General features: G+C 36.8%; 1 protein-coding gene across 4 annotated transcripts; it reads right to left on the bottom strand.

The window, feature by feature from the left end:
• Positions 1 to 37,347: 37,347 nt before the first annotated feature.
• Positions 37,348 to 140,519, bottom strand: LOC150086761 (synaptophysin-like). Of its 4 annotated transcripts, none has more exons than XM_090372742.1 (6): positions 140,305 to 140,519; positions 97,508 to 97,592; positions 85,923 to 86,038; positions 67,372 to 67,585; positions 56,830 to 57,021; positions 37,348 to 39,096 (listed from the first exon to the last, which is right to left on the bottom strand). In XM_090372742.1, the coding sequence occupies exons 2-6, from the start codon at positions 97,565 to 97,567 to the stop codon at positions 39,025 to 39,027; spliced, it is 654 nt and encodes a 217-aa protein (XP_090228868.1). In that variant the 5' UTR covers positions 97,568 to 97,592; positions 140,305 to 140,519; the 3' UTR covers positions 37,348 to 39,024. The 4 variants fall into 4 exon arrangements, with proteins under 4 accessions (XP_090228868.1, XP_090228864.1, XP_090228865.1 ...); XM_090372738.1 differs by lacking the exon at positions 37,348 to 39,096 and adding an exon at positions 41,778 to 42,500; XM_090372739.1 differs by lacking the exon at positions 37,348 to 39,096 and adding an exon at positions 41,778 to 42,500 and having other exon boundaries at positions 140,316 to 140,519.
• Positions 140,520 to 144,179: the final 3,660 nt, after the last annotated feature.

Here is a 144,179-nt window from a genome sequence, read left to right as displayed (position 1 = left end):
TGATGAATGTTCCAAAACATCATGGATGAATTAGAATTTTTCCCATTTGTTTTTAACTTCGATATGTGGTTTCGAGATATACGTTATACTTGTTGCACAAATTAACCACACATATAGAGGTTTACCTGTAATAACAAATCAGTCTTATTTACACCAAAAGTCAGATATAAACAAAAACAGCAAATACTATGGGATGGGATCCACAGTTTCCTTTAGTATTGGTGGTCTTATGAGAATATATATCTACATTGAGATAGCTGTTCAATCAGTTTGAGTAAGGGAGAAGGAAAGAACCTATCAAGAGAAGCAAAGAGATTCGATTAGAGAAAGGGAGGCATTAACAAAGGCTTCTGCCTAATACTCTTAGAGGGTGGAGGACTATGCAATCCAAATCGAAGGGCATGCCAAGCATTCATAACAGCTTGGAGGGTACACAATGATTTTTATCTGAAACATATTCTTGAAGGGAACTCAATTTAAACCTTTTCTCATTTTGGTGAGAGAGATGGTATGTTTGCAGTCACTTTTATTTTGTCCATGTTAATAGTTGGTATTATTATGAGTAGTAGTAGCACAGGATACAAGAGGGCAAGCTTATAAAGCATCAGAAAAAAGCCAAAAAAAAAAAACCTTCCTACATCACCTGTCCTCCAATAATCTGTGTGGTTCTTCCTTAAATTTATTCAAATTATCCACTTCAAAAACAGATGGAAGTTTTTGTTCCAGCAATCAACCACTCACTGGCTGAAAGCAAACTTCTGCATGTCTATCCTGCAACCATCCTTCCTCAATATGAATTTATGTCCCCTCATGTAATCTGAGCAAGAGGAAGAATACCATCAGCATTGAGCTTGCTCAATGCATTCAAAGCCTTAAACACCTTAATCAGATCACCTCACAGGTGGCAAGTTTCCAGATTCTGCAGTTTGCTGAACGGAAGCCTTTCTTAGTAAGACTGCCCTTTTGTTCACTTCACCAATCTCATTGCCTTTCTCTTTACCCATTCCAGGAGACCTACATCATTCCTAAAATGATGCTTCCACACCTGTATCCAGTAATCAAGATATAGCCCTAACCCACTGCCTTGTACAAAGGGATTATCACCTTCTTATTTCTGTAAACCAGGGGTTCTTTTATTTATTTTAAACAGAAGGTTGGGGAGGGGAAGAATTTAACGTTCATTAGTAGCCATATTATAAGCCTTTAAAGATTGGGATATGAAAAATTCAATCCATATGACTACTAAGGTTACAAAATTATATATTATTTTAAATATAACTACAGTTATAAGCTTCTAACATTTACAAAATAAAAAAAATTACTGCAGAAATTTGTGTTACGAAACTTTTCATTGTTCTTGAACTGCGAATTGACTGGGGTAAATGGACATGATGGCTGTCAGAAAATTGTCCTAAGTTAAACTTTTTGACATTGGTTACAGAATGGGGGGGGGGGTTTAGTTGAATAAATTAAACTTCATGTGAAGTGTTTATTATGGAAGTAGAAAACTGGTGACAAAAAAACTCTACAATCATTTAGTTTGTGGAATGGACCTACCTTAATTTTAATCTTCATCACCTGCTCTTTCTCACTCGCTCTCTTCCCCTCCTCTTCAAAGTGCACACATTTCTTCCTGTTTAACCCATTTTTAGAAGCTCCCAGAATTTATTTCTTGGTAGGTCTGAGTGGTCATTATGACTAAAAATCTCAACTACAGATTCCTTTAATTGAGCCTGTCCCACTTTATAAATCAATCTTCTTGGATTTTTCTTGTATTCCTCCGTTGTATTGATGATTATCCTCAATCCAACTTTTTTTTTTTTTTTTTTAATATATATTTTAATTTTGTTCAAATGCTTGTTGCCATAAACCTCTCACATTTTTCAAAGTTCAGTGTAACAGGTAACCGATTACAGGTGTAATCAGTTTCTGTCACACTTGTATCAACATTGAACACAATGGCAAATAACAAAACATTGCTGTCTTTAAACCTTTCATTATGCAGTTCACAAAATAATCACACTAACTGCACATAACTGAAGGCCACTTTGCAATTACCATACATTTCAGAACTTGCAACTATATCAGCATATTCTTGGACATTTTACTGAAACTTGAGTGGTTGTATAGTAACAATGATGTAGCTGGAGATTTTTGGTTCCTGTAGCCAAATATCAGAAATGCACTTCTGCTTTTCATAAATCATATTAATGTGACAAAAGATGTTTGAGCTGACAAATTCAACATCTCTGCCATATTTGCACATAGTAACTACTGCATACCTAGAACACACACACACACCAAACATACAGAGAGATATATAGCAAAAGCTCAGCTGTCTAGAAGATGAAAACTGTAATGTGATTTGAAGGAGTATGATCTTGGCCTTAACAACTTATGATTAAAAGCATAATCAGTGATAAGTTTTTAATAATATGTGTGAAAAGAAGTACAGCAGACTCTCGATTAACTGGGACACTTCAAGACTCCAAATTAAAAAAAAAAAAAATAATAATAATAATCAACCAGAAATCAAAAAATTTAAGTAATAACTAGAATAGGTATAAACAGATATTTTGCAAGTTGTAAATAAATGACGAGTGGAAGTATAACTCATCATTGGGAGATTAGTGTACCTATTATCTTGCAATTCCCACTGTCTTCACACCCGCTGCTCAAAAAAAAGAGTCCAAATGTTTAGTTTGTTTTAGTGCATCGCGTCGATTGTTGTTCTGTTGCAGTGCAAAAGGACAAATTTTGTTTCATTATTTAGCATTAGTAGAGACATATGATGCAAGAAAGCAAGCTATAAGGGCCGCCGTAGCCTAGTGGTCAGGCGCGCGGGTGCATAAGTACACGTGCCTTGAGTGACCGGGGTTCAAGCCCGTGACTGCTGAATATGGTGCTGTTCCTTGTATTCTGTCTATCTTTTGAACTCCTCTGACCGCTTGCTCGTCCCGGAGTATAAGCAGAAAATTTATTTATTTAATGCAGCATCAGCCAAAAAAAAAAGACCGCTCCGTTCGTTCCAAATACCTGTCTAGCTCAGCCTTAAATTTATTTAGGCTATCAATTTATACAACAAAAGATGGAAGTCTGTTCCACCAACCAACTACTCGTTGGCTAAAGGCAAACTTCCGCACATCTATCCTATAACTGTCTTTCCTCAATTTGAATTTATGCCCTCTCAGGTGATTATTCTGAGCAAGAGGAAGAGAATCCCATCAGCATTGAGCATGCTTAAACCATTCATGGCTTTATACACCTCAATCAGATCACCTCGCAGGTGCCTAGTCTCCAGACACTGTAATCTTCAAAACTTACGCCTTTCTTCATAAGAGCAACCCTTTGTTCCATTCACTAATCTTGTAGCCCTTCTCTGTACTCGTTCCAACAGCTCTACATCCTTCTTAAAATGAGGCCTCCAGACCTGTATACAGTACTCAAGATGTGGCTTGACTATTGCCTTATACAAGGGGATAATCACTTCCTTATTCCTGCTAGAAAAATTCTTGTATGTCATTGACAAGACACCATGAGCTACTCTTGCAGACCATCTGCACTGCTCAGAAAACTTCATATCTGCCTGCAAAATTACCCCAGTTCCTTTTTGTTCTCTACCACTGTCAGTGTAGTACCACAGAGTTGATATGTTACTCTGGGGTTACTGCTTCCCATATGTAGTACTTTACATTTGTCAATGATAAACTTCATTTGCCACCTCTTAGCTCGTCTGCTCAACTTTTCTAGATCCTGTTGCAACAGCGTAGTGTCATTAACAACCCTGCCAACCTTCGTATCATCTGCAAACGTGGACATTAAGCCTGATATACCTTCACCAATATCATTTATAAATACAGAAAACAACAATGGACCCAACACTGAACCCTGAGGGACTCCACTAATAACATTAGTCCACGATGAGCAGTGTCCATTGTTTACCACTCTGTCTTCTCCCACTCAGCCATCCCTTTATCCATAGCAGCAATTTGCCTCCAATGCCACACTGCTCTAATTTGTTCAGCAGTCTTCCCATGTGCAACAGTATCAAAAGCCTTTCTAAGGTCCAAATATATGATATCAAAGTTATTTCCTGCATCCAGTTCCTTTGTGACCACATCATAGTATCCAATCAAATTGGTCAGACAAGACTTTCCTTTAACAAAACCATGCTGTGTCCGAGCTATAATTGAAGTCTTGTATAGATGATCCTCCAGTGCTTCTTTAACCAGTGTCTCCGTTAATTTTCCTGAAACAGAAGTTAACCTAACAGGTCTGTAATTACCTGTGTCTCCCTTTGATCCTCCTTTGTGGATTGAGGTCACATTTGCATATTTCCAGTCTATGGGTACCTCCCCTGAGTTCAAGGAAGCTCTCATAATCATGGCTAAGGATTTGCTTACTTCCTTTGCTGCCTCCTTTAATATAACTGGAACATAACTATATTTATGTCAGGGATGTCAGAATTTTTTTTAAAGTATTTTTTTTTTTTTTTGTTTAGAAATCGCAAAAATGATTGGGTAAATGCAAAAGTGTTGCGTTTTCAGTTAAACAAAAACTTGAAATTATTCAAAAGTTTGAAAACGGTGCATCTGTTAAATCTCTGAGGAATCATTATAATAAGGATGTATCAAAATGGCCAAACATTAATAAGTACATTGTGCAGAATTCAGATTTGTCAATAATAATATAGGAACAATATGTTATTAGTCATTCCAGAGTTACGTAAAACTCGACAAAATAAGGAGTCCTGGAACATATCTCTTACGTATGTCGGGGACTTTTGTATTTTTGGATTAACCGGGAAATCGATTATCCGGGATTTGTTTTTTACCATCTATCCTGGAAAATCTAGAGTCTACTGTATTTCACATTTATAATTAATGAGTCAAAGTGTAGCATATACATTGGTATGACCAAGAAGTTTAATTTTGCGACAATATTTCACTGTATAGTGTAGGTGCCTATACTAATGATGCACATCCAACTGGCACCCCCAATCTTTAAGTTCCAGATAACTGAGTTTATATTATGTGTAATTTGTGTAAATTAATATTTAAAAAAAATAAAGTGCTGGTACGTGATGCGTGGGATGCATATACACACTATGAATGAGTAAAATAATGATTGCAGCCACAGGGGTCGGAGGTTTTGATTGTAGCAAGTGGAAGACTGATTCTGATACTTCAAGTACCATGATACAGTTAGGTCTTTTAATGTATGTTAATTATATAATAACCCTATTATTATTTATTTTTTTTTTTGTAATGTATAAAATAAGCTACTTTACACTACCTGCTATGTTGATTGCGAAAATGATAAACCAGTTTATTGTGCAGTTTATCATCTTTTTTTTGTGCCAAGACATACAGGTGCACACTGATTATGCAATTTGAAATAACAGTTAAGGGAATGAAACTTTTATTCATTAAAAAAAATCATGTTCTTACATTATACAAAAATAATAATACAAAAAAACTTTTTTCCCCTCTTATAGTAGTAGTAGCATATGATGCAAGAAAGCAAGTGAATGAGCTTATGCAGCATCAGCCAAAAAAAAAAAAATCACACCATTCCCTCCAAACACTTGTCCAGTTCCTCCTTAAATTTATTTAACCTATCAACTTCCACGACAGATGGAAGTTTGTTCCAGCAATTAACCACCTGCTGGCTAAAGGCAAATTTCCACACATCTATTCTACATCTGTCTTTTCTTAATTTGAATTTATGCCCCCTTAGGTTCGTAATCTGAACAAGTGGAAGGATCCCATCAGAATTCATCATGCTCAACCCATTCAAGGCCTTATACACCTCAATCAGATCACCGTGCAGGTGCCTAGTCTCCAGCCACTGTAATTTGCAGAACTTAAGCCTCTGTTAGTAAGAGGATCCCTTCATTCCCCACACCAATCTTGTTGCCCTTCTCTGTACACGCTCAAGCAAATCTACATCCTTCCTAAAATGAGGCCTCCAGACCTGTATGCAGTACTGAAGGCATGGCCTGCCCATTGCCTTATACAGAGGGACGATCATCTCCTTTTCCCTGCTAGCAAAATTCCTATATATCATTGACAAAACCCCATGACCTGCCCTGGCAGCCTGTCTGCATTGCTCAGAAAACTTCGTATCTGACTGCACAATTACTTCCAGGTCTTTTTCATTTTCTACCGCCCTAACTGTAGTTCCATGCAGTTGGTACGTTTCTCTGGGGTTACTTCTACCCATATGCAGTACTTTGCATTTGTCAAGGTTAAACTTCAGTTGCCACTTCTTAGCCCATCTGCCCAAAATTATCTAGATCCTGTTGCAGGAGCACACTGTCATTACTGTCATTAACAACCCTGCCAACCTTTGTATCATCTGCAAACTTCGACACTAAGCCTGATATACCTTCATTGATAAATATACAAAACAACAGAGGACCCAACACCGAACCCTGTGAGACTCCACTAATAACATTAGTCCACGAAGGGCAGCACCCATTAACACCCTCTGTCTTCTCCCACTCAACCATCCTTTTATCCATTGTAGCAACTTACCCTGAATACCATTCTGCTCCAATTTGTACAATAGTCTTCCTGCAACAGTGTCAAAAGCTTTCCTGAAATCCAAGTATATGATATCAAAATTATATTTTTGCATCCAGTTCCTTTGTAACCACATCATATCCTATCAAATTTGTCAGACAAGACTTTCCCTTAACAAACCCATGCATGTCTGAATTATTGCTGCAGTCTTGTCTAGATGATCCTGAAATGCATCTTTAACCAGTGACTCCATTATTTTACCCGGAACAGAAGTTAAACCAACTGGTCTGTAATTACTCGTGTCACCCTTCGAGCCCCCTTTGTGAATTGAGGATACACTTGCATATCTCCAATCCGTGGAGACCTCCCCTGAGTCCAAGGATGCTCTCATAATTATGGCTAAGGGTTTGCTTAGTTTCTTTGCCGCCTCCTTTAATATAACTGGATAGATCCCATCCACCCCAGGTGCCTTTCGTATGTTTAACTTCAACAATTTCTCCTCCACTTTGCTCTCAGTTATTACAAAATCATTAAGCACCCTGCTACAATTTGATAAGCTTCTGCCATTTTCAAACCTTAATAACTCATGTGTGAATGTAGATGCAAAATACTCATTCAGTTTGTTTGCTATCTGAGCAGGATCATCAACAGTCGAACCATCGATATCAAGTGGACCAATAGATTCATCCCCTTCCTTTTAGAGTTTATATAAGTAAAGAAATCCTTACTGTTTTTCTTAGCTTCTTTTGCCAAAGATTTCTCATAATCTGCTTTCGCCTCCCTAACCTCCTTTGTGACCTGATTACAGACTAGCTTATATCTGCCATAGGCTTCTGAGTCGCTTGATAATTTATGTGCATTCCATGCATTTTTTTTCCTCTGTCACGAGCCTCATTAGTTCATTTTATAACCATTTAGGCCTAAACCTTGAACAATATTTCTTAATAGGTATGAAACTTTTAGTAGCATCCACGATTAATTCCTTGAATGCTTCCCACTTATAATTTACTGTTGGTAACATCGTCAGTTGATCCCACTGTACTCACCTTTATGGAAGCAAAAACCCTTTACTTTACCCCTGATGGTAATTATATCTTTAAGTAAATCCCACATCAGTATACTGTGATCACTGCCACCTAGTGGTTCCTTTATCTGCAAATTCTTAATACATGAATGAGCACTGCTGATAACCAGATCAAGAGTATATTACCCTCTCTTGTTGCCTCTCAAATGTGCTGCAGAAAACAATCATCCAATAAATCCACAAAAGTCTTACTAGTGTGTGAGTGACCAACCCACAAGTTCCAGTCAATATCTGGGAAGTTAAAATCCCCCATTATAAGACATTCTGATTTACTAGCCCACTCTATTTTTCTGTACAATCGTTTTGTACTCATTAGAGTCATTAGGCCTATAACACACTCCTACTCTTATTGTTGCTTTTACAGTGCTTATGTCACACCAAACTGACTCAACAGTGCACTGTTCATCTATATCAACTGGATGCACTTCTTTTGATTTTATGTTTTTCTTAATTAACAGAATAATACCTCCCCCTTCCTATCTGTACACATTGTACTCCCCAAATTCCAGTTCTGTATTCCTTATATCTTGTGACACCACGTCTCTGCTATCCCAACAATATCCGCCTTTGATGTCTGGACCAACACTTCAAATTTATTTACTATACTTCTAGCATTAGTATACATGTACCTATCCTTATTATTAGTTACACTAACACATCCCATATACCCACCTGTTTCACGATGACTACCCATCAGTCCCTGAAACCCCCAGCACCCCTTGCTCCAGGTCGCTACTTATTCTAATAGAAGTTGTGCAAGAATCACCTTCACCTCTGCCTGCGGCTACTTTTAACCTTTTAGTCTGTGAATCCCCCAAGCTAGCAGTTTTGCGACCCACCTAACTCTGCCTCGATAGCATCAGCAAATATTCTTGCACCCGTTCTATTTAAGTGTATCGCATCCCTGTAGAAGCAGTCTCTCCTGTTAACCAGCACAGACCATGCTGAAAAAAATTCAGCCTTGCACATTCCCTCCAGGGCCAAATTGATTGACAAAGCTCTCATCATGTATTCTCTCCTATCGTGTCTGGGCAGAATTGCAGACACTTTCAAATTTAACCCTGGCTCATGACTTTTTTGCAACATTGACCTGTACTTGTTATGTAAATCTGCAGATCTCCTACTCTTAATGTCATTGGTGCCAACGTGTACAACAATATCACCTTTTGTGCCCTTAAAAGATGATATATGCTTTATAACGTCATCAACTTTTGCTCCTGGCAGACATACCCTGATCCTGTTCCATCTATCCTTTTTACACAATATATTCCCCATCTCCCTGACAATAGAGTCACCAACAATAACTAGTTCCTTTGGGACCAGCACATTCTGCCTTGGAGATTGCCGCTGTGTTGCCTGATGCCCAGGAGTGAGCTCTGGCGTTGAGTTCTGCAGCTGAGAGGTTGACGGCCCCTCATATTAATTTCTTCGAGGGCATCTACCCTACACCTCAAGCTCTCATAGACGCCCAGTAGAACATTGAGGTGATGCCTAATTTCTAGACACTCTCTGCACCTGGCACACACAAAGACATCCTCCTTGGCTAGATCATGTTCTGTTCGAGAGAGTTTGGCAAACATTTCACAAGTTGCACATTTTTTTAGGCTGTGATGCGTTGGAGAATTGCTCCCCTGAGTCACAGCACTCCTGCCTCTTTGTGCCCGTTGCTTTGCTGCTCTAGTCTGGGGCATGATATTTTAAATTAATAAGATCAATAAATTTAATTTACTATACTTTATTTACTATATTCTATTTACTATATCTAATAGAATCCCAAATACAGTGATGCGTATCACACTATATAATTATACATTAGAGCTGCCTAGTTACCACAATTAAAAATTTGAATTCCCTACTACTCTATAAAAAAACAATGGCTGCAAGATTCGAACGAAATAACGGTTTTACGTATATTAAGTAGTAATCTACAAAAATTCTTTATCTAAAATAAAAATAACCAGCGTAACAATAACTATAAGACCACGTATAAAGTACAATATAAAATAAAAAGGCAAACACTTATCGCTTTTCGGAGCCTGTAATTCACAGCTGTAATTTTTAAAGAGAGTCAGCGCCCTCTTGGATTTATCAATTATTGCTATTCTGCTTCTGTGAAAGCAACAGAGTAGCATTATGTTTTTAAGAACCCAGGGCAAGAGAGAGTATGATATCACTCTTATTTTTGCAAAAATGAAGAATGGACACACAGACATCACAGCTGGACCCCCCCCCCCCCCAAGAGCATTGTTCCATTATACTTATATTAGTGGAACCTTTTAACCTTGTTTATCACTAATAACAACATCAAATTTAGTGGGGAAGATCCAAATGCAGATGTAAAGTCATATAACCATTTGCTATTTAGTGTTGAGAGATTAACAGTCCTACTCAAAGGTATGAGGTTTTCACCTATAATTTAAGATTATTATAATAATAGAGGAGTTATTGGGCTTCACAGTCCCTTTTGATTTGAATTAAGTGTGAAAAGTGTATTTTCTGAAACATCCAGCAATTTAAATCAATTATGTAGTAGTTCTTCCACCAGTTGTTTATAGTTTCTTCTTTTTTATTACCTAAAAACTTATGAGCTAAAACTGTAAGGCTGCCATGCAGTTAACTGAATGCAATAATTTTGTATATTGTGGTCAAATAAAGATTCCTTTTTTTAAAGTTTTGAATCACTTAATTTTGAAAATTCTTCCTTTAAATTATTAAAACCATAATTTTCCAAAGCCTTCACAAAATGTTTTCTTAAGCCCAGCTTAATGCAATGAAGAAAGACAAAACAATTCTAATGGTGAATATTTGACCCTACTTTTCCTATCAGTGAACTCCTCTCTCTTGCCCTGGGTTCTTAAAAACATAATGCTACTCTGTTGCTTTCACAGAAGCAGAATAGCAAAAATTGATAAATCCAACATGCAATAAAATTACTTTAAAATCATTGTATACTGCCAGAATTTTTCCTCATATTTGATGGAATTCGAGATTTTGGACAAACATTTGTAAGTTTCCTTCGTTCCAATAGAATGGGCTAAAGGTATTGAAGGCCTTGTGTTTCTATTATGTGTAAAACTGCCTTTAAAGTTACACTTTTAATTAATCAGTAAATAGGTGCAATTCTTCAGATTTGTGTTCAGATCCCATTTCTTCCATCACTCTGTTAATATACCAAGGAAATCTGCACACTAAAAACATTTTTTATTTCTCTTTCAGTATTTAGCTTTATTCTTTGTAATTCCATAGGAGTATAAATAATTTTAAAAGTTTCAAGTCTGTAAACTATTAATTTATAATAACACAAATGTGATTTTATAATGTAATTGTATCACATAGTACATAAACTCATTCTGCCAGCATTGTTCTGAATTTATACAAGAATGATATAAACACAATTTAGTAATCTTTTGTGTAATTCCTTAGGAGTATAAAGTAGAAGTGATTTTGTAACATAACTATTATATTACATGCTAACTGCTATTGCATGACATAGGAATAGAGTAGCATTATATTATACTTGTATCTCTTAGTTTTGTTTGTTTTAAATTTAGACTGGGAAAATCATGCATAGAATGGAGAAGATAAAGGCTCAAAGTAGCAGGGTGAAGAAGAGGAGAGAACTGCTGACAACAGATCTACAAATCAGGGGTTTAGTGTCAAACAACATAAAAAAAAAAAAAATGAAATTTTGTAGTTAAAATAACTTTAGTTTTACTTTATACAAATAACAATGCATATCATATCATAGAACTGTATCTCTCTAGTACTTTACAAGTTAGCTTGGGCTGTAAGTACATTTCTGGTAAACTAAGAAAATGTCAAATGACTTTTTCTTGGTTAATTACAAAAACGTTGACTACAAATTGATTTTGTAGTTAACATTGTTTGACACTAAACCCTCGAAATCAGGTCTTTGTGATATGCACTACTTATTGTCTGCTTGTAGATCTGCTTATAGCAGGACCTGATACAGCAAAAGGGGGGGGATACCTTTGTTTGTTTCATTGTTCATTATAAAGAGTGTGTGAGGATATTAAGTACAAATTCAGTGTTCTGATGGGCTTATACGATGCCTTGGAGTTGAAATGAAGGCTACATCAAGTACTCAGCTGCCCAGCTCCACATTAGAGCTCAAGCATTAGACAACAAAATGACATTCTCAACAGCAGAGATCTCTGGTCTCACAGGAAGTAGCTGTTGTGGGTAACTACTGTCAGAGAAACGGAAAATATATTGTGTAAAAAGGATAGGTGGAATAGGATCAGGAAGTGTCTGCTAATGGGAAAAAAGTTAATGATACTGTAGATCAGATATAATCTTTTAAAGGCACAAAAGGTAATATGTTGTACACATTTGTACTAAAAATATCAAGAATTGGAGATCTTGGGATTTAATTAGCAGTAACAGGATAATGCTTAGAGAAGTCACAACTCAGGATTAAATTTGAAAGTATCTGGAACTCTGCCCGGACACAATAGGAAAGCCTTGTCAATCATGGGGTAGAATTTTTCTTGGCATGGTCTGTGCTTGTTAACAGGAGCCCCTATTGTTACAGGAATGTAACAGTTGTGTTTATTTGGTTTTTAGGAGCATTACCAACTAAGGCCATATTGCCTTACAGGAATGGAATATATTTAAATTGAGGGGGTTTAAGAATATTTACTCATCAATTGAGCCAGTGGGTAGGAAAACTACTAGCTCAGGAAGTGGGGAGGATACACAGACTAACAAATTAACAGTAGCTGCATGCAAAGGTGAAAGCGATTTTTGCTTCTATTTAGACTTGCAGCAGTATGGAAAGCAAAAGACAAATGCAGACACTGTAGGAATATCAGAAACATGATCCACTCAGGCATAAGGGATGCAGAATTTGAATATAGCAAGCCTAAAGTGTACAGAAAGGTCAGACACAACAGAAGGGTAGGGAAAGTGGAGTTATGATCTTGAAGAAGCACACAGACTCTAAGGCTGTGCACCCATTTGACGTAGGTGGCCAATGCAACGTTGAGTCAGTTTGGTGTGACAAGCACCCGGAAAACAAAAATGACAGTAGTACGTTACAGTCCAAATGACTGCAATGAGTATAATAAACACCTATACAGACACATAGAGTGGGCCAGAAAATTGGAATGTCTTATAATGAGCATTTTAACTTTCCAGATATTAACTTGTGTAGGTGGCTTACACAAGTAGGTAGAGGCTTCCTTGAAGTACTGGATGGCTACTTTCTACAGCAGCATATTAGAGATAGCAAAAGAAAGCTATATTCTTGATCTGATCATCAGCAGTGACCTTTCATACAATAATAATCTGCAGATGGGATCATGCAGAATCTACTTAAAGATTTAACTACTGTCAAGGGTAAAAAGAAGATATTTTGCCTTTGTAATGGTGACTACAACAGTCTTAACACAGTTTTTAAATGCCTTTCACTGGGACCCAGAGGCGTAGCTAGGTTTTCGGCACCCTTGGCAAATTCGTGGCTAAGTGCCTTTTTTCGATAATTGGTAAAATCGGTCGGGCCTCTGTCTGTTTAACAAACTTCGTTATAGCGAATTTTTCTATTTAGAGATAAATGTTTTCTTTTTACCGAATTTTTTTAGAATTCGCTAAATAGAATTTTATTCTTTAATGAATTTTTTATAATTTTTTATTTCTTCGTTTTATGGAAACAAAAATTTTCCATATAACGACTGCATTACGATCATTCACATCGTTCGCACCCATGGCCTTCAAGCAAGCAATAGTGCTGTTGTTACGCCCAAATTAGTGGGACCAGTAAAAACTATCCAACTACCTGTTCCACATACCGAGAAGTCGAGCTGGTCAACTACTTTCTGTGTATCCCTAGCCAGTGAGCAGACCAAGGTGTATTAAACATTCGGAAAATAGACTCTGGTCAACCTTCTGTTGTAAGCACCCTGTTAGAGATTTAGAAGAGAGTGGTTTTCCTTTATCCAGACAGGTGGTTATCTAGTTGTTTCGTGGAAGTGAAATGGCACTGTTTCAAAACTATTGGCCTATCATCGAGCACAATATGAGATACAGAGAAAATGATGCCTTCCACACTACTATCGTAGTTTTTTCTTAAGAGTTATCTATGGTGTATCCACACCGATATTATGTAGATATAAAACTCTTACTCTTAACATATTATGCCTTGTTGTATTTAGTTATTTTAAATATTACTATACAAACCTTTTGGCATCTCTCATATTGTGTGATTATCTTCATAAATGGGTTGTCATGTCTGCAATACCAGGGTACCTGCCCAGCCACCGACGAAAGGCCAACAAGCCTTGAAACGGTAACCATGGGAGCCTGATATTCACAGAGTTTCCAAGAATAGGTAACAACAGTCTTCTCTACTGGGGAAGCGTTGCCTATTCGAGGAGTTTTTGAGTGGAGTGAGTAATAGTTACCGTCCCATTCATTCTTCTACACCGTTTCTTTTCTTCTTCTACTATAACTTTCCCTCTACTCTTTGCTTTTCTAAGTCTAATAGGGACAAGTGGATAGTAGAGTTATTATCCCCCACATATACAAACAAGCTTTGAAATGGTGGTGTCTACTGAGAATAAGTAACAATAGTCTTCTCTATTAGTGAAGCATTACTTATTCGAAGTAGTGCTTTGATTTGATTTGGTTTTGGCGCAAAAACAACTAAGGTTATATTGCGCCAGGAAACGATTAAAATAACAATAAAGATAAATTCTGGTAACATTTAAAAAGGTTACCTCGTCAAATTGTTATTTGTATGTATATATATATAAGGCAGTATAAGTTTAAAAATAAATGATCCAACTTATGTGTGTATATATTAATAGCTTGTAAAAACTTAAAAACTGCTGACACGTGGTCGTTGTCTGATAAAATCTGACTGAGTGTATAAGGCTCAGTCGGATGAGTAAAAGCGGTAAAATATATATTGCGAACATGGGTAAAATTAACGCAATCTATTAAAATATGCTTTATTGATAAAATGGTGTCGCAAGACTCGCACATTCGAAGTAGTGCAATATCATGGCAACTCATCAAGGACGAGCACAATATGAGATACAGAGGAAATGATGCCTCCCACGCTACTATCGTAGTTTTTTCTTAAGAGTTATCTATGGTGTATCCACACCGATATTATATAGATATAAAACTCTTACTCTTAACATATGCCTTGTTGCATTTAGTTAGTTTAAATTATTTCACTTTGTACATTTGTTGCTAACAAAATAAGAAATTCATTCTGAATTTCTGGAGATAAATAATTAGTGTGGTGTTTAATATGTGATTCCATAGCATTTTTTGTACCAAAGACAAATTGGCTGACAAATTTTATCAAAAATACGCCACAATTTTTTTTCTTTGGTATTGATATTACTAGCATGTCCATGAGATGCCAAATTATTTTCAGCACAGAACAATATACATTTCACTGTTATTTTCAATATATGACACCATTTCAAAATTTCGCTTCTTAGTGCTGCTTGTGCAGCGTGATCAATTAGTCGATCCTTTTCTAATAATTTCCATTTTGTGAAATTGTTTGTGTGTTATAATGAATTCTCATGAAAAAGAACGTTTGAATTTAGATGTTTCCAATCCCTAAAACCATCTGAGCTGCAAAATGGAACATTATTTGAGCCCGATACAAATAAGAGGCATGGAAAACAATATATTGCATCTTTGTTTTTGCAATAAAATAACCATTTCCTCTCTTTTTTTTCAATACCTTCATTTTTGTATTTCCACGAATTATTGAAACATCCGCTATTAGCAATAGGATATGTATTTACGACTATATGTTCAGGACCGTGTTGCACCATAAAAGTTCTGTTTATGTGGGCATTAAAGTTCCATGTGGTCGGATCATTAAAAATTCAGACTTACATGATCCATGTTAATATTATTGCTGCCATCATTTTCTTCTGCCAACTGTTGTTGGTATTGTCGACACTTTCTAATTCTTTCAAAATAACTTCAACTGTTTGAGCTTTTTCTTGGACTTCCATTTCAGTGGCATCATCATTCGTTTCATCTTCATTCGAATCATGTTCGTTTTCTTTGTCACTTTCAGATTTGGAGTGGCTTATAAAACATAGCTGACATAAAAAAAAAAAAACAATGTTTTTTTTTTCTAATTTCCGCTTTATGCAGTCTTTCTACGCGGTACTGATGTCTGCTTTTTTTCTTTTGTGGCATGTCTAAAATTAATTTGGCCTGTATTGTTTTATTTAAATTATAAATCACAATATTCATGATTACCTGTGTTATTTATGATAGCAATCACAAAAACACTATAACTTATAACTTATTCAGTTTATACACAATGCGTGAATTGCGAACTACTGTGCATTCGATCATGTGCTGATGAAGCAATCGCCTGATTGGTCCCTTCAAAGTTACATGCTGGACAGCAAATAGATCTATGATGCCATGCAGTATGTACTCAGATATAAGGATCATGCAGGCATGAATCGCCGTGTGAAAATTAATTTTCACCTTCCCTGTGCTGTCATCTTGATTCGACATCGAGGGGCGCCATTTCATTGGCTAGCCTCGGGTGTCGAAATAACTTAACACTGTACTGATGTAGTCTGTCAGTGGCGCCTTTCTCCTGTCGGTGCCCTTGGCACCTGCCCCAATGCCAAGGCGTTCCTACGCCACTGCTGGGACCAACTGATGATGTTACCAACTAAGAGATATTGTTCAAGGTTTAGACCTAAATGGATGTTAGATAAAAAGTTGAGACTAGAGGCAGAGAAGAAAAATGCATGGGATGCATATAAATTATCAAAAACCACAGTAAGTAGAAACTAATCTGTGATCAAGTCATTAAGTAGGTTAGGAAAGCTAAAGTAGAATGAGACATTTTTGGCAAAGAATTCTTTGCTTGTGCTAACACTAGAAGGAAAGGGATGAGTCACATTGGTTTGCTAGAAATAAATACCATAACTGTTGATGCCCCATTTAGGCTGTTGACAAACTTCATAAATATTTTGCATCTACATTCACATCTGATAAAGTTTCTAGGGATGGAGATGCCAAAAGTATATAAAATTTAACTGAGAACTAAATGATTTTGTGATAATTAAGCAGAAAGAAATTGTTCGTGTTAAAAGTAAATAAGGCACATTGGGGTTGATGACATCTCTCAATTATATTAAATGAAGCAGCAGAAGAGGTAAGCAAATCTTTGGTCATAATTATGAAAGCATCCTTGAATTTGGGGTGGTCTCTATAGATTGGAAATACACAAATCTGTCCAGTTCACAAAGTGAGATCAAAGGGCAAAGTGAGTAATTACAGAATCGTAAGCTTGGGTTTTGTTTCTGGGGAAAATATGGCATCAATGATTAAAGAAGTACTGTATTGGCAAGAATGCGATTATATAGAAACCACAGCTTGGTTTTGTTAAGGAGAGATTTTGTCTGAATAATTTTTTTTTTTTTTTTTTTATGTAAACCCCAAACACGAGAGGTATTAGAACCTATAGTACTTAGTACCGTGCTTGGGTTGGAGGGTGAGAAGATGAAAGAAGATATCTGTTGACATCGGACTTGAACTTCTGTAGACTGTAATTTTCAGGAAATACGTATGAAGCAAGGTTGTTCCAGAAAACTGCAGTTGAATGAATAAACGAGGAAGATGAAAAGCTGGTTCTGTGAGTTTGAATTTGGACAGTAAATGGATGTTGGCTGGTGGCGGCACGTGTTTGGACCGTTTTGAAAGAGAGAGCGGGAATTATAGAAGCCAATTCAGAAGAACAGTGCCCATGGAAGTATCTGTAGAAGAGGCATGCAGCAGAAACAGTACGTCTATGAGAGAGTGAGTGGAGAGACTCTGTTAGAGATGAATCATTAATTAACCTAACTGCCCTCTTCTGAATGGAATCAAGAAGCCTGAGAGAGGTTTTGGGGGACCTACCCCAGATGTGTGAACAATATTCCATGGCAGGGCGGATTTGTGATTTATACAGAGTGAGCAGCTGTTTGGAAGAAAAGTAATGCCGAGAGCGAAAGAGAAAACCAAGTTTTTTAGATGCAGAGGAAGCAATATTTGTAATGTGCTTGTGCCAAGAGAGATTAGAAGTCAGGGTAATCCCCAAAAGAGATATATAATTTTTCCTAGAAATCGGAATGTCACTAAAGATAAGCATAGGAGCAGAAGAATCCTTTTGCGAGATATAAGACAAGACTGAGTTTTAGAAGGGCTGAAATCAACTAAGTTGTCTTTGCCCACTGGAGAATTACCTGAAGACTGTCATTTAAGGAATTGGTAGCAGATTTTCGAGAAATTGAAGCTGATTGAGCAGGACAAGGTTTCTCAAAATGGAAAGTGGAATGCAATGTGCTATCATTGGCAAAACTATGGATAGGATTTCCAGTCAATGGAAGGTCATTAATATACAAGAGGAAAAGAGTGGGGGAAAGAACTGAACCCTGGGGGACAACGGCATTAGTGGAGAAGTTAGAAGACAGAGCCATCTACCATCACCCTCAGTGAGCGATCAGAGAGAAAACTGGATAACCAATTACTAAAAACAGTTGGCAAACCATAAGATGGAAGCTTGTTTAGAAGACCTTTATGCCAAACACGATCAAAAGCCTTTGAGATGTCAAGAGCAACTACTTGTGTTTCACCGAACCTTTCCATTGAATTGGTCTATAAATGGGTAACATAAGCCAGAATATCACCAGTGGATCGACACTGACGGAATCCATACTAGCGATCGTTGATCAGACGGAAGGTTTCTAGGTAGTTTAAGAGTTGGCGGTTAATTGATTTCTCCATTACTTTAGAAAGAGTAGAAGTAATTACAATGGGACGATAATTGGATGGGAGGGATTTGTCACCCTTTTTAGGAACTGGCTGGATATGAGCAAATTTCCAAGCAGAAGGAAAAACACCTTTGGAATAAGAAAGTGAAAAAGGCAGCAAAGAATAGGAGTAAGTTCAGGAGCACAGGTTTTGAGAACAAGTGGAGAAATACCATCGGGACCTGAAGCTTTCTTAGCATCAAGATTCGTCAAAATCCTCCTGACATCCTTTTGACGGAAGACCACAGGAGGCATTGAATGGAGCGTGTTGGGAATGGTGGGAGGTGTTTTAGCAAGATCATTAATACATGAGTTGGAAGAAAAATGGGATGCTAGCAGGTCACCTTTATCCTTGGCTGAAGTGGCAACAGAACCATCTGGTTTGAACAGAGGTGGGGGCAGAGATGGGCAAAAGTTTTGGCAAGAGACCAGAATGCTCGGCTACCATTAGGGCAAGAAGCAAGTTTTCTACTCTTAGCCTGTTCAAATTCTAGTTTGGACTAATTAATAACTGCTTTACAATTGTTCTGAGCTTTGGTGTAGGCAGAAAATGAAACTGGAGAATTAGAAACAAGCCAATTACGATATGCAACATTCTTCTCTTGAACAGCTTAGCACATTAATTAGAAAACCAAGGTTTAGTTAAAGGACGAGATTTTAAAGTGGAGTGTGGGATAAAGGATTACATTCCTGCAAGAATAATTTCACTGACACGATCTGAGCAAACGTTGACATCAGAAGTTTTGAAACAGTAATCTGACCAAGGAAAAGAAGTCTCGCAGGTCATCCCATTTTCCATTCTTGTAATGCCAAACAACACGAGGTTGGGAATAGCCATGAGATAAAGGTTCCATTGGAGAAGAGAAAATCACCAAGTTGTGATCTGAAGTGCCTAAAGGACCTCTCACTTCGACCGTGTACTTAGAAGGGTTGTTTGTGAGAAAAAGATCACGCATATTGGCTGTATGATTAGGATTATTCAGTATTCTTGTAGGTAAATGAACAATCTGTGCAAGGTCATTAGTAATTGCAAAAGCCTCAGCATCTCGACCAGCTAGGTCGGTGTGACTAGAAAACAGAAGCCAGCTGGAGTTGTGAACAATTAAAATCACCAAGGAAAATTACCTCACTGTTAGGAAAGTTGGACTGGAGAAAGTCAAGTTGCAAAGAGAGGAAGTCAAAGAGCTCCAAGTGATTAGTGGAATTGGGAGAACGGTAGAAACAACAGATGAATTTGATGCAATGAGGTATAGAGATTTTAAGCCAGAGAAGATCAAAGAGAGGAGATTCCAAATTGCCAAGTCTCTGACAGGGAATATCAGAATGGACATATGCACAAGTACCACCTTTGAGGCGAAAGGAATCATACAGCGAATAATTTGGGCATCTGAGATGAGCAGTAGTTGAATCAACCGATAACTGAGATTCTGTCAGAAGTACATGGGGTGTGGCAGACTGCAAGTGGAAATGGACATCAATGAGATTAGAATTGAGACCACATATATTTGTGAAATGAATTAGGAAGTGCTTGGGAGGTTTAGATCTTTTTGCAGATAAGCTTGCTGTATTAGTTTGACAATTCATGGTGTATTCAATAGTAAGAAAACGTGGGTGGGACATGTATGAAGTAATGAAATTTTTGGATATGGCATACATAGGGTAAGAATATACCCAGATCCTTGACATAACGTGGCCTCGACAATGCTCCCCGCATACACACTACTCGGACTCCCTCCAGTCACTATCTGGCAGAGTAGAGGTAACAAGATTATACACTAGCCGATCTGGAAGCCTACTAGAGAGTTACCAATAGGTTCGGTCCAGTGTACTAACTAGCTAGCGGCCAGCCTGCGAACACAGTTTTAGAGCTGTACCCTCGAAATGTAAGGAATATTGGATCTTGCCACGATATTCATCATAACCTCAAAAGTCATCAATCATACTGCATGATGGAAGAGATAGGGAATGGTGATTAGCTACTATGACACAGTAACAAAGGAAGTGGAAGCAAAGTACTGTATATGAGCAACAATAATGGCAGAATTATATTAAATTTAATGTGGAGAATGAAACACACCTAGGTGTAATTTTGCAGTCGACTCAAAGTTCTTTGAGCAGTGCAGACAGGACAGCTCATGTGATTTTGTCAGTGATGTACAGGAATTTTGCCAGCTGTGTCAAGATGATTATCCCATTGTATAAGGCAACAGTTGGGCTTCATCTTGAGTACTGAAATTGCAGCACTTGGAAATGAGGCACCTGCAAGGAAACCTGATTGAAGTGATTAAGACTTTAAATGGATTGAGTACACTAAATGCTGATGGAATCCTTACTCTTTTTCAGACAACACATGCAATGGGACAAATTTAAATTTGAAAAAGGATGGTTTAGGACAGATGTGTGAAAATTTGCTTTTAGATTGATTGATTAGGGCGATTGCTTGTTGGAACAAACTTCCATCTGGTGTTGTGGAAGTGGGTACTTTGAGTAAACTTAAGGAGCAATTAGGCAATTATTAGAAAGAATGGATTTTTTTCTTTTTCAGCTGATGCTGTATAAGCTTGCTTCCTTGAATCCTTTGCCACTACTAAATATGGAAATTTTCGTACTAGCAAAATTCCATTCTTTCAGTCTTGATCCCAGAAGTTCTGGCTATTGCTTTAATACATTTAAATCATGTACTGGGCCATTCTACTCTGTGGAATGTAACTGGATCTTCCATTGTGCCCTTTCTTTGCTGGGAATAGGAAGTTTTCTACTTAGATAGTGATATAGAAGGATGAAATTCTTCATGTGGGACTGGCTTTTGGAGGAAGAAGGTAACAGATTATTCAAACTTTACAGGAGAATATTTTGCTGCTCCTCAAAAATTCCAAAATTTTTGTAAGATAGAAATAAAAAGTCATCATAGATGCTTAATTCATGTCATATCACCGAAACAGTGAACATCATACTTTTCTTTCTTTTTCATCTCTTTAATGCAATTTAGATAGCACAATATGCAGTGGTGCCTAGTATCCATTTTGATCTCCGAAGTGATATCCATAATAGAGATAAGCTCATTTAATTCTTGTTGATATAGAACATTGGAATTTATCTCAGCTGTCTACACATGCACATACAACAAACAATTGTCAGTAAATTCATTCAGCCTCAACAGTGTTGTTCCTCCATAGATTGTCAGAATGCTACTACACAAAGAAAATATAATAAGACACAACTGACATCAAATTTGCAGAGATGACAACTAACATGCATGAATCTGTTATAATAGATGGCTCATAATTACAACCTATTCACTCTACTCATCTGTTTCACTTGCCCTTGGTAAGCATTATTTTTTTTAACATTATGACAATCAATTACTGCATTTTTCCCTTCAGAAGCTTACAAGCTATAAAATTTGTGTCCATATTTGGAACGAACAAAACAGAATTAATTTAGACAATAACTGTAGTTATTAAAAAAAAATAATAAATTCAGTTACTCTAAATATTTCCTTTACTACCAGGCTGCACCTACAGCAGAGGCCACATTTGTCATATCCTAGTTATGTCACTGTGCAGGTGCCTGTGATAACAAATAAACTGAAACATAAAATTATCTGACTCTTACACTTTGAGAGATAATTGCAGATTAAAACATATACAACAATAACAAATCAAGTTACCTGATTACTGAGAATATAACACAGCTGCTTTCATCACTAAAGGATGAATCACTGTTTAATAAAAAAGTTACATGCTTGCAACAAAAATTGCTCAACGCTAATATTTGGAATACAAAAAACACAAATATTGAAACAGTATTTATGGGTAAGGGATAATTTTCATTATGACACTTTAAACAAAGAGGGGAGGGCCATTCATGGTACAAAAAATACTAAATAACCACTATGCTATAGGTTGCAGTACTACCCTATGGAGCCACTTTAGCTACAAAATTTTAAAAAAATAAAAGTAATCATGCCATTATGAATTATTCTATTTTTATGATCTTTATACAGGAATACCTTGCATAGTGTGGTTAATGCGTTGGAAAAAACTAACTATCGCACTGACTGAATCAGCACTAAATGGGGAATAATTCCAATGGGAAAAATGATACGTGGATATCATGTGGATTTTTTATATTAGAAATAATTATGCATGATTAGTTAGAAAAATCATAAATACAAATAGTAATGTGAGGTAGACTAAGAATTTTTTTTTTTTTTTTTTTTTTTTTTTTTAATGAAAACCCCAAGCACGAGGCATTAGAACCTATAGTACTTAGTACCGGGCTTGGGTTGGAGGTTGAGAAGACGAAAGAAGATATTTGTTGACATTGGACTTGAACTTCTGTAGACTGTAATTTTCAGGAAATACGTATGAAGGAAGGTTGTTCCAGAAAACTGCAGTTGAATGAATAAATGAGGAAGATGAAAAGTTGGTTCTGTGAGTTTGAAGTTGGACAGTAAATGGATGTTGGCAGCACATGTTCGGACTGTTTTGAAAGAGAGAGCAGGAATTATAGAAGCAAATTCAGAACAGTGCCTATGGAAGTATCTGTAGAAAAGGCATGCAGCAGAAACAGTACGTCTATGAGACAAAAGTGGAGAGACTCTGTTAGAGAGGAGTCATTAATTAACCTAACTACCCTCTTCTGAATGGAATCTAGAATTTCATTCTAGATTCCATTCAGAAGAAAAAATGAAAATGAAATTAACTGATAATCAATCGCAGTCACAGATTATAAACCACACTATAGTGAATCCTGTACTGATTGAAGCCGCACTGTGCAAGGTATTGCTGTAGTTCTGAACCTGTAGTATTCATAGTTAACTATGGTATATACATAAAAAATTAGGCTCTTTCAGAGTACCACATGATCACTTAATATTAGAGTCGAAGTGACATACTTCTGCTTATGGATTACATTCCATCTGATTACAATTTTTAAATTGCATAAACAAACTTATATGATTGTGCTCCTATATTTAAAATCTCTATGTTAAACAGAGTAATACACTTGTATTTTGTTTTTAAATATTTCAGAAATAGATTTGATTTTATTGGCGCAAAAACGACTGCAGTTATACTGCGCCAAGAAAATCAGAAATAGATAAAACCCATGTATATAAAAAAAAAAAAGGTATGAATATGATCAAAGATTTTGCAGTCTTTTTATCAACAGAAATCATCCTGAGAACAGTATTCAAGTTTTGTTGAAATTATATTTCTGGTTATTTTTTGTATTCTCAATTTTGCTTTCATTATTCATGGTTTTATCCAGGGCTGTGGAGCCAGAAGAAAATTTTGTAGCTCCAGCTCCTTTAATTTATCAAAATCCTAATTTAGTTTTGAACTGTCGAAGTGAGCAATAATCATACCCAACTGACAAATGAAACACTGTTGGAATGATCTTTGCATTATAAGCTAAAAATACACAGTTAATTTGACCTTTAGTTTAATGAACAAAAATGAATGGATTATAAATTGAAAACAATCTGCTGCATTACAGAAAAAAAAAAACATTGACTTATATTTGCCATATTGAAGCATGTAAATTAACTTTAATTCCCTTAAAAACTGAATTTTCAAATTTTGTATAGCTTGATCTTAAGAATAAGATTGCCTCAAGCAAGTCCTCTTTCATTGATGCTCTCAAATCTGATTTAATGATTTTTAGAGCTGAAAATAAATGCTCTACACTGGCTTGAGTAGGGGGCAATGCAATCACCAATTGTGCAACATCTCGTATGATTTTAAGGTACAGTACTTTAATATTGCATCTTTTACAGACATCTTTGATTGACATTCAATTTTTTTTAACTTCAGTGAGGGACGCTAATACTTCTAACTTGAATTTAGTCAATGTACTAATAGGAGTAACATGTGGCACACCTTTTTCTAATTCCAGTCAACAGCGTTTTGAGCTATGCTGTTTGTCAATAATCTTTTCAAAATTAAACTCATCTTCAGAATTAGTATCAGATGATGATGCTGGTGGATTGCTTTGTATTTCATTTCCTAGAGGCGAGCATTCTTGAGGGGGTTCTTATTCTTAGTGCTATATCACATAAAGCTTCCTTTGCTTTGTTGTCCAATCTGTTAATAAACATCTGTACTTGGGATCAACATAAAAGCCAGCTAACATTACATAGTTTTCTAATAAAGTTTTTTCCCCTAACTTCCATGGAGGAAATGATACCTTTAGCTATGGGACCATATATCTTGGAAAGGCAGTAGATCAGAGACTTCCATTCCTTTAGGAACTGCCTGGGAGTCAAGTCTTCCTTGAATTTTCTTTGTAGTGATATGTGGCTGGTAAAGCAAGTTTTTAAGTTTCTGTACCTGGTCCCACTGTACTTCTGTTAGCGCAGATGTGGGAAACCACAGGTGGCGCCTGACCCTAACACTATGCACTTCTGTTAGTGTTATTTCAGGGTTGGCCATGTCAATAAGGATAGGTTTCAGTTCTAGTAAGCAGTCCATCATCATATATGTGCTATCCCACCTTGATCCAAAATTGCTACTTTTCCAGCACGTTTAATTATTGCTTCTATTTTTGGCTTTCTAGTAGCTAGTACAACCTGCCTCACCTTACTTACAAGAGCAGTTGCATGTTTATTTCCTAAGCCATTACGAATTGCTAGCTGTAGAGTACACTGGTGTACAAAACTTAAGGACCAGTCAGGTTTTCACCTGTAGCTTCTCATAGGAGTGGCCTGGATATGGGATTTGTTTGTTATTTGGTTTTTAGGAGCATTAGCAACTAAGGCCATATTGCTCCGGTATATGCATTGGTCATTCCCTGACCTTTCCGCATCCTCCGTATTTGGTGGTGATGGGCTCGAACCCCGGTCTAATCAAGAAGCGTGTGCTACGCACTGCTGCTCCTTCCCACCTGGCTATGGAGGCGCCCCTGGATATGGGAAAAGCATACCAAAGGAACCTCGTGAAGTACAGAAATGATGAAGGAAACAACACCGACACAACAACGGAAACAAAACGGCACAAAAGGACTTTATTCAAAAATGGCAACATAGCACTGGCTGCCATGATACAGATGCATCACTGCCAAAGATGGAACAAAGGGAAGACGTGGTCCTCAGTAGGAGATATGGCCACCCCTAATGTCAATGCAGGCTCTGCACCGCCTGTCCATACTTAGAACAATGTTGTTGATAAGTTCTTGCGGTAACATCGTCCATTCCTCTGTCAGCCCCATCTTCAGCTGGTGAACATTTTCTGGTGGGTGTGGACGTGCCGATAGGAGTCTCCCCAGAGCATCCCATATGTGTTTGATGGGATTTAGATCGACGAAAATGGGCAGGCCAATCCATACAAACAATGTCCTCACTTTCCAAAAGCATGTCAACGGCTGCAGTGCGATGGGGTGTGCCTTTATCATCCATAAACACAAACTGGGGGCCAATGGCACCTCGAAACAGGCACACACAGGGGAAGGATTACCTCAGTACAGTAGCATGCACCGGTTACATTACCGCCTTCCAGTATCTGGAGTTGTGTACCTCCATCTAAGGTAATGCCTCCCCAGACAAGAACACCTCGACCGCCATATTGATACCTTTCAGTGACGTTTGTGGGGTGATACTGTGTGCCAACCTCTTGCCAGATTAGCTGACATCTAGAATCGCTGCTGAGACTGAAGCTACTCTCATCAGTAAAAAGTACCTTACCCCATTGCACTGCTGTCCAGTCCTTGTGTTTGATGCACCGCTGTAAACGGTGTCTCCAATGGGCAGGTGTTAAAGGGACACAACATACTGGCAATCGGGCAAACAGTCCACCTTTGTTGAGTCATCTGGCCACAGTAAACTGCAAAATCATGGGTCCTGTGCAGCTGGTTTCCAATGGATCCTGCTGTCTGGTGTCTGTCCCTCTTGGCTGTATGAGGATATAGCATTCATCATTGGGCGTTGTTTTTCGTGGACAACCACCACTAATCCTTCGAACAGCTGTACCTACCTGTCATTCTGAAAGCCAACCACACACGAGACGATGCTATGGGACCGAACTCTGCAGTCACACTCCTCGCACTTCAAGCTTCCCAATTATTCGACCCCGGGTAAAGTCATCCAGATGTTGTCTACTGGCCATTTCCTTGTCTGTAGCACTGTATGAAACCAATCGAATGTCTGTAACAGTTGTGCTCACCATTTGGTAATTTGCACATAACTGCTGAACTGCTGCTTTTATCTGTTTATGTGAGCCTTCTCATCACGATTCAAATTTTTGCATGTGCACCAGCTTTCTACTGAATGGCCACAGTTATGCAAATCGCCACAGGCTGTTTCATTTGATTTTGTGGTTGCAACCTTTAGAAATAGTGTTTTGCACACCACTGTATGAACACCACAACGCATGTGTGGGACTCTGGAGAGGCTTCAAATTCATCCATAATGTCACTTAAATCAAGTTCTGCTTCTGAGTCATCATCGGGTTCTAATTTTGGAGTCTAACCACTTGATTCATGCCTTTCACTATCTGTTATTGAATCACCTCTCTTGGTCTTTATTTAACTTCTGAATGGTACTTGACATGTTGGAGGCATTATAAGTCACAGTACACGATCTTTTTCTATTTCAAACTCTTGCATAACATCTTTCACTAGCTGATGAAGGTACTCGCTTGTATGTTGGGCTTTTGTATCCCTTACTGCTAATGTACGTGTTACAATTTTATTGTTGGCATCAACGAATTGAACATTTATTGCAAAGTAGTTTACTCTATAATGCGTGCAAGCATCCATTTTTAAATATTTTGTACAAAACATCCTTTTAGATATTTATAAGAGCAAACTTTTCTTCCTTTGCTTTATCTATTATAAAACTTCGAATACTGCCTCTATCCAAACTAATTTTGAATTTTTGGGCCATTTCTCCTATCAAACCAAGCATGGCTGGTTTACAAAAGACATTCAGAGATAAAGAATTCTTCACCACTAACTCAATGTAATTCTTGAATTGATCTGCTGTCGTGGACACGGTGACTTTTTGACTAACAAAATATTAGCATTAGCATTAGTAGAGGCATTTGATGCAAGAAAGCAAGCTTATGCAGCATCAGCCAAAAAAAAAAAAAACCACTTCCACTTCACCCCTCTGTTCGTTTGAAATACCTGTCTAGCTGAGCCTTAAACTTATTTAGGCTATCAACTTCCACGACAAGGGATGGAAGTCTGTTCCACCAACCAACCACCCGCTGGCTAAAGGAAAATTTCCGCATGTCTATCCTACATCTGTCTTTCCAATCAAATCAATCAAAGTAAATCAATGAAATATTTAAAAATATTTGATTGATTTACTTGACTAATGATGAAAAACTAGAAATGCTTGCCTTATTAAGCTTGAGTCTCTCTTCCTCTTCTATACTCTTATGCACTTCGGGATGATTATGACTTATGTGACGCTTCAAATTGAATGCTCTTGTTGAAATATTGGTCTTATTGGTCAATGGTTTACCAATTTTTGCTCCACAAGTCAAAATCTTGCCATCAGTGTCATTCACTTGGCATGTGCAAATATAGTATTTATCATCTTCTGTGACCGTAAAGTATTCAAATACATTAGACTTTGTTCTAGATCCTTTATTCATCATTGAGGGCTTCCAGACATTTGACATTTCTGAAAAAATAAAATGTGCATTATTTGAAAACTACTCACTGGTTTAGACATTAAATTAAAAAAAAAAAAAAAAAACCTAGTAAACAAAAAGAACAAGGAAATGAAAACTTCACCATGAAGCATCAAAGCATATGACATATGCACACCCACATGATTATAATTGACCAAGTTAGTTGAAGCCACAGAGCTAGTTTTTTTTTTTTTTACTGGCTCTGGCTCCAGCTCCACAGCCCTGGTTTTATCATTAAAAATAGCAATGACAAAGCATTTGATTTGTTAGACAAAGGAGCTGAAGATGAAAATAGAGAAAACTTTGGATACTGTCCCTTATCTCTCCTATTTCTGTAGATATAAAATATGTTGCTTTTGTAGAAAATTTATTTTAATAAAAATAAAATATTACTGAGGGAAATATGAGCACGCAGCATATATAGATGAAATCAGACCTTAAATGCTAGAAGAGTGTCACAATGACCTGCATTATGTTATACAGATGCATTATCAGGACAAGTTCCAGAAAATTGGCATAAAACAATTTTTACCAGTACAGTATATATAAAAAAAGGGAAATAAAGCATAATGTGGCAATTAGAGCAATTTTCACTCCTCAGGGTATAGAAACTTTATTTCACTGATTCTGAATGAAAAGGCATGGCAAACTGAACAGTTCTCTAAAGGCAAAAAAAAAAAAAAAAACCCACCAGCAAGTATAAACAAATGTCAAAATTCAAGACAATAATAGTAAAAAAAAAAAAAAAAAATTGTCCATTAAACAATCTGTTCCCCCAAATTGTGCCAAAAACTTTTGGCACCATCTTGGTATACTTTTCCCATGCCTAAATTTTCAGTTAAAATTTGTCTGTTTTCTTTGTCCATGGTGAGTTCTGATGCCATTCTAATGCTTAAATGATGATCACATCTAATCAATACCCTTACTCGGTCCACATTTTCATCAGTTTTCATGGATACCAGATGGCTTGGCTGTTCATCTTCTGCATTCTCTCTTCCTTCTAAAAAAAATCTTTTATGCCATTCAAATATGCAAGCTCTTGATATAGTATCTTCCTCACAAACTTGACGTAACAACTCATAACTTTCAGTTAGTGTTTTCTTTAATTTTGTCAAAAATTTGAAGTTGATTTGTTGTTCAATTCTTTTGTCTGTCACTTTTTAAGCAAACTGCAAAAAAACGAGATAATGAAACCTGTCTCATTACAAAGCAAATGAGCATGTTGGAACGTGACTTGGCAGACAACTAGGGAACGGTTCAAGGATTCCTTCTTCAAAAAAATAAAAATTCTTTCAGCTGTCAACTGCTATTTTGACTTCAGTATTCCAACCGAAATGACACCCATGAAAGTTTTTTTTTTACAATGGTTTTACAATGGACTAAAAACGTGTAGCATAATTATGAACCTGAACCACTTTCAGGGAGTTTGAGCGCCTTGCACAGTTTTTTGGAAGCAAGGCATGAGGTGCATTGGCAACATGTGGGCATGTGTTATGAAGCAGGATAATTACTTCTGTTAGCTGTCTCAGTCAATTTTCACTCCTCAGGGAAATAGTTATCTGAATTTGATGTTGAGGTACAGGCAGCTCAAAGTTTCGACATACCATCCAAACTAATATTCGCATCAGGGTCTTTAAAGTCTAACAATAAAAGACCATAGTGTAAGAGAAAATGGTTACCATAACTTTTCCTGCAGAAACCTGGAATTTTTTTTTTGAAAGACTGAGCTTCCACTGCATATTGAAAAGCTTTGAATTCAGATTAAAATGGTACCAAACTTGATCTTCTGCCACAATCTTATTCAGTTCATCTTTATCGTAATGTAAAACAATCTCATATATAATAATATTTTCAAGTTTGAAAATATTAACCTTAGAATCCACTGACCAGTGACTTTATGGTAACCAACATCATAAATAATGGAGTGAGGAATTCTCAATGCTGATGTTCTAAATTTGCAAATGTTCTGTACCCATCAGAAGCCTGTTTTTGCAAATTGCAATTTCCAGAAGCTCAACAATGATAGTACGTTGTGTGGCAGGGCTGTTCAGAATGGAGAAAATTATCTGTGCTTTCTCTTCCTTTTCAAAACTTTTACTACTCTGATAGCAGTAGTTTTTAAATGAGTGGTTTTTCGACATACAAGTCAACATTATAAATTTGTGGTTCTTGACTTTGAACAAAATCAAATCACTGTGCACTGATCCATTTTTTTCAATGTACCATACATTTAAATTCAGTCTATTTAAATTTCATATGAAAAATTAAGTAAGCAACCTTAAAGAGCAAACAAAATTGAATTGAATTAGGTTTTATTATAAACTAGCATGTCAACATATTAAATTGAGCACAGAATTATTTTCTTGTACTCTGCTGAGAACTGTCACGTGTTAAATATTTTAACATGAGAATTGTCATGTTAAAATATTTAGCATGTTAAATATTTTAAAATAAAATCAAATTCTTATCTGAATATATCATAAAGCTGCAATATTCTGAGGAAAAATTAAAACAGTAAAAACTAATATGGACTTACATTACAGAGATAAAAATTATATAATAAAAAGTAAATTAAATATAGTTATAGTAAATAATAAAAATTTATTTTTTTCCCCTTCACTACTCAGAATATCAAGCAACATACTGGTAGAGAAAGGTCTAACAAAAACTATTTTAGTAGTCTTTGTTATATCTTTTTGTGCCAGTATGGTATTTGATATTCTGATTAGAACATGCTAATAAGGACTTTAGCCTTTATTTACATGCTTGTATAAGTACATCAAGCAAGTAGCATTTATGTATCACGTGACCAAAATGTATACAGTATCTGCATATTTAAACATCTCCAGTTTTCTTTTAATTCAAATGACCTTGCATTTATTGACAGAGTAAAACATCACTAATTCAGGCTGATTTTTTTTTTTTTTAATAGGTATTTTATTTACATGGAATGAAAATTTTCTTAAACAGAAATTTAATAATATTATTCAGAATGGTTCACAATCACTTTGTAAATTTTTAATTTTTCTCCTCCTGAATGAATGATGCAAGAAAGCAAATGTATGAGCTTATGCAGCATCAGCCAAAAAAAAAAAAAAAATCACACCATTCCCTCCAAATGCCTGTCCAGTTCCTCCTTAAATTTATTCAAGCTATCAACTTCCACAACGACAGATGGAAGTTTGTTCCAGCAATTAACCACCCGCCGGCTAAAGGCAAATTTCCGCACATCTATTCTACATCTGTCTTTTCTTAATTTGAATTTATGCCCCCTTAGGTTCGTAATCTGAACAAGTGGAAGGATCCCATCAGAATTCAGCATGCTCAATCCATTCAAGGCCTTATATACCTCAATCAGATCACCGCGCAGGTGCCTAGTCTCCAGCCACTACAATTTGCAAAACTTAAGCCTCTCTTGGTAAGAGGATCCCTTCATTCCCCTCACCAATCTTGTTGCCCTTCTCTGTACCCGCTCAAGTAAATCTACATCCTTCCTAAAATAAGGTCTCCAGACCTGTACGCAGTACTCAAGGTGTGGCCTGACCATTGCCATATACAGAGTGACAATCACCTCCTTCTCCCTGCTAGCAAAATTCCTATATATCATTGACAAAACCCCATGACCTGCCCTGGCAGCCTGTCTGCATTGCTCAGAGAACTTCATATCTGACTGCACAATTACTCCCAGGTCTTTCATTTTCTACCACCGTAAGTGTAGTGCCACACAGTTGGTACGTTTCTCTGGGGTTATTTCTACCCATATGCAGTACTTTGCATTTGTCAAGGTTAAACTTCAGTTGCCACTTCTTAGCCCATCTGCCCAAATTATCTAGATCCTGTTGCAGTAGCACACTGCCATTACTGTCATTAACAACCCTGCCAACCTTTGTATCATCTGCAAACTTAGACATTAAGCCTGATATACCTTCATCAATATCATTGATAAATATACAAAACAACAGTGGACCTAACACCGAACCCTGTGGGACTCCACTAATAACATTAGTCCAAGAAGAACAGCACCCATTGATTACCACCCTCTGTCTTCTCCCACTTAACCATCCTTTTATCCATTGTAGCAACTTACCCTTAATACCATTCTGCTCCAATTTGTACAATAGTCTTCCATGCGCAACAGTGTCAAAAGCTTTCCTAAAATCCAAATATATGATATCAAAATTGTTTTTTGCATCCAGTTCCTTTGTAACCACATCATAATATCCTATCAAATTTGTCAGACAAGACTTTCCCTTAACAAACCCATGCTGTGTCTGAATTATTTCTGCAGTCTTGTCTAGATGATCCTGCAATGCATCTTTAACCAGCGACTCCATTATTTTACCCGGAACAGAAGTTAAACTAACTGGTCTGTAATTACTCGTGTCACCCTTCGATCCCCCTTTGTGAATTGGGGATACATTTGCACATCTCCAGTCCGTGGGAACCTACCCTGAGTCCAAGGATGCTCTCATAATTATGGCTAAGGGTTTGCTTAGTTGCCTTGCCCCCTCCTTTAATATAACTGGATAGATCCCATCCACCCCAGGTGCTTTTCTTACGTTTAATTTCAACAATTTCTCTTCCACTTTGCTCTCAGTTATTACAAGATCATTAATCACCCTGCTACAATTTGATAACCTTCTGCCATTTTCAAACCTTAATAATTCCTCACGCGTGAATGTAGATGCAAAATACTCGTTCTGTTTGTTTGCTATCTGAGCAGGATCATCAACAGTCGAACCATCGATGTCAAGTGGACCAATCAGATTCATCCCCTTCCTTTTAGAGTTTATATAAGTAAAGAAATCCTTGCTGTTTTTCTTAGCATCTTTTGCCAAGGATTTCTAGTAATCTGCCTTCGCCTGCCGAACCTCCTTTGTGACCTGATTACAGATTAACTTATCTGCCATAGGCTTCTGAGTCGCTTGATAATTTATATGCATCCCATGCATTTTTCTTCTCTGTTACGAGTCTCATTAGTTCATTTGACAACCTTTTAGGCCTAAACCTTGAACAATATTTCTTAATAGGTATGAAACTTTTAGTAGCATCCACGATTAATTCCTTGAATGCTTCCCACTTAGAATTTACTGTTGGTAACATCGTCAGTTGATCCCACTGAACAGAATTTAAAAACTGTCGGAGACCACTGTACTCGCCTTTACGGAAGCAAAAACCCTTTCCTTTACCCCTGATGGTAATTAAATCTTTAAGTAAATCCCACATCAGTACACTGTGATCACTGCCACCTAGTGGTTCTTTAATCTGCAAATTCCTAATACATGAATGATCACTGCTGATAACCAGATCAAGAGTATTACTTTCTCTGGTTGCCTCTCGAACATGCTGCTGCAGAAAAAAATCATCCAATAAATCCACAAAAGTCTGACTAGTGTGCGAGTGCCCAACCCACACGTTCCAGTCAATATCTGGGAAGTTAAAATCCCCCATTATAAGACATTCCGATTTACTAGCCCACTCTATTTCTCTGTACAATTGTTCATTGTACTCATTCGAGTCATTAGGCCTATAACACACTCCTACTCTAATTTTTGCTTTCGCCGTGCTTATGTCACACCAAACTGACTCAACAGTGCACTGTTCATCTATATCAACTGGATGCACTTCTTTTGATTTTATATTTTTCTTTATTAACAGCATAACACCTCCTCCCTTCCTATCTGTCCTTTCTGTACACATTGTACTCCCCAAATTCCAGTTCGGCATTCCTTATATCTGTGCGAAACCAAGTCTCTGATATCCCAACAATATCCACCTTTGATGTCTTGACCAACACTTCAAATTCATCAAATTTATTTACTATACTTCTAGCATTGGTATACATGCACCTATTCCTATTCCCAGCCACTCTAACACATCCCATATACCCACCTGTTTCACGATGACTGACATCCGTCCCTGAAACCCCAACACCCCTCACTCCAGGTCGCTACTTATTCTAATAGAAGTTGTGCAAGAATCACCTTCACCTCTGCCTACGACTACTGTTAAACTATTAGTCCTTGTATCCCCCCAAGCTATCAGTTTGAATATTAAAAAGGCACCCAACAAAGTGGGCATGAAAACTAACAAAGAGAATTACTGTTATTGTGTGCAAACAAGAATGGAAATTACAAGCAAAAGTCATTGTATATTGGTAAAAGTCGGAAGCCCCTGGTGTTTTAAAGTCATCAACACAAAATCTCTACCTGTGACTTATAAAAATAGCTCCAATGCTTGGATGAAGAGTGATATTTTTGTTTCATGGTTTGAAAGTGAGTTTGTACCATCAGTGATATGCCACTTGCTTTCCAAAAAACTTGAAGAAAAGGCTCCTGTTACTGTTGGACCACATCCATGTTATATTGAGGTTGCACTGTAATTACCATATATTCTAGAATGAAAAGAGGCACTGGATCATAAGATGCACCCATGTTTTAGAAGGCAAATTTTGGACACACACTTTATTGCATAATTGCACTTTATTTCAATTATATATTGAAACAGGAATTCAAAAGTGTATACTAAACAAAATATAAGTGTAGAAGGAAGCTTTTACTCATCATAGAACTCTTAAGCTCATCGTAGACATTGCTAGTGTCACATTTTGTGAAAGACTTGGTGGCTGTGTCATGTTTCCTATGAAAAATTCCTATTCATAGGAATTTTTCCATAATTCCTATGAATTTTTCACCCATTGCACATCTCTGAAATTTTTAGTTTGCTTTATTCAACCTGTTGGTGTAAAACCATGGTTTGGTCCTTCCAACCATTTTGTCTGCTCCTTATGCACGAATGCTTTAAAGAGTTTAATTGGAATGTTCAATGACTGCAGAAAGCCTACTGGAATTACAGCTAACCTTTTTTGTTGCCTCTCTTAACGTGCAGTTTAAAGGAGTCACACACCAAAAGTATTTTTTCAGAAAGCTATCTGGATGTTTTTGACCACTTTTTCTCTACCCTTGGCTAGAAATCAAGAACATTGTGCAGGTAGTACACCTCAAGGCCATAAGACACAGAGGAGTTTAGGCAACATATTTTCAGGAGAGAAAGTGCATCTTACTGTCTAGAAAATGGTATACTCTACTGTGAATGCTGGTATCCAAGTTATCCTCATCCAAGTTCAGGAGTCAATTATAATTGTAATTTTGTCCCAAAAAAAAAGTAAAAGTTAAGAAAATTAGTAGTACCAATTTGCATTTTATTTCCTAATAAATATACACTGAATAGCCACTTTATTACACATATCTAAAAGCAAGTAGATCCCCCACCCCTTTAGCCCTAAGAGGACTCAGCTTGGACTCATCGTGGAATGGACTCAACATGAAGTGTTGAAAGCATGCCACATGGATGCTGGTCCGTGCTGACTCAACTGCTTCCCATAGTTGTTGGAAATGGACGGCTGTGGACCCCTACTCTAAAGAGCTCGTTCCATCTCATCTAACAATTGCTCAAACTGGATTGAGATCTAGTGACTGGATAGTTCACCAACAATAGGCTACAATTCATTCTCATATTGCTGGACCAGCTATGTGCAATACTTGCCTTGTGATGTGGCGCATTATCCTGTTGGAAGAATCCATTCACAAATTGATACATTGCAGCCACGAAGGTAGGAATGTTCACCAGAAATGTTTTTCAGATAACTTATAGCATTCAAATATGTTGCTCCACTGGTATGAAAGAGCCCCAGTCTGTACCATGAAAACACATCCAACAACCGCTACCACCTGAACTGCTTGACACCTGGCAGGGTAGGTCTATGACTTGCTGTTTTTACGATATTCTGGTCCTCTCATAAATGTGAAACAGTAGAAACAGGATTAATTAGATCAGGTAACATTTTTTCCATTCTTCGCTATCAATGTTGCTGAGCCCACTGTAACTTCTCATTTTTTGGTGACTGGAGTTGAAACAGGGCTGTCCCTGTCCATAAAAAAGTATGAGTTGTGTTCTGAAATACCTCTTCAGTTACCTGTTTGCAATATGTTATTTGACTGACAATAGCCTTTCTGTTACTCTGTGCAAGTCTTATCAGCTTCCATTGGCCTCTTGCATCAACAAGCTATTTCCAACTACAGGGCAAAAAAAAAAAGTAACCAAATTTGGTTACTAGACTAATCTCAAGACACCTCTGCTTGAAAACCACAGCAGCAGTACAGTTTCCACAATTCTCATATTGGCACATCTGATACCAACTACCATACCATACCATACCACATTCAGTCACTTAAACCTTTCATCTTGCCCATTGTTGCACTGAATTGCACCATATAGCATCCTTACATATCTGCCGACTTGCTTTATATTGGATACTATGAATATGCGATGCTGTTACTGAAAGATTGCTCCATTTCGTTAAAAGGGTAATTGTACCTAATGAAGTGGCCACCCATTGTATACAAAACATGTTTATAGTGGTATGATCCTTAATGACTCCTTCAGTGCCTTGTTGCTACCTGTGTTTGCTTACAAACCAATCCAGACTGAAAAGAAAAGTTCAGCCTAAGTTAGTCTTTAAGTCTACAGAAACAGCAAAGCACTGAAGGAGCTAGAGAATCATACCACAAAACTTAAATTTTGTGTGTGTGTGTGCGTGTGTGTGTATATTATTTATGACATAGAAATGTTTTAAAGAAAAACATGCTCAATTTCTTAACTTCAACATTTACACATATATCAAAATGTGTTCACTGTGCTACAGTGGTTCAGAAAAAAGAACTTTGTGTTTACAGCGTTGAAATCTGCAATGTTTTATGCAATCTGTATCAAAAATAATAATAAATAAATTACAAAAACCATGGAGTTTTCCTGTCAAATACCAGTATTTTTCCCCAATATATTATACAAACATGAGCAGAAAATATATTTGCTCTATCCTTATGTTTTAATTTCTCCTAGAATGCAAAATCAAAAGTTTAAAAAATTATATCAGCAGTACTAAACATTTATAAATAAATTAATTAGTACCTAAAATAGCTTCCGATATTATTATTAAGACTAACGCTGATTCTAATAATATATAGTTATGAAAGAAAATAGTTCTTCATATTTTTTTTATAAGATGACGAAAGGAAATATACACAATGTAGAGACAAAAAAAAAAAAACCCATGAACAATGAGAAAATGTTTATGAATTCTTATATCAATTTTTCAAATATTAACTCATATTTTATTAATACTCCATAATATACATTTATGGGAAATCAGAACTGTCTTTCATTAAAATGCTTAAATTTATTTGCTACATTTTAACTTTATACATTTCAACTGGCAAATATCCAGAATACAAACTGCAAAACAAGATATTTAATTACTCCCTTATCATCATGCGCATCTCAAGTTGACCAAGGAAAGGTAACACCTTCAGCAAAGAGCCATAATTAAAAGAACAGAATCCTTATATTTAAATGTGTTACTAGTGAGGGAAATTGCTTAAAAAATTGCTGGTATCTGCTTTTAAATGCCAAGTTATTATATAATCTCTAACTTTGATGTTGAGGAAATGTGTTAAATTATGTGAGATAAATACCAGTAAGAAAAAAAAAAAAAAGACAGTTTTGCTTATGGATTTTATTTAACACCAGATCAACAGTTCCTTTTCCCCTAATTCCCATAACAGGAGTAATTGAAGAGTTTGTCTACTGATACTGCTACCTCACAACAATGCAGAAAAGTAACCTGGTTGTGAACACCTTCACATATGCATATGAACACTTGCTCAAACAGTGCTGTGGGATATTCCACTGAATGGAAGACAAAGCCAAGATTTAGGGGAAGTGATGCTTATGTCTAAGCACACTGCACATCTGAAAAATAGCTAAGAAGTATGTGGGTCACAGTGCATACTATCTGAATAACTCCCACAAAAAAGCATGGTAAACAAACAGCATGGAACCTATATTACATCTAGGAACAACAGACTTGCTTTTGCTAAAGTATTATGTGAAAGCTGTGCTTTATATAAGTAACATGTGATAGGCAACATTGTAAATAGCATTAAGCTTTGGTAATGGAAGCACATATTAAGACAACTGGTGTCAACCTGATTTTTAATAGGAAATATTTCACCAAAGCTTTGGCACACTAACAAAAAATATCACACCACAACATGTAAATAACTAAAACAAATTAGAGGCAGCAAATAATATATGAATGTAAATAAAAATATATACATCTTCACATGATCATCATAAGAAATAGCCAGGAATGTTCTAAGTCATTTAACTTTATTACTATAAGAGAATCACAGGGTAGGTAGTTAATCACATGTTACAACTATCTTTTCTACATGGTTTTTCTTAAATAAAGTGCCTCTAATACATCAACATTTAATTTGTACATTAAATTTTACTTCTGTTTTGATATTGCTAACATTTCAACTTGTCATTAGAATGAAACTAATACTATTGCTATTGGAAAACAGTGACACCACATTTATTTGTTTTCCCCCCAAAATATCTATAACATCAGTCCTTATAAATTTCAAACAATTCAGGTAACTACTGTGTGACCAATAACCATGATTTTCCAGTAATTAAATTAAAATTTTGATAAATAAAAAGCTTATTTTACAGATCTATAAAGAACCAATATTTACAAGACTTAAGTAAATGACTTGTACAAAATCATGAACAGAAAATTTTATAATAATGGGCAGTGTGCACAAGTTTGTTTCATTCCTGCTGTGAATTAATTTGCACTACTTGATCAATAACAGAAACCTGTCAGAATACCTATTTTTGTAGAGTAAGTATAAAATATCTGCTCCACTTCTTTGAAGAATATATAGTTACTTAACCACAGTGCCCATTATTATATGCCACTATTATACAAAAACAACAAAACAAAAAATACCTGAGCAAATAACTAAAAAAATAATAATATATGAAAAGGAACATACACCAATCAGCATAATTAGTATTTCCCCTCACAAAACATATGGCACCATATTTCATTATGCAGAAAATTTAAAGCACTTTGAAGTTTTTAAATTCTGTACAAGCTTGAGACCGTAACGGGCCATGATCTAAAACAAAATAAGACTTAAATATACATTAACATAATGATATCATAAAATAAAATTTAGGTTTAAATACATCAACATAAGTTACAGGAAGTAAAGAAACTATCATTATAATATGATGCAATATGCTCTATACTACTGAAGGATACTTTAAATAAGAAAAGGACTAAATTATTATGAAATATATTATATTAAATTATGGCATATACATTGAATGCAATGAATAAAACTGCTATATTCAACCCTTTACAACATACGATAATCATACACACCTGAATACAATATCAGACCTAATATCTTATAGTTCATCTTTTACAGAATAGATTGTGTTCTGTTCTATATTATTATTTCAAAAAAATAAAAATTAAAAATTCTGGATTTATTCATGCACCACCAGAAAACAGTATTACTTTTAACTAAAGTACAGCTAGCTAGCAACTGCAGTGACAAAATTAAAAATAAAGATAACCACATTAAATCAATAATAATATACAAAAAGCCATTAAAATATTAATATCACAATTTGAGGCAGTACAAGGTGTTATTCAACATTAACCTTCTAACATCTGAGTATGTATACACTAAGTATATATGTATACATGAATTATACACATATGCATGTCTATATGTGTACTCAAGATAATTTATGGCCTAATATGTCTTCAATAAAATAATTTCTTCAATAAAATAATTAAAATAAAATATACTGATTATAATACATGCTCCAACCTATAATCAGAATACTAATATTAAATATAATATGTAATTTTATCTTTTACAAATTAATAGTTGAAATATGCCTCCATATGTTAAAACAATGATTAAATTAAAATAAAACACATTTTGAGTTTCTGCATACCTGTCAGAAAGTCTTATTACTTTGATCAAAATATAGCAGGGCTGGCAGTTGCAGTTTACAGAAAATTGCATCCACATTTTGCATCACTGCAGCATAATTATATGAAAAGACAAGCACAATACATTAAAAATTAATAAATCTGTGGAAATCAATAAAAAATACAACTGGTTCACTATTTTTTTTTTTTTTAATTTTTTTTTTTGTACTTGCTTCTCAGATGGGGTGAAAGAGTGAGTGAGAATGTGTGTGTGTGTGTGTTCTGATAAACATAAACATGCTTCATTAATGTGCAACGTTCTATTTTAGGAACATGTAAAAAAGTTAAATGTATATCTATATATAACAGGAAGTAGCCGTCAGATAAATCTGTTATTAGACATACAATATGCCAGAACTTAATTGTTTTTTTTTTTTCTTTAAAAGCCAGTTAAAAACTGGCTTTTTAAAAAAAAGTTAATTAAATTTCAGTTATCTGTGATTGTTCAAGTTACTGATAGCTGAAATTTTATTTTAGTTAAAGATAACCATGAATAATATAACCTTAATTTTAGCATGTTATGTTTATATTATTTTACACTGACACTATTTTCAACATAATTCTGGCAGTTAGTGCTAATTTTAGTTCAACAAAAAAGAACAATCATGATTTCATTAATTTGTCAATGGCCAGTAAATAAGTATATGTATGCATACATATATATATATATATATATATATATATATATGTTTTATTCTTTAAATAAATGGATAAATACATCTGCAAGAGATATCACAAGCTTTCAGTTTTAAAATTTGACACATTTACTTTACGGCGATGCTGAATTCCTGTTCCTATAAATTTTACATTTACGTGTATATATATAAAGTCTTCTGTAAGTGCACATACAAAATAATTTAATGTGTATTATAAACAATTTAACAACTGTGTTCCTATACTCAATCTCATTTAACAATTATTCTATGTATAAGAATTGTCACTTTAATTGAATATCATGAAGGTTGTGATGTAAAAAATATGGGAATAACTTTCAAAAATGATTGTCATCTGTAATTACCATATATTCCTTGAAATAAATTGCAGGTCAAAAATAACTGAGATTTAAATAAAGATGCTAAATATGAATGTACATATTTTTGTTAGTGAAAAAAAAAAAAAAAAAGCTGAAGCAAAAGTAACTTCGAACAGAACAGTATCATTTGTAATGTTTTCAGATGCATAATATCATTTATCTTAAATTTAAAAATGTCAGACAAAACTTCGATATTATTCAAAAATGTAAGAATTAAAATGAATAGCATTTTAATGTTAAACTTTAATAAAGATAGTTTTTTCATTATAAGTTTATATAGAAACTAAGTATTTTTAGCAAAACTTCCAACTATAGTCATTGCTATATACATTGTTCTTAGCTAGGTGGAGCAGATATGTACAGAGTAATCCAGTACATGATAATACTATAGATATCAATGATCTTTTTACTTTATTTTGGTGATCTATATTTTGTATTATGCAAGCATTGGGAAAATACATTATCTTACAGCATATATATTTTTTGAATATCTAATCCTGATTTAAGAACTATTATTGCTGATAATAGAATCTGTAAAGAAAAAGTAGGAATAAGAACTTTAATCAAATAAGTATGAGATGAAACCCACAACAAAGTTCTTGTGAACTGTGCACAATTCTGAGGTATGCAATGTTATATTACAGGAAAGAATGCAGCTACCTTCAAGATATCACATTATGTGACAATTTGTAACACTTTAAGAAGTAATCCTGAAAGAGAAGAAAATGTTATACAGAGGTTTTAGCAAAAAAAAAAAAACCTTTGGAAGACAGCAAATTTAACCAAAAGCAAGTGTATTTCTGTGTGTGTATTATGTATATGTGTGCATGTATGTATATAAATACACACATACATATATGGATATACAGGGTTGCAAAATGCAAGGTATACCTTAATCCCCCTCTTCTCTCCCACCATAACTTTATACTGCTTAAGCTTATTTAATCTACAAAATGTCCTAAGCAACATCAGCAAGTTAACAAATACAATTAATAACAAATGAACATTCTCTCTAGTTTAGCAATATACTTAAATAATCATCCTATGTGCAATAACAGAACTCTGTCCAAATATTATGCAAGGCAAAGTTCCATTCTACCACAAAAAAGAGTCTGAATAATAATTTTAAACATGCTTTCCTCCTTTCTAATAATACAGCACCTGTTTCTTACCAATATACAATTATTACATTTTGTAACCCTGGGTATTTAGCCTATACAGCACAGCAGAGTTTATAGAGCCAAATAAATGTGACAAATTCAGCAGTTAACTGCTGATATTTATGGAGTCTTCTACTCTGACATCACTGGCCCACCAATTTTAGGTCCAAATGGATCCTGTTCTGGTATTGGTGGAGGCTGATGACCCATATGTGGTGGCATGGGTGGTTGTGGCTGTTGTTGCTGGAAGAATGCAGTTTCTTTATAGATAAACCACAAACTTGAAACCCAAAGTAAGAAGTTGGCAAATCCAAATATCTAAAAAAAAGCAATAAAACAAAATATATCTGAATGAAGATTTACTTGTTTTAAACTTATTCTGTTTGTCACTCCATCTTGCTTAATAATAAAATGGTAATTAAAGGTTGCAATGCATAGCAGTTACAAACTCTTATTTTGCAAATACAAAAAGATGTGATTACTAATAATTACCACTGTATATTCAAGGAAATAATTTTGATAATGTATCAATAAAGCTCTCAAGGAATTTTTCTGATGGCAGCAGTTTTCAAACTTCAGTGATATTAGGACCCCCTTTTAGTTTGAAAAATTTTCCATGGACCTCCAAACTCAATGTTTCTACACTGTAAATTCTTCCAGCTTTTTAAATATAAGAAATTTTGGACATAATTTGTGGACCTCCTTGCTGTATCTCTGTGGACCCCCAGGGGTCCTCTGACTACAGTTTGAGAAGTGCAGGACTATGGGTTTCGATCTTTATTATCAAATATAATTAAATTGTAGAGGGTGTCCCACAAGTCTGGAGCCATAAACTAGGTAGTTTGTTTATTTATTTATTTATTTTATTTTTTTTTTTAGCAGTCGTGACTCATGGCACTGAATCTTGTCTAGTTTAATCCTGAGTGAGCATGCTACAATTTGCATGAACAAGAACTGCTGCATTACATGTACTACCCTATATTTTTTAGAAAAACAGGCAAGAAATAGTTTAAAATGGTACACTTCATAATTTTATCCCTTATTTTAATACATTGAATAAATTCTTGTTTATACTCCAGCATGACCACCGCATCAGAGCAGTTCACAATAAATGGGATACACTTAAATAGAAAGGGTGCAAGAATATTTGCTGATGCTATCGAGGCAGTGTTAGGTGGGTCGGAAAACTGCTAGATTGGGGGATACAAGGACTAATAGATTAACAGTAGCCACTGGCAGAGGTGAAAGTGATTCTTGCACTGTTTCTATTGGAATGAGCAGCAGCCTGGAAAATAAGATGCACGACATTTCAGAGACTGCTGAGAATCATTGGGGTACAAGTAAACACATGGGTTGTGTTAGGGTAGCTAAGAAAAAGAACAGGTGCATGTATACTTACGTGTACACCAATGCTAGGAGTTTAGTAAATAAATTTGATGAATTTGAGGTATTGCTCAAAACATCAAGGCAGATATTGTTGGGATTTCAGAGACGTGGTGTCACACAGATATAAGGAATGCAGAACTGGAATTTGGGGAGTACAATGTCTACAGAAAGGATAGACAGGATAGGAAGGGAGGAGGGGTTATGCTATTAGTTAAGAAATACATAAAATCCAAGGAAGTGAAGCCAGTCGACATCGCTGGACAGTGCAGTGTCGAGTCAGTTTGGTGTGACATGAGCATTGGGAGATCAAAATTGAGAGAAGGAGTGTGCTATAGGACTAATGACTCTGATGAGTATAATAAGAAACTGTACAGGGAAATAGAGTGGGCCAGTAAATCAGAGAGCCTTATAATGGGGTATTTAATTTCCCAGATATTGATTGGAATTTGGGGGCTGGTCACTCACACACTAGCAAGGCTTTTGTGGATTTATTGGATGATTGTTTTCTACATCAGCATGTTCAGGAGGTAACTAGAGGGAGTAATACTCTTGATTTGATTATCAGTAGTGATTCTTCATGCATTAAGAATCTGCAGATAAATGAACCACTAGGTGGCAGTGATCACAGTGTGCTGAAGTGGGATTTACTCAAAGAGGTAACTACCATTAGGGGTAAAGGGAAGGGTTATTGCTTTCGTAAAGGCGACTACGATGGACTGAGACAGTATTTAAATTCTATACAGTGGGACCAACTGATGATGTTACCAACAGCAGATTCAAAATGGGAAGCATTCAAAGAACTTATCTTGGAAGCTACTAGGCTTTACATACCAACTAAGAAATATTGTTCAATGTTTTGGCCTAAATGGATGTCAGATGAACTAATGAGACATATGGCAGAGAAGAAAAATGCATGGGATACATACAAATTAACTATATAATATCGGTGTAAATACACCATAGTTAACCCATAGATTTGAGCTACGATTGTAGCGTAGAAGGCATCGTTTTAATTGTATCTCATAATGTGGTTGCCTTCACAACAAGATAGCTACTATTGAATTACTTCAAATAAATAACACTTCTCTAGTAGAGAAGACTACTATTATTTATTTTCAGCGATACCACCACCCAGACAATCGTTTCGAAGCTATTTGGCTTCATCATCAGTGGGCGGGCAGGTACCCAGGTAATACAACAAGCCATCTCAGTTGCGAAGTTATATCCACATTATGAGAGATGCCAAAAGGGTGTGGTGGTAATGTATTTGGAAAATTAAATGCACTAGGCATAATCCTTATGGGTTTTGATAATTAACTATATAATATCGGTATAAATACACCATAGTTAACTTCGCAACTGAGATGGCTTGTTGTATTACCTGGGTATCTGCCCGCCCACTGATGACGAAGCCAAACAGCTTCGAAACGATCGTCTGGGTGGTGGTACCGCTGAAAATAAATAACAGTAGTCTTCTATACTAGAGAAGTGTTATTTATTTGAAGTAATTCAATAGTAGCTATCTTGTTGTGAAGGCAACCACATTATGAGATACAATTAAAACGATGCCTTCTACGCTACAATCGTAGCTCAAATCTATGGGGTTAACTATGGTGTATTTACACCGATATTATATAGTTAATTATCAAAACCCATAAGGATTATGCCTAATACAAATTAACACGTGACACAGAAGCCTATGATAGATACAAGTTGATCTGTAACCAAGTTACAAAGGAGGTTAGGCAGGCGAAGGCAGATTACGAGAAATCTTTGGCAAGGGATGCAAAGAAAAACAGCAAAGAGTTCTTTACTTATGTAAACTCTAGAAGGAAGGGGATGAATCAGATTGGTCCACTTGATATTGATGGGTCAACTGTTGATGATCCTGCTCAGGTAGCTAACAAACTAAATGAATATTTTGCATTGACATTCACACATGAGGAGTTATTCAGCGAGGAGAATGCCAGAGGTGTATTCAACTCTGGCAGTAAGCTAGAGAATCTTGTAATAACTGAGAGTAAAGTGGAGGATAAATTGTTGAATATAAACACAAGAAAGGCACCTGGGGTGGATGGGATCTATCCAGTTATATTAAAGGAGGCAGCAAAGGAAGTAAGCAAACCCTTAGCCATAATTATGAGAGCTTCCTTGGACTCAGGGGAGGTATCCATGGACTGGAGATGTGCAAATGTGACTCCAATTCATCAAAGGCTGACACAAGTAATTATAGACCTGTGAGTTTAACTTCTGTTCCCGGAAAATTAATGGAGGCACTGGTTAAAGAAGCACTGCAGGATCATCTAGACAAGACTTCAGTTATAGCTCGGACACAGCATGGTTTTGTTAAGGGGAAGTCTTGCCTGACCAATTTGATTGGATACTATGATGCAGTCACAAAAGAACTGGATGCAGGGAATAACTTTGATATTATATACTTTCTAAGATATTATATATCTTAGAAAGGCTTTTGATACTGTTGCACATGGAAGACTGCTGCACAAATTGGAGCAGTGTGGCATTGGAGGCAAATTGCTGCTATGGATAAAGGGGTGGTTGAGGGGGAGAAGACAGAGTGGTTATCAATGGACACTGCTCATCGTGGACTAATGTTATTAGTGGAGTCCCTCAGGGTTCAGTACTGGGTCCATTATTGTTTTCTGTATTTATAAATGATATTGATGATGGTATATCAAGCTTAATGTCCAAGTTTGCAGACGATACAAAGGTTGGCAGGGCTGTCAAGGACACTACTGACACTATGCTACTGCAACAGATCTGGAAAGGTTGAGCAGATGGGCTGAGAGGTGGCAAATGAAGTTTAACATTGACAAATGTAAAGTACTACATATGGGAAACAGCAACCCCAGAGCAACGTATCAACTCTGTGGTACTACACTGACAGTGGTAGAGAATGAAAGAGACCTGGGGGTGGTTGTGCAGGCAGATATGAAGTTCTCTGAGCAGTGCAGACGGGCTGCAAGAGTAGTTCATGGTGTATTGTCAATGATATATAGGAATTTTTCTAGCAGGGATAAGGAGGTGATTATTCCCTTGTATAAGGCAATGGTCAGGCCACACCTAGAGTACTGTATACTGGCCTGGAGGCCTCATTTCAAGAAGGATGTAGAGCTGCTGGAATGAGTACAGAGAAGGGCAACAAGATTAGTGAATGGAACAAAGGGGTGCTCTTACGAAGAAAGCCTTAAGTTTTGCAAATTACAGTGTCTGGAGACTAGGCAACGGCGGGGTCATCTGATAGAGGTGTATAAAGCCTTGAATGGTTTGAGCATGCTCAATGCTGATGGGATTCTGCCTCTTGCTCAGAATAATCACCTGAGAGGGCATAAATTCAAATTGAGGAAAGACAGATGTAGGATAGACGTGTGGAAATTTGCCTTTAGCCAGCGGGTGGATGGTTGGTGGAACAGACTTCCATCCCTTGTCGAAGTTGATAGCCTAAATAAGTTTAAGGCTCAGCTGGACAGGTATTTCGAACGAACAGAGGGCTGAAGTAGAAGTGGTTATTTTTTATTTACTTATTTTTTTTTTTTGGTTGATGCTGCATAAGCTTGCTTTCTTGCATTAAATGCCTCTACTAATGCTAATGCTAAAATCATGAATGCAATCATTAATCGTATTTAGAAATCACAGGCTTGAACTATGGTCCACTCAAAAGGCATGTGCTACAGCACTCTCACTCCTAATTACTCAACTATTTCACTTCCAGTACTGATAGAAATTAAAGTTGATACCAAACTTCTATGTGAAAATACAGATGTGGACAAATGGCATGTTTTTTATACCAATGTGGACTGATCCTATATGTATTTTTATGCCTCTATATTTCTGTAACTAAAAAACAATCAGTGATGTACATCAAAACTGAAAACCGTACTAGAGGCATATTAAAATCACACTGACATAATTGTAATAGATATTTTAATATTTATATTGAATTTTTTTGTGACTGGCGGGGTTCAACGTCATAACCCTTCAGGGTTGAGTGCAACAACTGAAAGTGTAATTACACAAATACTTTATGCAAATTTCATAAAAAATTACCCATTTGGAAATATGATAAAAAAAGTAAAATTGAACAGCTTACTACTTCACTAAAAGTGACTGCAAAAAACAGATCAAAGTCCATGGCAGAGAGTTAAAGATGCAACTTTTAAGATTCCAATGATTTTAGCAAAACATGAGATCATTTACTTCCAAAGATTGTTGAACAGCAGTGTTTTCTGCTTACTGCTGTAATTTTGCATGTTCATTTTAGTAACAAAAACACAATCCTAAAGCCAATTAAAGGGCAACTAATTCCTGTAACTGCAACAAGAAGAGTCAAGGTGTCTCAAAAACTTGAAAACAGTTAACTGCAAATATTTTGCTAACACCAAATTAGTATAATATAGCAATTGATAAAAGTACAAATATATGTGTGGCAATAAAGTTTTCTAGCTGGTGCAATAAAAAACACAAAGTGAAGAAGCCCAAAATTATTGGTTTTATTTTTATTCAAAGTAGTGGTGATTACCAGATTGAATGCACTTATTACGCCATTCTAAATGTTTCTGAAAAGAGTCAACAAAAGTGTCCAAAGAGATGTTCAGTTTGGCAGTTACATTTTTCTTTGTCCTCAACATCTTGAAATCTTTCCTTTGAGGGCTGTTTTCACCTTGGAAAAAAGGAAGTCCGCTGGTGCTATATCAGTAGAAGGGTGGATGGTTGGCCTATACAATGCAGTCTTCAAAACAAGTGCAGCATGGACGGGGGCTTTGTAGTAGTAGTGGCATGTGATGCAAGAAAGCAAGTGTATGAGCTCATGCAGCATCAGCCAAAAAAAAAAAAAAAAAAAAAAAAAACACACCATTCCCTCCAAATGCCTGTCCAGTTCCTCATTAAATTTATTTAACCTATCAATTTCCACAACAGATGGAAGTTTGTTCCAGCAATTAACCGCCCGCTGGCTAATTCTACATCCGCACATCTATTCTGCATCTGTCTTTTCTTAATTTGAATTTATGCCCCCTTAGGTTCATAATCTGAACAAGTGTGTGTGTGTGTGTGGTATGGGTGTTTATTGGCGCATAAGCTGCTATGGCTATAGTGCGCCTATTCGTAGCAATAATAAAAAATAATCCAGTTTAAATTAGTTTCAGTTCTGAAGCCTATTTATAAGAGATGATACACTCCAATTTGTTTTAAAAAGCAGAAAAGCTCGTTAACATTTGCATCCTCTCCAATGATATGATGTAATGTCAATGGTTCTCGACGATTAGCTAGATTTTGAAGTATTGCAGCTCGATGTTGTTGATACTGTGGACAGTCAATCAGAATGTGTTTGACTGTTAGATGTTCTAAGCAGTGTGGACACTGAGGAGGATCATCGCCCATTAGTAGATGGAGATGAGTCAGATGGGTGTGTCCTATTCTCATTCGTGTGAGTACCACTTCTTCCAGCCGCACTGTCTGATTGCTGGAGTGCCAGAACTTTGGGTATTGTTTCAGCTGGAAAAGTTTATTGGTTTGGTTATGCCATAATTCTGTCCACTGTGCATGGCATGCTGCTTGAATTAAGATATTATAATCGGGCGCTGGAATAGGGACAGAAGTTTGGTCTGAACTTGGACTTTTGGCAGATATATCAGCCATTTCATTCCCTTTTATGCCTGAATGTGATGGAATCCAGCAAAACTTCACTAGTTGTTGACGATGATAAATCTGCAATAACAAACTCCTGATTTTCATTACAATATGGTGATTCTTTTGAGATGTATTCTGCACTGCTTTAATTGAGCTGAGAGAGTCAGTATAAACTATATATTTTGCAGATGGATGTAGAGCCAAATTTTCTAGAGCTAACTGTATTGCATACAGTTCTGCTGAAAAGTTGCTATACTCAGGTGGAAGAGAAGCTGATATGATAGCAGAGGGAAACACTGCTGCTGCTCCAACAGTTGAAAGAGATTTGGAACCATCCGTATATATCGGCAAGAAGTCAGCATAGGTTTGAATATGGTTAGCATGGAGTTGTTGCACATTCACTGCCGGTAGGCAATTCTTTCCCCATTGAAGAAAATAGGTATCAGAGGTGAGTTCAGGAAAGGTGGTCCATGGTGGATGAGAGTAATTCTTTATCTGTTGCCTATTGTGGAGAGGAACATTCCAGTTCTGTGATAATTCAAGGAGCCGTAGGCCAGCTGGTTGGATTTTACTTGGTTTGTTTCTATAGAGATTATCTAATGGTTGATTAAAAAGGTATGGCTGAGTAGGATGCGAAAGGCAAGTCTGTATTTTGGCAGCATATTTCAGTAGTAACATTTTTCTACGAAGATGCAAAGGGGGGCTCATTAGCTTCAATGTATAGACTCTGAGTTGGAGATGTCCTGTATGCACCAATTGCAATCCGCAGTGCATTATGTTGAATAGGATCCAGCCAGCGTAGCACACTCCTTCGGGCAGAATCATAAACTGGAGCACCATAATCTAGACGGGATCTAATCAGTGCTCTATATAAGAGCAGCAAAGTTGTACGATCCCCTCCCCAAGAGAGGGCAGATAAAGCTCTTAGCATGTTGATCTTTTTAAGACAGGCAGTACATATTAATTTAACATGCTCAAAGAAGTTGAGCTTACTGTCCAGGATTAGTCCCAAGAATTTCATATTGCTGGCAATCGGAATGGTGGAATTTGAAATCCGAAGTTCAGGATCTGCATGCAATTTGCGTTGACAGCAAAAGTGGATCGCAACTGTTTTCTGTTGGGAAAGACGATATCCATTGAGCTTAGCCCAATTTTGAACTTTATTGAGGGACATCTGCAATTGCCTTTCGATAGATCTCATGTTCTGAGAATGGCAAGAAATAGCGAGATCGTCAGCGTACAGGTAAGCCTCTAGAGTATTTGGGAGTACTTTTGTAATGGAATCAATTTTAAGGGCAAACAAGGTTGCACTCAAAACTGATCCTTGCAGTACTCCTTCTTCCTGCGAGAATGTAGCAGAAAGGGAATTTTGATATCTCACCTGGAAAGATCGGCTCTTGAGGAAGTTCCTAATAAATATGGGTAGGTTGCCTCATACACCAAGATTATATAGGTCACTGAGAATGCCATACCGCCAGGTAGTATCAAATGCCTTCTCTATATCAATGGAGACCATGACAAGGTGTTCGTTTTTCACAAAGGCATTGCGAATGTCAGATTCCGCCTTGATCATCAGATCTAGGGATGACCTGTTTTTGCGAAAGCCATGTTGACAATTACTCAGTAGATGTTGAGTTTCAATGATCCAAGTCAGTCGACTATGGATCATTTTTTCAAGAATTTTACCAAGGCAACTTGACAGAGATATTGGTCTGTAACTATTAGAACTGGAGGGATCTTTTCCAGGTTTCAAAAACGCCAAAACTGTAGCGTGGTGCCAAGAGGTTGGATAAATATTTTCCAGGAAGATCCGGTTAAAAAAGATTAGAAGCAGTTGTAGGTTTTTTTCATCAAGATTCTGTGCTGCAGCATGACATAATATATGCCATCTGGCCCAGAGGCCCTGTTTCTTGTTGTTCTGATGGCCTGTAAAAGTTCACAATATTGCAGAGGCTGATTATATGGAAGTGACATTGAGGTTCGAAAGTTGATAGGTCTCTGTTCGTTGGCGGTCTTAATTTTCTGGAATTTTGGAGTGTAGTTTGATGCAGCCGATATTTGAGCAAAGGTTTTGCCCAAGGCATTGGCTATATCTAGAGGAGCAGAGAGTTCTTGCCCATTGCAGGAGAGAATTGGGGAAGGAACAGTTGGAAACTTCCCAGAAAGCTGCCTAATTTTTTTCCATATTAGTCTGGAGTCAGTGTTTCTATTGATAGTTGATGTGAACCTAGTCCAAGAATCTTTCTTGGCCTGCTTTTGAATGTAACACGCCTTTGCCCTTAGTTTCTTGTAGCTGATTAGATTACCTGTGGTTGGAGATCGATGGAATAAATTAAATGCTTTATTTTTTTCCTTCTTTGCTTTTGTGCACTCTTCGTTCCACCAGTAGTTGAAATGCCGTCGGGACGGGGGATTTGATAATGGAGTTGAGTACTTAGTTGCAACTAAAAGGCAGGATGTAATATAATCAGTAACTTCATCTATGGGCTGTAGTTGAATAGTTTTTTTGTCAAGAGTGATTGCTGACTGAAATTTGGCCCAATTGGCTTTAGAGAATTTCCATTTTCTGCAGGGCTGTTGTAATTGTGGTTGTGCAGTCAACAGATTACAAACAATTGGAAAATGATCACTGCCCATGGGATCATCCAGAGTGGACCATTGCATAGCTGAAAACAGTATCGGGGAGCAAATCGATAGGTCAATGGCAGAAGTCTGTCCATTGGGTAACTGTATATGGGTGTGCGAGCCACTGTTAAGAAGAGAGGTTTTCTTTTTCCAGTAAGGTTTCAATCAGTCGGCCGCGTCTGTCTAATTTAGATGAACCCCATAAAGGGTGGTGGCCATTGAAATCCCCTAGCAGGCAGATAGGGGAGGGTAGCTGTAATAAAAGTTCTTTAAGATCATTATAAGAGTAAGCATGATTTGGTGGGAGATAAATTGAGACTAGAGTTAATGCAGTCCGAGTAATCAGACACACAGCGACAGCTTCGATTTGGGTTTGGAGAGTGATTTGCCTAGCTGGAATCCTTGTACTAATTAAAATAGCTACACCACCACGAGCAGAATCGGATGTATTCCGATCTCGCCTATAGACCGAGTAGTTTTTTGTGGAAATGGAAATTTGAGCAGTTAAATAGGTTTCTTGCAGGCAGAAACCAACTGGAGAGTAGCGATTAATTAAGTAATGGATGTCGTCAATGTTGCCACGAAAGCCTCTGCAATTCCATTGTAAGATGTTAGACATTACTTGAATTTAGAAGAAGCTGTACCTGACGTGGCTGTCTTATGGCGTTCTGGCTTTGGTTTGTCTCTTTTTGGAAAGGAAGGGCGACCGGTGTCCATCTCTTCTTCTGCAGATATTTCCAGAATTGGATCTTCCTGTTTGGATGGGTACTCTGCCTCCATCGATGTGTCCCGAATAATCTTTTTTGAAGTCGAACTATCATTATTTGTAGTAGTGACATTCACTGGCGGAGATTGAGATTTTGCTGGTATTGTGAGAGGCGTATTATTTGCTTGGTCTGAGTGCTTAACGGCACTGGACTGTTGCTGAGAGAGGACAGCCCGAGCCCAGTCAGAGATGGAAGTGTTTGAAGGAATGGTAACATCAGTTTGTGTGGCAATGGTTTGATATTTTTTAGCAATATTGGCATAGGTACGGTTAGGTATACTGGGTGCAATTAATTTTCTTGCCTCCTGATAACTAACTCTGTTTTCAACTTTATATTTCACAATTTTTTTCTCTGTTTTCCACCTCTCACATATTTTAGAGTAGGCCGGATGGTTGCCTTTGCAGTTGGGACAGATCATTTCTTTCACCGAACAATCACTTTGAATGTGGTCAGAGGATCCACAGTTGGGACAAACTGGGTTGCTTCTGCATGTTGTTTGAGAGTGGCCATACTTTTGGCATTTATAACATCTCAACGGATTGGGTATGAAAGGACGAGTGCGGCAAAGTAAATATCCAGCTTTTACTGATGAGGGTAGGCTTGGACTGTTAAAGGTGAGAATGATATTTCTGGTAGGTGTGAGAATATTGTCTTTTTTTATCATAATTCTTTTTACAGCAATTACATTTTGTTCCTGAAGCTCTTCTTTAATTTCTTCCTCCGTCACATTCATCAGGTCCCAACTAGATATTACATCCTTTGATGTATTTAGGGTTGCATGTGGAGTTACTTTCACTGGAATACCAGCGAAAGTTGTCTTTTTTAGTAATTTTTCAGAGTGCCTGCCATTTATAGTTTCAATAAGTAAGTCCCCTGATTGCAGTCTCTTAACCGTCTTGGGAGATCCTGCAATACTTTCCAGATGTTTTTGAATTAAAAAGGGGGATAGCTTACTGAGAGGCTGTTCAGATAGTGAGTGCATTATTAAGAATGCAGGTAAGTCTGTCGCCGAGGGATTGGTTTTCAACCTCTTTGCTTGTGACGAATCATGGCCATGGTCATTTTCTGTGTTTGGCCGACAGCTTGACGGCTCTAACGTTGGAAACATATTTTGTTCCATGTTGGCTCCTCTTAGCCCCTGGCAGATGGACTTTTCTGCCAAGGTTACTGGCCCCGCCACGGGGAGGCAGGAGCAGTGCCTGGTGTGACCAAGCGAAAAGTAGTAAGTGGTTAGTAGTTAACTAGAAGAAATAAAGAAAGGTGCCTTTCCTTTCTTGCTCTGTACAAGTGTTTTTGTTACAAGAGCTGTTTTTAAATGAATAAATTTATAAACGTCAAGAACGTAAAATAACTGTAGATCACTTTTGGGAAATCGCAGTAATAGCACAGAGAAATCACTCAGTCACATTCGCTTGGCACCCGGGGCCTCTGAACAAGTGGAAAGATCCCATCAGAATTCAGCATGCTCAACCCATTCAAGGCCTTATATGCAATAAGAACCAGCTGTCTTTCAAAATTGCAGCCTTACCCACGAAATGTGCTTCAACAGTCTTTGAAGCACCTGTATGCAGTATGCAGCATTGACTCTCTCCCCTTCAGGTACATATTCCTTGTGAATCACACCCTGTTTGTCAAAAAAAAAAAAAAAAACATGATTAACATAGTCTTGATCCTGGACTTCTGTAAATGAAACGTTTTGGGCCTTAATGATTCTGAAGCCCATTGCATGTTCTGATGCTTCATCTCTGGGTTGTACTGAAACACCCAACACATCTCCAGTGACAATACAGTTGAGGAAATTCGGATTGTCTTGATGAAGTCTTTGCATGGTGTCACTCTTTGTTGCATCTACTCATCTGTGAGACTGTGCAGCACAAATTTTTCACAGACCTTCCTTTTCTCTACATATCTTCATGAAGATTTTCATGAACTGTTTCCTTATTCATATCCAACTCATCAGCTATCATTCTGAGGCTCAATGATCTCTTGCCACAATTTCCTGAACTTTTGCAACTCTGTCCTCATTTCGAGAGGTTGACCGACACTCACTTCTTCGGTCATTGCAAATATCCTCACTGCCATCTCTGAACCACTTACACCATGCAGGCATGCTGGTACAACTTAACATTTCATAACCATAAACAGTTTTTAACATTGCATGTTTCTGTTGCAGATTTTCCCAGTTTAAAGCAAAATTTGATAATCATTCATTGCCCCATTGCAAAGTTATGACACAATGTTAACACTACTAATGAAACTGGTTATTATCTGCAACTTGTCAGCCTACTGGATAAGCTGTACCACCAACCATCTGTTGGAAGAAGTTTCTACAACATACCACTTCCATCAAGCTCATCATACATGACTGCAGCAGCACAAATCTGGGAACTTTATTGCTACACCTCGTATGTAATGTCTCAGTTTTTTTATTGGGTCATTTTTCCAAAGAAGAATTACTTGGGAAGAACTGTTGTGTTTAATTCAATTTAAATGTCAAACAAGAGGGTACATTTTTATTACCCTATTCAACTTCTTTGTTGAAAATGAAATGATAAAGACAAAATTACTATGGGTAAAATAAAAAAAATATTTTCCAAAATAAGCTAATAAGTTGCTCTATGCCTGCCTATAAATTCAGTTTAAATATAGGATTTGCATCCATATTTTATACATGAGCAGAAAAAAGACAATATAACGAGAAGAACTGTCTCAGATTGTAAGGCCTCTATGAGTTTGTCTTATGTTGCACTACTAATAAGCAACACTCCTCTAAAGAGTTAAGTACAATAACTGGCACCTTTCTTGAGATATCAACTAACAGTATGGTTGGGCTGCTATTGGCCTAAATCACTGCTCTGATACAATGTAAATGGAGTAAACGAGGTGTTGAAATGTCACGTGAAGAATACTGGACCATTCATGTAACAAAACTGATCAACTGCAGGAGTGATGGCCAAAAGACTGTACTGATGAACAAATTGCCTTGCCAGTTCATCCTACAGATACTCAATGGGACTGAGATCCAAGGACTGGCCAGGGCAGAAGACTGCTTGAATATTCCCCATGTTCCTCAAGTCACTCTTTCACAAATTCAGCATAGTTATGTAAAAGATGACACTATCATCCATAATAATGTTCAGATATTACTGTGCCCTCCAGTAGGATCAGAGAACCAAAGGTATGCCACAAAAACAAACTGAATATCATTATACCTTCAGCAACAACTTATACTGTCAATACACAACAGGATAGTTCTAGTGCCTGGTGGCTTCCTCCCGTATGTGCACTCTTCCATCAGTGCTGAAAAGCATAAATCGGGACTTGTCAGACCGCACTACTTTCGACTGTTATCCTCCTGCATCCATCCTTTTTGTCTCTGACATTGATGTAGCTGTTATCTTCAAGGTGTCAGAGATCAGTGGCTTCCACAAAGGTTTCCTTACTACCAGAGTATATTCTTTTGTATGATTTTTTGCACGGTGCAGATACCATGCCTTGTGATGTTCATCAAATGTAGAGGTTAACTGTCCCATCATATGAAAGATAAATTACACTTAATAATCTGCTCCAGACATCAAGCACTTTGCTTTGTCATATTAATTTTTGGCCACAGTTTCTGTTTAATGGTGTTTTCCCTGTTTCTCCATTCATTGAGGACTGAAATGATACTAGTCTGAATATTTAACAATTACAGCCAGCCTCTCTGCTGTAGCACCTGCTAAATGCACATTGACAATCATACCTTTGGAAATTTGTGAGATTCTGTTCATTTCCCATTACTGGCAAATGTTTTAGGCACTAGCTGGGTCACATGGCTTTACAGTAACTTTCCTGAACAAATCATCCACCATATGACCTAATTTTGACTTGCAAAATGTCTGTGCCATTTTGCATAGATTTCTGCACACAGCCTAAACCTCCATGAACCTAATAAAGTGGACAGCATGTATAACATCAGTGTGTACTTATTGGTTATGAGGCCACCACCCACAGACAACCATTTCTGTACCTCCTTAGGTGACAACATGTTTTAAACAGTATTTATACCCATGTAAATTGAAGTCCCGCAATAAAACTTGATTATTGTGCTTTCTTGTTTACAGATTGATATTTACATCAAAACATTCGCATATTTTTGCATTAAATTCCTTTACAACTGGCTTATATATCAATATTGATCAATTATTTCTGCTAACTAATTAAAAAAGTATTTCATTACTTACCAGCGACACATTCAGTGAAGCAAAGTTACCTGCCGAAGTGGTGTGGCAGGGATGTTCTTCTGAGTTACATACACTGATTTCATCAAAGAAGTTATCTGGGTTTGTATAGTACTTGAGATCACTTACACCTTGGGCCCAAGCACTTGAACCAGCTAACCAAAAGACAGCTAAAACAGCTGTTATTAAAAGATCCTGAAACATATTTAAAAATCATTTTTTCAAAATACAATGCTCTAAACTTCAGTAGCACAGCTTTCAAAACAAGTTTTAAGAAGTTATACTATTCTGTTCCATACTATAATTTTGCCATAAAAAGAAATACTGTAATCTTGTTGTTATTGTTATTTGGTTTTTAGGAGCATTAGCAACTAAGGCCATATTGCTCCGGGATATGCGGTGGTCATTCCCTGACCTTTCTGCATCCTCTGTATTTGGTGGTGACGGGCTTGAACCCCGGTCTAATCAAGAAGCGTGTGCTACGCACTGCTGCTCCTTCCCACCTGGCTACAGAGGCGCCTTACTGTAATCTTTAGCTGCTGTCTCAGCAAAACTTAAATTCTCAATATAACTTTGGCATAAGCCTTACATTCAAGAGATACCAGACCTTCTGAAGAAATGGTTTTTGCATTTTCAAATAATAGCATAAATTATGAAATATAAAATAACTATAAAATATATTAGGATTCAGCAATAAACTGTAATCAGTCTGTACCAAATTAAGCTTATATAGTAGCTTACAATTAAGATAAACACTCACTTCTCTATATACATTTGAAATTTCAGTGATTGGCTGGAAATTTAAAACTAAAATAAGTGCTCAAAATACTGCTTTGTACATGCATTCATGAATAGGAATCATGTGACACAGGCTCTGCATAAAAGGAGAAAGGACAGTTGTTCAGCAGTAGTAGTTTAGTTTCATAAGTTATATGAATGGAAAGGTTGTCACTGGACAGAAAAGTTAAGTGCATGATGCTCTCAGCTATGTTTATGAAGCAAGGTCAGTGACCTTTGGAATAACAAACTTTGGTTTTGTTGATATAACCTGTAATTTATATAGGGTCAGCAGAAAAACAGGTGATTATAAAAAAAAAAAAGTTTCCAATGCACCACTGGGATAGGATAATTCAACATTTTAGTGTTGTGTTATCAGCATCATAGCACTTAGTAACCATACAGCAATGGACTGGTGCACAATATTCATTCATCATTCAAGTGCATTATAAAAATGACAAAAGTATCATGACTGCAAAATGCTTATAATGCGAAACATTATGGTAGTTAGCATAATAACATTCAACATTATGATGGTGACCACTAACCCTTGTAGAATGCATAAAGTTAGCAACTTTTAGTTGTGCATACCTAACTTGATCTAACGCTGCTACTAATACAGTACTTCCTCAATACTTTTCCCTTTTTTGAATGAATACTGTTTACTTGAACTCACATCCACTTGATTATAATACCAAAAATGTCAGTTTATTAGTCAGAACATATTTGTATTACAGTAAGTAATACATTAATGACCTATCTGTTATGGCATCAGCCAGTAAGGTTTACAATATACAAAATGAGTAGCACTATTATATATGAGTTTTATATGCATAACATCAATACAAGAAGGCTGACAATAACAGATCAGAATATTTACAAAAAAAAAACCCATTAAACAAAACAAAAGTAATAATTATTCTATTAAAATATAAAACTAACTAGCAGAGAGGAGCATTTAAAAATACCATTTCTATACTTATTATCAGCTAAGAATAATGCCCGACCAATGCTGTATGTCTTAGACTGATACATTAGAAATAATTTTAACAGAGAGGTAATGAATTTTACCTGGATCAGAATTTCTAAAGGAAGCCAGTTAAGATTTCTATACATCTGACCTAGAAATAGTGTGAGGGTAGCTGCATTTCAGGTTCAGTCAGATTAATATATAGTTCTGGAATGAAAGGTCTTTCAAATATGAAGGGACAACTGCTAAACAACTCACAGAATCCTAAGTGAAGGAAGAACATGTGTATTAATGAACTAGAGAAGAATAGCAAATTTTGGTAACAGATACCAAAATTTTTCTGATGGCTTAAGTTTTAAGTTGATTAATGTGGGTATGGGGAAAAAAAAACGTTTAGGGTTAAAATGTATCCCAAGGCCTTAGTAAGACAAACAGTCCCACTCCTTCAATTTTTGGAGAAAAATGAAATGACAACTGCTTTCAGAAAAGGAAATATGGTCCAACTTAGAGCTGATTTGAAGGTCAAATAAAATGAAATAATTCAAACACATATCCTGTGTGTTTGAATTATTCATCATGATGTTATTTCTCAATGCCTCACTGAAGAAACATATAGTGCAAACCTCTACATCATTTGCAGAAATATTTTCAAGGTAGCCATTCTACATTTATGGGTTAAGGGTCCTGTTAAGCAAGGACATAAATTAAACAAAGCGTGTCACCATTAATACCAAGAAAATCTTACAGAAAAGTATTGAGCTAAACAATAAAATGCAGATGATAAATCTAAATATTCCAGGCCAAGTTAATTCTTGCTACTAAATACAGAAACAAAAAGGTTTCAAACAGAGTGGTACTGGTGGAAACTCCTTTTTTTCACAATAAATAAGAGAGAAATTAGGCAAACAATTTGGGAGGTCAGGAGTGGGAGTAGAAGTTGCTGAAAAAGTTTAAGAAAGGAATAGAAGATGGCAATGGATATTGAACTTTCTAATGATTTGTATTTTGAGTTTTTGATATAGGATAGTTAATATGCCAAGCTGGGGGGGGGGGGGGGGTTCTTCTTCCAAATAGCAGTTAAACAGGCACAACATTTGTTCTAAAATACAGACACCAGAAACTAAAAATCTGTCCAAATGAAAAGTTCACAAATTTTGCAAAGGACAGAAAGCAAAGATGTCAGTCAATATGACCTTGAATCCAATATGGATTTCTCAGGATCTTTAAATTTGCTTGGTCCCACTCATTTCAAAAGATACTTTCTTTCCTATAGGTAATGAATACACTAAGCAGTATATTAGGATAAACTGTGAAATTTCACAATGATTTCTGTTTTGATCAAGTCAGTCAATGTCAACTTTGCCCCTAACTTCTAAGATATTTACACGAAGTGATGTCCTCTTGAACTTCAGTCGAATGATATACCGAAATGTCAACTTATATACATTTCTATTCATCAATTTCATTGTCCACAATATCCTCAAGAACCAGTCTTTCTATTACCTGGTTTACTAAATCATGTCCTTTCAACAGTATCACTTTATTGTATAAAACATCTTATATTTTGTTAGTGGTTAGTTTATAGTTAAGTTTCTGTTGATCTTTATTGTCCTGATTTTCACCAAAGCATTCCAGGAATCAAATTTGTTAAATATAATTTTTACATGCATTTTTGTAAACTGATCTTAGAACAAGGGCTTTCCATTTATGCCAACTTTTTTGAATGCACTGTTAAGGGCAGTTAACTTGAAATTCATCACAAAACAGTTCATGGAAAATTTCTGACCCTATGCATTGAAATTTCAGGAAATTACTTTCCTGAAGTAATTTGTGCATTCTGTTAACATAGTTTATAACACACCACATTTTTAAAACTGTTCTACACCAGTGTTGATGAAATATCAACAATCCTTTGTTAAAATAAGCCACGTTTTGCCATCCTTGAGGAGAATCTTAACTGTTGTAGAGGCAGTGGGAAATCTTTAGGTGCCTCCTCATTCCAAAAAATTTCTCTGGACAAAGTTTCGTGGCTGATTTGTTTCATATATTCATATGTGTATTTTATTTCTATATATTTTAGCTTCTATTCTTTATAAAGTTTCTGTTTTATTGTACTTAATTTTTAAATTTAATAAAGTTTTAAATTTTACATTTCATTGGTAATTACAAGATTAGTTTCAGTATGCTTATTCCCAAATACACAAGCCTTTTTTGCTAATAATGCTGAAATCATATCACACCATTTATATCTCATTAAAAAATATTGGACAATTGCAACACCCATGCCAGATTCAGGATTCAAACCCACAACCTTAGTTTATTAGGCAAATATGCAACCCACCAGACCATTCTGGTAGTATGGCTTAATGCTGGCGGCTGTTGTTCTGTGGAGCTTATGGAGCTTAGTGCTACTGCATTGTCCACATTGCTCAAGAAAATTAACAGAACAAAATTTTTTCCATGAATATTTTAGTGTGTACAAAGTTGCAGAAGGCAAATATTTCATATAATAGGCGTCCTAGCATGCAAATTCCGAATATCCAATAGAAATCAATCTACCACCTTACAAAATCGCACAATATGCAAATTATTCGTGCCTATAAAAACACCAGTTGTAACTACATTGCTTCATTCCCACTGTTTGGCTTGCTCAGTGGGATAGTCACATCTCCAGTACTCAAGATGGCAAGTCATTGTCGTTTTGATGATTCTTTGAGATGCAAGGCAGGTTGACGGCTTGAAGCCGGGCAGTCACAGGCGGAGGTGGTGCGTTGGCTTAATGTGTCACACAATGTTATCTTGGCACTATTGAAGCAGTTTCAGGAGACAGGAACCATTAAAAAAGTGCTGGCCAAGGTCACCCGAGAGCTACGTAAACCAAAACAGACCGCTATCTGGCTCTAACAGCAAAATGGAATCCTATAATGTCTTGTCATCAACTGTCTCTTGAGGTTGCTGGGGCCACAGGTGAAAAGATTTCCAACCGATGTTAAGGAGGCTCAATTCAAGTGGACCCTAGGAAGCCTGTGGTTTGTATCCCATTAACTCCAAACCACCGCAGAGCTCGCAGAAACTGATGCCATGACCATGTGACTTGGAGCCCGACAAATGGGGTACAGTTCCATTCTCTGATCGTCCCGTTTTAGCCTACAAAACAGATCCTTAACATTATTTCATTTGGAGACAGCAAGGAATGCAGTACTATCCCTCCCACATTAGAGAAAGGCACACTTACAGTGGAGGCAGTGTTTCAGTGTGGGGTGGAATAATGATCAATGGCTACACCCATTGTTTTTGATAATAAGGGTACCGTAACTGCACAGAGGTACTGAGAACAGATCCTCAAACCATATGTGCAACTTTTTAGGGGTGCGGTTGGCCCAAATTTTCTTTTCATGCACAACAATGCCACTGCATGTACTGTTCAAGTGGTGGTGGAGGAATATATTGAAACTGAAGACATCCAATGACTGCTGTAGCTAGAACAACCACCAGATTTATATCCAAACAAACATGCACGGGATGCCTTTGGGCATTGCACTGTACCAACAGTCAACTCTTTAGTTATGTCGTGAGCTAAGATGTGCACTGGTGGAAGAATGGGATTTGTTGCCACAGACACACTTATATTGAGCATAGTTCACTGCTATCAGGAATGTTTAGTCATTGGAGGGGATCACATATGCCATACTGATGTCATGTGACCATATTTTCGAGCATCTTGTATCAACTTCTGTAATGTGACCTTTTTGGTAATTCTTATACAACCCCTATAAATATCCCTTATACCTCTCCGAAGTTTTTCACTGTCTCCTCATTTTATTGTTATTCTGTGGTACACCACTATACCAAATTTTGTCCCGCTTCATCGCAAGCTGCAACAAGTTAGACCATGCTGTCTACATGTTCTGTTAATTTTATTGAGCAGTGTAATAAATGCAATTTCAAATGATATTTTTAGATTATTAGTAAATAAAATACTTATTTATTGCATATTTATTTTATTATGAAATAAGATCTCTCCCTGAATTCACATTGGTAAAATTAAAATTTAATCTGATATCATGTGACTGCATTAAATTATGCCATCAGCTATCCTGAGCTTCCGAAGCAGAGAATACAAACATAATACAAATTATCCCAACTACTTCTATGTGCATAACTTAAAAAAAAAAAAAAAAAAAAAAAAAAAAAAAATTCAAAAATGTCCTAATAGAAAATTTGAGGTTCTACTGTAATATTTTTAAAGTACCCGCATACAAAATCTTTCTTTCCTTTTCATATTTATGTTGTAGTAAATAAATAAATTAATTAAAATCATAAATCGTGGGAACTCATCTAATGCAGGAACAGATAACGCCTGCCTTTGTGTGAAAAGGGTGGTTAGATTGAAAATTCAGTGCTGTCAGTGGCTGTGGGCTTCTAAATATTATCTCTAAAAACATTGGTTGCCTGATGATTAAATCATTCAAGAAGAGAAGCTTACAGTTTGTTTCCCTCTTAAATTTAAACCTGAATGCTGAGTAATTGCTGTTGATAAAATAGACTTCAACATATGAAACTATAAATATGACACAATAAAAAAATAAAAATTATAAAGTCAAAACCTTAAAAATTGATTGCTGAAATCATATCACACCCATTTACATCTCATTAAAATATTATACATTCGATACACCACAATATAATATAACAGGACAGCTATAGAACCTGCCTAAAAATAAATTGGCGATTTCTAATTAGAAAGTAAAGGTGTTTAACTGCATAATTATCTGACCAGTATTCTAATTTTCAAATTAGATTATCCACATTTATTTTACTAATTTACTTTATTGGCGAAGAATAATTTATAATTTGTATTTACTAAGTATTGCTAATTTTAATCTAGTGAGGTTATTCTATAGTATGCTATACTCCAGAACATGGTGCACCTTCAGCCTGCCATGGTCTTGGGGTGTTTATTCCCCCCATTCCCGCTGTTCTAAAATAGGAAAACGAGTTCCCGATTTTAAAATAGCAGCAAGGGTGGGATAAACACCCTAACTAACGCTAACCATAGCAGGTTCGGAACGTGATTTTCAAAGGGGCACCGTGTTCTGGAGTTTTACCCTATAATATACTAAAGTAAACTTGGCTTTTATGAACACTATTCTTCTTATCAATACTCATTCCATAACTATTACAACTATACTATTCCCATCTGCAAGCATTAAGCTGATATGCTGTTTCTGAGAGAGAGGGTGTGAGCACTCAGAACTGTAAATAATTCAACCTTACTCAACAAATAGCAAATAACCAAGTCATTTTAGCCCATTGTATCTCTGTGAGTATTCTTATTATATGTAAATAGCTAATTACACCATTTATAACAACTATAAAAAAACTAATTACACTTACCTTCCACTGTGACGTTATATGGTTTTGCCACTTTCACTCATTTGGAAAAATGGATTCAAGTCCTGCCATAGACTGGAGGAATTTCTAAGACTTTTTCAATCAGGGCTTAGTCTCCAATTGAAAAAACCTCAGGTAAAGGGAGTTGGGCTCTCCAATGGGTTATTCTGGGGTTTTAATCCCACATAATATGCAAATTAGCCCAAACACACATTTATATAGACATAACATACATAGTTCAATACAGTCCAACAGTCCATAAGTCCAACTGCAATAACAACTACATTCCACTCAGAAAGTAGGAATAAATGATAGTTCCTTAACTAAAGCAACTGTACTTAAATTAGAAGTTCCAATTAATAGTCAGAGCCTATGCACATGTTCTTTGTAATTGTCAAAGTTATAAAGTAACTTTATGATGATTTGTATTTGATGATGATAATTTGACAGTTACAATATAATTACAATGATATTACAAAAGTGGTTCCAAGAACAAGGGTAATTACACATCTGTAGGTTTTAACTTCTGTGACAAGAAAAGCTATGAACTCTGAAATTGTGGATGGAATTATACAAGAACTATAGCACTGTTTCTTGTAGGCAAATAACATCTAACCATTCTGCTAATCTATTATGAGTTTGTTAGAAAATGACTGAATGCAAAGAATACATTTAAATATTATATATATATTTTTTTTTATTTCGTATGATGTGATCAATACACGAAGAAACCAGTTTTTTCTTGCTTCCTTCGTGTATCGTGGCCGGGATATCCAACCAACCGGTTGGTTCGGCACCATCGTGATATCCAGCCAGAGGCGGGAATTGAACCCGCGACCTTTGGGTTGCCAGGCAGGCAGGCACTTTACCTACCCGGCTAGCCCGGTCGGCCAATATTATATTCATACTTTAGTAAAGCTTTTGATACTGTCTCACATAATTGAGATTGTGTCAAATGCAACAATTTTCCATTGGTGAAAAGACACTATGGTGGATAAAGGGCTGCTTAAATGACACAAGACAAAAGGTTGTACTAACTGTCTACTGCTCTCTGAGTGGGGGTTCTATAGAATCAAGTACTGGGTTCTTGTTGTTTCTGATTTTAAGTCCAAGTTTGCTGATGATACATAGGTTGGGAGGGTGGAATTAATATCAACCAAATTATGCTACTTCAACAAGGCCTCAATAAATTTAGTTTTTCTCTGAAAAATGAAAATTAAGTGTAATACACAGTGGACATCGCTTATTGCGATTGCTTCAGGATACAGCTTAACTGATAATAAAAACCAATGAAACAAGAATGCAGCTGTTCAAGTGTTATTTATTGATGCAGCATGGAAATGTGTATATAAAGAGGGAAGTGGACAGAAAGAAAACATTAAAGTCAAGCAATATAAAATACTTTAATTTGGCTGTCCAGTATTTCTTTGAGAAAGTCATCAATAAAAATGAAACTGTTCTTTTCCAGGAAACCTTTTTCACCCATAGTACCAACTAAGCATTGAATTATGCTAATATGCATAGTCTAGCATCTTTTATCTTTTGAAAAAGGAGATAAAACTTATTGAAGCCCAGAACTTTCTAACAGCTAAAGCTACAGGAAAGTTCCAGGCTTTTTCTACAGCAGGGAGAGGAACCTACCTCGAATTATTTCCCCTCCAGTAAGTACCAGATCCAACTAGCCTTTGAATTTCCCTAAGCCATCAGCTTTAACTATACACAGAGGCAAATTATTCCAATGATTAACAACTCGCTTACAAAAAAAAAAAAATTTCCTACAGTAAATTACTAGTCTCTAAATTTTCTTCCTTAATTTGAATTTATGCTCCCCAGTTATATTATCATTTAATAATTCAAAAATTTCACCATTATTCATTTTACTATCCTCTCTCAGAGTCTCATAGACCACAGTCAGGTCCCCCTCTAAGGTATCCAGTTCCATCCTCCATAGACAACATATTCAAGTCCCTCCTCATGTGGACACTCTTCTGCTGATTTCACTAGATGTATTACCGGCTGATGGACCTTTTAAGAAGCATTGTCTTTTTTTTTTTTTAGGTGTGGCCTCCCTACATGGCCACAGTATTCCAGGTACAGTCTCACAGCTGCTTTACTTGGGACTGTAATATCCCTATCTCTGCAAGTAACTGTTTCATAAATCACCATCAGGACATCATGGGCTGCTTTTCTTGCTAAATGGCTGCACTGCACGGAGAACTTCACATTTTCCTGGATTGTAACCTCCAAATTCTTTTCTTTCCTTGCTTAATTCAATGCCTCCTAATGTACAAGTTATTTTGGGATTAATTCTAAGTGTAGAATACTGCATTTTGCAGAATTAAAACATAGTTACCACTTATCTGACCATTCCCAAAGCCTATACAAATCATTCTGAAAGAGTGCTGGTCACTATCCACTCTCCAAATCTTCACATCATATGCAAAATTTGACATGCCTCGTGTCCTTTCAATAATATCATTTAAAAATATTAGAAACATGAGCAGTCCCAGCGCCAATCCCTGTGGGACCTGACATCTGACTCTACCTTGGCATCACAGTAAGATTCTAACTTTATCTCTGATTATAATATATTTCAGCTATATGGGATTAAGTAAAATGCCTCGCTAAAGTCTAAATAAACAATGTGAAAAGCAGAATAACTAACTTTTGGTACTACTTGACACATTTTATGAAAACAAATATCTATAGTTGTCTAATTATCTCTAATATATATAACCACTTGAACTCCCAAGTGGTTATATATCAATCAGCTTATCCCTAGTATACAATCCCTCTCCTTTTCCATTATATTACCTTACGAGATGAATTTATACAGTACTTTTCAGCAGTGAATCTACCACATAAATCAAGAAATAGAAATCACTGTACAGTGTCCCTCACTATAGCATGGTTCACTTGGCACTTATTCACTATAGCACTCTGTATTTTTAATACCCTTCCCCAGAGAAAAATATGCATACAAATTATGGTATAGTCTGAAAGACTATACCTAAAAGCTTCATGTTTGTATCCACTTGATTTGTAATATATGGTGTTTCAGACGATACCATAAATTGTATGCATATTTTCCCCATGTGTTAGAGTGCTGGTGCTCAATCATGTTTCTGCTTATTTGTGGCCATAGGTTTCACAGCCGAATTCATGGTTATATTATCTGACAGATGAAATGTAAAACATAAAGAACATGCAATTTGTTTTTATGAGATAGTGTATTTTATAATAAGTCTACCATTTACAACAACAACAAAAAAAAGTTATGAGTGTAATATATCTAGGGAAATCAGTTATATAAAACTGGCAAAAAAAAGGAGAAAAAATCAAATAACAAATTTCAAGTATTTAAACTGATAATAATTGAGATATTTTCTGCATAATCTACTTACTAAAACTGGAGGAAGAGGATTGGTACTGTACATTCGATGAAAGAACACATAGAAAACTGATATTCCAAATGTGTAGAGGAGAGTTAATGTTCCTGTAGTCACAAAAAACTCTGCATTGCTAGAGAAATCAAATGGGAATGATATAGACTTGAAGGTTATCTCAGTTGCATTCTGTTCACACTTCTCTGGTACGCGCATCACTGAAGAAGCCAACCTGTAATTATGTTCAGTTTCAGAGATAATCTTTTAAATTCTATTCCATTCTTTAATTACAATACTGCTAAAACTAACCATGAAGTAAAATTTATATTAAATTAACCCAAGTCAGAACTTGTATAATATTTATTAACTTTATTTGCACTAACTCTTTATTTATACAACTATAATATGAATCTCTTTACAGCCAACAACGGCGCCTCCGTAGCCAGGTGGGAAGGAGCAGCAGTGCATAGCACACGCTTCTTGATTAGACCGGGGTTCGAGCCCGTCACCACCAAATACGGAGAATGCAGAAAGGTCAGGGAGTGACCACCGCATGTCCCGGAGCAATATGGCCTTGGTTGCTAATGCTCCTAAAAACCAAATAACAAACAAACAGCCAACAACAATGTATAATTGTACAATACTAGCATTTTGAGGTGGAAACATGTATTGCTATTACCTAAGCATGATAGGAGATAATATGTGAGAGTTTTTTTTTTTATCAATATAAAGACTAGAAAATGGAAATGAGAACAGAACAAGAAGGTAGATGAAAGTGGATTCTAGATTTGACAAAACAGAAAGCAGCAAGGGTTAGTTAAAGAGCAATGGGAACTTTGGTCCAAGAATTGTCATTCTTGGACCAAATCCAAGAATGACAATTCTTAGATAGTTGGTCTCTTAACTGCTGTCAAATTGTTTACGTTTCTGTATTCACATAAACTAGATCTATTAGACCTTCAGTGATAAACAGTAGTAATTTCCAGTAGTACTACTCACAGCTAATAAATTTAACAATCTTTAGAAAGTTTCTCACTTTTATATTTGTCATCTTTTTGCTCCAGTTTAGTTGAGAAGTTTTCTGATAATCAGGTACATCTTCAGGTTTTCTGATAAGTTTATTCTCTTCTGATTTTCAGTCAAGTTTGCTATTTTCCAAATACGCAGATTTTTTTTCCCCCTTCGGTTAATGGGCCTACCGAATTTAATAGTACAATAGACTCGAATTTCCGGGATAGATGGTAAAAAACAAATCCTGGATAATCGATTTCCTGGTTAATCCAAAAATACATGTCACTGACATACGTAGGAATACGTTCCAGGACTTCTTACTTGGTCGAGTTTTACATAACTCAGGAATGACTAACATTTGCTACTATATTATTATTGACAAATCTGAATTCAGTGCGATACTTGTTAATGTTTGACCATTTTCATACATTCTTATTAGTTTAATTTGCTGATCAAACTCGACTGCTTTCCTTTTCTTGATAGATCTACTAGTACTGCTGTCACTTATTCTCTTAGTCAGCACCATGATAACAATCAAAATTAAAAATTTTCTGAAAAGAACTTCATAGGGTTAAGGCAAAAGCTCACTATTATCACCCCGCACGAGCTCACATTTTACTAAAGCACATTTCTGTAGATCACTGCCAAAAAACAATAAAAACAATTTGCACTTTCCGGTTTATTGGGCTTTTCTGTTCGTGCATCTAATTATAAACAGGTAGTAAACTCGATCTTATTGCATTTGCGAAAATACCGATAGCTGGAATTCAGTGGGTTTTTACGTTATGATGTTATGGTGAAATAAGTTCCCCTTTACTGAAAACTTCAGTAATATAAAAAAAAAAATCCATAAATAAATAATAAGAATCTTCTCTTCTTTCCTATTTTTTTGCTTGTTACTCCGATCTCACTTCTGCAATTTGTGCGTCCCGTGATCGTTGTTATTGATTGCTTATTATTATTATTTTTTTATTTGTTTAAATTTTACAATCCTAAAAAAAAAAAAAAAAAATTTATGTAAATCCGCAGTTGTGTAAGTCAGCAACTTACTATATCGAAAAATGTTCAGCAACCTATGTAAAAAATATGGCGATAGATGAAAAAAAAAAAAAAAACTTACCACATACTACTCGCGTGTCCAATACGATGCTTCCCTTTATTTTTTTCTGATGTTGCGTATGGTTTGGTCACCAACATTATAATGGTTCATTAAAGATTTAACGGATGAACCGTTTTCAAACTTGAATAATTTCAAGTTTTTTGTTTAACTGAAAGTACAACTCTTTTGCGTTTACCCATCGATTTCTAAACAAAAAAAAAAAATATATATATATATATATATATATATACTATAAAAATATTTGACATTTGACATCCCTGACATAAATAATGAAATAAAATTTGTCTTTTTGCGGTGTGACGGAACACAACAATCGACGACGCAATAAAACAAACTAAACATTTGGTCTCTCTCTCTCTCTCTCTTTTTTTTTTTTTTTTTTTTTTTTTTGCGGCGGATGTGAAGACAGCGGGGGTTGCAAGATAATAGGCACATTAATCTCTTTTTAATTTGGAGTTTTGAAGTGTCCCGGTAAATCGAGAGTCTACTGTATATGCTTAAAAGTCAAGGAGATGATGACTTTGCTCATGTTTAGCTTAAGTGGCATATATATATGACATTAGGTCAAGGGGGGGAGGAAACACATATGGACTTTGTATATGATGTTTTGACAGATGTTTACATATTTGATTTTTATAATAAAAAAAATTTAACTTTTAATATCTCAATTTTCGTGTTTTTTATATATAAGTAGTATTAATGATTCAAGTGGAGCTCAGTGCACCATCATTGTTACTGGGTAATTTATTGTCAAAAGGTCAGGTTAACTTAAATAACCTTAGTTTAAATAACTAAACTATATAAAACTATCATTTATTTCTTTTATTTTTTTTTAAAGATTTGATTTGATTTTGATTTTATTGGCACAAAAATGCCTAGGTTATAATGCACCAGAAAAAAATTTAAATTTCAACAAAAATCAAGATTTTAGTAACTTTTAAAAAGGTTACATAAATGAATAAAATGCAGTATAAGAGTAAAAGTAATCTATTTTAGATCATCATCATTCTACTCTTCCATTTGGCACGGGTTGAGTCCCTATTTAGATATTGGCCTCCATTGTTGTCTATCTCTTGAATCTTGCATCATTTGCTGATAACTCTGAAAGCCTATGTTTCCCTTTAGACATTAGAGCCATTTTCTTTTGGGTCTTCCTGGTGGTCTCTTATCTCCAATTCTTCCTGTCAGTACTACATTAGGCAGCATGTGTTGTTTCATCTGGTTCACATGTCCAAACCACTGAAGTTGTTTTTTGTAGATCTGCTCTATTATTCTGCGTTCAAAATTTAGATCTCTCCTTACTTGTTTATTAGTTCTATGTTCTCTCCAATTTGTTTTATTGATTTTCCTTAGACATGATATTTTCCTTAGACATTTCAAATGATATTATTTTTTGCCTTTCTTTCTTATTTATTCTCCAATTCTCTGATCCATAAGTTGCTGTGGGTATCATGACAGTTTCATATAGTTTAATTTTTAGACTATTTGAGATTTTATTGCTCTTCCATATGTTTTTGAGTTTGTTCATGTTTGTCCATCCAATGTTCAGTCTGTGAATAATTTGGCCAATATTACTTAGGTTTCCGGTTATTAGAGAGACCAGGTATACAAATTTTTGTACTTGTTCTATTTTTTGATTTTGTTTTGGATCTTTATGTTTTCTATGTTTTTCCCGATTTGTATTACTTTGGTTTTATTTACATTAATATTAATTCCATAATTGTTGCTTCCTTTATCGATGTTTGTTAATATTTCTTTTAGTTGTTCTTTGGTTTCTGTTAAAATCACAATATCATCTGCATATTTTATGTGGTTTATATTTTTTCCATTAATAAATGGAAAAAATTGTGCCTCTTTTTTCTTCAATTGATTTCATTAGTTCTTCTAGGTAGATATTAAATAGTATGGAGATAAAGGGCATCCCTGCATGACTCCTTTCTCTATTTCAAACTTCTCTGTTTTAAGGTTGTTGAATTTTACTATTGCTCTTGTATTTTTGTAGAAATTGTTTACAAACATGATTATTTCATGATCAAGTAGGATTTTTTGTAGTTGCTTCATTAAATTTTCTCTGTTTACAGAGTCAAATGCCTGCTTGAAATCAATGAAGCACAGATAAAGAGGTTTCTTCTTATTCCAATATTTTTCTGCAATGATGTTTAGTGTGAATATTTGGTCTATTGTTGATCTGTCTTTTCTAAATCCTGCTTCTTCTTCCCCTATTGTTTCTTCATATGTTTTAAGTATCCTATTTTGTAAGATCCTTATATTTTATATATATGGCTTAAAAGGGTAATGGGTCTATAATTCTGACAATTTTCTTTATCTCCTTTTTTGTGTATAGGTACTATCCATTTTAGATATGTGTATATATATTAACAGCTTTTAAAACTTAAACTGCTAACACATGGTGATTGTCAGATAAAATATGAATGAGTAGATAAGGCTCAGTCAGGTGTTTAAAAAGCGGTAAAATGAGCATTTCTAAAATTTGTACATTTTAATACAATATGCTTCACACATAAAACAGTGTCATACTGATCACATATAAGAGGGTAATCAGCCCTCAGTAGAAAGGAACATGTCAGATGACTGTGTCCTATGCAGAGCCAAGCAAGAACAACTTCCTTTTTATAATCCCAGCACAGACTAGACTGCCACAGTTTGTCCATGGGCTTAATCTGATATACAGTTGAACTCGTTTATAATGAGTTTCACTGGACCGCAAGATGTGCTCACTGAATTCGTTTACTCATTATACCTGGGTGATTTGGAACATAGAAGTGTAGGAACCAGAGGCAAACATGAATTGCAAACTCTAAAAGATTTTAACCTATGTATGGAAATTATTTTTGGCCTTAAAAAGGGCCGATTGTTTCGAAAAGTGATTATCCAATTTTCAGGAACGAATGTAGGGTCATTTGACTGGTCTTCTGCTTTTGTCTCAACTTTCTTCTGATCAGACTTAAGGCACTGAATACTGCTGCATCAGTATCATCTGTAGCTTCGAAAAAAACACTGAAGGTTCTCTGCACTATCAACAGCTGCTCCATATGATATGACGGAGGCTGAATGGAGTTTTCTTCGTCTACTTCTTCACTTTCTTCACCTGCTACTCAGATAGTTTCTACGATGTCTTCTGTTGTAAGAGCTCTCGAAGTTACAACGTCATCATCTACATGAAATTCTCTGAGCATTGTAAACAGGTTGCAAGGAAGGCCCATGGTGTCCTATTGATGATCTATCAAACTTTTGCAAGTAGAGATAGGGATGTGATAATCCCATTATATAAGGCTTTTGTTAGACCACACTTGGAATACTGTGTTCAAGTATGGAGACTGCACCTAAAGAAAGACATCGAAAGGGTGCAAAGACAGGTAACTCGCCTGGTGAGATCGGCAAAAGGGCATCCATATGAAGAAAGACTTTGAATATGTGGGTTGCAGAGTTTGGAAACTAGACACCTTAGAGGAGATTTGACTGAGGTGTTTAAGGCTAAGAGGCATCAGTAAAATGAATGAGGACGAAATTTTCAAGATTATAAATGATGCTAGAACTAGGGGACATGAATTCAAGTTACGGGGGGGGAGATGTTTAGATTGAACTGCAGGTTAGTTAGTTAGTTAGCTAGTTAGTTATTTGGTTTTTAGGAGCATTAGCAACTAAGGCCATATTGCTCCAGGATATGCGGTGGTCATTCCCTGACCTTTCCGCATCCTCCGTATTTGATGGTGACGGGCTCGAACCCCGGTCTAATCAAGAAGCGTGTGCTACGCACTGCTGCTCCTTCCCACCTGGCTACGGAGGCGCCTTGAACTGCAGGAAGTTTTATTTTAGTCAGCGAGTTATAAATTACTGGAATAAGTTGCCTACATGGGTGGTAGAGGCTGACAGTTTGGGGAAATTCAAAGAACATCTGGATAGTACCTTCGGGTGAGGGAAACGCATAGGATAATATGTTTAATTTCCTTTTCTTTTATTAATTATTAGGTTTTTTTTTTTTTTTTTTTGGCTGGTGCAGCATAAGCTATAGGCTTTCTTGCACCATGCGGCCATTACTAATACTAATGCTTCCAACTGCCAATGTTTGCAAGTTGATTCAAATACTCTGGACTCCTTTTTTGCAACCACTAAGATAACAGAATGTGATCTTCCTCGCTAGTAACATTATCTTGCTTTGACTGAAATCCAGCCTTCTTGAAACAGTTTTGAATGCAACTTTGTGAAATGCATTCCCACGCACCATTCATAAAGCATATAGCATAGAAAACTGAGATTTTCATTTCAATTCATTTGTCTATTCTTTCAATGAGCAAAAGGACCAGGCTGCGATGAACATGAGCTTTAAAACTTCTGATCACACCTTGAATGCATTGGTTGTAGCACTGCTGTAGTGTTTGGAGGCAAAAAAACAAGCATTATGTGACTTAGATTGTCAACTTTCTGTAAATGTGCAGGACAGTTAACTACAACAAGTATAATTTTGCATTTTTCTGCACAAAGATCTTTGTCCCACTTTTTGAGATAATTCGTGGAAATATCTGAAGTCATCCACCAAGCTTTTCTGTTCGACATAAGCCACTGGAAGTTGCTTCACATTCATGAAGCATCTTGGTTTGGCAAACTTTTCAATCACTAGAAGCCTTCTTTTATCTGTTCCAGACATATTCGCACAGATAGCCACTGTAAGTCTATTCTTCGGCAACTTTCCTCCAATGCATTTTTCTCCCTGAAATTTCAAAGTTGGTCAGGAGTGACATTATAGAAAATTCCAGCTTCATCCATATTGTAGATGTCATCATCACTGTAGCCTTGAGAATGAAGCGGCCACATGTCAGTCATCCACATAGATGTTATCTCCATGTCCACTGATTTTGCCATAGCAAATTTTATGCCAATTCTTAAAATGATCAAGCCACCACTTGAGCAACAAAATTCTGCATAGTTGAAAAGCCACGCAAATTCTTCTGCTTTAGCCTTTAAGATTGGTCCACTTATGGGTAAACCGACATTTGTGCAGTGAACCATTTCAGCAGAGCTTGATCAACATCATCTTTGTCGCATTTCTCTTGAGTCTCTTTGCATGTGTCACGTTGTCATTGCAGGTGTCTATTTTTCCACAGTGTTGAAACAGTAGATGAAGAAAGTCCGTACTTCTTGCATATCTCTGTTCTTCTGACCAGTCTACAGTTCAATAATTTTGGCTTTTTCCTTCACCGATAATGCTTTCATCTTCGACATTTTCGGATTCCGAGATTGAAACCAAGTTCCTCTTATTGTCCTTTAGAGGTCAGAATAGAGTTTGTCCTTAAAAGGACAGCTTATAAAATTTTCTGTGAAATCCACTATCCAAAACGATCAGTGTCAAAGCAGCAAATACATCTAAGCTCTTCGGAGGTCTGCTTTCATCTATTCAGCAGCGGCCATTGATTGGTCATCGGAAAAGGAGTGGGGTATGTTTTACAGCTTGCTGATTGGTTTGCCGATGACCAATAGCTAGCTGCTGCAGAGTAGGTAATAGCAGATCTCTAGAGAGCTTAGAAGCATTCGCTGCTTTGACGATTGTTCTAGACAGCAGATTTCACAGGCAATTTTATAAACTTTCTTTCTTTTGAAGGACAAGTAGGAACTTTCTTCTCATTTGTAAAAGATGACAAGAAGCTTGGTTTGCTGCACATGGTGGTATGTTCCCTCGTTACATCAGGGATGTGCTTGTTATATCTGAATTGAATTCTATGTGTTTTTAAATGAGACCAAACAAATATCTTAGTTTACTCGTTGTATCCAGGAACTCGTTATAAACGAGTTCAAATGTAGTTTGTTTGTCACCTATCGATGCCACAAATCTTGAATCTTACCACTGTGAATACAACTTATTATGTATTACTTGCCTGTAGTCTGCATAGGGGACTAATGGGTCAAGATTATTCATCAGAGCTGCTGATTTGACTGTAGTATCAGCCAAATCATTTCCTCTAACTCCCATGTGGCTGGGACTTCAGCAGAAGTGGATGTTAAATCCATCTTCAGAGAGAGTGCATATCATCTACTGAACCCATGATAGGATTGGATGAGAAGCATATCCCATCACTGATAAAGCCTATAGTGCACTCAGTGAATCGGTGTACATAATAAACTGTTGGTACTGGCAAGTTTTTATGTGATCCAAGGCTAACTCTATAGCATACAGCTCTGCAGTGTATATGCTGCATTCAGGGGGAAAATGCTCAGATAAGGTATTACCTGGAAAAACAACAGCAAGTCTCATACTTGATTCTGACTTTGCCCCATCTGTGTAAATTAGCAAGAAGTCAAAATATTCAGCAGTGTTTTGAATAGAGCTGAAGGTAGACAGAAGACAATGTACCAAACTTCCTCCTGTTCTTAAGCAAAAAGTCACATGCTGGTATTTGCACACGCCAGGATGGAAGGGGCTGCTTTGGTGATTGAGCAACCTTGTCTACCCTGATGTCATAAAGATTTTCCATTCTAATTAAGTGTTCCAAAGTGGAACCCTTCCTTCGGAAGCCACACTAAATGCTAGATAGAAGGTCATTTGATTTTAAGTACCATAAAAAGACAAGCACTGATATTCTCTACCATATTTTGCATAAACTGCTAGTCAGAGAAATAGGATGGTAATTTTTTGGAAATTCAGAATCCTTTCTTGGATTAGAAAAAGCAATAATAATTGCCTTGCACCAGCTGTCTGGTCTGGAAACTGCTCTTTTGGAAAATTCTGTTGTATAGGAAGGGTCCATGGATTTTGGTGACAGATGTTTAATCATTTCATAATGGATGTCATCTGATCCAACAGCACTTACCATGGTAATGTTGAGAGCTGTTTTCAGCTTCTGTAAGGTAAATGGATAAATACCCTTTGATATAAATTTAAGTTTTTCAGTTTGTTTAAGAACCAGAAGGTCAGTAATGATGCTGGGAAATGTTTCCCCAAGAGCATCAACAATTGCAGTTGAGTCTGCAATAGTGCATCCATTATATTCCAAGACTGATGAGGGGTGTGCAGTGTATTTTCCTTCATTTTCCAGATTTTATCCCAGACCATCTTGGAGCTGGAAGAAGTGAAACAGATCCAGGATTCCTTCTGGTTCTGATGTCGGATATCATGTGCTTTAGTGTGTGTGTGCCCTTATAAAAGCTATGAGATTAGCTGTGGTGGGATATCATCGAAATGAGAGTATCAATGCACTGGTCAAAGAATTTTCAGCTCCAAGAAACAAGTTTTTGAAGAATTTTGCAGTTTTATTGATCGTACTCTATATTAAATCGTACTCTATAAGTAGCTTTATAGTCCTAGTCACGTTTGTTATTTTATTTTTTAATTTAGCTAGAGATTTTGTAGGTTACTACATAATATACGTAGAATTTTGTATTGTTCAAATCTTTCCACAATTGATATAGTTATAAAGTTTAGCTGTGGTAGGGGAATTCAAATTTTTTAATTGTGGTAAATAGGTAGCTCGAAAGTTCGAATCACTTAGGTTGGTGTTACTTGGATAATTTTGTTATATATTATAATTAACTTAACTTTCAAGCATAATGGTATAGCCTAATACATATAACACAAACTTGGTAGCGTGGCAGTATTATTGCTATGTAACTGGTATCAATAAGAACATTTGAATTTTAATTGTATATAATTAGTAATATAAACTTCATAGCATAACTGGTGCAGAGTGTTATTACTATGCACCAGATATTTGTTTAGTGAAGTATTTTTAATAATACTGAATCTGAACAAAAATTATATCTCAGACCAGAGAAGCAAAACAAAGGGTTCAAGCTAGTGGCAGTGCTGTGGCTCTGGGGAGAACTGAAAGTGGAAGGGGCTGTCCTCCAAATCATGGTCTTATGAAATAGATAGCTTGTTTGATGTTCGCAGAGCTATTCAGGAATGGGACATATTATATATAGGCCCATATATACATGATATATGGGCCAAGAGGGATGTCTTTTTGTGTGCTAAATGTAAGAATTATGAGGATATTAGGTGCCAACTCAGCATTGTTATGGGCCTTTATGACAGCTTGAAGGACAGGGTAGATGACCTCAAAGGTATTAAATTGGAGGCCCCATCAGGCTCTCAGCTACCCAAATCAATGTCAGAGCTTCCACTTGATCAGGCAACTCAGCAGCAACTACCAAGGCAGAATGCACTGCCACAAGGGCTAGTTGTTGTCAGTGACTATTGTCAGGAAAATATGTTTTGTAAAAAGGACAGGTGGAATAAGACCAGGGCATGGCTGCCAGGGGCAAAAGTTGATGACTTATAGCAGATATCATATTTTAAGGGCACAAAAGGTGATATTGCTGTACACATTGGGAATAATGACATTAACAGTAGATATGCAGCCTTACTTAACAAGTACAGGGCAATGTTAAAAAAAGTCATGGGTTAGGGTTAAATTTGAAAGTGTCTGCAATTCTGCCCAGACATGATAGGAGTGAGTATATGATGAGTGCCATGTCAATCAATTCGGCTGTGGAGAGATTGTGCAAGGCTCATGAGATAGAATTTTTCTCAGCGTGGTCTGTGCTTGTTAAAAGGAGAAACTGCTTCTACAGAGATGGGATAGACTTAAATAGAAAGCATGCAAGAATATTTGTAGATGCTATCAAGGCAGTGTTAATTGAGTTGGAAAACTGCTAGCTTGGGGAGGGGGGTGCACTAGGAGTATAGTAAATAAATTTTAAGAATTTAAGTGGTGGTCAAGACGTCAAATGCAGGCATCGTTGGGATTTTAGAGAAGTGGTGTTATTCAGACGTTAGGGATGCAGAATGTGAATATGGGGGAGTACAATGTATACAGAAAGGACAAGTGTCAATTGTGTACTCGTGGCAGACCCAGGGTTCCCCCCCCCAATTCGCCACTGAGCCACCTGTTGCAACTTGTGCTCAGCTGGTCATGTGTACGTAGTGTCATGCACGTAGTGTCAGGTGCATGAAAGTTGTGTATGTGTGTTGTGTGACCGACGTCTGGCATCTTAGCAGGCAGAGAGCAGCTAACACCAGGTCGGTTGCTCTCTGCCTCCTGTCCTTTGCCATGTGGAGGCGTGCCAGTTATACTGTACATCTGTCTGGAACATTTGGGAGAAAGTCCCAAGTGGCCCAGTTGTGGAAAAGGAGAGGGAAAATAGTGGGTGAAGATGGGAGGACTGAGGGTAGAAAGATGTGGATGAGAAGAAGAGGCATTCACATAGAGGGTGAAGTAAGAAGAGTTAGAAAAGTAAGGGAAGAAAAGGGGGCAGTGTGATCCCACCCAGGTATCAGCTGGGGTCAGCTGTATCCTACCCCTACAGATGCGGGGATCAGCAAGTTTAAGCTGCTTTTTTTTGCTGTTTGTGCAGCTACTGCCAGCCTGAGCCAGGGTCAGCATCTTAACCAGAAGGGGGTTAGCAATGAGTGTATCCCACCTTGTGTCAAGGCCAGCATGATCCCACCCTGGATGTAGTCCAGGGTCAGCAGCAAAGACCCACCCTTGTTTGACCTAGGGTCAGCATTCTAGTTCAATAGTCAAGTTTAGGTGGCTGTCATATAGGTGGTTTGACACATCAAGTGGTTTCTCTTCGTTGGAGGTTCTTCTGTGGGCCAGTTTCATGTAGGTGGGTAATCACAGGTGGTATCTCTTCTATAGTGGTTGTTCCTTGGCTGGGTCAGGTCATTCTTGTTATTGAATGCCTTCTATTTCAAGCAAGTCGGGTTATCAAGGTTGTTTATCATCAAGTCGGGTTATCAATGCTGAAGTAGGTAAGCTCTTCTTTTGAAGATCCTTGTTGCATAGGTTACAAAAGCTTTGTAAGTCTGCTGGTTGGATTTAAGTAAAGGCTCTTGGTCTGATTGCAAGAGCCTTTACTTATATCTCTTACTGATAACCCGACTTGATGATAAACAACCTTGATAAAACATTCCATTTTTTTCCCATTTATTAATATACACAGTTTACATACATTCACATATATATGTGTGTGTGTGTTTATATATATATATATATATATATATAAAACTTACATAGATTTATATACAATTATATATACATTTCCATCATCCAAGGCTTATGTGATGTGTGTGTGTGTGTGTGTGTGTGTGTGTGTGTGTGTGTGTGTGTGTGTGTGTGTGTGTGTACAAGTGTCATGGTAGCTCCAAGGCAGTAGCCCATCTCCACTTTTGTTCTCTGTGTTGGTGTAGAAACTCTAGGCCAATTCGCTACCAGGGAGCAGCAAACATCTGGACAGCTGCCACCTGGTGCCCATCCCCAGGCAAGATGAAACTGTCCTGGGTTTACTGTCCTGTATGTGCTTATGTGCACAAAATCCCACACCCACTTGAAACAGCAAGATAATCTGACTTGATGAAACAGAAAGATAACTCAACTTGATGAAACAGAAGGCATTCAATAAAAAGAATGACCTGACCCAGCCAAGGAACAATCACTAAAGAAGAGATATCACCTGTGACTACCCACCTACATGAAGCCAACCTACAGCAGAACCTCTAACGAGGCAGTGCATCCAGTTGATATGGGTGGCCAATGCAATGTTGAATCAGTTTGGTGTAACATGAGCAGGAAAGCAAAAATGAGAGTAACGAACAGCTGTACATAGAAAAAGAGTAGGCCAGTAAATCAGAATGTCTTATAATGGTCGATTTTAACTTTCCAGATATGTTGACCAACCAACTCGTGGGTTGGTTGGTTGGTCTCTCACTCACACACACACACACACACACACACACACACACACACTAGCAAGACATATGTGGATCTATTGGATGACTGTTTTCTATAGCAGCATGTTAGAGAGGCAACTAGTGGGAGTAATACTCTTGATCTGATTATCAGCAGTGATCCTTCATGCATTAAGAATATGCAGCTAAAAGAACCACTAGGTGGCAGTAATCAATATACTAATTTGGAATTTACTTAAAGATGTAATTACCATCAAGGGTAAAGGGAGGGATTTTTGCTTTCGTAAAGGTGATTATTAAACAAAGTTTTTAAACGGTACAGTTTTTAAATTCCATACAGTGGACCAACTGATGATGTTTACCATCAGAAAATTGTAAATGGAAAGCATTCAAAGAATTAATCAAAGAGGCTACTAGGCTTTTCATAACAACTAAGAAATGCCCTTCAGGGTATGGGCCTAAATGGATGTCAGATGAACTGATGAAACTCATGGCATTGAAGAAAAATGCACGGAATGCATATAAATTATCGGGCAACACAAAAACCTATGGTAGATATCAGCTAGTCAATAATCAAGCCACAAAGGTCAGACAAGTGAAGGCAGATTACGAGAAACCTTTGGTAAAGGATACAAAGAAAAACAGCAAAAACTTTACTATCATAAACACTAGAAGGAAGGGGATGAATCAAATTGGTGCCCTTGATATCGACTGTTGATGATCCTGCTCAGGTTGCTAACAAACCGAATGAGTATTTTGCATCTACATTTACACATGAGGAATTCTTTAGGGAAGTAGATGCCAGAAGTTTATCAAGCTCTAACAGGGAGCTAAATGATTTTAACCCAGAGGAAAGTGGAAGAGAAATTGTTCAAGTTAAATATAAGAAAGGCACCTGGGGTGGATGGAATCTATCCAGTTAAATTAAGGGAAGCAGCAAAGGAAGTAAGCCCCATAATTATGAGAGCATCCTTGGATTCAGGGTAGGTTCCCACAGACTGGAGATGTATATATGTATTCCCAATTCACAAAGGAATCAAAGGGTGACAAGTAATTACAGACCTGTTTGGTTAAATTGTGTTCCAGGGAAAATAATGGAGTCACTGTTAAAGAATTAGTGCAGGATAACCTAGATAAGGCTGCAATTATACTTCAAACACAGCACAGGTTTGTTAAAGGAAATCTTGTTTGACCAATTAGATTGGTTACTATGATATGGTAACAAAGAAACTGAATGCAGAAAATAATTTTGATATCTTACACAGTGGATTCCAGTTATTTGGGCCACCGGCTAATTGGGGCAAATCTTAAAAAACAGAACCCAATCGAGAAAATAGCCAGGGTTTACTTCACTTAATTGGGACAACATGCCATTTTATCGGGGCAGGAGACCGCAGCACTAGAGATTATCCTACGATTGTCTGCGACCATACCACGTGGTTCAGTCGGATTTCTGGAGGTCACAACCATAAAACAATTAGCAGTCACCTGTTTATTGGGCTTTTCTGTTATAAATGGATAGTAAACTCGATCTTATTGAATTTGTGATAATACCAACAGCTGGAATTCTGTGGGTTATTATGGTGAAATTTGTTTACACTTCCATGGAATCATCAATCATAAAAAAAATTAATTTTCAGAATCTTCTCTTCATTCCTATTTTTAAAGCTTCATAACTTGTTACTCTGTTCTCACTTGCACGTATCGTGTTACTTGCAATTTGTGTGTGTCATGTTCTTTCTAATTGTTTGCTTATCTTTTTACTGTTTTAAATTTTAACCCCCACCCACAAATGTCAGCGAACAGAAATGTCAACTAGTTAGTAGTACATATTACAGTAAGTATTAATTATTGCGATTATCACGTATATTCTTCCGATTTTCACGTATCATTTAATTTTTTAATTGGTAAGGTAATAAAGGGTAAATTTGTGCTTAATATACCTTTACTTTTATGGCCTGTGGATAATATTCCTCCTATTTTTGCTAATTAGAATCGCTGTTTAATAGAATTAAAATTCAATTCACAAATGTGATCACAATGACAAGCACTTACTACACATCGTATAGTGAATGGTACTTTACTATGATGAGTCCATCGTAATGTGATTTGATTGTACAGTGAATCAATTGTAAAGTGCCCCGCTTTACAATTGGCCCACTGCATTTTGTCCATTGTATTTTTAACTATTTACGTGAAACTTCGGATAATTGGGGCAGCTGCTTAATCAGGCCAAAATGCAGTAGTCCCGATGTGTCCCAAATAACCAGAATCGACTGTACTTGGATTTCAGGAAAGCTTTTGATACTGCTGCACATAATACTTCTATACAAATTGGAGAAGTGTGCCATTAAGGGCAAGTTGCTGCTATGGATAAAGGGATGACTGAGTGGGAGAGGACAGAGTGGTAATCAATGAACATTGCTCTTCATTGATTACCACTGGAGTCCCTCAAGGTTTAGCACTGGGTTCACTGTTGTTCTCTATATTTATCAATGATATTGATGAAGGCATATCAGGCTTAATGTCCAAGTTTACAGATGATACAAAGGTTGGTAGGGTGTTCAATGACAGTAATGACAGCATTGCTATTGCAATGGGATCTAGAAAAGTTGGGAAGATAGGCTGAGAAATGGCAACTGATGTTTAACACTGATAAATGCAAAGTACTGCGTATGGGTAGCAGTAACCCCACAGTAATGTACCAGTTGTGTGGTACTATATTCTCTGAGCAATGCAGACAGGTTGTTGTTTGGTTTTTAGGAGCATTAGCAATTAAGGCCATATTGCTCCAGGGATATGCGGCGGTCATTCCCTGACCTTTCTGCATCCTCCATATTTGGTGGCTCACGGGCTCGAACCAACCCCGGTCTAATCAAGACGCATGTGCTACGCACTGCTGCTCCTGCCCACCTGGCTATGTAGGCGGCATGCAGACAGGCTGCTAGGACAGCTCATGGGGTCTTGCCAATGATATACAGGAATTTTGCTAGCAACGATAAGGAGGTGATTATTCCACTGTATAAGGCTACATCTTGATTACTGCATACAGGTCTGGAGGCATCATTTTAGGAAGGATGTGGGGTTGCTGGAACAAGTACAGAGAAGGGCAACAAGATTGGTGAGCGGAAGAAAGGGTGCTCTTATCACGAAAGGCTTCAGTTCGGCAAATTGCAGTGTCTGGAGACTGGGTACCTGCGAGGTGATCTGACTGTGGTATTTAAGGCTTTGAATGGCTTGAGCAAGCTTAATGCTGACGGGATTCTTTCTCTTGCTCAAACCACACACATGGGGGGGGCGCCACAAATTCAAATTAAGGAAGAACGGTTACAGAATAAATGTGCGGAAGTTTGCCTTTGGCCAACGGGTGGTTGATTGTTGGAACAAACTTCCATCTGTTGTGGAATTTAATAGTTTAAATAAATTCAAAAGAGAACAAGACAAACTATTGGAGGGAACGAATAGATGAAATGGGAAGTGTCATCGGTTTGGTGATGCTGTATAAGCTTGCTTTCTTGCATTTACCAATGCTAACGTTCCCCAGAGTTTTTTTGTGCGTATTTTGCTGCTGTACATTCTGAATTTCACCATGGTTTAGATAATGGTGGAAACTAGGTGGATGTTTTTGTAATTGCAATTGCAGCTGAATGGACAATACTTTCTGTGATGTACATGACTGCATCATTAATAAGCTCCTGACTGTAGTGATGTTAAAATTTGCCAGATGTCGAAAGGCATTCCAGTCAACCTGATCAATATTCTACCACTGTAACCTAAAAGGAAGACATTGTCTCCCACTATTTAAGCAGGTTATCACATGGAAGTGATCACTTCCATATGGGTTTTCCTCCACCTTCTAGGTAAGTAAAGGGAGGAGAGAATGGGATACAGTTAGAAAGATCAATGGAAGAGTATGTACATTTGGCATGTGGAACATTTTTGTTCTCACATTTAGAACAGAGAGGTCATTACCAATGATCATATGCTGTTATGTTGATTAAAATCCTGAAGAATTAAGAAAGGGGAGGCAGCTGCATAACAAAGGACATCAGTTCCAGGTGGCAAATAAATAGGCCAAACTGTTAATAAAAACCCAACTGTAAAGCAAATTGCTATAGCCTCTATGCTGGTTGTAAGTTGCAAAAGCTGAAATGGGATCTGGATGTCCATGAGGGTAGTGACTCCTCCAGGAACAGGGCCATCCATAATTCTCTTCTTACAAATAATCGCGACATTATGCACGATGGAATCATTCAACAGGTTGGTTCATGCTTTTGTAGAAGTGCCTTGATGTCTCCTGCATTTCAGCTCAATCCACGGCAATTCCACTGTAGGAATTTAGCCATTTCTTGGGTTAGGGGGATCCATCAGTTGGCTTCCAAAGTGCTAGAGACTTAATTTTTTCAGTCATGGATTTAGCTTCTTTGGGAACATATGGATGCTGTCCTGTGTCCATTTCTTCCCCCACAAAGAAGTCTAGACTGTTTTTTCAGATACCTCCTTGCTTTCGACTTCCATGTCTTATACTACCATTTGTGGTTGAATTTTCTGTGTTGTCACTTTACCGCTCTATTTTTGTAATGCTGGAGCACAAGGAGGTACCAATATGGGAGTGGCAGCTGATTGAGTTTTCTTTGCAGTTTTTCCAAACTCAGTAAATAGCAGGTGATGGGTGTAAACGACTCTCATGGTGGCATAGTCATTTCAGTTTAGTCCCAATAGGACATTTCTTGGCAGTCTTTTCAGCGTATGTTGCCTTATTACTATTTACAATTATTTTTTTTAAGAGATCTGTTTGCAAAAAATTAGGTTATTTTAAATTTGTTGAGTGATGTAACACTGCTGTGACAGCCATTCATATAAGCTGGCACGGTGCATTAGAAACAACTTTACATCATGAAATGTATAGATTTTGCATAAATCAGTACTATGTAATTGAACAGAAAAAAACAAATAAATAAACAAAGCAAAGAACTTTAAAATGTAATTTATTACATTTCATAATGATGTGTAATTTACTGCAGCAACATGAGACGTATTAATTAGCTATCATTAATTTTAAAGGAAAGTGTGAAATGCTTTTTGGACAGTTCAAGAGCTATCCACCTAAAGCCAGATCTGTATTAAGTCTTTTATTTGGTTGGATTTAGTTGGCATGATACATTGGCATCTGCCACTTGTTTGGGCAGAACTGGGTTCAATTTCTGCCAATGGCTGGGGATTTCCTGAAGTCCTCTTCAATCGAGGCCATAGTTAGCCAATTTGAGGTGGAGGGAACAGAGTTCCTCCATAACTTATTCCAGGTTTTTCAGCATGCACAATATGCAATCACACTTCTGCAAACATAATACACATGGTTATGAGCATACTTTTGGAGGCCATAACTAACAATAATAATAAATTTATGTTTCAATATTTTAAAGTTGTCATAAGGGGAAGCAACATTCTTGACTTGTTTATAACTAGGAACCTTTAAAGTTTCCATTAGTAGGCAATAATTATAGTCTACTAACACATTCACTGCTAATGTTGTCATATGACAGCCTGAAGTTTAATCCTGCCACAACAAAGGCTCCAGTTGGTGCTTTTTTTGCATAATTGCTCTTTAACACCCTGCCCAAACACAGTCAGGCATATAGACATTTATATAACAGAATTAAAATTTAAAAAGAGCCTGATTATTGATTTATTAAATTTACTAGACGTTTCTATAAAAAGGAATACATCACTTACTTAAAGGGATACGCATATTTATACTGTACATCTATTTTCACCGACTGACATTTTACTTCGAAAGTCGAAGCTGCCTCAAAACCTGCTGTTGTTGCAAATGCAAAGATAGACATTACCTGAAAGAGTTTAAAACTATCTATATAAGATCAAAAGAAATCTTATTAAACATAAAAATATAGCAAAGAATATTTAGTACTGAATTAAATGAAAAATTATTTAGACAACCAACCCTGTATGTTAATTTTCACAGAAAATATATCAAAATCATGATATATTTTCTGTGAATAATCATGATATATTTTCTTTGCCATTTAATTCAAATAACTTATAAGAAAAAACTAATTTTAATCTGTGTAAAACTTTCCTAACAAATACTGGATTCAAATAAAAATTCATCTCCAGTTTCACTTTTTTAAATTTGTATACAGTAACTGTTCAGTTATTCATCCTTCCAACAAGTTTCAAGTTCATGGAACTAGCAAAATTTCGAGAAGACTTAAAAAACAAAACTGTAGTTAAATTTTTTTAGTGACTGAAAATTTATTCTGGTTTATATTAAACAGTTGTTATATTTTATTACACTCACTCAGTTCATCTAAAGCAGTGCAATAGCATAGCAACTTGCTATGAAGGTGAAGGATGTTCTTTGCAAGTTTAAAAAAGTTTTCTTTTTTAAACTTGCAAGGTATAAAAAAAGAAAACTTTTTCTTTTCTACTACAGAATTAACTTGCAAGGTATAAAAAAAGAAAACTTTTTCTTTTCTACTACAGAATTCCTCAACTTATGAATGGAGTGTTCCACAAGTTTATTTTTTCAATTCAGAATGCATTCGTTCAAAATGCAGAGATGTTTTCCCAGTACAAACAGGATCAATAAATGTTCAGTTCTCACTCAACTTGATGACAATACATTTTACCAATAGCCACAACCTGGTATGGAAATTAATTTGTTTTTATCATAGTGTTATCAAATGCCGCAAAGATTTCACATGTGGTCACTTCCACTCCTTCCAGAATAAGTAAAGGAAAATGCACTTAATGATTAGATGTTTTTGGAGTTTTTGACATCAACTACTTTGATCACACTTGAGCAATTATGGTATGCTTGTTTACATGGTCTTTACTGTATATTATCTGTGTACAGACAATATATAATAAAGACCATGTAAACAAGCATGTAAATTGCACTGTGAACATAAGAGTTCACAGTCCAATTTGCATTTCTGGGATAAAACCTGAAATAACTTGTGGGGAAACTATTCTCTCTGTAAGAAATCAGCTAACTATAGGCTCAACCAAAGAGGCCTTTAAAAAATCCTCCATCTTTGAATGAGTGAGCCTAATGGACACATGATGAGCTAAGCTGCAGCATATCCCCAATTTGACTGTTGGTCCATTTACCCTGAAAATAAATCTCTGCCTGCAGACAGCAACTTATATATGACAGTAAAAGTCTAGTTTGAATGATTTGAATCTAATACCCATAATTTCTGCCAAATAACACCACCCAAACACTGAATAACAGTACGATTCTAATCCCGTTTGGAGGCAGTAAAATCTTATGATATGCTATAATTTGTCCTTCTACAGGTCATGCAGTTGATCACTTACCTCAAACATGACTTCAGTCCTTCCCACACCACAAATATCCTGTGGGTGGAGCAGCATAAGAGCATACTGTAACATCCCATATGGCATGGAATGATGCAATATGTTCTTATGTTGCATTCTGATTAGTTTCTATTGAACCCACCTTAATTCAAGTTGACCTAAAAATAAGACAAAGTTGTCTATATTCTATTAGCAAAAAAAAAAAAAGTTTTAAAAATAAATACCAAAAACTGCTATATTAACAGTTTTGTTAGAATGCTACAATATTTCTTAATTGGACTAGTTGCAATTGAACAGAGTTTCACAATGGCAGCTATTGAATATATTTCATTTTTTCCCACATTCTAACAGCTACTTAATGCTGTAAGTGTAATAATCTTAATAAATAATATTATTATAATAATGGTCTTTTTACTTTAGAAGACTTATTATTATTAGTAGTAGTGGCAAATGATGCAAGAAAACCAGCTTATATAGTATCAGCCAAAAAAAAAAAAAAGAGACCAACATTTTCCATATCTAGTTTTTCCTTGAATGTATTCAAACTATCCATCTCCACTATACCAAATGGAAGTTTGTTTCAACAATCAACCACCCTCGGGCTAAAAGCAAATTTCCACACATCCAATCTGCAACCATTCTTCCTCAATTTGAATTTATGCCCCCTCGTGTGTCTTGTCTGAGTAAGATGAAGATTTCATCAGCACTCATGCTTGCTCAATCCATTTAAGGCCTGAAACACCTCAATCAGATCTTCTCATAGGTACCTAGTCTCCAGATGCTGCAATTTGCAAAAACTGAAGCTCTTTCCTGTTAAGAGCACTCTTTCTCCCCTCAACAATCTCCATTTTATTTAGTTTGCTAACCTAATTTGCATGTAGTTTTCCATTTTAGTCAAGCTGTTATTGACTATTAATCCAACATTTAGCAGAAATTTGCACTTTCAATCTAAGTAACTTGATATCACCGATTAAACTAGTTACTGCTTTATGCATGCAGTTCTTTCACCAAAGTGAATTCTCGACAAATTCTGTACAATTGCTAGTTAGAAAAACCTTTGATTTCTTGATGTTAGTTCGTGAGTTGGGTGCAATTTTCACACAAAAATCTACTAGAAAGTCCAGCTTTATAGCATCAACTGAATATTTCTTCAAATAACCTCAGAAATATCCCAGCCCATTCAATTATCTCAAACTAACCTGGTTTTAAATTTCTACTGCTACTATGTCATATAAAAGATGCTTTTTATTTTTATTTATTATTATTATTTTTTAAATTGCAAATGATTTCAAACCCTCCTGTATACCCCTTTGCCCACCAATATTCTGTAACTAGTTATACAGTATTTTCTGTTTTCTTTTAAATATACTATGAATTACAACAGATTAATTTTTTGTTTGGCATTTATCATAGGGGAAAACTTTTCCCCTGTGATAAATGCCAGAATTAGCCTAAAAGGTTTAGAATGGTTAGAAAGAGTGGTAGAACTTCGTATGCCAATCTGGAAAAACAGTGTCTCAGGAAATATCTCTGCAATGAAAAATAATGATAAATAATATTATTTAATATAAAATAATATAACAATTATATTTTATATTATAAAATTATAATATAAAATAATAAAAATAATGAAACAAATAATAATAACAAATAATTGTGGCAAAAGGATGGTGAATTCCCAGATTTGAGTTACCACTGTATCATCCACCAACAAGTGTTAGCCAACAAAAGATTAAATTCTAAGTGTTATGGACATAGCTTTCAAAATCGTGAATTCCATCAGGTGACAATCTCTTCAAAGGAGACTGTTCAAAATGCAACTCAATGAAAATGAACTGGATCTGATATTACACACAAATGTGAGGTGGTTGAGTCGGAGTAAGTTTCTACAGAGATTTCGAAATTTGCTGAAATTTTAATTTCAGCAAATTTCGAAATTTTAAAAAATTGTTAATCAAAGGGAGATGATTATCAGCAACTACAAGATACAGAGTGGTTGTGTGGCTTTTTTGGCAGATTTTACCAGTAAATTAAGTGATCTGAATTTGGAATTACAAGGAAAAAATAAAAATGTGGGTGGCATGATTATTAGTATTTCTGCATACAAATATCAATTTTTGGCAATGGCTAAGGATCTCAAAAAAAAAAAAAAATTCCATCATTTTGCAAATATGCAAGTTCATTTGCAAAAATATCCTGTTTTTGAATTTAATAGTAAGAAATACGTTTCTAAAATTGAGGAAGCTGTGGATGACTGAAACAATTGAAGACATTGTTCAATATATTTCTTATCCATTTAATGTTGACTTAGATATGAAACAAATTGAAGGGGAAAAAAAAAAAAAAAAGCTGAGATTTTTTACATGGAGAAAATATTAGTTGAAAATGAAATTATTACATTGCGAAACGATATCTTCCTAAAAGCAAGATCATCAGAAAAAGAACTGGAAATATGTTTGCCGAGAAAAGCACCCAAATGTAAAAAAATGTAGTGAACTTTTAAATTCCTGTTTTGGTTCCATATATCTGTGTGAATGTCTTTTCTTATTTGGAAAAAAAAAAAAAAAAAAAAAAAAAAAAAAAGACGGAGAATCACTCTATTCTTAAGGACTTGCATACAGAAGGTTCTTTACAGTTCGCCTTATCACAGTATATCCCGGTTTTGAAAGCTTAGCAGATGACATGAAGACACAAACTTCACATAAATTAAAAATTTAAATATGTATGAATTTAAAATGAGAATTCTGAATTTTATTTAAATTTAAAGACGTTTTTCAATATGTGTTGATTAACTTTTTAACCATGTGCAATGAAATTCTTGAGATGGTAGATCGCAGCACATTTTGAAGAAAAAAAGTAGATCTCATCACAAATTAAGTTGGCCACCCCTGCTCTATATTTTAATTTTCATAGCTAATACAGATAATTTCTTTCACATGTAATTATATCGTCTGCCTAATTTTTGATACGCTAAACTTGTTTGGATTCTGTATACATTATGCAAGTCTTTCATTCTTATAGCTGTGCTGAGGCAAGCTCATCTAGTGTGTTACTGGAATAGTGCACTTATAATAAATAACTTATCTATTATATGTTAATATGCCAGCTTGACCTTTACTCTATAGTATAATGCTAGCTATTTGATCACTGTTATAAGCAATAAACAGACTAAGACCACTATGCAACTTGTGTATCATGGTCATAACTGTAGTTTATAATCTTATTATATGTGTTCTAAACAGGACCATGCAGAGCCATTTTACTACCTGAGGCAAGAATGAAAAATTGTGCCCTCCCCTAAAATATTTAAAAAAATAATAATAATTAATTAAAAAATATGACTTATTTAAAATACATTTCTGGTACATGTTTTAATAAAAATAAAAGGATGACAAAAAAAAATAAATAAATAAATAACTTTATTCTCATAAACAGTATTTATTATAAATATATAACAGATTTATTTATGCATCATCCATTTCAAAAATTATTTAATCTTTCTTTTGGCACCCCTTTCAAGCTTTTAACCTGAGGCAAGAGCCTTGTTCGCCTTGCCCTTGGCATGGCTCTGGTTCTAAAGGTGAATTTTGTTCAGTAAGGTGAAAAATTAGTTTTCTACAGGAATTAACTAGGCTGCTACCACCCGAAAAACCCTTGAAAATATCCCCTCAGTTACTAATAATTCAAATCTGCCAACAAGCAGATATATACATTGTTACATATCTAAACAAAGTGTCAACTTATGTTGTAATCAATATTGCTTTTAATAAATCTCTGAAATTTGTTTGAAGGGTGCAGGCAGCATATGGAAATTCCTGTTTCCAAATTAGAAGAATATCATCATTTCACCTTTAAGGAAACTGTGATGTTTTTAAACCAGCCTTTTGTAATATGAAAACATAGAGAAAACAAAGTGTGGATTTAGACACCCTCTGATATATAACTGTTCATAATAAAGATATGTTTTAATAGTGTTGTACATTCTAAAAAAGCCAGAAACTGAAAATGCTCCAAGAAGATTTTTTACAGATAACTCTCACTAGTTATATTTGCAGACCATCTTTAAACATTTATCAACTAAGAAACAGAAGCTTTCCTAAATGGAATGCACTGAAAAAAGGTTTGCAACTGGAATAATAAGTGTAATTTTTGATTAAAAAGGGAGACTGGTTAACTGTTTAGAACAAGATACCTGGAGTACTGTTTAAACAAGTCAGGTAATGTATACACTGAATTACACTTCAGGCCCATTTAAATTTTTATCCCCCACCCAAAAATTAGTCTTTTTTTAGGGTACCTTTATTTACTTATTTTTATAATAGTAGTCTAAAATAAATGTGTTATATTTTTTGTTGAATGGAACAGTAACCCTAGAAATGTTTTAAAAATATTTCTAATAAAACAATAATTATATAACAAAATAAATGAGTTATGTATAAAAATTGTCAGACTTCTATTTGTCACTTTTTTCTTTATCTTTCATTTTTTTTTTTTTTAATGATAACCCCTGTAAAAGATCCTAGAGTGCTTTGGTACCATGTATTGGGTTGAAGGTTGAGAAGAGGAAAGATACTGTTGACATTAAATTTGAATTTCTGCAGATTGTAATTTTCAGGAAATATGTATGAAATTTTCTTACTAAGAACAATACTAGATGGGCAAAATGAGGAAGAGAAAAGTTAGTTCTCAGAGTTTGGAGTTGACAGGTTTAGACTGGTTAGAAAGAGAGTGGTAGAACTGCATATGTCAATCTGGAAAAACAGTGTCGCAGGAAATACAGTATCTATAGAAAGGGAATGCAGCAGAAACTGATTGTCTACAACAGAGAGTGGAGAGAGTTTAATATTGGCACTGATGAACCTGATTGGCCTTCTTTGAATAAAAGTTTTGGTGACACCACCAAAGATATAGGAACAATAAACCATGATAAGCAAATTTGAGATTTATACAGTCACTGCTCAGAAGAAAACAAATGCTGTGAAAGAGAACCCAGTGTATTTTTATTTATTTATTATTATTATTATTTTTTATGCAGACAGAGCAATATTTGTAATGTGCTTGTGCAGAGTAAGGTTTCTCAACCTGGAAGGTGAAACGCACTAAAATCAATGGCAATGAATGATTGGAAATCTATTAATACATGGATTTCCAAGGTGCTGGGGATTTCATGATTCCAAAGTTTAATTACCACAGCAAGCATAATTGCCAGTAAACAATAATTGTTGACTTCTAAAACTGCTGAAATAAAAGTTGTACTATATTTTTAGGAAGGTAGTAAGAGTTTCAGCCATTAGCATTTAACCAACAATTAAGTACGAGAGATATTTGTCAGATTCCCACCAACCTCTACAATTATTAAAGTAAAAAATTATATAATTGATACAAAAATAACTATTCTTTTAAAAATATGTCAGATTAAATTTACAATATATAACTGCACACTAATTAGAATATATCAAAAAATTACCAAAAATTGTCCCAAAAAAAAAATAAAAAAAATTGTGAATTTTTTTGGGATAATTCTTTAGTGCAAGTACACTTAAACAGGTCTTTTTTTCTTATTTTACTTTTGGACCAATTCAACTTGAACTGAAGATCTCAGAACACATCAGCAACTTCCAGAAGTGAAGACAAGAAAGTTATTTTGTGGTGCAAGTCAGTAAATGAATTTGATGAAATTAAAGTACTGGTCTAATCATCAAATACAGACATTAAGGCAATATCAGAGACATGATGTCACTCAGATAAGGATCCAAAATTTGAAAATAGAGAGTACAATGTGCCCAGAAAAAGACAGGGGAGGGGGAGAGAGAGAGAGAGAGAGAGAGAGAGAGAGAGAGAGAGAGAGAGAGAGAGAGAGAGAGATGTTATGCTCTTAATTAAGAAATGCACAAAACCTCAAGTGGTGCATCCAGTGAATACAAGTGGCCAATGCAATGTTGCGTCAGTTTGGCCTGACATAAGTGCTAGGGGGAAAAAAAAAAGAGTAGGAGTGTGTTATAGGCCTAAACTGTGATGAGTATAATGAACAACTGTAAGGTCATATAGAGTGGGACAGTAAATCAGAATTTCTTATAATGGGGTACTTTAACTTTAGAGACATTGACAGGACCTTGAGTTGGTCACTTTCACAGCAGCAAGACTTTTGTAGACTTATTGCATGACTGTTTTCTACATTAGCATGTTCGAAAGTTGAGAGAAAGCACTACTCTTAATCTGATTATCAATAGCAACCCTTCACATTAAGAATCTTCAGGTAAAAGACTCACCAGATGGCAGTGATTACAGTGTTTGGTGTGGGATTTACTTAAAGATGTAACTACACTTTTGTAAAGGTCACAGACAGTTTTTAAATTCTATGCAGTGGGAACATCTGATGAAGTTATCTACAGCAAATTCTAAATGGGAAGCATTCGGGGATGTAATCATAGAAGCTACTAGGCTTTTCATACCAACTAAGCGATACTATTCAAGGCTTAGACCAAAATGGATGTAAGATGAACTAATGAGATTCATGGCAAAGAAGAAAAATGTATGGATGCATATAAATTATCAGGTGATACAGGTGCCTATAGTAGGTATAAACTAGTCTACAATCAAGTCACAAAAGAATTTAGGCTAGCTAAGCAGATCATGAGAAGTCTCTGGCAAAGACTGAAAGAAAAAGACAGATCACATTGGCCCACTACATATGAATGGTATAGTAACTACTGATGAATCTGCTCAGATTTCTGAAAAAATTAATAGATTTTGCATATACATTAATTTTATTTTAATACATAAATTTATTTTACCAGAAGTAAAATAAATTCTAACAGAGCTGAATGATTTTGTGATAACTGAAGAAACATGGGAGAGAAATTGAAACTAAAAGTAAATAAGGCACCCGGGGTAGATGGGATCTATCCAATTATATTAAGAGAAATAATAAAAGAGGTAAGCAAACCTTTAGCCATAATTATGAGAGAATCCTTGGATTCATTGGAGGTCACTGTGGTCTGGATATGTATGAATGTATTCTCAATAACAACAGGCACAGGATGCAAAAAATAATTCTGACATCATATACTTAGATTCAGAAAAGCTTTTGATACTGTTCCATATAAAAGACTGCTGTGGATAAAGGGATGGCTGAAGTGTAGAAGATAAGAGTGGTTATCAATTGGCACAATTCTTCTTGGGCCAATGTTAAAAGAAGTAACTTTATCAAAGTGTGTAGGAAATGATATAAACATACACTGCTTGTTCTAATAGTCCATCAGAGCACTTTGGCTAGGGGTTAACAATAAATATGGGAAAATCCTGTAAAAAAAAACACTTGCTAAGAAATCTACATAAATAAAATTAAATTATAAGTAAAAATACAATTAAATTAACTTATAAAAAGGTGGACATTACAGTACAGCTGTCAAAGCATACACATCCAAATATTTACAGGAAAACAGTAAGATGTGCCTGAATTAATCAGGTAAGTAGTGCTTTCAAATCAGGCTCAGATCCGGGAAGGATCTCAGCTGAGGATATGGGTTACTGGGCCATCGCGGAAGACTGGTGGTCTTGGCCAACTCACGGAGTATTTTCTATCTGAGCAGATTTCTTCAGATTGACATCCAGATCCTGGGCATGAGAAAGCATCTACTGTAGAAGAAATTGGTTTGATAGATGGTGTGCATGGAAAGGAAACAACTGCAGCAGAGCTGACCAAAGATGAGACACTGGGATCTTCCAGGAACAGGTATCCCACAAGTGGGGGGGGGAGAGAAAAGTCAAGGCCAGCCAGAGGTTAACTGTTATCAGGAGTCACCTACTCTTCAATAAGCCATGGGAGCCTCAGAATATTAACAACATTGTCCATAGCTGTGTTACAGAGCTGGAGTGGTAGCTTGAGCCCATAGAAAGCCAATTTGAAGGGCCAATACTCAAATGCATACACTAGTTTGATGATGGAAGGGATTGCCAATGCTCATATTTCTGCTGAATACAATAATGGGGAGTAGACAATGGTTTGAATTTACCTGACCATGACAGATCTGTTATTACATGATGCAAATGCTGTTAACACAGCTACCTTGAGCAGTTCTTGCGAGCAACATGTCTACATGATGACTGAAATGAAATTCTGGATTAGCCACAACCCCTATATTGGTGTGGCTTTGAAAAATGGGATGGGGCTCCTTCCAAGATAGGCTGGATGATTGTTGAGAGTGCTGTTTTAGTGAGAAGATCACAGTTTCTGACTTCTGTGGATTGATGTGTAGGCCAGAATTCTTGAGTTAGGTGGACATTGACAAGAGGAAGCACTGGGTACTTGCACAACTTTTTTTGGGTGCCTTGACCGGTGTGAGAATGTTTAAATCATTGGTGTATGCCAAGGTCACTAGCAGTGCAATGAGAAGGCCAGATAGTACAGCTCCTTGTGGAACTCCAGCTGGGATCACTTTGAAGTACTGGCTATTATCCATGCAGAGTTTAACCATGAGATTATGAAGTATGGATGGGAAAGCAAACGTGTCGCCACCAATCTGGTGGTGGTTCTTGGACAGCTTGAGTAGGGAAGGAATATTTTCAACATCGATTGCAGATTCAATATTATTAGTGGAGTCTCCCAGGTTTCAGTGTTGGGCCCATTATTGCTTTCAATATTTATTAATGATACTGATGAAGGCATTGATATCAGGCTGGATGTCTAAGTTTGCAAATGATATAAAGGTTTTCTGGTTAATAACCACCCTTTCTCAGTAATCAACTTCTTGCTGAATTCCACTGAAATCAACAAGATCTAGGAAAATCAGGCAGATGGGTTGAAAAGTGGCAATTGCAGTTTAAAATTGACAAATGCAAACTAATGTATATGGGTAGCAGTAACCACAGAATAACATACCAGTTAGGTGGAATTTTGCTAGCAGGGTAAAGGAGGTGATTGTCCCTCTGTATAAGGCAATGGTCAGACCACACCTTGAGTACTGCGTACAGGTCTGGAGGCCTCATTTTAGGAAGGATATAGATTTGCTTGAGCGTGTATGTAGATTTGCTTGAGCGTGTACAGAGAAGGGCAACAAGATTGGTGAGGGGAATGAAGGGATCCTCTTACCAAGAGAGGCTTAAGTTCTGCCAATTGCAGTGGCTGGAGACTAGGCACCTGCGTGGTGATCTGATTGAGGTGTATAAGGCTTTGAATGGGTTGAGCATGCTGAATTCTGATGGGATACTTCCACTTGTTCAGATTACAAACCTAAGGGGGCATAAATTCAAATTAAGAAAAGACAGATGTAGAATAGATGTGCGGAAATTTGCCTTTAGCCAGCGGGTGGTTAATTGCTGGAACAAACTTCCATCTGTTGTTGTGGAAGTTGATAGGTTAATTAAATTTAAGGAGGAACTGGACAGGCATTTGGAGGGAATGGTGTGATTTTTTTGGCTGATGCTGCATAAGCTCATACACTTGCTTTCTTGCATCACATGCCACTACTACTACAACATTCGCCGACCGGGCTAGCCGTGTGGGTAAAGTGCCTGCCTAGCAACCCAAAGGTCGCAGGTTCGAATCCCACCTCGGGCTTGGATCAAAGTACTGCAAAAACCTTGGAAGGTGCATTATGGCCACAGAAGCCAATGCGCCAACAACCACCAAAAAAAAAAAAAAAAAACCTACAACATTCAAGGTGATAGAAAACAACTGTACAATTACCTAGGGGTAACTGTACAGACCAACATTTCTCTGATCAGTGCAGACAGGCTGCTAGAACAGCCCATGGGGTTTTGTCAATGATATACAATGGGGCTTTGTCAATGATATTCTGATAATAGGAATAGAGTTGTCTTGAGTTTGCATAAAGGGGAGGAATAAAAAAAAAAAAAAAAAAAAAGTCTGAATATTAATCAAGCAAACTAAATATATGTACACACTTTGTATGTTCAAAATTGAATTAAGATTAGCACATAAAGCAAATATTAAAAGAGAAAATCAAGCTTACCAACTGTATTATACGGATGAATCCTCGAGGCTCTATCAATACACGAAAGTTAACATCCATCTTGTCTTGTTTGAAATCTCTATTACTTTAAAAAATAAAGAATGTGATTTATTTCATTAACAATTTATTTCTTTTAATATTACAGATGCATTAACTGATGCATTTATTAATATTATTAGCATTTATTAATATTACAGATGCAAGAACCTTCAGCAATAATTCAGCAAACTAAAATTTAAAGATAAACCATACATGTTATGTTATATAAAAAGAATTTCAAATACAGCTCTTCTATCAGAGCAAACAATTGATGTACTTAGGTTGCAAAAGTTTTTTCATGAAAATTAAGTAACTTTCCCTGGATCCTATGAAGTTTCAGGATTAAATTTCATAATGATAATTCATTTCATACTGATCAAATCAGACTTCAGTGTGGTCTAGCTATGGTTGCCAAATGCTTATTAGTTATTCATTCTAATGTAAATGTATATTACCAAGGTAATATACTTTTATGTTAAAAATATCAGTTGCTACCATGTTGGAGATATTTTCACTTCAAATAATTAGCGCTTAAATTGACAAGGGAAAAGAAAAAAATTCAAATTATCAATACACCCCAGATATTATGGATCCCATATTCAAATATAAAACAAATTAAAAATGAACAGTCAGAGAGTATACCATCTTTTTTTTTTTTTTTTTTTTTATGAAAACCCCAAACACGAAAGGTATCAAAACCTATAGTACTTAGTACCGCGCATGGGTTGAAGGAGAAGTATGGGGGAAGGGGGGTGCTGGAAACTTTGCTCTAGAGACTAAACATGGGTTTCACCACTTCAAGCCTCCAATAAGAAAAGTGGTGGTATTTCACCAGTTGATGAAAGCCATCTACCATCTGGTTCAAAATAAAAAATAAATACATATATATATAATGAGAGAGAGAGAGAGAATAGTTAGAAATACTGTGAAATATGAAAAGCAGAGTTATTAACCTATATATATATATATTAATCAGTAAATATATTTATACCATTAAATAAACAAATACACAATATATACTTTAATGTAATCTTAAAATTTTGGGACCCACCCCAAATGAACTTGTAATTTTTCTCCCTGTAAATTGCTTCATAAGAATGGATCAGTATATGTTTCCCCAAACATCAGTATTGTTTGTTGTTATTTGGTTTTTAGGAGCATTAGCAACTAAGGCCATATTGCTCCGGGATATGCGGTGGTCATTCCCTGACCTTTCCGCATCCTCTGTATTTGGTGGTGACGGGCTCGAACCCCGGTCTAATCAAGAAGCGTGTGCTACGCACTGCTGCTCCTTCCCACCTGGCTACGGAGGCGCCGCATCAGTATTATGGAAATGATTGATGACAAATAAAATGGAAATATTTTTATCTGAATTAAATGCATGAAGGGCCGAGAAAATTGAGAATTAATGAGGTTTGAATATGGTAAATATTATGGTTGAATATGGTAGATATTAAGGTTTGAAAAATACTGGATTTAGAAATAGGGAAGTTACAAATGGTGTGAATTAAATAGCAGTTAAATGGAGACAAGAATAACAAGTAATACAAAAAGTGTGTACTGAGAGTGAACAAAACAGTGGCCTGTACGAGGAGTGGTCATTTGAAAATGGGCAAGAAAAGGGTTACTAGGATCAAACAATGGGACTGCAATTACAGGTAATTAAGAACGCTTTGATCTGTGCTACTTTTTGATGAATACAGGAAGTTGACAGGACAGTCTGGCATTCATGTCAAAGAAACAGAGCCACTATGGCAGATTTTAGGTAAGTTGGCAATATTTAGCAAGGAAAGTGTAAACACAAAAATAGGTTGGTAGACACGAAGGTGGTTTAATGTGGGGGGGTGCAAAATAAATGAAGTAAACAAGAAAATTGCAAGAGTGGGGTTTGGTTTGTTCACGAGGGAGATAGTTGTGGCAAGTTTTTTTTTTTTTTTTAAGGAAAGAGTAAGAAATTAGTATAGTATTGGGATTGGTTGACTCCTGTGGGAAGTGTTCCAAACTTCTGAGGAAAAAGGGTTTGGATGAGGAGTGGGAGTTGAAGTTGAGTTTTTTGGAATTCGTGGAAGTGAGATGAAGAAAAAGGAAAAAAAAAAGTAGTGATGCGGAGAGGAGGTGAGAACATGATAAGTTCGGGATTTGGAAATAGTGAGATATGAGAGAAAAGAAAAAAAAAAAAAAAAAGAATGATTATGATTATGAAAAGAATGTGAAGAGTTGGTTTTTTTTTGAGAAGTGCAGACAAGTGGGAAACATATTCTGAAGTATAAAGTAAAGGTACAGTTGGCCACTTATTGGATGGTCGGCATGTCTAGCAACATAGGCGCCTCCGTAGCCAGGTGGGAAGGAGCAGCAGTGCGTAGCACACGCTTCTTGATTAGACCGGGGTTCGAGCCCGTCACCACCAAATAAGGAGGGTGCGGAAAGGTCAGGGAATGACCACCGCATATCCCGGAGCAATATGGCCTTAGTTGCTACTGCTCCTAAAAACCAAACAACAACAACAACTAGCAACATAACCACATGCTGTTACGTTATATTTGTATTTCTGAAGAAATTTCAAGTAGGAATCTACATATGTGTCTAGATCTGGCTTGTTGGGAATGAATGAGCCAGGCATGCAAGTGTGTGGAAAGAGAGAGTCCAGTTGTTGGGTGATCAGCATGTCTAGCAACGTAATTGCATGCTGTATTCCTGAAGTATAATCACATAGGAAGCTACACTTGCATCTAGGTTACAGTCCTGTCAAGAGTTAGCCAGGTATGCAGATATGTGAGCCAAAAAATCTACGGGAGAAGAAGTGTCTAGTCCATGAGCCCCCGAAGAAGAGATCAACTGCCAGAAAGATTTGAAATAGATGTGAGAAGCCTGTCTGCCATGGAGGAAAACCAGGGTGCAAAGGAATTAGAAGTAATGGCCGATTTCGGAACTCAAGTCTGTTCCAGCTTTTATTGAACCCCAAACTCATAGACTCATAAGCTAAACTCTGTGAGAAATTGTTTGAGTTTCTTTCAAAGGAAAGCATTTTGCAATATATAATTAAGTTAAGTTGGGTTAGATTATATATATGAGTTAATGACCATGAAATGTTGTAAGGGTACTAAGGGGGTAAAGAAGGAAAAAAAAGTATATAAGGGAATTAATAATACAATAAATCATAGGAGTTGTAGGAAGAGAACGTGATAACCTATATTATTATTCTACACAGTGTGTTAATAGATGATAATATTAAAGATAAGATTCTAGGTAAAGAGTTAATGTGTGAAAAATAAAAAAAATATATTTTATTGAGAAACCTTGAGAGAAAAGGGGAACCCTGCCCTGCATCAAGAAAAGGAAAGTAAGAAAAATGCTTGTGGGTAAGATTTGTAGTAAGTGATTGATTGATAGTTGATTTGATATACAGGTAAATTGATATATAGGTGAAAATAGTAATTGATATGATAGGTGATTTGGCAGATGGGTGATTTGATATAAATAAGTGATTGATAATAAGTACTACTGAAGTAAGTGAAGAAAATAGTAACTGATTTGATAGACATTGGTGAGTTGCAGTAAATAAGAGACAACTCATGTAAAGTGAAATGTGTAAACCTGTAAAGAAAGAGAAGTTCCCTTTTCTAAGCAATAGTTGGAATTTAATTGTGTGAGAGGATTACCAATAAGGAAAAAGGAAACATAGAGCTGTGTTACCAACGTAAATTATGCATACATATGAGAATAGTTGATGTGGGTGAGATGGCGATTTTTTTGTATCATAGTTCCTATATATGTAAATTTAAATTTGTGTGTGTGTGTGTGTATATATATATATATATATATATATATATATATATTATTTTTTTTTTTTTTAGGAGCATTAGCAACTAAGGCCATATTGCTCTGGGGATATGAGGTGGTCATTCCCTGACCTTTCCACATCCTCCGTATTTGGTGGTCACGGGCTCGAACCCCGGTCTAATCAAGAAGCGTGTGTTACGCATTGCTGCTCCTGCTCACCTGGCTACGGAGGCGCCATATATATATATATATATACACACACACACACACAGGGTGATTCACTACCAGTGCGACAAACTTGCAGGAGGTGTAGGGGGCACAAAGACGAATTGGAATCACATAGCATTACAGGGTCCGAAATGCCTTCGTCATGCAGTAGAGGACATTGAACGGGAGGTCGCGTGAACAGCGATCCGGCTGGAAGTCCGCATTTGCGAACCGGTTCCCGAGGCAGTGGGATGGATGAGTATTCAAACGTTGAACTGGCCGACATGCACCTCGCATATGGAGCTGCGGACTGTAATGGGTGCACCGCTCTGCACTTGTACCAGGAATGTTTCCCGCACAGGCGTGCTCCTCATCATACAATTTTCGCACGTGTGCACAGAAGGTTACGTGAGACTGGTTGCTTCACGAGCAGTACCATGAATCAAGAGCGAATGACGAGAACGCCAGACAATGAGGAGAATGTCCTACGTCTTGCAGAAGGCAGTACAAGTACTCGAGCGATAGGCCAACAATTGGGTATTTCCCAATCCACTGTATGGAGGATACTGTCAACAAATCAAATGAGTTCATACCATCTGCAATGCATCCAATCATTGGATGCCTGTGGATTATCCACTCCGGAGGACTTTTGCTACTTGGTTTCTTCAACAGAAACGGTTCGCAAATGCTGACTTCCAGCGGGATCGCTGTTCACGCGACCTCCCGTTCAACATCCTCTACCGCATGACGAAGGCATTTCGGACCCTGCAATGCTATGTGATTCCGATTCGTCTTTGTGCCCCCTACACCTCCTGCAAGTTTGTCGCACTGGTAGTGAATCACCCTGTGTGTGTGTGTATATATATATATATATATATATATGTAAAATTTTGTTTTATATGTCTCATAAAAATTTGTTATTTTTGTAAATTTTGTTATATAATGCTTATTAAAAATTTTATGTGAATTTTGTGTCATCTTCATGCTCTGCTAACCACCACTTTACACACCCTAGAATTTGGAATTTTCTGAAAATTGCAGTCAGAGTTGCAGTTTGTGTCCACCCTTTACTTCAGTAGAGTGGAAGTCAACAACAACAAATATTTTAAAGTAAAGTAAATAAAATAAATAGAATAATGAGCAACCACAATTCCTTGGCTTAGAATTTAAAAATGAGATTCAACAACTTTTACAATTATACTAAATATATAACTATCTTTGAAAACCTTTTTTCCATTGAAATTACTGAAGCTTTATAAAAGAAAATAACTTTAATTGTAGTATGACTCAATTTTGTAGAGTAATTTTTACCAGGAAGCTTAAATTACTTTTTATGCTTCTCTACCAGAATCCCTGAGTTACATAAGTTAGCTAAATTAATTATAGTATTAATAATAAAGTTTACAGAATTTTTATTGTTGTGTTCTGCTTTGTGTTAGCTATGGCAGAGATATCTGAATGCTCCATTTCTCGTAGCTTATGTTTTCCAGTACTGGCCCATCTGCCTAAAAGGTTGAGCGCCCCTAGTCTATGTTCTTTGTGAATGGAATTCACGAAGCTGCTAGAATTAACCACAGCAGTTTACAATTAAGACCATCACTGCCAGCTGTCAATTGAAATGTATCATAGCTGGTATACTGAAAATTCAACATCTGTTTGTATGGTTACTGTTATATTTTTAGGTGGTTTCATATATGCACGAAATGCATATTGTCTTCACCAAGTCCATCTGTCTGCTTGTATGTAATATCTCTAATCCTAGTGGAAGCATTTACATGAAATTTTATATTTAGATTTTTTTTAGGAAGATTTGGCAAGCCATCCCAAATTTCAACAGTTGGGCAAATAGAAATCAAACAAATACACAGAACAACAATGAAAATTTTGTAAAGAAGCAGGGTACTATGAAAAATTTTTCAACAAAAATATGATGGATTTAGTGTTGATTTCAAATGTGTTTCTTCCTAGCACATTCATAAGAATGAACTGAGGGTGAAAAGAATGAATTTAGGAAGTCATTTTAGTTTTTAATTAAATTTTTGTAGTTGGAATGCTGGCTAAGTTCTGGAGTCAGGAGTTTTCTAGATTTCGCTGAAATTATTAGTTTTCAGCAGTTTCTAGACTACTTTTATACTCATCTGCTGATAGATATACATAAAGTAAAACTCCCAGAGGAGTCATTTAGTCAGAATTATAAGTGTGTGAGTTAATATTGTCACATATTAGAGAACTTTATGCTCTTTTTATAGTTTTTAGTGTCAATTGCATTTGCATGCTTTTAAAATGTTATGTCAGTGCAATAATTCACAAGACAGCTTTGTTACATGTGTGGTGATTATCTGGTGCACCAGTTTTCTTTTCCATACACATGCACTTGCTAGTGTGGTAAAAAGTTACACCATTTATAAAATTAAAATCAGCAAGAAATAATTCAGGATTGTTCACTTTTTTTTTATGGTAACTTTATTTTCAATCTTTTTCGAGCATTGCTATGCAAAATCCTTTTCATATTAAAAGCAAATATTTTAGATTATTTTTTGAAAATAAAGTCTCTGGGTGCACCAGCATTCATATTTTATACATGTTTTTATCTTCTCTTATTTGCATATTATCTCCTTTATTATTTTTACTGACAGCAAGACTTCCATGACACAAAGGGAGAGAACACGATGACTCGATACCCTGCCAAAAAACCATTAAGAACACACACTGAGAAAACTGGATGTGAGAGGTATGTGCTAATTTTAATTAATGTTTTTTAGCACATGCATATATTATTAGACTAGGCTTAATTTGGTCTTACATTTTTAAGTTTTATAATAATTAACCAAGATTTCTGGAATACTCTTCGGAAAAATCAAAGAAAATGTTTTCATCGAAAGTTACTGAGAATTTCAGCCAGTGGCGGATTACCCATTAAGGCAATGAGGCACGTGCCTAGGGCCCCCAAGCTAAGACATTTTTCTATAGTGTTCTAAAATAGATTAATGTTTTCAGTAAACATCATAAAAATCTTGATTAATTTAAGCAAAAAATTCAAAAGTACAAAATTTCATTTATTTGCCACCTAACTTTTATTTATTTTTTATTCTCTTTTTTTATTATTATTTTTTGGGGGGGGCCCCCAAATATAATTTGCCTAGAGGCCCCAACTATCCTTAATCTGCCTTTGATTTCAGCTGTGCAGGCCAGTAGATGAAGGGCAGGACATTGTCGAAAGTCATGTGGGGATCTCAAAGACCCCATGCAATCAGCCCTGGGGTAAAGAAAGCATATGAACTTCAGCTGCAAATCAGACAGGCTCCTCATATATGCTTCAAAAATTATGCTTGACATCTAAGATATTTGTATTAATAGTGGCAAACAATGCAACGAAGCAAGCTTAGACATCACCAATAAAAAAAAAAAAAATCCCATATTAGCATTAGTAAAGGCAAATAATGCAAGAAAGCAAGCTTATATAGCATCAGCCAAAAACACACACACACACACACACACACCCCCTTCTCATTTCACCCATTAACTCCCTCCAAATGTTTGTCTAGTTCTGCCTCGAATGTTTAAACTATCGACTTCTACAACGACAGATGGAAGTTTGTTCCAGCAATCAACCACGCTGGCTAAAGGCAACTTCCACACATCTAGCCTACAACTGTCTTTCCTCAATTTGAATTTATGCCCTCTCAGGCGATTATTCTGAGCAAGAGGAAGAATCCCTTCAGCATTGAGCATGCAAAAACCATTCAAGGCTTTATACATCTCAATCAGATCACATCGCAGGCGCCTAGTCTCCAGACACTGTAATTTGCAAAACTTAAGCCTTTATTCATAAGAGCAACCCTTTGTTCCATTCACAAATCTTGTTGCCCTTCTCTGCACTTGCTCCAGCAGCTCTACATCCTCCCTAAAATGAGACCTCCAGACCTGTTTACAGTACTCAAGGTGTGGCCTGAGCATTGCCTTATACAAGTTAATCACCTCCTTATCCCTGCTAGAAAAATTCGTGTATATCATTGACAAGACACTGTGAGCTACTCTTGCAGACCATCTGCACTGTCAAAAAACTTCGTATCTGCCAGGACAATTACCCCCAGGTCCTTTTCATTCTCTGCCACTGTAGTACCACACAGTTGATACATTACTTGGGGTTACTGCTTCCCATATGCACTACAGTACTTTACATTTGTCAATGTTAAACTTCAGTTGCCACCTCTCAGCCCACCTGCAAAACTTTTTTAGATCCTGTTGCAGCAGCATACTGTCATTAGTGCCATTAACAACCCTGCCAACCTTCGTATTGTCTACAAACTTGGACATTAAACCTGATATACCATCATCAATATCATTAATAAATACAGAAAACAACAATGGACCCGACACTGAACTCTGAGGGACTCCCTAATAAGTCCACAATCAGCAGTGTCCATTGATTATCACTCCCTGTCTTCTCCCACTCAACCATCCATTTATCCATAGCAGCAATTTGCCTCCAATGCCACACTGCTCCAATTTGTGCAGCAGTCTTCCAAGTGCAACAGTATCAAAAGCCTTTCTAAGATCCAAATATATGTATCAAAGTTATTCCCTGCATCCAGTTCCTTTGTGAGACAAGACTTCCCCTTAACAAAACCATGCTTTGTCTGAACTATAACTGAAGTCTTGTCTAGATGATCTTGCAGTACTTCTTTAACCAGTGCCTCCATTAATTGCCCTGGAACAAAAGTTAAACTAACAGGTCTGTAATTATTTGTGTCGCCCTTTGATTCTCCTTTGTGAATTGGGGTCACATTTGCACATCTTCCGTCCATGGGTACCTCCCCTGATTGCAAGGAAGCTCTCATAATTATGGCTAAGGGTTTGCTTACTTCCTTTTCTGCCTCCTTTAATATAACTGGATAGATTCCATCCACCCCAGATGCCTTTCTTATGTTTATCTTCAACAATTTCTCCTCCACTTTGCTCTCAGTTATTACAAAATCATCTAGATCACTGCCAGAGTTTAATTCACTTCTGGCATTCCCCTTCCTGAATAACTCCTCATGTGTGAATGTAGATGCAAAATACTCAGTTTGTTAGTTTCCTGAACAGGATCATCAACAGTTGAACCACTGATATCCAGTGGACCAATCTGATTCATCCCCTTCCTTCTAGAGTTTACATAAGTAAAGAACTCTTTGCTGTTTTTCTTTGCATCCTTTGCCTGCCTGATCTCCTTTGTGACTTGGCTTATGTCTATCATAGGCTTCCGTGTCACCCATTAATTTATGTATCCCATGCACTTTTCTTCTCTGCCACATGTCTCATTAGTTCATCTGACATCCATTTAGGCCTAAACCTTTAACAATATTTCTTAGATGGTATGAAAAGCCTAGTAGCTTCCAAGATTTTGAATTTGAATTTGCCATTTAGAATTTGCTATTGGTAACATCAACAGTTGGTTCCACCGTATAGAATTTAAACACTGTCTCAGACCTCCAGAGTCGCCTTTACGAAAGCAAAAACCCTTCCCTTTACCCCGATGGTAGTTACTTCCTTGAGTAAATCCCACTTCAGTACACTGTGATCACTGCCACCTAGTGGTTCCTTTATCTGCAGATTCTTAATGCATGAAGAGTCACTACTGATAATCAGATCAAGATTATTACTCCCTCTAGTTGCCTCCCAAACATGCTGCTGTAGAAAACAATCATCCAATAAATCCACCAAAGCCTTGCTAATGTGTGAGTGACCAACCTACAAATTCCAGTCCATATCTGAGAAATTAAAATTCCCCATTATAAGACTGATTTACTGGCCCACTATTTCCCTGAACAGTTGTTTATTATATTTAGTCATTAAGCCTATAACACATTCCTACTCTCAATTTTGCTTTCCCACTGCTTAAGTCACACAAAACTGACTCAACATTGCACTGTCCACCCATATCAACTGGCTGCACTTAGATTTTGTGTTTCTTAACTAATAGCATCACTCCTCCTCCTCCCTTCCTATCCTGTCTATCCTTTCTGCGCATATTGTAATCCCCAAATTCCAATTCTGCACTGCTTATGTTTTGACTCTTATATCACAACAATATCTGACTGATTTTTTGACTAACACCTCAAATTCCTCAAATTTATTTACTAAACTCCTAGCATTGATATACATGCACCTCTTCTTATTCTTATCTACCCTAACACAGCACATGTATTTACTTGTTCTGCGATGACTCCCAGCAGTCTCTGAAATCTCCCGCACCTTGTTTACTAGGCTGCTGCTCATTCCAATAGAAGCAATGCAAGAATCACTTTCAACTCTGCCAGCAGCTACTGTTAATCGATTAGTCCGTGTATCCCCCAAGCTAGCAGTTTTCCAATCCACTTAACACTGCCACGATAGCATCAGCAAATATTCTTGCACCCTTTATTTAAGTGTATCCAATCCCTGTAGAAGCAGTCTCTCCCATTAACAAGCACAGACCAGACTGAGAAATATTCTACCCCATGATCCTTGCACAATCTCTCCAGGGCTGAATTTATTGACAAGGCTCTCATCAAATACTCCCTCCTATCATGTCTTTTTCAGAATTGCAGACATTTTCAAATTCAACCCTAACTTGTGGCTTTTTTCCAACAGTGACCTGTACTTGTTTAGTAATTTCGCCATTCTCGTACTCTTAATATTGGTGCCAAGGTGTACAATATCACCTTTTGTGCCCTTAAAAGATGATATCTGCTCTACAACATCATCAACCTTTGCCCTGGCAGACATACCTTGGTCCTATTCCACCTATCCTTTTTGCATAATATGTTCCCCATTTCCCTGACAATAGAGTCACCAACAACTACTAGTTCCTATGGGACCAGCACATTCTGCCTTGGGTGTTGCCGTTGTGTTGAATGATGTTCAAATGCAAGCTCTGGCATTGATGTGAGCAGCTGAGAGTTTGATGGGCCCCTCAGTTTAGATCCTTCGAGGGCATCCACCCTGTCCTTCAAGCTCTCATATAGGCCCATAACAACAATGAGCTGTCCCCTGATTTCCTCACACTCCTTACATTGTGCACACAAAAAGACATTCCCCTTGGCAATATCATGTCTCGAATTATCTATCCATCCCTATAATAGTTTTTCTAGTTCTTCCTTGAATTTATTCAAACTACTCATTTCAATAACACCAGATGGAAGTTTATTCCAACAATCAGCTATCTGAAGACGAAATTCTGCACATTATCCCAAAACCGTCCTTCCTCAATTTGAATTTATATCCCTTGTGTGTAGTCAGAAGAAGAATGCCATCAGCAATGAGCTTACTCAATCTGTTGAAAGCCTTAAACATCTCAATAAGATGTTTACTCACCTTGCATATGGTGAGTCTCCAAATGCTGCAATCTCTGAACTGATGTCTTTTGAAGAGCACCCTTTTGTTCCCCTCACCAATCTCGTTTCCCTTCACTGCACCGTTCCCAGCGATCTACATTCTTCTTAAAATGAGGCCCCCCAGACCTGTATACAATACTCAAGATGTAGCCTAACCATTGACTTATACAAAGGGACAATCGCCTTGTAACTTCTAGCAAAATTCCTGTATACCGTTCGCAAAATCTTTATATTCATATCTTTATCGTTTCCACTACCTTGAGTGTGGTACTACATAGATGGTACATTAATCTGGGATTACTGCTATCCATGTGCAGCACATTACATTTGTCAATGTTAAATTTCAATTCCCTTCTCATGACACTTCAGTGCCACTTCTCAGACCATTTGCTTAATTTTTCTATATCTTGTTCCAATAGCACTCTTGCTGTCATTAATCACCCTGCCAACCTTCATGTCATCTGAAAACTTAGACATTAAGCCTGATATATACTTTCATCAACATCATTAACAATTATAGAAAAAATAAATGGACCCTGGGGGACTTCACTAATAAAATTTGTCAACAAAAACAGTGCCCACTGATAATATCTTCATCCACACAATCATCCCTTTATCCAGAGAAGTAAATTGACTTAATGTGACACTGCTCTAAAATGTACAAGTCTTTTTTGTGCAACAGTATCAAAAGCTTTTGGGAAATCTAAGTATATGATGTCAAAATTATTTTTTGCATCCAGTGAAGTATCACTGCCATTCACTGTTCACATGGTGTGGAGGGAGCCAACCAATCATGGTGGAAGCCCAGTATGCTGGAAGACTATTGCTGGCGACTGATCAGAGGCTGCTGATAAATATAAAAGAAAAAGCGACTAAGGTAAATAAGGCTTGTTTGTTATTTGGTAGCATTAGCAACTAAGGCCATATTGCTCCGGGATATGCGGTGGTCATTCCCTGCCCTTTCTGCATCCTCCGTATTTGGTGGTGATGGGCTCAAACCCTGGTCTAATCAAGAAGCGTGTGCTACGCACTGCTGCTCCTTCCCACCTGACTACGGAGGCGCCGGTGCAACTAAGCGACAACCTCCAAGGCAGAATGCACGGGTCCCACAGAAACTGGTAATTGTGGGTGACTCTACTGTCAGGGAAATGGGGAACATGGTATGTAAAAAGGATAGGTGGAACAGGACCAGGGTATGTCTGCCAGGGGCAAAGGTTGATGACGTTGTAGAGTGGATATCATCTTTTAAGGGCACAAAGGGTGATACTGTTGTACACATTGGCACTAATGATATTAAGAGTAGGAGACCGGCGGAATTACTTAACAAGTACAGGTCACTGTTTAAAAAAAGCCGTGAATTAGGGTTGAATTTGAAAGTGCCTGCAATTCTGCACAGACACAATAGGAGGGACTACATAAGTTCAGTGCCTTGTCAATCAATTCGGCCCTGGAAAGATTGTGCAAGGCTCAAGGGGTAGAATTTTTTTTCCAGCCTGGTCTGTACTTGTTAACAGGAGAGACTGCTTCTACAGGGATGGGATACACTTAAATAGAAAGGGTGCAAGAATATTTGCTGATGCTATCGAGGCAGTGTTAGGTGAGTCGAAAAACTGCTAGCTTGAGGGGATACAAGGACTAATAGATTAATTAGAGGTGTAAGTGATTCTTGCACGGCTTCTACTGGAATGAGCAGCAGCCTGGAAAACAAGATGCAGGGTATTTCAGAGACTGCTGGGAGTCACTGTGGTACAAGTAAACACATGGGTTGTGTTAGGGTAGAAAAGAATAGGAACAGGTGCATGTATACTTGCATATACACCAATGCTAGGAGTTTGGTAAATAAATTTGATGAATTTGAGGTATTGCTAAAAACATCAAAGGCAGATATTGTTGGGATATCAGAGACGTGGTATTACACAGATAACGAATGCAGAACTGGAATTTGGGGAGTACAACGTGTACAGGAAGGATAGACAGGATAGGAAGGGAAGAGGGGTTATGCTATTAGTTAAGACACACAAAATCCAGGGAAATGAAGCCAGTCGACATCGCTGGACAGTGCAGTGTCAAGTCAGTTTGGTCTGACATAAGCACTCGGAGATCAAAATTGAGAGTAGGAATGTGTTATGGGCCTAATGACTCTGATGAGTATAATAAGAAACTGTACAGGGAAATAGTGGGCCAGTAAATCACAGTCTTCTAATGGGGGATTTTAATTTCCTAGATTGACTGGAATTTGTGGGTTGGTCACACACACACTAGCAAGGCTTTTGTGGAGGCAACTAGAGGGAATAATACTCTTGATCTGATTATCAGTAGTGATTCTTCATACATTAAGAATCTGCAGAAAAAAGAACCACTAGGTGGCAGTGATCACAGTGCTGAAGTGAGATTTACTCAAAGAGGTAACTACCATCAGGGGTAAATGGATGGGTTTTTGCTTTCGTAAAGCCGACTACGGTGGTCTGAGACAGTATTTAAATTCTATACGGTGGGACCAAGTGATGTTACCAACAGCAAATTCAAAATGGGAAGCATTCAAAGAATTTATCTTGGAAGCTACTAGGCTTTACATACCAACTAATAAATATTGTTCAGAGAACATACCAACTAAGAAATATTGTTTACAGAAAAAAATGCATGGGATACATATAAATTAATGGGTGACACAGAAGCCTATGATAGACATAAGCTGGGCTGTAACCAAGTCACAAAGGAGATTAGGCAGGCAAAGGCAGATTATGAGAAATCTTTGGCAAAGGATGCAAAGAAAAACAGCAAAGAGCTCTTTACCTATGTAAACTCTAGAAGAAAAGGGACGAATCAGATTGGTTCACTGGATATTGATGGTTCAAATGTTGATGATCCTGCTCAGGTGGCTAACAAACTAAATAAGTATTTTGCATCTACATTCACACATGGAGTTATTCAGGGAGAGGAATGCCAGAGGTGAGTTAAACTCTGGTAGTGAACTAGATGATTTTGTAATAACTGAGAGGAAAGTGGAGGAGAAATCATTGAAAATAAACACAAGGCACCTGGGGTGGATGGAATCCATCCAGTTTTATTAAAGGAGGCGGCAAAGGAAGTAAGCAAACCCTTAGCCATAATTATGAGAGCTTCTTTGGACTTAGGGGAGGTACCCATGGACTGGAGATGTGCAAATGTGACTCCAATTCACAAAGGGCAACACAAGTAATTATAGACCTGTTAATTTAACTTCAGTTCCAGGAAAATTAATGGAGGCACTGATTAAAGAAGCACTACAGGATCATCTAGACAAGACTTCAGGTATAGCTCGGACATAGCATGGTTTTGTTAAGGGAAAGTCTTGCCTGACCAATTTGATTGGATACTATGATGTGGCCACAAAGGAACTGGAGGCAGGGAATAACTTTGATATTATATATTTGTATCTTAGAAAGGCTTTTGATACTGTTGCACATGGAAGACTGCTGAACAAATTGGAGCAGTGTGGCACTGGAAGCAAACTGCTGCTATGGATAAAGGGATGGTTGAGTGGGAGAAGACAGAGTGGTAATCAATGGACACTGTTCATCGTGGACTAATATTTTTAGTGGAGCCCCTCAGGGTTCAGGTGTTGGGTCTATTGTTGTTTTCTGTATTTATAAATGATATTGATGATGGTATATCAAGCTTAATGTCCAAGTTTGCAGACGATACGAAGGTTAGCAGGATTGTTAAGAACACTAATGACAGTACGCTGCTGCAACAGAATCTAGAAAAGTTGAGCAGATGGGCTGAGAGGTGGAAAATGAAGTTTAACATTGACAAATGTAAAGTACTACATATGGAAAGCAGTAACCCCAAAGTAACGTATCAACTCTGTGGTACTACACTGACAGTGGTAGAGAACGAAAAGGACCTGGGGGTAATTGTGCAGGCAGATATGAAGTTTTCTGAGCAGTGCAGACGGTCTGCAAGAGTAGCTCATGGTGTCTTGTCAATGGTACACAGGAATATTTCTAGCAGGGATAAGGAGGTGATTATCCCCTTGTATAAGGCAATGCTCGGGCCACACCTTGAGTACTGTATACAGGTTTGTAGGCCTCATTTTAAGGACATAGAGCTGTTGGAATGAGTACAGAGAAGGGCAACCAGATTAGTGAATGGAACATGGGGATGCTCTTATGAAGAAAGGCTTAAGTTTTGCAAGTTACAGTGTCTTGAGACTAGGCACCTATGAGATGATCTGATTGAGGTGTATAAACCTTGAATGGTTTGAGCATGCTCAGTGCTGATGAGATTCTTCCTCTTGCTCAGGAGAATCACCTGAGAGAGCATAAATTCAAATTGAGGAAAGACAGATGTAGGATAGATGTGCGGAAGTTTGCCTTTAGCCAGCGGGTAGTTGGTTAGTGGAACAGACTTCCATCCTTTGTTGTGGAAGTTGATAGCCTAAATAAATTTAAGGCTGAGCTGGACAGGTTTTTAGCTGTTGCTGTATAAGCTTACTTTCTTGCATCATATGCCTCTGCCAATGCTAACTTTATCGGGCAAACTCATTTCCTGCTACCACAGTTTCTCTGTGCATTCTCAGTAAACAGATGGTGCGCATTATCGGTAGTAGAAGTCAATAACAATGTATTGATTAGTTTTTTCTCATTATTAAAAGCAGATTATTTGAGTTCGTGAGTGGGCTGAAATTTACTTATGGGTACACCCACCAGACTGATTCAGTCTTTTATAGGGTATTTATCCCCCCCCCACTTCCGGCTGTTTTAAAATAGGAAAATGACTTCTACTGCCACAACACACGCCATCTGTAGAAGTCAATTTCCTATTTTAAAACAGCAGGAAGGGGGATAAACACCCTGACTGAGGCAGTCTGGAGGATGTACCCATAAGTAAATTTCAGTGGCAAAGGCATTGCACTTATGAACTTCAATAATCTGCTTTTAATAATGAGAAAAAAAACTAATCAATACATAGTTATCGACTTCTACTGCCAGTACTGATAACACGCACCATTTGTATACTGAGAATGCAGAGAGATACTGCGGTAGCTGGAAACGAATTTGCCTGGTACGTTTTCCAGAAGTTTCCTGCAGTTCTCATGTTGGCTTTCTTTACCTTCGCTGAAAAATCAAACAAAAAAAAAAAAATTAAGAATTATATTTTTCTCCCACTTATTGTAATGCTTGTTAAAATTTCATTAAAAATTTTAACAAGCATAACTGGTATTGCTCCCTAAATCTGTGATTGATAGGCAATACCCGATTTTAAATTCGAATTTATCAGAATCTGAGATACCATATTTCTGGACGGAAAAAATCAAAAGCTTAAAATTTGCTTTCCAGTGTTATTTCTTTTCTTCAAGCATATCATGTGACTTATCCACATAATGTATATTACGTATGATGCACTCGATAATGTTTTTTATGTGTGCTTACTGGGGGAATGAATTTGCATGGAGGTTACTCAGAAAGGAATAATTCACATTTAAGCACTGTGCATGTGAAAGTCATTTTTTGAAGAGCTTGCTTTTTGTTATCAGTTACTGATATGGGCCACCATGTATAATAAAACATGTTTGTTTGTTTTATTATACATGGTGGCCCATATCAGTATTGGTATTAGCCATATAGTGGAAGGAAGCCATAGGCTTTTTCTGCACCAACCAAAAAATAATAATCATCATAAAGTTAAATAATAAAATAAAAATAATAATAAAACTAAATAATAATAATAATAACAAAATAATAAATAAATAAAAAATACTAAAAATTAAAGAAAGATATAAAAAATAAGATATAAAAAGTAGACTAATAACATGCTTCCCTCCTCATGTAGGTAAGTATCCAAGTTGACTTTTGAATTTCTTAAGACTTTTAGCTACCTATGGAGGCAACTTCTTCAAGTAATCAATCTAGATTTAGAAAGAAAACTTTCTACAATAGGCCCCTAGTTCTGGAATCATTTATAACAGTGAAAATTTCTTTCACTCAATTTTCTATCTCCTCTCAGAGCCTTACAGACCTCAAGGAGGTCCCCTCAAAGGTGCTTGACTGCCAAACTCTGTAGCCCACATAATTAAAGTCTTTCCTTGTACAGTCAGTCCCCACTTTGAGTTCTTTTTTTCAAGTATTAACAAAATCAAAAATATGAACATTAATTGCAATAAATAAATGCTAAGCATTCATAAAAACAGCATTTCAAACCACATGTGTAGCTATATATTACAGCACTACTGTGCGTTTGTTTGTTCAGGTAGAGATAAGGAGGGAAGTCCTACTCTTAAAGAATTTTGGAAAAAATTCCACATTTTAGATGCAATCAAAATAACAAAACGAGCATGGGACAAAATTGCAGAGAAGAACATGAAGTGTATTTGGAATAAACTCTGTCATCAGTTCATTAATAACTTTGAAGGATTTCGAGAACCAACAGAGACTGTATAAAATGAAGCAGAAGCAGTCATAAATGTTGCTAACCAATTGCAACTTGAGGTTTCTACAACTGACGTCATTGATCTGCTTCAAGTACACAATGGGGAGTTCACAAACAAAGACTTCATTGAAATGGAAAAATGTGAAGAAGCTGAGGAAAAAGGTTTAACAGCTAACTCCTGTTCATTCCTTCACTCTCAAGAGGCTTGACAAAGCTTTAACACAGAAAATGCAATTGAGATTTAGTTACAAGATTCAAATTTTGAGCACACTAGAAAAGTGCACTTGAAAGATTGAATTTGCTACAGATTTAAAATATGCTTATGTATGCTATGAAATTTATACAGAAAAGAAAAGACTGTCTTGGAAACAAACAACTCGAAGCATTTGGGAAGGAAGTTTTTTTTTTTTGGTTGATGCTATATAAGCTTGCTTTCTTGCATCATATGCCTCAAATAATGCTAATGCTAATTTCCGAAGAAGAAGACAACCCTTTGTGCTCCCAACAAACCAATGAGTGCCGAGCCAACAATGAGTAATGAACCATCAACAAGTGACGAACCATGGAGTGTGCATTTAATCGATGATGATGAAGAATAGACATTCTTTAACATTTGTATGGCATAAATAATTTATTCCTATAATTTACTTGATTTTAAAGGCTATGTTTTCATATCTTTGGATAAATAAATCATTGTTTAAGCATAAACTATTGTTTTGTTGACCTTTCCGTAACATTAACTATGGTAAAATTTCATTGTTGAGAACATAACCTGTTTTTAACATTACATCTATGGGAAATAAATTCCCACCTTACAAGTGCGCGCTAGGAATGAATTAACTCATAAAGTCGGGAACTATCTGTACAGTTGCCCTTTTGCAATCTCACCATGCATGTTGCCCATCTCTGAACCCTTTCAAGAAGCTCAATATATTTTTTTAGATGAGGTCCTCATACTTGGACACAATATTCAAAGGACAGCCTTACAATTTCCTTATACAACATGATTATGGCCTCCCTATCTCTACAGGCTATAGTTTGATGAATCACTGATAGGGCAGTATGGGCTTCCCTGGCTGTCTGTTTATATTGCTCAGAAAACCTAATATCTGCCTGCCTGTATTGTAACTCCGAGATCTAATTTTTTCTCTACTGTTTTTAATTAAATCCACCAAGTGTATAAGTTATTTTTGGGATGCTATTCCCCATGTATAAGGCCTTGCATTTTGCTGCATTCAAACACAGTGCCACTTTTCTGATCATCCTTCAAGCCTATTCGAGTCATTTGAAGGAGCAGTGCTCAGCACTAATTATTAATAACTCTTCTGACCTTTGCACAGTCTGCAAATTTTGACATTGCACTCTTTGTGGATATCAAAAGCCTTACTCCAATCTGAAGAATGTCCTTATTCAGAAACCTCTGCCTTCTGTCCAGCAGCCACCCTGCAATCCATCAGAAAATCTTGTCAGCAGTAGTAGGGCAAATGATGAAAGAAAGAAAACATATATAGCATCAGCCAGAAAAAAAAAAACCAACACACAAACACTACCCATCCTTACTCTCCAAGAATTTGCCTAGTTCTTCTTCGAATTAATTCAAACTATTTTATTCAAACCATCCACAACAGATAGCCTGTTCCAACAAACAACCACTTGCTGGCTGATGGCAAACTTCAACACAACTATCCTGCGACCATCCTTCAACTTAAAATTGTCCTCTCATGTGTGTACCCTCAGCAAGAGGAAGTATGGCATTAACATTCACCTTGCTCAATCCATTCAAAGCCTTAAACACCTCAATCATATCTCCTCACAGGTGCCCGTTCTTGAGATACTGCAATTTTCAGACCGCAGCCTTTCTAGGTAAGAGTACCCTTTTGTTCCCTTCACCAATCTGGTTACCCTTCTCTCATTTGTTCCAGCAGATCTACATCCTAAAGTGAGGCTTCCAGACTTGTATACAATACTCTAGATGTGACCTAACCATGGCCACAGAGAGATAATCACCTCCTTATCCCCCTAGAAAGGTTTCTGCATATCATTGAAAAAACCCCACAGGTTGTCCTAGCAGCACATCTGCACAGCCCAGAGAATTTCATATCTGACCGCACAATTACCCAGGTCTTTTTCATTTTCTCCTAACCTGAGTGTAGTTCCACACAGTTGATAAGTTACTCTGAGACTTCTGCTACCCATATGCAGTAACTTACATTTGTCAATGTTATAACCTTCAACTGCCATTTCTCAGTCCATCGACCTAATTTTTCTAAATCTTGTTGCAGTAGCATAAAATCGTTACTGTTGTTAACCACCCTGCCAATCTTTGTATCATCTGAAACTTTGACATTAAGACTGATATACCTTCATCAGTATCATCAATAAACATTGAAAACAACACAATGGGCCAGCACTGAACCCTAAGGAAATCCACTGATAACAGTCCATTAAAAGCAGTCCCCATTGATAACAACTCTGTCTTTCCACTTAACCCTCCCTTTATTCATAGCCCTTAAGGCTACATTGCTCCAGTTTATTCAGCAGTCCTTTATGTGAAACAGCAACAAAAGCCTTCCTGAAATCCAAGTATATGATATAAAAATTATTTTTTACATCCATTTCCTTGGTCACCACATCATAGTAACCTATCAGATTAGTTAGACAAGACTGCCCCTTAACAATCCATGCTGTGACTACAGCATAATTCCATTCCTGTCCAGATGGTCCTGCATTACTTCTTTAACCAGTGACTCCATTATTTTCTCTGGAACAGATGATAAGCTGACAGGTCTGTAATTACTCATATCACTTTTTGATCCCCCTTTATGAATTGGGGATACATTTGCACATTTATAGTCCATAGGGACCTCCCCTGAATCCAAGGATGCTCTCGTAATTATGACTAAGGGTTTGCTCATCTCCTTTGCTGTCTCCCTTAATATGACTGGATAGATTCCATCCATCCCAGGCACCTTTTTTATGTTCACCTTCAACAATTTCTCTTCCACTTTCCTTTCAGTTATCACAATCACTTAGAATTCCTCATGTGTGAATGTATATGCAAAATATCTATTCAATTTATCAGCAACCTGAGCAGGGTTAAAATCTTTAAACCTCGTCAACAGTTAACCCATTGATATCAAGGGATCAAATGTGAATCATCCACTTCCTTCTACTGTTAATATAGGCATAGAAGTCTTTGCTGGTTTTCTTAGAATTCTTTGCGAGAGGCTTTTCATAATCTGCCTTAGTTTGCCTTCCCAACGTGTTTCAGCTTATATATTTGCCTTTGAGGGACTCAGTCCAATGCACTGCTAAAATCCAAATAAACTATATCCAAAACTATCTTAAAATCCAGGTGGGAATAAGTACATTATAAAAATGTTGATTGCATATTATGATCTGAGGTACATGTTATTTAAAATAAATAAATTTTCTGTTTATACTCCGGCACAACAACCAAGTCAGTAGAGTTTACAATAAATAGTCAATACAAATATTTATCGTATTTAGTGGTCATGGGCTTGAACTCCGGTCCACTCAAGGAACGTGCGCTATGCACTCTCACGCCTGACCACTGGGCTACGTCAAGCCTATTTCATTAAATAAAAAGATCTGTGAAGTGCGTACTGCATTTAAAATTTTCATCAGCATTTAAAATGCTGATGAAAATCTGACATCAGAACAAGCCTATAATGCTGATGAAACATCATTATTTTTGTGTTATTGCCCCAGGAAGACACTAACTACAGCTGATGAGACAGCCCCAATAGGAATTTAGGATGCCAAGGACATATTAACTGTGCTAGGATATACTAATACAGCAGGCATGCACAATTGTAAACTTGCTGTGAGAGGCCTAAGCTTGCATCCTCGCTGTTTTAAAGGAGTGAATTTCTTACCAGCCCATTATTATGCTAACAAAAAGGCATGGATCACCAGGAACATCTTTTCTGATTGGTTTCACAAACATTTTGTACCAGCAGCTCATGCTCACTGCAGGGAAGCTGGACTGGATGATGACTGCAAGATTTTGTTATTTCTTGACAACGGTTCTGCTCATCCTCCAGCTGAAATGCTCATCAAAAATAATGTTTATGGCATGTATTTTTCCCCCAAACGTGACTTCATTAATTCAGCCATGTGACCAGGGTATCCTTAGATCAATGAAGTGTACATATAAAACACTTTCTTGGACAACATAGTGGCAGCAAAGAACAGAGGTGTGGATGTAAAAGGTTTCCAGAAGGAGTTTAATTGAAGGATGCCATATATATATATGCTGTTGCAAACATTTGGACCTCAGTGACTAAAGACACAGTTATGCATGCCTGGCACAACCTCTGGCCTGCGACTATGCTCAGTGATGATGATGATGAAGAAGCTAATGATTTTGAGGAAAAGATGTCTGAACTCCTTACATATACAAAAACAGTGCCTTCGGAGTCTATTAGTAAGCTCATAAAAGTGAATATTGAAGAAGTCTTTAACATTGATAACAAGGCTTCAGTTATTCATTCAATGGCTGACGGTGAAATAGCTGGAATGGTTTTGAATCAAGGCGATCATAATAAAAGTGGCAATGAAGATGACATTGTTAGCACTGTAGTAAAAATGCCTATAGATGACATGGTGAAAAAGTGTGATGAACTCATTGAAGGACTAGAGCAACATGCTTTTATAATAGAACAAGAAATAATGTCCATTTATAAAATAAAAGAGACTTCTACAAAAAAAAAAAAAAAAAAAAAAAAAAGGCTTCATCACAATGTCTCCTCATCCCTGAAGGACCCAGTTCCTTCTCAAGATGGTAAATAAAAAGCAATTTTTTTTCGCATGAAATATGAATTTTGAATTAGTATTTGTTGCATTTATATTTTTTTTTTGTTGCATTTATATTCTTTTGGAAGCAGAGACCATCATGTTTTTTTTGGTAACTAAAATTGAATTTTTTGCATGAAATCTAAATTTTATTTCCACCTTACTTCAACTCCACTCCACCATGCCATGTACTCCAAAATCTGAAACATTTCTGGCCCCAAGCATTTCAGATTAGGGAAACTCAACCTGTATTACAAAAAGTTGAGTGAATATTATGCTAAGGTATGTGCCATGAAATATAAAGTAAACTTAATATTAAAAATTATACATAATTAAATGATTTAATATGTAAAATATATTAAATTTGATGTATGAAAGTAGTAGTAGTAGTAGTAATGGCATGTGATGCAAGAAAGCAAGTGTATGAGCTTATGCAGCATCAGCCAAAAAAAAAAAAAAATCACACCATTCCCTCCAAATGCCTGTCCAGTTCCTCCTTAAATTTATTCAACCTATCAACTTCCACAACGACAGATGGAAGTTTGTTCCAGCAATTAACCACCCGCTGACTAAAGGCAAATTTCCTCACATCTATTCTACATCTGTCCTTTCTTAATTTGAATTTATGCCCCCTTAGGTTCGTAATCTGAACAAGTGGAAGGATCCCATCAGAATTCAGCGTGCTGAACCCATTCAAGGCCTTATACACCTCAATCAGATCACCGCGCAGGTGCCTAGTCGCCAGCCACTGCAATTTGCAGAACTTAAGCCTCTCTTGATAAGAGGATCCCTTCATTCCCCTCACCAATCTTGTTGCCCTTCTCTGTACACGCTCAAGTAAATCTACATCCTTCCTAAAATGAGGCCTCCAGACCTGTACACAGTACTCAAGGCGTGGCCTGACCATTGCCTTATACAGAGGGATAATCACCTCCTTTTCCCTGCTAGCAAAATTCCTATATATCATTGACAAAACCCCATGACCTGCCCTGGCAGCCTGTCTGCATTGCTCAGAAAACTTCATATCTGCCTGCACAATTACTCCCAGGTCTTTTTCATTTTCTACCACCTTAAGTGTAGTACCACACAGTTTGTACGTTTCTCTGGGATTACTTCTACCCATATGCAGTACTTTGCATATGTCAAGGTTAAACTTCAGTTGCCACTTCTCAGCCCATCTGCCCAAATTATCCAGATCCTGTTGCAGTAGCACACTGCCATTACTGTCATTAACAACCCTGCCAACCTTTGTATCATCTGCAAACTTCGACATTAAGCCTGATATACCTTCATCAATATCATTGATAAATATAGAAAACAACAGTGGACCTAACACCGAACCCTGTGGGACTCTACTAATAACATTAGTCCAAGAAGAACAGCACCCATTGATTACCACCCTCTGTCTTCTCCCACTTAACCATCCTTTTATCCATTGTAGCAACTTACCCTTAATACCATTCTGCTCCAATTTGTACAGTAGTCTTCCATGCGCAACAGTGTCAAAAGCTTTCCTGAAATCCAAATATATGATATCAAAATTATTTTTTGCATCCAGTTCCTTTGTAACCATATCATAATATCCTATCAAATTTGTCAGACAAGACTTTCCCTTAACAAACCCATGCTGTGTCTGAATTATTGCTGCAGTCTTGTCTAGATGATCCTGCAATGCATCTTTAACCAGTGACTCCATTATTTTACCAGGAACAGAAGATAAACTAACTGGTCTGTAATTACTCGTGTCACCCTTCGAGCCCCCTTTGTGAATTGGGGATACATTTGCACATCTCCAGTCCGTGGGAACCTCCCTTGAGTCCAAGGACGCTCTCATAATTATGGCTAAGGGTTTGCTTAGTTGCTTTGCCGCCTCCTTTAATATAACTGGATAGATCCCATCCACCCCAGGTGCTTTTCTTATGTTTAACTTCAACAATTTCTCCTCCACTTTGCTTTCAGCTATTACAAAATCATTAAGTATCCTGCTACAATGTGATAACCTTCTGCCATTTTCAAACCTTAATAATTCCTCACGTGTGAATGTAGATGCAAAATACTCATTCAGTTTGTTTGCTATCTGAGCAGGATCATCAACAGTCGAACCATCAATGTCAAGTGGACCAATTAGATTCAACCCCTTCCTTTTAGAGTTTATATAAGTAAAGAAATCCTTGCTGTTTTTCTTAGCATCTTTTGCCAAGGATTTCTCGTAATCTGCCTTCGCCTGCCGAACCTCCTTTGTGACCTGATTACAGACTAGCTTATATCTGCCATAGGCTTCTGAGTCGCTTGATAATTTATATGCATCCCATGCATTTTTCTTCTCTGTTACGAGTCTCATTAGTTCATTTGACAACCATTTAGGCCTAAACCTTGAACAATATTTCTTAATAGGTATGAACCTTTTAGTAGCTTCCACGATTAATTCTTTGAATGCTTCCCACTTAGAATTTACTGTTGGTAACACCGTCAGTTGATCCCACTGTACAGAATTTAAAAACTGTTGGAGACCACTGTAAATAAATAAATCTTTATTGTGAAGTAGATTTACAGCACAATATCCCATCACGGCGACGAGCGCCAGGGGTTCACATATAGATAACATAAGTACAAATTCAAATGGCTACAAAATATAGCGAACACATACAAAAGGCTACAAAATACAGATTACAAATGCAAAAAGAAATACAAATACATCATAAAAACAAGGAGCTGAACACAAATAAAGAAAAACAAATACAAGTTGGCAGTGATTCAGGTTTCAAGAGCTTTGATAAACTTGTGTCTGTCCTTTTTACTTATTATGGTGTCGATGTCGGCATCCACACGGTTGAGGGCAGCGAGCATCTGCTTGGGCAGAAATCTTTCGGTGAGTACAAGCCTGTTGTGGTGAGCCACAAGTGCTGGTACCGACCTTAGGCTTGGCTGTGGAATCCTCCAAGATCAAGCATTCCAAATATTTGGAGATGATATTTGGCCTGAGATGAGTTTGGCTGTGAAGACCAGCCTCTTTTCAACGATCAGGAACTTCAACCTCGGGATGTCGAGTGCTTGTGCCATCATGGTAGTTGTGGTAGCGGGAGGTAGCCGAAGCTTGTTATTCGCCCATTTCAGTAGCCAGTATTCAGCAGTGTACACCCGCTTAAGGTTTGTATGTGCAGCAGAGGCCCATATTTCTGCACCATAGAGAATGGCAGGGTAGACGGTGGAGGTGATGAACCTTTTAACAGTGGCAGGATGTCGGACGTGTAGCAGCTGCTGCTTTGAGATCCACCGTAGACGAGAAAATCTGGTACTGAGTTTGTCGATCTGGTGGACAAAGGACATCTTTTGGTCGAACAGAACGCCAAGGTCTGTGTGCGAGGGTACGTTTGGTATTCGTACCCCTGCGAGTGAAACGTTGAGTACTGTTGGCATGGATTTAAGGGAGAATATAACCTGAGCAGACTTCAGAGGGTTGATTTTTAGATTGAAGTTTGCCAGGTACAATTCTAGATCCTTAAGTTGGGAATTGATCCTGTTGCTAAGCTGGGCGGGGTCGTCGCCAGGGTTAATTGGAGTCAGCAGTTTGAAGTCATCGGCATAGCATAGGAGACCATTCGTTGAGGCAATAATGGGCACGATGATGGCTGTGAACAGGACACCAGACAGGACACCCCCCCTGCGGTACTCCAGCAGTAATGTCGCAGGATAGGGTATGTTGCTGCCGATGGAGAATAAGTATTCTGTGACTGAGAAGTGATTCCAAAAAGCACAGCATATCACCTCGAATGTGAAAATTCTCCTTAAGTAGGAGGAGCAAGGCCGGAATCGACACGGCATCAAAGGCTGCGCTGATGTCGAGGTATGTGGTTGCTAGCTCAGCTCTTTGTTCGAATGCTGAGAGAATGCGTTCTGTGGTGGCTGCCAAGTTAGTGATTGATGATTTTCCTGCGATAGCATAATGGATTTCAGGTGGTTTCGTCTGGAGGATTTGTTGAGTGATTGTGGGTAGCAAAGCCTTTTCAAGAGTTTTTAACAGACAAGAGGCAACTGATATGGGTCTGAACTGGCTGACGTTTGAGGCAAATTGGTTTTTGGGGATGGGGTACACTCTGTATTTATTCCACTGGGGTGGAAAATAATGCTCAGCGAGGCATCTGTTGTAGATCGAGAGAAGAGGGCCTATGATGAATGTGCTTAAGCATTTGATCATAAATTGTGGAATTCCATCCTCCCCAACAGTGGCTGTTGTGGGAAGGGAATTGATGGCACGTATGAGCTCCTGTTCCGTGATCTGGATAGTCCCTAGGACATCTGAAGGGTTTTCATAGTCAGGCTGGACAACTGTAGATGGGACTGTGGTTGTATTTGAAAATCTGGCGATGTATTTGAGCCATTCTTGAGGATCAAGCATGTGATTGAATCCACCATGTGGGGCAGCATAGAATGGCTTTCCTTTCCTCAAAGTGCGGTTAAGGTTCACTTGGATTGCGTCAGCTTTCTTTCGATTAAAGTGGGCCCTGGCACGGGAAAAGGCGATTCTGTCTTTACTGTCATTTGTATGCTTCCATTTCTTATGTAGGACTTGTTTCATTTTGAAGCTGTTGTTAAGATCAGCAGTCCACCACGATCTGGAACGGGGAGTTACTGTTACTCGTTTGGTGGCAGCATAGTCGGTGACGGATTTAATCCAGTCAGACAGGAGTGTCACTGCAAGGCTGAGGTCGCAGTCAATGAGGACATCCCAAGGAATGCAAGATGCTGCTTCTACACAGAGTTGAGGATTAAGGTATTTAGGTCGCCTTTACGGAAGCAAAAACCCTTTCCTTTACCCCTGATGGTAATTAAATCTTTAAGTAAATCCCACGTCAGTACACTGTGATCACTGCCACCCAGTGGTTCTTTTATCTGCAAATTCCTAATACATGAATGATCACTGCTGATAACCAGATCAAGAGTGTTACTTTCTCTGGTTGCCTCTCGAACATGCTGCTGCAAAAAACAATCATCCAATAAATCCACAAAAGTCTGACTAGTGTGTGAGTGACCAACCCACAAGTTCCAGTCAATATCTGGGAAGTTAAAATCCCCCATTATAAGACATTCCGATTTACTAGCCCACTCTATTTCTCTGTACAATTGTTCATTGTACTCATTCAAGTCATTAGGCCTATAACACACTCCTACTCTTATTTTTGCTTTCGCAGTGCTTATGTCACACCAAACTGACTCAACAGTGCACTGTTCATCTATATCAACTGGATGCACTTCTTTTGATTTTATGTTTTTCTTAATTAACAGCATAACACTTCCTCCCTTCCTATCCTTTCTGTACACATTGTACTCCCCAAATTCCAGTTCGGCATTCCTTATATCTGTGTGACACCACGTCTCTGATATCCCAACAATATCCGCCTTTGATGTCTTGACCAACACTTCAAATTCATAAAATTTATTTACTATACTTCTAGCATTGGTATACATGCAAGTATACATGTACCTATTCTTATTATTAGTCACCCTAACACATCCCATATACCCACCTGTTTCACGATGACTGCCATCCGTCCCTGAAACCCCCGACACCCCTCACTCCAGGTCGCTACTTATTCTAATAGAAGTTGTGCAAGAATCACCTTCACCTCTGCCTGCGGCTACTGTTAAACTATTAGTCCTTGTATCCCCCATAAACTTTACATATTAGTTAATTAGTAATTAACACATTATTGCCAAAATGTAATGCCTAGGGACCATTTGTTTTGTTAAAATATAATTATAAAAATCATATTTGAGCCTGTCTGGCCATCTAAATAAACTTTAGATTTAATTTATATGTCAAACTGCACAAAATGTAAAGCAAACTGTTACATAAATGTTGTCATGCAGCCTAATGCTTAAAAAAAGTAAGTCACAAATGTTGTCCCACTTTTTACCAATTAACATATCAATCTCATGCTGAGAGATGTTAATTACCAAAAAAAAGTTATTTACTTATCACTTCTATTTAATTATAGAAAATGAAAATTCTGATAATTCAACCTTCCATCACTCACATCCTCAATTTTACAAAGACTTTTGCAAGGCATCTGTGAGACACCCTTTTGTTTTAATTATAAGAATAATTTTAGCTTTTATATTGAATTCAAAACTGTGATCTAAACTCAATTAAAAGATATAGAACAAAATTAAATGAGCGAAACCAATAATAATAATAAAGATTTTATTGTACTTTTCAGAATTTTCTAGGTCACTCATCCTCTGAATTGAAACTTAGATGCTCATGAAACATCAGGAGGATGCAATGTGAGTGTCTGTATTTTTTTGTCAGCTGTTCATGTTTAGCCATCAAAACCAAAGCTCTATAGCAAGATGAGACATCTGTCACTTGCATCTCACTGGTGACATGTGGGAATGGGAATTGCCTATCAGAAAGATATATAGCTAGCTTGGCACCTCTTGAACACCAAACAAAAAATTGTCTTGTAATTCATATTATGTCAAAATGAAAACAGAAAATACCACATAACTGGTTAAATATTGGTAAATGGGAGGATTTGATTTCATTTAAATAAAAAAAAGTAAAATTTAAAAAAGTGGCAACACTATCAGATGCCATTCTAGCAGTGGAAAATTAAGAAAAAAAAAAAAAAAAAAAAATTAAATGTAATGCATTGCATACATCACCTAACTTGTTCTTAGGGTTTTTATTAGTATTAACTGCAAGGGAAAAAAAAAATTGCCAATGTTAGCAGTCCAGCTGATCGTTGAATCTCTCATACAATATTATAAGGATAGTTCTCTACACAATACTCAAACATTCCGAAACAATATCACTATTTACATTTTCTTTTATCAAGGTTATCACCTTGATTAAAGTAACCATAAAATATGACATTTCTCTTGTGAATGAAGTTTTTTCCACTGGAGTGTGGAAAAAGAGATTTAGCATTAGTAGAGGCATATGATGCAAGAAAACAAGCTTATGCAGCATCAACCAAAAAAAAAAAAAAAAAAAAAAAAACACTCCCATTTCACCCCTCTATTCATTCTAAATGCCTGTCCAGCTTAGCCTTAAATTTATTTAGGCTATCAACTTCCACAATGGATGGAAGTCTGTTCCACCAATCAACTACCCGCTGACTAAAGGAAAATTTCCGCACATCCATTCTACAACTGTCTTTCCTCACTTTGAATCTATGCCCCCTCAGGTTCTTAATCTAAGTAAGAGGAAGAATCCCACCAGCATTCAGCTTGCTCAACCCATTCAAAGCCATATACACCTCAATCAGATCACTTTGCATGTGCCTACTCTCCAGGCACTGCAATTTGCAGAACTTAAGCCTTTCTTAAACCTTCAACCAATGTTGTTGTCCTTCTTTAGCATTAGCATTAGTAGAGGCATTTGATGCAAGAAAGCAAGCTTATGCAGCATCAGCCAAAAAAAAAAAAAAAAAAAAAAAAAAACCACTTCCACTTCACCCCTCTGTTCGTTCGAAATACCTGTCCAGCTGAGCCTTAAACTTATTTAGGCTATCAACTTCCACGACAAGGGATGGAAGTCTGTTCCACCAACCAACCACCCGCTGGCTAAAGGCAAATTTTCGCACATCTATCCTACATCTGTCTTTCCTCAATTTGAATTTATGCCCTGTCAGGTGATTATTCTGAGTGAGAGGAAGAATCCCATCAGCATTGAGCATGCTCAAACCATTCAAGGCTTTATACACCTCTATCAGATCACCTCGCTGGTGCCTAGTCTCCAGACACTGTAATTTGCAAAATTACAGCCTTTCTTCGCAAGAGCATACCTTTGTTCCATTCACTAATCTTGTTGCCCTTCTCTGTACTCGTTCCAGCAGCTCTACATCCTTCTTGAAATGAGGCCTCCAGACCTATATACAGTACTCTAGGTGTGGCCTGACCATTGCCTTATACAAGTGAATAATCACCTCCTTATCCCTGCTAGAAAAATTCCTATATATCATTGACAATACACCATGAGCTACTCCTGCAGCCCATCTGCACTGCTCAGAGAACTTCATATCTGCCTGCACAACCACTCCTTTGTACTTCTTTGTACTCGTTCTAGCAACTCTACATCCTTTCTAAAATAAGGCCTCCAGACCCGTACACAGTACTCAAGATGTGGCTTTCTACAGCAGGATAATCACCTCCCTATCCCTGCTAGCAAAATTCCTATATATCATTGACAAGACTCCATGACCTGCTGTGGCAGCCCATGTGCGGGACTCAGCGAACGTCATATCTGACTGCACAATTACCCCCAGCTCTTTTTCACTTTCCACTTCCCTGAGTGTAAAACCACACAGTTCATATGTTTCTATTGGGTTATTGCTACCCATATGCAATACTTTGCATTTATCAATGTTAAACTTCAGTTGCCACTTTTCAGCCTATTTGTCCAACTTAACCTGATCCAGTTGGAGCAGCTTATTGTCTTTACTGTCATTAAAAACCCTGCCAACCTTTGTATCATCTGCAAACTTGGAAATTAAGCTTAATATACCTTCATCAATATCACTGATGAATACACAAAACAACAATGGGCCTAGCACCGAATCCTGGGGAACTCCACTAATAACAGTCCACTGATTACCACTATCTGTCATCTCCCACTCAACCATCCCTTTATCCATTGTAGCAACTTACCCTTTATACTATACTGCTCCAATTTGTGCAGCAGTCTTCCATGTGCAACAGTATCAAAAGCTTTCCTGAAATCCAAGTATTTGATATCAAAATTATTTTTTACATCCAGTTCCTTTGTGACCACATCATAGTATCCAATCAAATTGATCAGACAAGACTGTGTCTTAACTATTACTGCAGTCTTATCTAGATGATCCTGTAATACTTCTTTAAACAATGACTCCATTATTTTCCCCGGAACACAAGTTAAACTAACAGGTCTATAATTACTTGTATCACGTTTTGAATTCCCTTTGTGAATTGGTGACATTTGCACACCTCCAGTCCATGGGGACCTCCCCTGAGTCCAAGGAAACTCTCATAATTATGGGTATAACTGGATAGATCCCATCCACCCCAGGTGTCTTCCTTATGTTTAACTTCAACAATTTCTCCTCCACTTTGCTCTCAGTTATTACAAAATCAGTTAGCTCCCTGTTAGAGTTTGATAAACTTCCAGCATTCCCCTCCTTGAATAACTCCTCACGTGTGAATGTAGATGCAAAATACTCATTCAGTTTATCAGCTACCTAAGCATGATCATCAACAGTCAACCCATCTATATTAAGTGGTCCAATTTGATTCATCCCTTTCCTTCTAGAGTTCACATAAATAAAGAACTCTTTGCTGTTTTTCTTTGCATCCTTTGCCAAAGATTTCCCATAATCTGCCTTTGCTTGCCTAACTTCCTTTGTGACTTGATTACAGACTATTTTATATGTCATAAGCTGCTTTGTCACCTGATAATTTATATCCATCCCATACATTTTTCTTTTCTGCCATAAAAAAAAAAAAAAGTAAACTGCAGCCATTACCAACCCACTACAGGATGGAAGCCGCCTCAACAATTCGTGCTCTGCCATGAGCCTCATTAATTCATCTGACATCTATTTAGGCCTAAACCTTGAACAGTATTTCTTAGTTGGTATGAAAAGCCTAGTAGCCTCCAAGATTAAGTCCCTGAATGCTTCCCATTTAGAATTCAACGTTGGTAACATCACCAGTTGATCCCACTGTATAGAATTTAAAATCTGTCTGAGACCCCTGTTGCCACCTTACAAAAGCCCTTCCCTTTACCCTTTGGAGGGAGGAAAGCTACAAAAAATTTGATTTGTCTTTGTTGTCTCTTAATAAAGATGAATTCAAAGTATTTCAGTGCCACAAGGTCAATCCTTAAACCTGAGTGCAATGAAACCTACTGAAAGGAAGTTCCTTATTCTGGATCTGTAGGAATTCTGAGGAGAAAAGGGAAGTGAAAGTTATTGGTAAAAAAATATTTGCCAGTTCTATGGATGAATAGAATAGAGAACAGTGTTCTTTAGTGAACAGATTTTTATTGTTTAGTGTTCATTAGGTGATAGTGTGGAAGAAAATCAGTGAAGTCTGTTGTGGAGTAAGTACACAGCTTCTTTTTTGTTTGTAAATTTTTAAACAAAACTCATAACAACCAAACATTTTGCTTTTTTACCAAATGAAAACATTCTCTTAACTTTTTTACTGAATCAATTAAAAATATTTAAATATCAAACAGCCAACACTAACCAATTTATATTTTATTGGTTTTATCTGATCTGACTACACACATTTAAAATCGACCAATAATAACAAAGATTTTCCCTTTAGAAAACATTTTTATACCCACATCGTTTTCTGTATAATTTTATCAAATTACTTAATTTTTATTTTTATTTTTTAATTTATTTACATGCTAAGGGAAAAAAATTACAGTGATTACCCACTGTAATTTTTTATATGTGTCATAAATCTGTAATCTGTAAGCTGAAATCACTGCAACCTCATTTTCATTTATTCCATCCTATTTTTTATGTATTAGTGACATTTATGTAAATATAAGTATGCATTTCATAAAATTTCATTAAATTCAATCCTATTTCTAATAACTTCATTCTTGCATTATAAAGAATGAACAATACCTGAATGCAAGAATACCTAAATTGTAAGATTTCTCCTGTACTTCTATTTATTATTATTATTTTTTATTCTTTTATTGAATATATAAAATTAAATACATTACATAAAATCAGTATTACAGGGAAGGTCCTTCAAATGATTTAAATAAGAAATTAATCCATACTGGATAATAGAAATAACAGTTAATCACATTTATAAACAGAGGAGAAAATATAACAGAAACCCTTATTACTACTATATAAGCAGCAAACATGGATTTTTATATCACTAATCAATAACAAAGGGCACAATTTAAAATTTTTGCCTAGGGACCAAAAAAGCTTGGGCCAGCCTTGATTCTAGCTAAAAGAAAACTTCCTAAAATCTAGTCTACAACTCTTCCACATTAATTTTGAATTTATGGCCTGTAGTCTTAGCATCAAAATTTCATTCTCATTCATTTTATTATCCTTTCTAAGCTTTATAAACCTCATTCACAAATTCTCTAAAGCAGCATTTCCCAAACTGAGGTCCTTGGACCCCTGAGTGTCCATAGACCAGTTCCAGAGGGTCCGCAAAACAGACCCTCTGGAACTGGTCAAATTATTTGTTCTATGTATAAAAAATTGATGATAAATAAAGCTATTATTATATATTTATGTAAAAATAAGAAAAAAGTTGAGTTGTTTTAAACAAAACTTTGAATTTTCTTTTCAGAAAACCCAGTGATATAACCAGTGCACCAATTAAATAATGAGACTGCATGCGCTCTGTAGTACATGATTATTATTATTATTATCATTAGCCATATGGTGCAAGGAAGCCTGAGGCTTATGCTGCACCAGCCAAAAAAAAAAAATTTTCTGAATTACCCCGAGAGAGAGAGAGAGAAGAAAGGAATCACCAAGAAAAAGAAGAATGATGATATCCAGCTCAGGACCCTGGGTGTGCCAAGCCCATACTCACCAGATGTGAGCCCCTGGGGGCTTAGATCCGCTAGAGTGTGCTCTTTTCAATGAGTGCAAGTTTAAACTTTTCTGGTCAGTAGTTCGTGATTTATGATGGAAAGAGTAATAGTAGTTTTGCACATGTCATCAGAAAATTGAAAATGGAGCAGAGACCAGTTATCAAGTTTTATTGTAAATTGGGAAAAAGTGCTACAGAAACTTTTACGATTCAAAAAAAGTTTATGCTGATGAATGTTTGTCTCGACCAACAGTGTTTGAATGGTTTTTTTCATTTTTGTAAAGGATGCGAGTCAAAGGACAATCCCCAACCTGGCCGACTGATCTCTATTCGAACACCGGAGATTGTCACATAAGTAAAAAAAATTGTGACTGAAGACAGATCAATTTCAATGAGGTTGCTTGCTGAGATGATCAGTAGCAATACGGAATCTGTACGAGAAATTCTAAAAGAAAATATGGGTAAGAGAAAAATTTGTTCCCATTTTGTACCGCATTCGCTGAGTTTTGAGCAACAAGAAAAGAGTCGAGTGTTGCATTGATTTGATGACATGTTGACAATGGCCCAACATTTTTGAGTAGAATCATTACCAGTGATGAGAGTTAAGTATTTCAATATGATCCCGAGACAAAACGTCAGAGTTCAGAATGGTGTTCGCTGTCCTCTCCCCGTCAGAATAAAATGCAGTTAGAAAAATCGCGAGTGAAAACCATGTTGATAGCCTTCTTCGTTATCAAAGGCATCATCCATTGAGAATTTGTGCCTCAAGAGACAACAGTCACAAAAGTTCTATGAGGAGGTGTTATTGCATGAAAATGCACCCACACATTCTGCCATCAGCACAAGCAATTTTTGGCAAAAAAAAAATTATTTCCAGTCATCGAACACCCCCCCCATACTCTGCACATTTGGCTCCCACAGATTACTTTTTGTTTCCTAAAATGAAAACAGTCATGAAAGGAACATGATACGGGACAATAGAGGACATCCAGGCTGCAGTTTTAAAAACTTGTATAAAAGAAGTAAACAGTGTGTACGCATCGGAAGTGATTACTTCAAAAATATATAACCTTACTTTGCCATTAGTGTTTTTTTTTTTTTTTTGTAGTGGCGTTAGTCTCGTTATTTAATTGGCACACTGCGCATGTGTGTGTGTGCGGGGGAAAGTCAGAAAACTTTTTTTGATTTTTGAAGGGGTCCATAGATCTCAGTAGTTTGGGAACCACTGCTTTAAAAGAATCTAGTTACAAAACTCTGTAGACCACATATTCAAAACTTTTCCTCATACAGACACTCTTTTGTCGATCCCAGATGCATCACTTTTCAACCCTGTCAAGAAGCTCACTGTCCCTTTCACCACAGGAGTTGCTTCCACATACCTTCATATGGTACTCCACATGCAGTCACAATTGCCTTATACAGTGAAATTATGACCAGCTTGCAAATGTTCATTAAATCATTGATAAGAACCCAAGAGTCCTCTTTGCTACTTGTCTGCAGTGCACAGAGAGCATCACATCTGACAAGATCATAACCTATAAATCTCATTTCTTGTACTGTTTTTAATTCAGCTCCACCTAATATCTCAAATCAACCTAACACATTACTTTGCAGTTATACCCCAAGAACAAAACCTTGCATTTTGCAGCATTAAAACAAAGACGCCACTTATATGACCACCACTAAAGCCTATTCAAGTTATCCTATCATAGGTCATTTACCGCACTTACAATCTTCCTGACACCTGAAATTTTCTGCATTCCTTCAAAAAATGTCTAAAAATCAGAAACAGCAGTCCAAGCCAAACTCTTAGAGACCAAACTTCTTACACAAGTCCAGGGGTTCCCAAAATGTGGGGCATACCCCTTGGGGTCCCACAAAGCACTATTTTTGGGGCATAAGTTTTTATCACGAAGCACTTTTTTTTTTAAACAGAATACGGTCAAACCATCTCACTAATCCAAATATGAAGTGAATTTTATTTAAATCTTGAGATTAAATGTATTGAAATAGATATTAATTATAAAAGTATATACTCATAGTAAAATTTTATATTAAATCTATTTATTTGATTTCTTCTGAATAACTGGAGGAATGCACGAATATAATGAAATATTTTAAGGGGATGTGCAAAGTATAAAAGTTTGAGAGCCTCTGCACTAGTCCAATCTGAAGAGCAGATGCTTATAACCTTCTGCCTACTATCCTGCAGCCATTCTGTAAGTCATCTAAGGATCTTAACCATGATCCTCACATTTTAAGCTTACTGGGTCAAATGCTTTAAAAAAGTCCAGATCAAGTTAATTAAACAAGATTTTCCCTTTAGAAAACAATACTGTTTCCTTGAGAATACTTTCTATCTAGGTACCTTTGTATTACATTCTTAATCATCACCTATATGACTATCCCTACTGTTGAATTCAAGTTAACTTGTCTGTAATTATCAACTTTGCTCTCAGAACTGCCATGGATGGATAATGCAGTGCCTCTCCAACCCAAAGGAATCTCCTCAGTCTTAATCTTAATAGTTTGATATACACTTTTATTACTTCTCTCAAAATTACTGGAGTGTGCCATCGACCACCAAGGGCTCCCTTGCCCTTAGACCCAAAAGGTTTTCTAATAAACAGTCTTCTGCAATTTCAGTATTGCCAATTTCACACTGTTCATCTTCATTAGCACAGTTTCTCCTTGCTATGAAGGATCAATCATCTGTAAAGATCTATGCAAAATACCCATTCGATTCAGCAACATCACTTGAGATATGAGACTTCCTTGCATTCATAACATTAGCACAAGGTCAAATTTGCCCTTTTCTTTTTGTACCCACATAATTATTAAACTGCTTTTGCCCATTCTTTGCTGTCTTAGCCAGTGGATTTCTCAAATTCAGCCTTTGCCAGCCTAACTCTTTTGGTGGTATTATCATAGAGCAGCTTATAGCCATTGTAGGCTTCTTGTGGTACTCATCTCCCTGCATTTTCCCATACCACCTTTTTTCTTCTCTGTTAAACTGACCAACTCCATGTTGATCCCGTCTTGGTATCCTTTAAGTGCTTAGCATTCCTACTGGTATAAGTGTATTCCATAATTCTCCTGTATATGCCCTTCCTATGCTGTCTCCCCAGTTGATAGAGGCCATGTAGCATCTTAAACTGTCATAGTCCCCTTTCTTGAAATTAAAACTAATATCTTTAAAAATTGTGATCCCCCCCCAATTGTCCAACTTAAAACTCAACCACTCCCAGCTACAGGTTCTTGCACTGTCAAGTGCTTTGATATCGACCTAAAACCTGGAGACTACAGACCTATTTCCATAGGATGCAACTTATTAAAAATCTTTGAGAAATGCATAATCAAACAATGTTTTGGCCAATGTCCATCCTATCTTCACTCAGTCATCAAAAACAGATCAACTATAACAAACCTATTAGAGACAAGTTGCAGGATCCAAACTGCCCTGGACAATAAAAGCCAGGTGGATATCCTCTTCGTGGACATTAAAGCCACTTATGACAGAATAGCAATTCAACCCCTCCTCCACTCCCTGTCACATTACAGGAAATTTACTCCACACTCTTACAGGAATTACTAACAGAGAGGTACATTATTGTTAAGCTTGAAGATTTTAGCATTGATTACACACTAAATAGAGATGTTTCCCAAGCAGGGGTGTCGCAGCCTGCAATAACATCATTATCTACGCAGACGGATGACATAAAAATGTTCTATCCATCCAGCCATAGTATTAGTGAGCACCAGGTCGCTCTACAAGCCACACAACAGTTAACTAACCTAGCCAACTTCCCGGCTTCGATTGGTCTTGAAATAAACCCTCTCCAAATGGTCCAGATGTCCTTCTCCCGAAAGCACAAGAAGCATAACATCACCATACTCTTAAATAGTCAACCCATACAGAAAGTAGAACATCACAAAGATCTGAGAATTACGTGGGACAACAAGTAATTCTTCACAGAGCATTTCACTACCACAAAAAAGGCCCTAGTTGCCATCTGACGCTCAAGACAGGAATTAGCTGGGTCCATAATGCTCAACTGGTGAAAGGATACATTGTTAGGTGCGTTACCCCGGTTGCTTATATACTTCAGTCATTTGGTCATCAGCTCCAGAAACTTACGTCAAAACCTTCCTAAGCATTGAATATTGGCTTCTTAGGTGGTTAAAGCGGATCTTTCAATTTCCCTTCACTGTATCAAGAGGCATTTTGTATGCAAATATGGAGTGGACACCCTGGAAGTTCCATGCAGTTTAAATCCTGTAGGCCATAAAAACAAATTAAACAATGAGACAATCATGTGTAAAGATACAAATACATTCTGTTGTGAGTGTTAATACTCATCAAAGTGTGCTTCTCCTCAAAACTGCTCCACCACTATACTTCTCTAATATTCATAAAATTTTAAAATCTGGCAAAAGCCAAACCAAATTTCATTAAAACCAAACAAATAGACATCTGGCAATTATTTCTTTTTTCCATACAATTTGAGGGAAAAAAAGACATACAGAGCTTAAATATAGAGTAGTTTTAATGTAGTACTGTTATCTTTAGACAGTCCATACACACTTTACATGCGTTGTTATGCAATACTCGTGAACGTGATGTTGCTTGTGAAGAGATAGATGCACAAAGAGAGAAAAAACACTTAAAAAAAGAAGAGTAATATGGAAGGAGAGTAATTATTATTATACAGTTGTAATTAAACTAAATGGTTAAGTTTAGAGAATGTAAACTTATAGAGGTTTATTAATTGTTCTGTAAAGTTACTATCTTAATAATTAATTGATACGAAAATAAGTACATTTACTTTTCATTTCATTAATCACAGAAAATGAAAAATTGTTTAATTTAAAAAAAAAATTTAACATGACTGAAATGTAACACACTGCATACATTAACTAACTTATAATATACACATTGATTATTTATATTCTATATTACCATACTAAATTATCCACATTTTAAGAAGCTGCAGACAGAAATCTGAACAGAATTTTATATCTCTTGATACAGTTCATTACAGCAATACAAAGGATTGCTCAGTTATCAACTGAACTTGCTCCTTCATTCCACATTTGGGTCATCTTCAATGAGACTGACACTACTTTCTCAGAAAATTTGAAGGCTTCATATGTCTTTTTATAGTCTGCAGTGCTGGCTGCATATCCTTTTCCTCCTGAACTCTTACTCTTTGTTATTAGCATTAGTTGAGGCATATGATGCAAGAAAGCAAGTTTATACAGCATCAGCCAAAAAAAAAAAAAAACTTCCCATTTCACCCATCCAGTCACTCTAAATGTTTGTCTCTCGTTCAGCCTTAAATTCATTTAAGCTATCAACTCCACAACAGATGGAAGTCTGTTCCAGCAATGCAATCAACTACCCACTGGCTAAAAGCAACCTTCTGCACATCTATTCTACAACTGTCTTCCTCAATTTCAATCTATGCACCCTCAGGTTCATAATCTGAGCAAGCGGAAGAATCCCATCAGCACTCAGCCTGTTCAAACCATACACCTCAATCAAATCACCTTGCAGGTGCCTATACTCCAGATGATGCAACTTGCAGACCTTAAGCCTTTCTTGGTAAGAGCACCCCTTTGTTCCTCTCTCTAATCTTGTTGCCCTTCTTTGTACTCACTATAGCAACTCTACATTCTTCCCAAAATTAGACCTCCAGACCTGTACGCAGTGCTCAAGGTGTAGCCTAACCTTTGCCTTATACAAAGAGATAATCACTTCCTTGCTCTGCTAGCAAAATTCGTATATATCACTGACATGACCTGCTCTGGCAGCCTGTCTGCACTGCTCAGAGAACTTGATATCTGACTGCACCATTATCCCCAGATCTTTTTCATTCTCCACTTCCCTGAGTGTAGTACCACACAGTTGATACATTTCCCTTGGGTTACTGCTACCCATTATGTAGTACTTTGCATTTGTCAATGTGAAACTTCAGTTGCCACTTCTCAGCCCATTTGCCAAACTTTTCTAGATCTTGTTGCAGTAGCATACTGCCTTTACCATAATTAACAACCCTGCCAAACTTTGTATCATCTGCAAACTTCGACATTAAGCCTGATATACCTTCATCAATATCATTGATAAATACACAAAACAACAATGGGCCCAGCACCGAACCCTGTCGGACTCCACTAATAACATTACTCCATAAAGAGCAGTGTCCATTGATTACCACTCTCTGTTGTCTCCCACTCAACCAACCCTTTATCTGTTGTAACAACTTGTCCTTAATGCCATACCACTCCAATTTGTACAGCAGTCTTCCATATGTAACGGTATCAAAAGATTTCCTGACATCCAAGTATACAATATCAAAATTATTTTTTGCATACAGTTCCTTTGTGACCACATCGTAGTATCCAATCAAACTGGTCAGACAAGATCTCCACTTAACAAACCCATGCTGTGTCTGAACTATTACTGCAGTTGTCTAGATGATCCTGGAATGCTTTTTTAACCAGTGACTCCATTATTTTCCCTGGAACACCTTTGTGAATTAGGGATACATTTGCACATCTCTAGTCCATGGGGACCTCCTCTGAATCTAAGGATGCTCTCATAATTATGGCTAAGGGTTTTCTTGCTTCCCTCACTGCCTCCAATACAACTGGATAGATTCCATCATTTAGCTCTCTGCTAAAGTTTGATAAGCTTCTGGCCTCCATGTGTGAATGTAGATGCAAAATCAGCTACCTCAGCAGGTTCATCAACAATCAAACCATCGATATCAAGTGGACCAATCTGATTCATCCCTTCCTTCCAGAATGCTGATTCAATCAGAGATCCTCATTAGTCAGCTCAGCATCATGCAATTCCAACATCTCTCCTCTACACTACTTACATCCACTTTGTCAAATGTGAAATTGGCAAATGAGGTCCATCTCATTTGTCAATTTCACATTCTATAATTGAATTTCAGAGACAGTGGCAAGTCCCTGTACCATAAATACACTTTGGCCACATAGTGTTATACATTATTCATCATAGCTCAGGTAACTTTGCCCATGATGGCACAATGTTGTCTATGAATTTCTTAATACTGTAACCCCCACTCATTGTGGCCTGTACAATATGTAACAGTGAGGAATGGATTTATTTCTAAATACAGTGTCCTTTATTCAATAATATTTCCCATAGTGAAGTTAAGAGGCTTCTTTTCTGATAAGATGATTATGCCAAGTCAGTACTACTTAGTTTTCCTGACAAATTTCAAATAAATAAAAAAATGCCTATTCCACTCATTCTGTATTCTTCAAATCACAGCTTCTGTGCCACCAGAAAGTTCTGGAATAGTCTGATTTCGTGTAGATTTAATGACCTAAATGGCTTATAATCTTAAACTAGAATAACTTCAGTTTATAAAAATAATCAATATTTTTTGAACAGTTGTAATGTTGGGTTAGTGAACACAGTTTCTGACAGAAATAAAATGGCATGTAATTTAACTGTCAATTACAAGTCATCAAGGAAGTCTTTTTACACCTATGTAAATACTATTTCAGTGTTGTAATTATATCTTATTCAACTATGTAACACCACTTATTTTGTGTATTTCAGAAAGTTGTGTGTGATACAGGCGACTATGTTCTAGAGAATTTATAAGTATCTATAAAAAAGTACCATTTGTTCCAACTAATTATACATTTAAAATATTTCAGGCATTTTTTTTAAATGCAATGTATATATATACTTTCATCATCAAAAGTACAGAACTTCAGTGCAGTAACATTTACGTAGGCATGACAAGAGTTTCCGGACTTCCTGTAACATTTTTCTAATTTTTAATATACGTAATAAGCCTTATCTCCCCAAACCAAGACTAAAATGCCCATCTTGAAATTAAAACAATAATAATAAAATAGTTAATAAAAAATAAAATACAATACGCTTACATGTTCTTACTACTGAAAAGTAATCTGAAATTCTGTTGGTATAATATGGAACACAAAAATGTGAAACTGCATATTATGTGTAACTAGTATATTTTATGTTTCCTATGCTTATTTTCTTTTTCCAATGAATATAATAAATATAATATTTAAATTCGTCTAATTTCCTAAACTTAATTAGGTTTCCTCCGTTTAAAACGATTGAAATATTTACTCCTGCCTCTCTGGCCACGCTAAGTGCGTAAAATGAAATATAAACTTGAAAGTAAAATAAAAATGAAATAAATAAAAAATCACAGATACAAATATATCATTTTTTGGTTTACAAAAATACACGAAACCATAAATAATTTTAAGGTAGCAAACAATGCGAGCCCGATTATGGATAATCGTGATTTTTTTTGCAAGCGAAGTAAAATCGAAGGAAAATAGAAAACATATATAGTATATATTTAGTTAGAAACGAAAAATTGACAGCTGTTCTGTAAACGTCAGTGACCACCTCAGATCTTGAAAGATAATAAGTAGCAAATATTTATTCAAATTCCAAACAGTCCTTCCCTAAGTCATAAAAACGAGAGCAACAAGATATCTGTCATAAATAAATTTCCAAATCAGACAGGATCGAGTGCGATTTTATATAATTGTACATATCATTAATATTCTTAATGAAAGCATACATACGCATATGTTACCTCTTCGGAGGTTCAATATGACACCCCTTCTCTTTTTATTTCATAAAATGACCCCACTGCAAAACCAAGCCCTCTACACCTGTACAATCACTAGGCTTCGCGGTTCCGAGATGTAGTTCTCAGGATAAATCAATATTTCCAGCCCGCAGTCTCCAAAATGCTAAAATCCCTCATACGCGCCGAAACAATCAGGTGTAGCAAACATCCAATAGTAAAACACACAGCTTAATCTTTACTCTCGTACACATACACACAATTATAAAATATATAAGATTAAATCAACCCCATTCGATTCTTTTACTCTCGTACACATGACGCACACAATTATAAAATATATAAGATTAAATCAACCCCATTCGATTCTTTTACTCTCGTACACATGACGCACACAATTATAAAATACAAATGTATGTACATGTATATAAGGTTAAATTACCCACATTCGATTCGGGGTTAGCATACTTGCCGGCATTTATTTTCTGACAGAAATTCCATAGAATACGATTTTCAGGTTATTTTGTATAATACATAGTGGCGCGTTGACCTATAAGCAAAAAAGACATCTGCCTATGGCCTCTGATCAGAGGGAGTCCCCAATATCACTTTTTCAAAAACTCATTGCTGGTTTTACTAATATTTTTATCGGAAACTTTCTACTTGCCAAAGTCAATGAACTTTACTTGAAGATTAATTTGAAAATTAACTTTTTTTTCAAAAATGGTTTTACCGAATTTGATGAAATTTTATATTTAATGCTTATGTCATATAATTTGTTTGTTTTGTTGTCACAATAAAATTAAATTGAAAATGTTCTTTATTAGTTTTTCATTTAGATGGAGTCCCAAATTCCATTTTGCCTTGGGTCCCGTGGACGTTAGTCCACTGATACTACAAACTGTCCAACATTGATATCCACTGCTCTACCATTAGCGTGCGGTCATCTTCCATCTGCCGTTGTGCAAGTTAATAGCTTAAATAAATTCAAGGAGGGACTGGATGTGTGAAATGATTTTTTTTTTTTTTTTTTTTGGCTGATGCTACATAAGCTTCCTTTCTTGCATCACAAGACTCAACTACTATTACACTCTCTCTTAATAGTCACGTCCGGTCCAAGTACCATGTGCCAGACACAACTATAAAATATACGCTTAAGCTGTTGAAAAGGCAGTCTGATTGTAACCATACCATACCGCGATTGAGAGAATTTCCAGCGCGGAATAACGGGGTGTCACATAAGCAAGCGGTCTGTACGTGACATTTCAACAACGGTAAAGATCCCTAGGTCCACAACTGTTTGTATGATCTGCAAACGGTTCTGAAACAGTCAAGGAACGACCCAGAAAACCTAAACTTATGAAACGTGACAGGAAGATCCTGCAAAAAATCGTCTGCTGCTCGGAAGGTACGTCAATGTGGTCGCAACTCATACAAACCCTGAAATTATGATATTAGGGTCCCCTGTAAATAATTACATCTACCTATATTTATTTTGCCTGTAAATTGCGTGCGTTCTCTGGTCGATTTGCCTGTTTGCTGGACGTGGCTGGGGCACATATCAGCACCGGTACAGAATACTGCACGATAAAAGTTACCACAGTAGTGCAACCGGCCCCAACTAATGCAGATGCCATCAAGCTAGGTGTAAAGCCAATGTAAAGCTGGTTTGTTTGTTTATTGTTTTTATTAGGGTTTTAGGAGCATCAGCGACTAAGGCTATATTGCTCTATGTACAGCGATGAGCCCAAACATTATGACCAGCGAGTCGTTATGCAAATCGAAGCAACTGCAGGTGAATTACGGCGCGTGTGTGGCTCGGGACACGGTATAAAAAACACCTGATACTGAGCTTCGTTAATCAGTGTTACTCTTGTTCTTCAGATGGAAAAGGCAGCGGACATAAGCGAGTTTGACAAAGGCCAAATTGTAATGGCCAGACGACTGGGTCAGTGCATATCCGGCACAGCTGCCGGGGATTTCTACGGTCAGCCGTAGCTAATACTTACTGAAAGTGGTCCGAGGAGGGAAAACCCACGAACCGCCGGCGAGGTGTTGGTCAACCACCGCTCATTGATGCTCGAGGTGAGAGAAGGCTCTCCCAGATGGTACATGGCAAAAGAAGGGCAACTGTGGCGCAACTAGCCCGTAATTAGGATGCTGGTGATGGGAGTAACATGTCACAACATACAGTACATCAAACCCTGCTGAAAATGGGGCTGCGTAGCTGCAGGCCGCTCCGAGTGCCCATGCTAACCACGGTTCACCGGCGACAGCGCGTACAATGGGCACGCGAGCATCGAAACAGGAGCTTGAGAGATTGAAAGAAGGTCGTCTGGTCCGATGAATCACGTTTCCCGTTGCACCACGTGGACGGCCGTGTACATGTGCGTCGTTTACTTGGGAAGTGATTGCACCTGGATGCACCGTGGACAAAAACAAGCCGGTGTCATGCTTTGGGCGATGTTCTGCTGGGATACCCTGGTCTTGGGTGCCCATGGGACCAATCTTCTGGAATTTAGTGTTAAATTTGTAAATGAAGGAGGATATTGGACATAATTGTCATCGTGTTGCTTATGCTGATGATCTTGTGGTTTGTGTACCTTGAAGGTCCAGACGGTATTTGCAGGAGACAGCCATGACAGCAATGAATAGTTTATCTTTTTGGGCCAAAAAGCACAAACTTAAAATATCCACTAAGAAAACAGCCATGATGCTGTTCAAAGGTAAATTAGATATAGAGGCCTGCAGCAGTTTTTCTAGTTGGTAAATGTATACCAATGGTTGCTCATACAAAACATTTGGGTATAGTAATTGACAATAACTTGTCATTTAAGCTACATCTAGAACATTTAAGTTAAAAAAATTAAAAATTTTTCCTAAGCTATTATCCGGATAGCTAGAACTGATTGGGGTTTGCACAGGAGGGCCCTGATGTTATATTATAAGGCTGTCTTTCTGCCGATTATAACATATGGTTCTAATGTTTGGCAAACGGTCTCCAGACCTGTATGCAGTACAGGTCTGGAAATCTCAATTTAGGAAGGATGTAGAGCTGTTAGGCAAGCACAGAGAAGAGCAACAAGATTGGTGAGGGGAACGAAGGGGTTCTCTCTCTTACCAAAAAAGGCTCAAGTTCTGTAAATTGCAGCTTCTGGAGAGTAGGCACTTGCGAGGGGGGGCGGGTGATCTGATTGAGGCGTATAAGGCCTTGAATGGGTTCAGCAGGCTTGATTCTGATGGGATTAAGATCTTCGTATTGTTCAGGTTACGAGCCTGAGGGGCCATACATTCAAATTGAGAAAGGCAGTTATAGAATATATGTGGGGAAATTTGCCTTAGCCAGCGGGTAGTTGGTTGCTTGAACAGACTTCCATCTGTTGTTATATAAATTGATAGCTTAAATAAATTCAAGGAGGAACTTGACAAACTTTTTGAGAGAATGGATGTGTGAATGGTTTTTTTTTTTTTTTTTTGGCTGATGCTACATAAGCTTGCTCTCTTGTATCACATACCTCTATTACTACTACTACACACCGAGAAGTCGAACTGGTCAACTACTTTCTATGTGTCCATAGCCAGTGGGCAGATCAAGGGTATTCTACGTTCGGACAATAGGATCTGGTCAATCTTCAACTGTAAGCACCCTGTTAAATCAAAATATTTTGACTTAGCAGGGTGATTTTCCTGTACCCCCAACAAAGGGTGATCTGTTATTTCGCTGAAGTGAATATCTGAATCGTCTGCAAACTTAGACATTAAGCCTGATATACCTTCATCAATATCATTAATAAATACTGAAAACAACAATGAAACCAACACTGAACCCTGGGGAACTCCACTAATAACATTAGTCCATGAAGAGCATTG

This window comes from Mastigoproctus giganteus, chromosome 4 (genome assembly GCF_048544385.1).
Source record: "Mastigoproctus giganteus isolate SK-2022 chromosome 4, ASM4854438v1, whole genome shotgun sequence".
NCBI lineage: Eukaryota > Metazoa > Arthropoda > Arachnida > Uropygi > Thelyphonidae > Mastigoproctus > Mastigoproctus giganteus.
The sequence above is the reverse complement of the archived record's forward strand: the minus strand, read 5'-3'. Positions and strand labels throughout refer to the sequence as shown.

Excerpts from the sequence above, each read along its gene's own strand:
- LOC150086761 (XM_090372738.1), bottom strand. The coding sequence starts at position 97,567 with ATGGATGTTAACTTTCGTGTATTGATAGAGCCTCGAGGATTCATCCGT. Across the intron at positions 86,039-97,507 it reads TCATCCGTATAATACAGTTG|GTAATGTCTATCTTTGCATT; the intron begins GTAAGCTTGATT and ends AAACTCTTTCAG. Across the intron at positions 67,586-85,922 it reads AAATATGCGTATCCCTTTAA|GTTGGCTTCTTCAGTGATGC; the intron begins GTAAGTGATGTA and ends ACATAATTACAG.